We start from the raw sequence: 124674 nt of genomic DNA on the forward strand, positions 1-124674 counted from the left end.
GTGCTCAGTGTATCCTAAAACATCCCCCAGCAGCCTATAAGCTTATAGCAGCATATCAAGGGGCTCGACCAGGGCAAACCTGATTCAGCCCTAACTATAATCACTATTAAACAGGAAAGTCTTAAGTCTATCAGGGGATCAGCTGGTGAACAGAGTGGAGCATTTAGCGGCTAAAGAGCCGGATATTTCCCTCTGGAGTTGGTGGAGACCAAAAAGAGAGCTACAAGTAGAGTGGTGTTGGACATATATTCACCAGGAAACAGAAACACACTTCAGAATGAAAGGTCATTTTGCCCAATCAAAATGTTCGCTATATCGTTGGTGATAATATGTCAATGTTGTGTTTACAACTTGTTTCTGCTGCCCCCATGTGGCCAATCTGTTATTGCAGGTTTAAGTACTGAAAATTGGGTTTAACAATTTCATAATGACAACTGCCCAAACTCTTTCTGCTAAGAAACCTGCTATCACAGGCAGAAATAATCATCAGACGTTTCTAATAAAAAGAACTCCCAACAGCCAAAGAGAGATCTGAATCATGGCATGTTCCCAAATCCTCCCACAGCCATCACTTTTAAGGAGTACGATTGACTTGTTCAACGAGAGGTTGGGCTCTGTGTCAAAACCCTCTTTGTGCGGCGACTCCTCTGAGACCGAGAGCAAAGACAATGAAGGTTTTCATAGATGAGCCACATTGTTACTCTGAGGCCATTCACAGATCAGATTGTGTGTTCCCAGCTCACTCTGCCGCCGTGGAAAAGCTTGGTGCTCTGAAGCGCTGCAAGGCTGCCTCTCTCTCTGCTGACTCAGAACGTTTTCGAGAGACAGTTTATAGAAAAGCACTGAGAGCAGCATTATTGTATGATATGAAATTAAACTGGGATGATAGAGTGGTTTTCTCTGGGGCCTAATAAATAAGGTATAAACATACAGATAGGGTATTGAGGACGGTAAGAAAATATCCATAGGATCATTCCTCCTTTTGGCAGACTGACCCTCTCTGCCGCCCACGACTGTAACAGGCACCTTTAAAGACAAAACCATGCACATGTCGGAGTGCAAGGGGCAGACAGTTATATGGTTTAACATACTAGACCCTGAGTTTTTCTTATGGATCAGCTTAATTGGGCTCATGGCATGCCACAGGCTCTGATCAGAATGGGTGGGCAGCAATCTTACTGGGCTGTGACAGGGAGACCCCCACACCCTGCAGCATTGTTCAGCAGTGCTGGAGCAGATATAATCTTCAGTGAATTGTAATCCCTGCAAAACAATGCAATGTTCCCTGGGAAATGTCCGTAGGGTATATAAAAGGAAACAACAACACACAATTGAATGGAGCAGCTGGACTGGACCTATATGCCATATGTAACTATATGCTGGCAAAATATATGCAGGGCCTGAAGGAAGTTTGCATTTTGTAATGAACAAGACTAAGAGCCTACAGTCACGCCAGCAGCTCTGTGAGGATGTGCTTAGGTACAGCAGTGGTTTCATTTGATTTGAATGTGAGCTCACATTGAGAATGTGAACATGCTGGTGTAATGTTTACCATGTTCACCATCTTATTTTAGCAAGTAAGCATGCTAACCTATGCTAATTAGCGCCGAACACAAAAGTACAGCTGAGGCTGATGGGAACGTCATTAGTTTTGCAGATATTTAGTCTGAAAAGACATCTCCAATTTGACCTGATGGCGCTAGAGAAGAAGTCAGTGGATGAAAATGATTACAATGCATCCTCTGGGAACAATGAACGCCCATATTTAATTCAATGACAATCCATCCAATAGTTGCCCAGACATTTCATTCTGAACCAAACGCGTCAACCTGCTGGTGGCGCTGGAGAAAAAGTCAGGGGACAACAAAAAGCATCCGACTCCACCGTCTGGTATTTTCTGTATAAGATATTTTGCCAATCTGTTCAGTAAAAATGTCAATATTTCATTGTGTAAATTTTGACCTGCTGGTGGCGCTAAAGAATCGGTGAAGTCAGGGAATTACCAACATTGTTGGCGAGGACCTGTAGCAGATTTTCAACCTCATGGTGGCGCTAGAGGAAGAGAGCTGATCACCTTCAGTTTTAAAGATATTTCAGTCTGAGCTAAAGTTGTGGACCAGCCGACTGACGGACGCCATCTCTGGAGCCACGCTGCAAAAAAGACTTCATATTGACATGAGAATTGCACCATCTATCACTTTCAGGGACATTCTGTCTGTCTGTCTGTCTGCCTGCACGTCTGCTGTTCTCTCTTGTTATTTTTAGTGCGAATGCTCCGTTTCCTTCACCTGCTTGTGTCCGTCAGTCTGCGACTACTGCAAGGCCCAAGAAGCATGCGGCATGTAATCCGGCTGACCAGACAGCCACCACTCCCCTCTGCATGCTTCCTGTGAACAGTTGGACAGTGGGTCGTGGAGATGCTGTCTGACAGCCGGACCAGCCGTCCACTCGGGTACCACCAACTGTGTGTGTTTGTGCACGTGACGGCGCTCATCATGGGACTGCTGCCGGCGTCTGTGTCAGAGCTCAGCAGCCAGCAGACCACCACCGGAGGCTGTTGTTTTTTGTTCCAAGTCCTTGGAGCATATGAGTGGCCATAAAACCTCATCTAATGTTAAGCCTCCGCAAATTCAGCTCATAATCAATCAGTCATCTTGGATTTGATAATGTTGTATACAGCTGTTTAGCTCTGATTTGTGTGTGCTACTTTTGTTTTGTAGCCCTCCTCCTCCGTTTTTTTTAATCTAACAAGGAGACCTCTCCTGACTGGGACAGATGAGCCTGTCGCACTCAGCTGTTCGGCCGGATGATGTATCACCAGGGTCCGGGCTTACAGTCAGGACATGTGCTTTTTTGTTACAACAACATCAGCGCGGCCTTAACATATCGGATTTATGGCTCTGATTTCCTGCAGGGGCAGGCGGAGCATTCACATATCTAAAGCAGATAGAGGCCGACATCATTATGGAAACAACCTTGTTAATTTTTACGACTTATACTGTCATTTTAGCCTGTATTATTTGAGATTTTTTAATAATGTCTGTTACTGCTGCTTATTTTTCTTTAGGAACACAGACTCATATTTATACATAGACGTACATATTCTGTGCGCGTTGTTTCTTTCTTGAAGCATGCTATCATTTTGTTGTTGCGGTTGTTTTCATATTCCCCCTAAAACCTTTTAAAGAAATTGCTCTCATTTACTGCTACATGAAAGAAAAATATATATATTTTACATGACAAGAAATACTGTAAGAGTGCATTCAGAAAATACCCACAGTCATATTCCTCAATTAGTATTGTATAATATCAAACTATCAACATGAAGGCAACATACATGTATCTAAAATGTATAAAAAAACTAATCTTGTTTTTTATTTAGACCTTTTGGTGTGCTTTTTAAAGGTAATGTTGTTAAACATCTCCCTTTGGTGAGTTGTTAGAATTATATTTTCGACATGTGCCACAATTTAATGTTTCCTTTCATGATGCTTACAATTGTATTTCTTGTTATTTCATTTAAATATGTTTCATATAATTGATGTATTAGAAGTATTATTGTCTTTGCACTCCTTCTCTTTGATTCTTTGTCCCATACCCATCTGATGTTATTTGTAATGTGCATGATGTCAGTAGTTTATTAACATGCACTTTCCCTGAGATATAAACGGGACAAATAAAACACAAAAGGACCCTTATGAAATCTACAAGCTCAAAAGTCTCAAAATAAAGTAAGACTGTGTAAGTGAGCTCTGCGAGGCATGATCCTAACTAACTCTGGGCTTCATAAAGTTACCTCAAACTAAGCACTAACTAATTCAGGCACGGAGAGTGGGAGAAACGATGGGTTTATACGGTCCCAGAGCTTATTCTTCCACTGCGGGCCCCGCAGAAGCTTAATCCGGCCCAAAGCCTATTGATACAGTAAAAGCTTAGGCATCTTTAAACATGACAATACATTTGTCATTGGGGTCATTGTAATTAAGCAGTCACATAACCAAAACAAACTGAACAAAACAAAGAAGCTATAGATCATTACATGTATATTGGACTCAGTAAAGAAGGAAACTAAGTACAGTATGTATCTACTGTTCCCCCTATTTGTCTTCGACTTGTTTTCTTTTCTCACAATAGTTTCCTGATTGACCACTTGACTTCCTAATTGTCTACGTCCTCATCTAAAACAGAGGCCCTTTTGGCTTCATTAAACACAGCGACGATCATATACAGAAGCAGGGATGACAAAAGCAAATACAGACAAAAGGAAGAGAGGAACTCCATTGTTTGAGGCGAGGATGAGGTGAAGCCCAACTCATGTCAAATCGAATAAATTACTTTCAACAAGGAGAGGCGGGAGGCGGCAGGAGGCCCATTTAGGAGCTTCTGAAGTCGAACAGCGTGAAGTCTTAATTACTGAGACTTAACACTGGCCAGAGCAGCGCTCACGCAGCGATGGTCAGGAGTTGGAGGCTGCTGGCCCCTCGGCTTCAGAGGAAGGGAAAGGTTGAAGACCGAAAACTGAAGACAAATCAGGACATTTCCACTGTCTCGGCCAGCAGGAGGGTGAATAAAAGTTGATTGAATTTTATTTCATTTCTGAATCGTTAGATAAAAGCAGCTTAGGCCTCATGCTGTTGTCCACATGGTGTCGAGATAAGATGGATTTCCAAACGAATTACACTTTTTTTCCACCTTTTACCCTTCCTGTCAGATTCATGCACACTCAGGTTTATTGGCAGTAATGATCCCAGGTTACTCCCCGCTGAATGCTGCTCAGATGAAGGAGGGAGGGGTTGGTTACTTGAAAAAGGACCAGAGGTGGAGAGACACTCTGGTCCCATTAGCTAGATAGTGTGATGCTGTGAATGATAATGGGATACGCATGTTGACCTTTGACCTTTACTTCAGGCATCAGTTGTGTCTTTAAAGCTTCAGCATCATTTGTTCACAGTTTGGTGGAAAATATGGGCAGAATCACATTGAATTATACTAAACACATCAAATTGTGTTGATGTTGATGTTTCAAAAGTCTTTTATTGCAAAAGGTGTTCCACAAGATTCTGTAAAAGCACATGCTCTGTTTTGTATTTTTATAAGCAAATGTAAAATAGATAAATTATCTCAAGAGATGTGAAGCCTAAATAAAAGTTTAATAAAATACACCTAAAAACTCAAGCGTTATTAGTTATTGTGGCAATTTGTGTATTTGTTCTTATTATAAGAAGTGTTTTATTGGAAAATATTTTTAGCAAATGAGCACAATCTCACTTGATTTGAACTTCACATCATTCTGCACAGTCATGTTTTTCCCCTCCTAATTAGCTGAATGTCTGGGTGTCTCCCGTGGTGCAAACGGAGCAAATGTCAAAGCGCATTTCTTATTTTGGCTGAGGTGCGTGTTTGTTCTTGTCTAACAATCACCCCGGGCTGTGTTACCTTTGGAGGTCATGCGATGGGCCTTCAGCAGGCGTGAGGATCAGGGGTCTGGTAGCCCTGACAATTCACTTTATTTTCAGCGAGCTATTAAGCCCACAATGCAATAAAGCTGTCTGTCCCCTGGGTCTGGCTCCAGTCAGACCAACTTTACTCACAAAAATGTCCTACCCCCCCCCCCCATCTCAATATTATTAGGTGGAATATAAATCTCAAATCAGAAGTTTAGAGCTCTTTTCTCCTTTCACTTCCAAGATTAGAGACTTCATCACACAGCTATTGGCCAGGAGAGAGTTAGTAATTATATCGGGTGAAAGAGTATGTGTTACAATGGAGGAGTGCATCTCAACCAAACCAAGACACCAGCAAGGACAAAGGTCACTGCGTCGGGTCAGGATGTGTTTACCTTGGCGACAGAGTTGCAGCTGTGTGCAGAAAGTGTGTCTCCGGTTTTAGACATTATCTCACAGTTGGTTTTGGTCAACTTTTCAAAACAAATATTTTTTTATTTTCTGATGTAATATTACACCCACCAACCCTGCATCTCTATCTCCCACTTAACTGTCTCAATGCTGCCACTTAGAACAGAACACGTGAAACCTATTGACTTCAGTTTCAATAATACTGATCCATTTCATACATTGCGGCCTTAATTGCTGAAACCTGACCTTCATATATTAATCTTACCTCCTATATCACATATTCACGTGAGTTTTGAGCTCCAAATAACCCTCTCATCCTGACATGAACCACATCTAGTTATAAGCAAGAACAGTGGGTCTTGTAAGGTAAACCGAAGGTGGAATGTATCCGAGTGTGACAAATACTCCATGTAAAGTGTTATTGGCTGTATCATACTGATACTTTTTTCTGATGGGATTCCAAAACTTGGTGTTTGGAGATATTTCAATCAGTTATTCAACTCTTCAATTCAAGACAGAATACAGGTGAGTCCATCTAATGTTTCTGGATATCTTTTCAGTCTATTTGATTATCAATGTTGCCTTTTGTTCCATGAAACTGACTTTAAAGAGCAAAATCAGTAAAAAAATATATATATTTAAAATACAATATAGCAAAGTCTGCCAAAATACCCCCGCAAAATAAAAGTGTGTTACTTTTAACATGAAACCCATGTATTGATGTAAGAAAACGCTATTAAAAGAGACTTAATGCTCAAAAATAAAGATGTAGTGCAAAACGTATTGCTCATCATTAACTTATTTCTCTCTCATCAGAAAGTCCAGATAGTTGGGATCTATGGCTTTCTGCTTTTAAAATGTGGTAAAGAGGATGTTGGGCGAATCCTTGATGAAGGCCTCTCGCACCCACCGGGCGTCACCAGCAGCATACTTTAATCACTTAACATTAAGCAGCAAATGCTGAGTCAGTGTAGGTAAGAGGAAGGTCGGGCTGCATGTTACTGGCAGAGGCAGAGAGAGCGGTCACTCAGGGACACTGAAGACACCTTCCGGCTGAAAAGTCTCATTTGAAATAGTGTCTATAGAAAACACCTGGTAGATAGGAAGTATCCAGTTTCCAGGCTGAAAGTGTGGAACTGCCCCTTTAGACTCTGTTGTCATTGTGTTGAAACCTTTGTTAACATGGGCAGACCTACAGTACAATGTGCTGCAGGAATGCACTGGTTGAGCGGCCATTGCGTACATAAGAGGCGCCACAGGGATTTCTGAGGGCCCCCCGTCCTCCGTGTTTGTGTGGGTGTGGGTGTGTGTGTGTGTGTGTGGGTGTGTGTGTGTGTGTGGGTGTGGGTGTGGTGCATGACTGCTCACGCTGGTTAATGCAACTCATCTCAGAATACGATTTTATCATCATAAACAAGTGTTTTCAAATGGATTTACTGCATGCTTTATTGATTTAGGGTTACTTTGTTTTGATGTTACAAGTAAAAGTCCTGCAGATAGAATTTTACTTGAAAAGTACAAATGTGCATGCAAAATGTACCTAAAGTACTAAAAGTACTCATTATACAGAATGATCCATTTCAGAGTAATGCATTTTATGTTACTGTATGTATTTGCAGTATACAGTGTAGGTGTCACTTAAATATACAGCTGTGGTTCATAGTGGTAGCAGATCTATAATAATAATTGTGATTTATTTGTTGATTACATTTTGGAACAATAAAGCTGTCAAATAAACGTAGTGGAGGAAAAGTATAGTAGCACAACATTTTAAATAGACGTTGAGCAAGATACTGAACCCCCAAATTGCTCACAATGTCCAGGAAAAAAAGACAACACTTCTTGATTCATGTTTTACCTCTATTGCCTTTATTAAAATGCATTTATTTTTATCCAGTATTTGTATCCTTTTAAAGCTCACTTTAGTGTTTTTGGCCTCGACACTTTATCAGTTGTGCCCATAGATGGCAGCCACGAGTTTTGTTTATCTGGAACCCAAAACACAGTCCTGTTGCACAAACTTTACATCAAGCACTTTTTACTATTTACATTTGTAACCTGAACCGGCACAGAGCGATGTGAAATGCACTGGAGCGGACTGTAAAACCAGATCCAACGGTCAGAACAGAGACTTCACATCAACTAATGGAAGCATAATCATCTCCATCACAGCAGTCAGGATGTGTGTGAGTGTCGCCTCCCTCCTCCACTGAACAGCCTTCAGACTGAGAGCTAAGAAGGAACATTTAGGCATGATTCAGGTCTATAAAACTGTATTGATTTGCTGCTTGCCTTCCTGCACAGTCCCTGCCTGGCCGGTGCCAGGGTAATTTCTACCCCCTAGGTCTAAGGTTGCATGTGAGTTTTCTGTTGTGTCAGCTGAGTTTAATGCAGTGCATGCTTGAGAGGAGGTGAACTCTCATTATCGCACACTGCTTTAATTAAGAGCTCGCTGTCAACGAAAACAATATCTTTAACTCATGTATTACCTCCTGCAGAAGGCATTTCAAAAACGGCAATATTTCATCTTCATATTTCGACACAGTCAAGGTTTTATTTAGCGTGAGGCTGTGAGATGCATGTGTGTGTATCCCTGAATCCTATAAGTCCATATTGGATGATTCCACACCTCGTGATTAAAGTCCAGTGCCAAAGTTCAGAGCCAGCACAGAAAGGAGTGTGTCCTTTATTTAGCCAGGCAGAAAGTAAGATGTGCATGGGCGTGTGGCACTACTGACTTTCATGCAGGAGGGTCAGAGATTGCGTCCTGCAATTAACATGTGCCTTTTATTAAAGCATAAACACAAACTTCCCCAATGTGTTTTTTTGTTGCCGAACACTTAGCATATCTTAATAACTATTTGTTTTGTCGTCACCGCAATCTTTTCCTAAACTTAACCATGCCATAACGTGGTGATTTGCATAATCATCCAATGATCAGCATTCTGTTTCTGGTATTGAAGTAGCAACATATCTTATTCTCAAAAGCAGCCGATGGGGCTTTGATTTACTTATTTAAAAAAATACAGATACGTGGCTTTTTGTCGTTTTTGATTTAAAGTGATATATCTCACTTCCCTTTAGTGTGGTAGAGGTTCAGGTCCATGCCAGGTGCAGGCTATACAAAGCTGCCTGTAAACACCTGGTTGGTCTGCCCGTCACGTTTGACTCAAGCATCCTGCAGTAAAAGCTGCTAATCGGTCATCTTAACAAACTTTAAGTACCTCATTTTGAATCAAAGTAGAGTGTCTACTAGGGTTCCCTCATAGCCTTGGAGTTAAGTTGCTGACCTTGAATGCAACAACCCCAGTTTGAGTCTGGCTGGGGACCTTTTGTTGCTTGTTGCTTGTTGTCCCCCCCCCACACACACACACACACACACACACATACCTCCCCTCGTTTCCTGTCATCTCTCTACTGTTAAACACTGCACCTCTTAGAACTTGCATCCACCCAACACTTCATGACCTGAGGAAGGTGTCACAGAAGGATCTGTCAGCGGCGTTGCATCATTATTTCCTGACTTGCTGTCTGTGTAAAGCAAAGAGGCATCTATGGATGAATACATTTGCAGACCAATATAGTATTTGTACTTTAATTTAAAGCTGTTGAATTTCACCAAACAAACCTTTGAAAGTCAAAGTTGTCGTCGTCAAAACCAAGCAAAGCAACTGCCGATCGACCCTTTTCACGCGGCCACTACTGGAAGTGGTTACTTAGGTGTGGCCTTTTGGTTCTTCAACAACAACGAAACAGCTTTGTGGTTTGTGCATTAAAACAAAATATTTTACTATCTCAATGCGTTGTGTATGGTGACAGAAAAATGACCACACTGTTCAGGTACCATAGCTCTTGGTGTTGGGCCTACTGAAGACTTTCTTTCAGTATAAATGGGCCCATTTCCTTGGATGGGCTTCAGTAACTCACCTCCTCCCCTGATGGGAGTTGTACAGGTTGCATTAGCACAGACACACAGCCTGCTGGATGAAGAGTCCTGTTGCGGGGGAAGCCAGGACGGGTGCCAGGTCTGGAGGGGTGCACAGGCCCAGCCATGCTCAGCCCGTCCCAAACAACCGGTGCACAAACCAGAGCCATCTGCTGTCCATTTCACTTACATTCCCACTTGATGCTCTGCCAGCGGCTCGCTTTTTCACCCCAGGAACGAGACTAATGCACCCGTCCTCACATGAGCCACCAAAGCGTCGGGTTCAGCTGGCAGGACACACTTCGGACTTTTGCTTGAGAAAACAAAGAGCTCCACTTCCCTGAAACACATTTTAAAAGCAGTATCATTTATCACAAACCCTCTTTCAAGCTCAACTTACTGTAATGACCAGATTTGCCTCTCCACTCTTCATGAGTGTCTTTGAATCATTTGCATCAACTACATAACCATTAGGCACTCAGCAGTCCAACCTCAACAGTTAAAGTACATAAATGGCTGATGACCTGAGCATCTGATGCATCATCATCAAGACTGCACATCAGTGTTTGAGTGATTTCCATGAACTAAATAACCATTAAGCACTCAGTGTCCCAGCCTCCTCAACCATTAACGCACACTGGAGCATCAAAGAAGAAGAAGAGATTGATCAGAGAAGTTATGTCTTATAGAGACAAAAGTACAATGGAGAATTTCATGTAAAGGCTTTCTACACTGAAGAGGAGACGTTTTTTACTCACTCAGTATGCTTGCAGTTGCATACAACTTTCTATTTCCTATCGCAAGAAGTGCAAGCGTGAATGTGTTTAATGACCTTTCAGGAAGTTTCCAGACAGTTGTAAGGAACAAACATTTCAGTATGAGTTACCTTGCACTATAAAAGCATAACGGAGGCTCGCAGTAAGTTGTGATTCATCAAGAATCACCACTTCTCACCATGTGAAATTTCTAAGTTTTCTCTTTGCGTACTGTGTTAAGTGATGCATTTGAAAAGCATTAAAAGTAATGTGACTTTTAGGAGGTTGTCAGACAGCAAGACATAAACATTCATGAGATGATTATGATTCATTATGAATGTTTAGTGTTGTATAGGCCCTGTGAAAACCCATCAGTGATGTGCTCTTCAAAACAAGGTCAGGATGTTTTGTGAATGGATTTAGGTTGTGAGTGTCCTTATATGCATTATCAATTGATCAAACCTTTGTAAACCCCATTTGTGATAGGTTCCTGCCAAACTATTTACAACTAGAGCAGATGGGAGATGGAAACATTCACCCATACACTCATCCATAAATGTTAAAGGGAATAGTTTCACATTGCGGGAATGAAAATGCATGTATTTGACTTTTTGTAGAGGGATTTGATGAGAAGATTGATACCACGATGACGTTAATATGAAGTTACTACCAGCTTAGCTTAGCATAAAGAGCGGAAGCAGTGGGACACGGCCCGGCTCTCCCTAATTGTTGTTTTTAAAATTAGTTTTTTTGTACACATTAAATGAAACAAGATGTGTTTATCAGGTATGCAGTTCAAACTAAGCTAAGTTCGCTACACATTTACAGAAACAGAAGTGGTATCGATCTTTAAGTATATTTCCCAAAATGTCAAGCTATTTCTTCTAAGTAAGCCGCCAGTCTAAAAGGTTGAGTCTTTAAGTTTACATTTTAAGATGTCTCCTTGGGGAGGCCGTTCCAACTTGAAACATAAAAGCCAAAATGATTTAAAGTTAAAACCCCTGTTTTACTTCACATGTGCTCTGAAATAAAAGACCTCTCCAGCCAGTCAGTCCTCTCTCTGTGCTGCAGACCACACATGTCTCTTTAAAATGTGAGAGGTATTAAATTGTGCTCTAAGATTAAGCCCAGGGAGAGGTGCATGCTGATGGTAGTGATATGGGCCTATTTACTTTTATATTTATTCATTTCCCTTTGTACACGGATGCCAGCTGTGTCACAACATGGCCAAACAGTGATGTAGTTCACATTAATAGTGACAAATCAATCTTTGCCTCAGTGCTGGATCCATTCAAGCGCCTTTTTGAGTGTGTGTGTTGGGGGTGGGGGAATAACTCGGCTTTAAATGAATAACAGAAGGTCGAGATGGTGTAGATGATCAGTGAGTTTCCTCCTCTGAAGAAAGTGATGATAAGGTTTCACAGAGTTAAGTAGGTTACCACGCAGCCCTTCACAGGCCGGTGCTTTACTGCTCACACAATATTATTGGATGATCACCAACTATCTTTTTCCAGCAGAATTTCCACATGTGTGTCCAAAGTGAAAGCCAGAGAGGTGAAAAGGATGCCAGTTGTACATCTGTGAAATCTATGAAATGTTAACAAGTCATTGTCAGTAAAACGCATTAGCTCGCAGACAGCAGGGCTCACCCGGAAAAGACTGAAGGTTTCCAGACTCCTTCTCCAAACTCCACTCCGCCTTCAGGGAATAACCACTTCAAGTGATCTGATTAGCTGGAACAATGACCACCAGCTCTGTGTTCATGTGACTACACAGGGTTTTTAGAGATGAAGAAGTGTTTGCATGTAACTTCGGTAATAGACCGAACTGTATTTTACCTTCCGGAGATATGATCATCCACAGTCAGAATTAAGTCAGGGAAGCAAGATTGGAAGTAATAAGAGCCGAAAAAACCTTATCTATCCGTAAGGTTCAGAAGCTGATTTTTGTTTTGTAGATTCAAAAAATGTGCTTCTCATCTTCTTTTCAATCAGTTTTATAATACAAAATAACTCAAGAAAAACTTAACAAGGAAGCAAGACATGATTAACACTTGTGTATACATTTCTTAAAATCCATTGAGGGACTTTCAAATTGAGGATAGAGTGAAATGTGCATGAAATAAGTAACTTTAAGGGATTTGAATTTGATCCTGAACAGACAAAAAGTAGGCCCTGAACTTTGCTTATGCTCCTTCCTCAGCTCTGACCTAAATGATTCAGGTGTCTCACTCCTGAATTTAGGCTGTGTGTCGGAGCCTTGACCTTCCACCATGCAAAGAAAGATACAATCATGCAGCATTTTAAGGGAACTGTGTGGACGACAAAGCATTGTAGGCTTTTTAAGGGACGTTCATGTTGTGTAGTGTGGGCCTTACTGAAGATTCACTCTGCTGTGCTGTAGTGTGTGTGTGTGTGTGTGTGTGTGTGTGTGTGTGTGTGTGGAGGGAGAATAAGAGGATGCAACAACTATTTTCTTTGTTCTAAACCAAACAGGTCCAAACCAGATGATTCAAAAAGCCGTTACAAACCACAACAAATCAAAATGTGTTGGTAGTGTTTTTGTCAGGTCATTTCCTTCACTGTCATAAAGTTGCCCCCGCCCCCTCATAGACCGGCCTGAAATGCTATGCAATGCTGAGATATTTATCTTTCTCACCCTCATTGGTTTCTGTTCCAGCTTTCCTCGCAGGGTGACAAATTGTACTCGGCAAATAAGTCTCGACTGAGGAAGTAAAAAAAAATAAAAAATAAACTAACTGCAACCAAGTGAATTAAAGGAGCATTATGCAATAAAACAATACCCAGAAGTGAGTGATTACCCAAACTGCAGGGCATGAGCAGCCGTAGCGAGCTGTCTCGTAGACGGGTAGTCTCAAAGTGCGGTATGAATGATGTATGGCTTTACCACTTCCCAAGGCGCTCTGCTATATGAGGTGGCTGAGTAACTGAACAAACACAGTGCACGGCGACTTGGAGAAAACAGGCTGGGAAGAAATAAAACTGTGAGAGACATGCAAATCTGATACACATAAGCCCATTTATTGTTTCAGAAAGCAAAAAGGCAGAAGCGGTTTTACCAACGGTTATCATACTGAATGTGTGTGTGTGTGTGTGTGTGAGAGAGAGTATGTACACATATAGGTGTGTGAGTGACAGCAAACGTGCACCCAAGGAGGAACAAACATCAGCCTCAGCTGTAGAGGGTGTGTACATCTAACCATGAACCACAGAACACACACACACTTTAAATACCATTATCAACTGTCAGATGATCCAACTCGGTTTCACTCAATGACACCATCATGGAATCCTCAGCACCGTTTTTTTTTTTTTTTTTTCCTAAATGTTGCTCACTGCTTGGAAATCCTGGGTAAGTCTGCCGAGTTACAATCCGTCTGTGATTGTCAGCTGTTTATGGGCTTATTTTACTGGCCTTCAAGGTCGTGTTTAATCTGTGGCACTAAACATAGCTGCTATGGTTTTCCTAAGTGATTAGTCCAATTATAAATACACACAGGCAATAAAGCTACATGCTGGATGCATCTTGAACACACTCAATAGAAATAGCAGTATATTGCTGATGGCATGTTGGTGTTGTCACTCCAGAAGTCAGTTCATTATTATTGACCAGCGGTGACACCTAAAACCACATTAGTTTCCTTTACAGCCTTTAAAAGTTAATATATGTGGGTCGTTAAGGCTTTTCTTTGTGTGAGGGAGAAACCCTCTGCACTTTAGATTTTCTATTGTATATTTTTTTTAAGATCCTGTGTGAAGTCTTTGTTTCTGTTGTCACTGGGACTTCCAGCTGAAGATGAAAGTTTGAACATGTGAAAAAGCTCCGTCTCTCAAAGTCGAAAGTCTTATTTGTTTACCACATCCCCAGTCTGTGAAGGAACAGTTGCTGTGCGCCACTGGTGAATGCTTGCTGGTTGGAGAGAAAAAGAAGCCTTTGGGGCTCAGGAAATATGGTGCAGTGCATGAATAACTGATTTTTCTTTTCCCCTCTTACTTATTACTTAGTTTGTATCCTTAAGGTGTGTCTTTTCCATGCTTGGCTGACATTTATTTTGGCAATAACCTGCAAGGGCAAATGAATTATAAACCCACAAGACATAATTGAACTGATGCAGCATATTCATTTATCTCTCTTTGTGTCCTTTCCTCTTAAAAGCCTTTGGAGGCTCTCCACATTGTTTCCATTTGCTGTGATGTATAGTAAGACCAACAGCGTTTCGGCTTTCACAGCGTTTGATGCAAACAGTTTAGTTGAGACTGCAGCAGCTGGCTGTCAGTTCTGTAGTTTTCCATGAGCAGCAGCATTATTTTTACTCATCATGCATCTAAAGCTGAATACAGTCTCTTGGCTTCAGCTGGCTTACGGGGCAAACTCTGTCCTCAAGTGCACTTTGATAAAGTCATCAGAGGAAGCCGGATTATTGGAACTTTATATGCTTTGGAGTCTGCACGCTGTCCATTCTGCAAGTGTTAAAACCTGTCATCCTCTAATAAATGTCCTGTCTTCTGAAACCTGCCCTAACGGTGGCTTTCTGAGCAGTGTGAAGGGACACAGTCGTCTGTGTTGGTGGATGGATCAGGGCGTAACTTTTGGACTGTTTTCATTTCATTAACATAATGGAGTCCCCTACTAAATACACGCTGTGGGGATATGGTTGCATTTTACAAGTGGCATTGTGTGCAGAAATGACACTTCATACAGACATTCATGGTCCCCAGAGGACGTATTCTACTGACTTCAAATCTAAATAAATATATTATATCAGCTTTAGCTGCTACTTTGTATTAAGTGCTTATCAGTAAACACGCCAAACTAAGACAGTGAACATGGTTTTAACATCACCTGCTAAACATCAGCGTGTTAGTATTGTCAGTGTGAGCACGTTTGCATGGCTGGAGTATTTATTGATTAGTCATTGACACGTTCTAATAATGATAAAAATGACTGAGAACCACATCACCACTGAGCCAGTTAGTCATTCTCATCCATCACAGTTTCACTCAACTGAAGCGGTGCAGAAAGAGCTTTCATAGGCACAGCAATGGACATCTATCAACCTGCCGTCGGTCAGGAACAATCACATTATGGCCCACAAACGTTTCTCCTTTGCTGGTGTTTGCAGTGCGACGGCTGTGAACGTGTGACATTTCATTGTTCCTGAACATCGTGCTGTTTCGTGTCACAGGGCTGGGTGGAGAGAGGATCCTTGAGATCACTCACAACATCACAGCAGTCCTGGGAGAGGACGTCTACCTGAGCTGTAGTTATCTGGGCGAGAGTGAGATCCAGAGTGCCGAGTGGAAACGCCAGATTAACTCCAAAATTACATCCAAGCGACTGGCTGGATTTTTTAATGGCAAACCATTTAGCCGCGATAACATCTCAAAGCCAGAGTCTCTCACCAACCTCACAGTTAAGATGAAGGTGTCCAATGTGGAAGCGGAGGGAGAATACATCTGTGAGTTTGAATCAGAGGAAAACCAGTATTCTGACCGTGTATATCTCACTGTCGTAGGTAAGCCAATGTATGATTTTCTTTCATTCACCACAATGAGAAGATTTAAAATCAATCTAAAAGGTCATAACCTCTGCACCACCAATCTGATTTGAATTTAACTTGGAGATAACGCATCTTTGACCCAATACTTGTTTCAGAAGATTGACATGCTTACTACATTCCCTCACAGCTCGGCCAGATGTACAGATGCTGGTGAACGCAGAGACCATAAACGGCTCTCAGTACCAGTCGGTGTCATGCTCTGCGGTCGGTGGCCGGCCTCTGCCTCAAGTCAGCTGGTTAGTCGCCGGCCGACCTCCTTCAGATGACACTTTTGCTGTGGGCGTGAGTGAAACCATTCACTCAAACGGCACCTCCACTCTGAGCAGCATCCTCCGCTTCCCCACGCACCTGCAGGACGAGGACAGCGTGACTTGTGTGGTCCAACACCCGACCCTCCCAGACCCCAAAGTCACCATGGTCAGGGTGGAGACCTACAGTAAGCCAACACTCACATCTGAGCGTGCCGGTGTCGTCTTGTTTCCCAATTTGCGTTACCGGATGGCGACATATTGCACTGCAAGTCTGAGTTTTGTGATTGTGCATCATGACTCACAACACAATAACATTCTCCTGCTGATTGTTCACGCTGGCTGTTCATTCCCACTCTGTTCCACATACACAGTGACAAGACCATAAATCACATTGTACAATGCAACGCGGTCATGTGGGAATGCACTTTTTTCACTGACGTCGAGCATATGGAACACCACAATGCAGCAATAAGCCAGTAAATAATTGATAACAGCAGCGTGCAATTTGGTGACTACATCTCTCCCGTTCAATTACGTTGTTTTTTTCACAAACTGCCTACATGTGTTTTTTCAACAAAGTTCTTACACAACTGAAAGTGTGAATGAGGTATGCAAATAATCTTGAGTTTGTCACTCAAGCTTCTAGAAATCCAGTTTACTCTATTTAGTCTTGAGGTTTTGACATTCATGAGGGAAAACGTTGCTACAATCTATATTCACAGACACAGTTGGAGTTGGTAGGGACCAAACACAGAGCTGAAAGGGAGTTAGAGAATACTGGAACCGGCACTCGACTGAATGCTAACGTTGCTCCATTATGCTGATACATCAATGTTGCATTGACAATGTGTTTCTGCTGCCCTCAAGTGGCCAGAAAGATTTGATCATATTTACATAGATTTACTTAAAAAAAAAAAAAATATTACATAACATAATTCATCCCCGAATGGAACTCAAAGTCAAACAGGAGTTGTGCACAACTTAAATACATGGTACCCAAGAAAACCCTGAAATTCGGTTTTGTTTCCAGCAATGTTCACACACGACATGTCGGCCTCTGGTTCCCATGTTACTTCCGCTGCCTCTAGCACAGAACAGACAATATAGGTCGCTCATAACAAACCAAGTAATGTGGTGCAGTCTCATGGCATCAACATTTAAAAGGGAACTATGTGCAGTGCAGAGCATCTATGGTAGTCTGCGCGATGTAAAGATCCCATTGGCACAAGACGCACCAGCCAGCTCATTTGTCTGTGATACATTCACACCCCACTAAAGCACTGCAGCTTAGGTCATTTTCCAGCTGCAGTAGTTAAATTCACACTGAATTATAGGTGTCAACAAACTCACTTTAATCGCACACACCCTTCCCCCAACACCCACGCTACCTTCTCTTACTCGTTAGGGATGGCTGGATATTGTATGACGCCACAACATTTATGTATTTTATAATAGACTCTGTTCCCTGCATTAAAGCCTGTGGTTCGCTCAGCTTCGGTTGGACAGCAGCTGGGCCAGACATCTGCTCTCAGCTGCAGCCCGGCCAACAGATGGGACAGGTGATAAGCCCGAGTCAGCACTCTCCAAAACCGAGAGCAGAAGCCCCTTACGGCTCGTGTTTTGCTCATCCGGCCCCGGCTTCCTATTCAACAAAAAGACCCTGAGCCTCAACTTGATATCTGACTTTTAGATTCGCTGGAAAAAACATCAGACCTCGAGAAAGAATAACTCTTCTGGCGTTTCTTCCTGCTCTTTTAGCGAGGCCAAATGTGAGCATTAAAGCAGAGATGGTACAACAAGGAGGAAGTGAGTTCTGGGTGGTCTCGTGCATTTCATCTGGAGGGAGACCTGACGCTGACATCACCTTGGTTTTGAACATCCATGAAGAGCTGCAGAGAGAGAACGACACAGACTCGGACATGCAGACAAGCTCAGTCGTCCTCCCTGCAACAGTGTATGAGGGCCGTAATGTCACTTGTGTGTTTGACCACCCCAAATTTACACAGCAAGTGTCACGAGTCATGACACTGCCGTCTTTTTGTGAGTATTAGCAATGTTTCACCTTTAAAAATAACTCGGCTGATGCCCATGAGGTAGAAGTCACAGAAAAACAGACACATGTTTTATTATTCTGCAGATTTGTCTGGAGTTCAGTTGATGTACTCAGAGCTGGGAAGCAACAGTGATGACCTTCAAGGCACTCCACCTTTAGAGGTGCAGGAAGGACGGAGAGACACCGTCATCAGCCTGCAGGTCACTGGGAATGTGCCACATTACAACGTTACCTGCATAAAGTAAGAACAATGTGGCATTGTAAAAGAATCGGGCCTTTTAATTGTTTTTATTATTTTAGTTCTCTCTATTTTACTTTTGTAACGAGCGTCCTGAGAATAATATGTGGAAACACATTGGCAGAAACAGTTAACATCAATACTACTGACTGAAATGATACGCACGGTGGAGGATGTGGTAACACACACCAAACCACAGGTGATAGACGGCAGGAATCAGAATTAGACAAGTTTCCTGATTGAAATAACAGTCTGAAACATGGATTCCTCTTTGTATTCTCACTAGGGATGCCGGGCCCTTGCCTGACGGTGTGGAGCTGGTTGGCAGCAGCCTGACAGTTCAGGGTCCTGTGGAGCATCAGCATGCCGGCCTGTATGAATGCTTCTTCTCCTATCACCATCTTAAAACAACGCTGAAGTTTAATGTCACAGTTAAACCTCAAGTTATACGGCCTGGTAGGTGAAACCCTTTGGCATTATACTTCTTAAAGACTTTCACGACTACATTTAGATTGTTCTGCAGTGTGTGCCTATGAAATATTGTCATGGAACGTTCTCTCCTCTCAGTTCCTCCAACAATTCGAGTCGACTTGCAGACTGAAGATGGACACTGGGTGATTGAGTGCTCAGCAGCTGATGCTGTTCCTGCAGCCAACATGTCCTGGCTTCTACCAGAGGGTCTGTCTGGACTCTCTTGGTTCAATTTCACTTCTCATAATGGAAGCCACTCTGTCAGGGGAGTTTTACTCCTCCCTGCCTGCTTGCCTTGGGAGCTCACTGCGGAGTGTGTGATAAATCACCCTGCGTTTGAGGAACCTGAGAACAGAAGTGTCACCCTCCCTCTTTGCGGTATGTTCGACAAATCAAGCGGTGGATCATTTTGTCTGAGTAGCAAAACGTTTCTGGCCGTACAAGCGCCGACGATTTAAAAAAAAAAAAAAAATCTTATTCTCAAAAGAAACACCTATTTTCAACTCCTCTTTCCCACGCAGCTCACCCTGAAATCACCATCAACTCCAGCACTGAGTGGAAAGACGGTGACGAGTTCACGAAGGTGGACTGCTCGGTGGACAGCGTTGCCCCTGCAGCAATCATAAGCTGGCGCGTTGGAAACGTGGACAACAGCATCAGTTATGTGTCTGAGACCGAAGTCCAGGCTGATGGTTCGGTATCGGCCCGGAGCTCCGCCCATGTCTTGTCATCTCTGTATTCTGGTCAGAATTTGACCTGCACAGTGGAGCATCCAAGCCTGGAGGTGCCAGAGAAAAGATCAATACACGTTCTTGTGCACAGTAAGTTGTTTCTTTCTTTGAGATATTTCTCTCTGTGACTCACACAAACTCACACAGCTGCTTATCCCCTTCCTGTCACCCCTTGTTTTCTTTTGCAGAAGCCCCTCTGCTGAGTGTGTCTCTGGTGAGACAGCAGGACTCTCCTCTCTGGCTGGCAGTGTGCGACTTCACAGGCGAGGGTGTCGGGGCTGACCTCGCCTGGGTCCTTCCCGAAAATGCCAAAGGCCAAACATCCCTGCACTCAGAGTATGAGGGCTTCGTCATTAAAGCCAGACTTACATATCAGTTTCCTCTGGCCCGTCATGAGGGGGAGGACCTGACCTGTGTGCATCTTTTTGAACATGGTGCCACAGAGAAAAAGTCCATTCATGTCCCCAGATACCGTGAGTTTAGAGACAATACTCATGCGAGCACTTGCACACTTTTATTGCTCCAAATGTAATAATTCACATAAATGCATTCAGCGATCGAAAGATGTCATGGCTAAAAATGACTTTTCCACAGATATCTCCTCTGTGAGAGTCCTAAACCACACGACTCCTCTGCAAAGCCGCTACGGTGGTGAAATCATCACACACAGACTGGCTCTCCAGGAAAAACTTCACGACCAGAGAGTGCTGCTCCGAGTCGTAGGCAACGTGCCAGAGTACAACCTCATCTGTAAAAGGTGATGAATCCTCTGTTATCTAACACCTAACGAGGATGCAGCTGTACATTTAATTAAATTAAATGCTCGCCCAATTTCAAGGAGCTATTAAACCCAGAGTTAACAATTATCAGACTGGAAATGTAAACTGGATGGTTTCTACAACATGGATATCATTGAGTTTAGAGAGATTCCATAATCCCATGAACTCACCGTGGGTACTGTAGTTTATTTTGGGTCAACTCTACACACACACACACACCCTGCTGTAAATACTCACTAGAAGATCAAATGTGTGTAAATCCGCAGCTAAAAATAGCCCAAAACTAACGTGCATGTACTGCTGTTATGTATTAGAGTAACTTTTGCGAAACACTACAATGCGCAGCTGAGAGAGGAGATTACTGAGCCTTTTAACAAACAAATTAAACTTCATATTTTGGTGCACTCTTGAACATGTATGTCTCAAGTGTCGCAACAGATGGAGTGTAAATTCAGAAACATTTGCGAGATGGGCTAACACATTGTTGGCTTCTGTCCTTTTGAGTGATTTGTTCACGATAGGAAAAATATAAAACACTCCTTCAAAGACAAATTCAGTTAAAAGTCACTCGTGTTTCAGGAGTGACGGCTCATTTGTCCAAATGGACGGGCTTGCAATGGTCTTCCAGTCAGAGCTCAAGGAGCAGGATGAAGGCCTGTACAGCTGCCGGGCGTCCTTCTATCACCACACAGCCACAGTCAACATTCAAGTGGAGGTCACGGACGAGGACAAGCAGCTCGGTGAGTGTGGACCCTGTTGTATTTCCCATCTAATAGAGTGACTTGTTTACTCAGGACTTTCTGATCATATCAACATGCTGAGGTATGTTTTTTTAGAATGAAACTAAACTTTTGTTTAGTATTTGTGGCTTAGACAACTGTGTCCATGTATGTGTTTCAGCACTTGCCGCCATGATCTGCATTTCTTCGGCCTCGGCCATCATCCTCGTCCTCGTCGTCACCCTCTGGGTGTGCTGGTGAGTTAAATGCCTGCACGGGTGACCGTGTTTGCAGCTCGGCAGGAGATGTGTTGACGGGCAACGCTGCCGGTGGCATACAATACGAGACAAACAGGATGCGCGGATCGTTAACCCAACTAACCAAAAAAAACAGTATCGGGCTGTTATTTACAAACAGGAAGCAGTGTGGCAGAAGCAGACATGATGTGCCTCTTCCACCACAACTGTGCATATGTAGACAGGTAGAACATTGGAGATAAACAGGTTGATCTTCCAGTTTCCTGCTCTGGCTTTTAGAAGTGTTACTTCTGGCACGTTTCTGCAGTGCTGTTTGTTGGCCCATTATCATCAATGCCACATTGTAAAAGTGGAGGTAAAAAGGTTCACGACTTCGGAAGTTATTAGTATAATGAATATCGGGCTGCCATTCGCCATGATAAAGAATCCACAAATCCATCTCTTGATCTTACTGCAGTTGGAAGAAATCAGCGAGCCACTCGTCTTTTATGACTGATGTGGGATATCCGTCACAATCCTAGAAATATTTGATGGCTTCTGCCTGCAGAACTTTCCACAATTTTTACATTCACTGCCAAATCTAACTTATCTCAAGAATGTTTGTCTGGATCGGATCAGGCCTCTCTCTAACTAAAGCTGCACTGTGCCGCACAACAACGGTCCAGAAGCTGTTTGAATAGGCTCGGCTCTCTGGTCAGAACATTTGGTCAAGGTGCCATTGGTTGACAGCCTCGGTTCCCTTATCCCTGGCTCCGGTGGGAGGGTCCCGTCAGGCTAATTTGGGAAGGTCAGTCCCACAGCGTACAACAAGCGTATACAAGAAAAACATGACTCCCCGGGAGAAGAGCTATTTTGGCACCAACGTCAACGCACCCTCCCCTCCAATACTGGGGGCCCTTTTTGACGGCTGCAGGTCTTCATTGCGTTGATGTCGCTGAGGTCATAAAGTACAAAGTGAGCTGCTGCTTCTGACATTAGAGATCACCACTCGCCATCTCCATTGATATTCTTGGAGCATAATGCATTCCCACCTGCAACTTCCCTATTTGAACACAACTCTGCGTGTCAGATTAAGTCACAGTGCCATCTAGTGTTGCTGTTCAGCCCTACATGCTCCTTGAAAGAGATTAATATTTCAAAACGGGATCATTCACATGATTCACACAATATTTTTTTGTTTGGTTTTACAGCAAAAGACAAAGCCGGTCACAATATAAGGTAAGACTAAATTCAGTTGACATGCAAGTCCATTTCTAAAATTCAGTTTTTCATTGTAAACTAATACTTGTTCTGGTTTTGCTCAGTTATTATACACATCTGAAATCAGCACAGTCTCTCAAACTGCTCATAATTATAATTCAGAAAAAGGAGTCTCTTGCTGCCTTGACATCCCTGACGCAAGATCCCGGCTCTCCTCAGGTGAAGAAGCCGGCGGGGACAGAACATAACAATAAAGAATACGCTCAGATGGTCAGTTACTCCATCGTCCTTGACATCAAGAGCGCAGTGTGAAGATAAAAAAGAATTTAGACGTACACATTCTGCTTTGCATTGTGCACAAACTAGATATGAAGGCTTACTGGAACTGCAGGATTTATCATTTCAGTGTATGTTCTTATGAGTTCAGCATTATAAGTGAAACAATCCTTTTTATGTACTGAAATGTGAGTTATTCGCAAGGATTTTTTGAATGATAGGCATTACTGATTTTAAAGCATTACCTTTGCACTTCTTCATCGACAAAATTTTGTTTATTTTTTATGTTCATTGCTGTTGTCAATAAAATCATCCAAATATCTTTTTTTTCTATTTTCATCAAGTTGTCCCCACATGACTGAACTAAAACAAACACCTATATCTCCAGATATAGAGATAACTTTAGCTTCCCACCATCTGCCCTTGTGGTATCTTTGGTCGACTAAATCAGTGAGGACCATCTGCTGTGACAACCGGAGTTAACTCTATAAATACATTCCCATACAGTTCATGTACCAGATGCACACTCATCCTCATCTCATCTGCCCACATTGGGATGCAGTGCTGTTACACCCTCTTGTGGCCAATGATCACGCAACTGAGCGGATCAGGTTTTAGTCACGACCTCCAAGTCCGTGGTCGCTATGAAATTTAAGTTTTCACTTTTTTTCTCTTCGCTTCTTTTACATGTATAGCCATACAAACACGGCACATATATATATATATATATATATATATATATATATATATATATATATATATATATATATATATATTTAAAAAAGTATCAGTAAGTCATATTCATGTTTTTTAAATGTATATTTTATTTTTTCCAGAATTGTCGGCATTTTTCAACGGGACAATTAACTTTAACATGTCTTCTTGTAAAAATTTACTAAAATGGTGGCTTGTATATACTATTTGTAGGTTTTCTTTCCAATAAAAGAACACTCAGGTTTTTTTTACTGATTAGCATTTATATTGATGTATTACGCTAAAAACCATGTACAATAAATGCAGCTAACTCAGCTCAAATCTGTGTTCAGAGGCTTCAAAGTGTAGCAATCTAAAACGAGACATTTAGATACAAATGTACAACTGCTGCTTTGGAAAACTGATCCATGCTTCACATTCCCAAACATACTGCTTAAAAAATGAAAATGAAAGTATCACAGTATAACATATACATTGTTTGCATAAAGTCCTCACGCACACGTTCATCTTTTCTTGTAGACGCAGGGCCTCAACTGAAGTCCAAATTTCTTGATATTTTCTGGAGCATCTCCCGTCTTCAGCAATTCAAAGGAGTAGAAATGAGTGTTCTCTGTGCCCTGTAGGAAGAAAAAAAGAATCAAAAACACAAATCCCTCTTTACATCAGTCACTAGATAGATGGTTTACGTAAAGGTTGTTGGTTAAAATCTTCAGACTGAGCTGTTTAAATTATGTACAGCTAACTTTAATATATTTGTTGTTGACAACAATAAACCAATTTACTGAATATATTTTTGATCTGAGGTTTCCTGCCCACAGCACCATAACCTCAAACTAAAAAGTAGTATGAGCTTACCATTTCATCTACATGCGTTTATATTTCAAATATGAGAAAGTAGACAAGTGTTTCCCTGTCCCCAATGCTTTCTTGTGTCTTGTCTCACCTGGTTCACCATCTTAAATCCCAGTCCTGCCAGCGCACTGACAAAGTTCCGCACGTTCTCGAACCTGCTCGCCACTTCCGCTATCTTCAGGACACCCCTACAATAATTGTGCAAATCAGTTATCCAGACATGTCCAATACACACACACACACACAAAACTGCTGTGCTAAATCAGTGGGACATGTTTTACCCCCTCTTTAACACACGGTTGGCCTCGGCTAGAAAATCTGCCAAGTTGGTTCCCATGAGAGAAAGGCAGAACACGGCGATGTCCACAGAGCCGTCGCAAAGCGGGACCTGCACACAGAGAATACGTTGGGTCTTCTAACAATCTCACAGACTGTCAGTGGATTGGCAGAAAACACCGACACACTCACGTTGGCCATGTCACAGACTGTGACATGTTTGCAGGCAGCCGCCAAGTCGAAGCTGTGCACTTTGTTCTTCACGCTGCGCGCTACTTTACAGTCACCACAACCAAAGTCTGCAACCACCAGAGAGGGAGGTCTGGAAGAAGATGGCACAATGGACGCGTTTACAATTACAGCATATTAGTATATAAGTATATATGTCATAACAGTCAAAACAGTTGATCCTCTCCCAAACTGCCGACATTAACAAAGTCGTCTTCTCACAGCAGCCAAATGAAGCATCACTTCAACACCCACAGTGCAGCATCATCTCCTGCATTACTCTTCGCTGACACTGAGTATTCAGCAGAGGGATGGAAGCTATTTACTGTGTACAGCAGATAACTGATGTAGCGAGGCATCTCTGGTAATATTTGTAGAAAAAGCTGAACTAAAGAGATGTGTCTGTAACAAAGCATTTTGTGATGCAGTATTGATCAACGCAAGGATCTTAATTCAGTACACGTGGTGAATAAAATGAAACACCACCCACTGTTCAACACGTGTTAAATGGTGCAGATGTTGAGCTGTAATGATACAGAATCGCTTGTCTTTGTGAACGACTGTGATATTATACATTTATAATCCTTGGAATTTTCGTTTGGTTGTCCAACCAACTTCAATGGAAGTAAGCAACCAAAGTGTTTTTTTCAAAAGGGCTAAATTACGATGTAAAATCACAATCAGAAATACGTGTTGACCCCTCTGCAAAGTGTGCAACTAAATAAACTCAGCTCATTGGCCCACTTGTCTCGGAGATGGGTCATAATTATTGATTAGAATATCTCACTTGTGTTGGATGTAAGAGATGATGGCGTCCACTGGGTTGGCGGGCCATCTCTGAACCTGCGCCGTGTATCCCCTGTGGTAGATCCCGAAGGCCAGCGGGTCCTGTTTGAACATGCGCTTCGCCTCGCCGCTGGACGTGCTGTACAAAACTTCATTAATGTACCGGAAACGGGCCGACTCAAGCCGCTGCTCCATGCGGGACCTCAGGGAGGCGGAGCGGTCCGGTTTCACCTCCTCCTCTGGGGCCGCAGGCTGGTCTTCCGTCTCAGCGGGACTCTCCCGTTGGACTGGTTCCTGTCGGTGGAGCAATTTCCGTAGCTTCTCTCTTTTCAGAATCTGTTCTCTGCTCATCTCGGGTTTCGGTCTTTTCAAGGGTGACTGGTGCTGCTCACCTGTGTTCTCCACTTCAGGTACATCTGCTTTCTGTTTTGTTCCATCAGCAGAAGTTTCAGTTGCGTCTTTTCCAACTTTGCTACCAATTCGCTGCTTTTCCTCTCCGAGCGTCTGTGTGTCTGTTGTCCCGGATATGTCGGTGTCCACTTGGGTCTTTTTCATTTTCTGTGGTTTACTTTGCTTTTCCTTTTTCTTGGCTGGGGTCTGACTGTTGTTGTTGCTGTATGAATCTATGTTGACTTCCTCCTTTGGCTCGTGCTGCTCTGCAGATTCTGCTTTATTGATTTCCCTCTCTGGCTCATTCTGGCTGTATTTATTTTTACATTTCCTCTTGTTCTTCATTTTGTTTTTCCACTGTTGTCTGTTCAGTCCCTCCGTGTTCTCTGGTTTGGATTTTATAATTACGTTATCCACTGTTTTGCTCACGGATGTGTTTTTTAACTTCTGAGTCGCTTAAGGGGGAAACAAAAACATTTGGCTATTATCTCATAGGCAAGTAATGTGAATAGGGTTGCAAAATTCCGGGTATATTCAAAGTTGGAAACTTTCCACGGGACTAAACGGGAATTAACAGGGAATTTTGGGGTAATTTAACTGTATGTACCTTGTCATAAGCAGACATGCATGCAAACATTTATAATACAACTTTTAAAAATTACATTTTTGACATTTTGTGAGTAGAACTTTATTCTTTCATCGAACAACAAAAACATGAACGTTGAATAAAAAAGGTGTATTCCCTATGATCACCACCCCCAACACAATTTTTTTTGTGTGTGTTTTTCCCTGAATCCTTTTAGGTCTAAATGCTTTCTTCCTGGACCTCATCAACATCCTCCTCACTACTGTAGAAAGTTAGTCTACTGTATACAAATAAACTTGGTATTAAAATGAACATGGCTTCAGTTTAACAAGTAATCAATATGCTAGGTAAGGACAAACAGTGTTGGGAAAGTTCACTTTCTACATGAACTAGTTCAGTTCATAGTTCACACATTTTAAAATGAACTAGTTCAGTTCATAGTTCATAATTAAAAATGTTGAACTAAAAAGTAACTATTTTTTTCCAAAAAATGAACTAGTTCAGTTATTTTTTTCAATATGTTGCGAGCTATAATTGAAATCTCTATATGTCTGCAATACCGCTCTTGGCCTCTACTCAACACGGCGCTCTCACACTTGCCAGGCATAGGGCTGAAACGTTCAGACAACACTGATGACAAAGACGTTCAAAAACAACAGAACGTTTTATGTTTATGTTTCTGGCAGACAATGTTCCCAACCAGCTGCATTCAGGGTCCAGCTGAGCTAGGCGTGCATAGTCTTGTTCTCAACTACATTTAAGTTCCCTGTTATATGCTTTTGCAAAAAAACTTTTTTTTCTTCAAAATTCCCAAAAATCCCGAGCCAAAATTCCCATGGAAACTTTTCGCCCCTTTGCAACCCCTAAACATCAACATTATTCTTTATCAATTAACACTCATCTGTTGATGAAATGCAAGCCTTTAACCAGTTATTTACTCACCAGATGTGTTGTCTTTCTTCCTCTTTTTTGATGCAAGTGTCTGCCCATTAACGGTCTGATCCAAGTCTCCATTTTCTTGCTGCTCTCCTGTTGTCTCCACTTTAACGGTCTGATCTAAGTCTCCACTGTCTTGCTGCTCTGCTGTTGTCTCCACTTTCTTTCGCTTCTTCCTCCTTTTCTTCTTTCTCTTGCTGTGTAATGGGACCACATCTGCCTCACTGTCGCTGTCCTGCTGATGGTCGTCATTCTTCCACTCTGGTACTGATCCCAGTGTCTGCAGGGTCCGCAGCAGGCTCTTCTTTCCAACCACCTTGGACTGATCCGGGGATACATTCAATACAATAAGTCCTTTAACTGAAACGTGCAACTAAATGTTGAAGACTGTCCAATATTAAAAGTGTCACATTTTCTTCGTAGATGTGGAAAATCACATATTTAATGGCTTCATGTGCTACAAATTACATTTAGTCTTTTTTTTTAAAAGAAGATTGAGAAGTAATATACAACTTTTAGGATGCCTGACTTAGTTGTTTGTGTGTGTGTGTGTGTTTACACTTGTAAGCTACTCTATCTTGATCAATTATCTATCCATTTCTTCGTGTACAATATAACTTCAGCATATGAAATGTTTCCCTGCTTGACTGTCTCCCAGAACAGAAATCATTAAAAACAAATACAAATCAATCTACAGAAAATCAGCCGTTACATTTCCTGACTATCATCTTTTGCTCTGCATGTTGGACTCAGGACACTTAATTAGGCCGTACATAAGTATAGATCGTATGGAAATACTGGTTACCTTAGACTTAAAACCACTCGCACATTTACCTTGACATTCGTGCTGCTGTTCGCCTTCTGGGTGCTTGTGAGCACAGTGTTGCTCAGCGCCTGAACGTCTTGTTCGTCACTCCAGTCTTCATCCTCATTAAACATGTTTCCAGGAGGTCTGGAAGAAACACACGTAGGAACGTAATTCACCGCTAAAGACGAGAAAAACGACTCTGCTAGCGTCACTTCAACGCGCTAACTCGGCTAATTCAATAAGTCGCCACTTTGTCTCGAGGCAGATGCTCGTTCACTCGTCAAACGGCTCGTTTCGTTGATGGCGCTGTTTGTAAAAAAAGGTTTTATTTAATGAACACTTAGATATGTTCAATGGATGTGAAAAGAAATCTTGTCAAAAGCAAAAGCCACGTTGGTTTGTCTCGTGTGCGGAAAGGAAGCAAAACAGAACTACAGGCGCATGTGGATGACGCAAGGACAACATAGATTTGTGGGACGTGAAGTTCTTAGAAACCACAGCTCATCGATGAATATTCATGTTCTGCTCTTAGTTAGGATTTGTATTCCACTAGGCTATTTGTATCACTAATACTATTATTATCATCATCATCATACTCTGAACTTTAATAAATCAATAAATATGTTTATGAAGTCTTGTTTAATGTATTGTAATGCATAGTACTCTTTACTTTACAATATTACTTTGACTAAAACATAAAACACTTGTCTAATTTACTAACATATTTGTTGACAAGTGGTTTACACATGGACTTTGTATTAGTATTTTAGTGCATAACAGTCATAATAAATATAGTAGGATAAAAGCAAAAAACAATACTGCAAAAGTAAAGTTTCATAAATACGAAATAGTAATTTACCATAATATCTATTTCAAGTGTATGTTTTCAAGCGAAAAAGCTGTACAGTGTTAAATAAAGAGGGTGGGCTGTGCACATTATTGTCCAAAGAGAAATTGCAATTATGCAATAATTCACAGTGTGAAGAATATGTACAACGTGTTTGTGTTTTGCCAGTTTTTAGACCTTGGTATTGAGTAAATAATATTTAATAATATTTTATTTATAATATTTTGAATGAAAATAAATAATAAATAAAACCTAAAAGTGAAACTGATTCTGCAGGAAGACACATTTTGTGTTTGTACATAATCAAATCAAAATGATAAGCATGACATCGTATCATTGCGCATAATTCAACATAGTTTTGTTGTGGGGAGGATTTTCTCTTTGAACATGCACATACCAGTGGTGCAAAGCAAATGAGTACATTCACACAAGATTTGAGTTACTTTACTTGAAGAGGGCACTAGTGTACCTTTTACTCCCGAACATTATTTGATACCTTTCGTTACACCGCAGACTCTTCTTTTAAAATAACTATGACCTGAGGCTGTGAATATTTCGACGTCATGCAGTGCACTCTGCCGCCTGTAGGGGGCGGAACGCCGTCTTCCTCAACTGAACCTTACCGCCTACGTACGGCGGCGGCGAGGGTGTGGACGTCCCACAGCGTTCAATCTCCTGGAGACAACATAACGTCGCTAATAACTTCTAACCGAATTACACAGCAACAACGCGAGCACACCCGGTAAGTTTAGCGCCTTTGAGGCACATTTAATATGGACTTGGGCATTTTGAACCACCAATGTACGCTGTTTATTTGTGCATCTCGGTGGAGCCAGAGAGAAAGGGACTCGGCTTCAGGATAGTTGGTTAGCTTGTTAGCCAGGTCTCATTGCGTCAACCGCAGGATGCTAGCTAATGCGGGGAGCTAATGTAGTCACCTTTAGTTGGCTCGAGTGAACTGACGCGGTGGGACTGACAGGAAGAATCCGCAGATAAAAGAGCTAAAACGAGCTCTTCGTCCACGTTAACCAGGTAGTAGTTCAGCTAGTCGTGCAGCTGTGAAGGCAGCGGGTCGTTAACGGGGAGCTCGTCACTGACACCGGGTTTTGTCTGTGTTTATGTTAACAACACGAAGGAATCCCACTAAATCTCAATGAAAATTCGGTGAATTAAAGGCATGTTAAACGACCCTGCTGTATAACGTAAATCGTGTTGTCATCTCCGTTTGAGTGCTTGGCTCAATCGAACATCCTCCATTCATATAGTGATTGTGAATACGTCTTTCAATTAGGTTTTTTGTTTTTTCATGTGGACAACAAATACTTTCATCATCGTCCAGGCTGTGCCCAAACTCCCAAAGATAGTTTAAGCTAAGCGTGACATAAGAGAGGGTGAGAAAAGCAGTAAATCCTCAAAATTGAGAAGCTAAATCCAGTTAGTGTTTGCCTTTTTTTAAATTAATGTTTTTAAACATCTGATCTGTTATCAAAATAGTTGCGGATACACTTTCTGTCAATGGATCAACTTGGCTAACAGATGAATACAATATTCATGTACGTTTAAATATTAATACAAAACATAATGATCCATAATTTATCATGACACTGGACAAATATATCTGTCTACGGCGGTGTACAGTCACAACCAAGTATTGTGAGTCACCAAGTATTGTGGGCGGATATGATTGCTCAACACTGGGTTTCTTGGCTTTCTTCTTTTTAGGTTTGCACTACAGGGTCATAACAGAGGTGGTTTATCATCTGGGATAGAGATCAAACAGAACAAAAGCATGTGTTAACGGAGCAACCTCCCTGATTGTGTCCCCTTTTTCAGGGTTGCTGGAGTGCTGCGCAGCTTCTTCGTAGCTCATTATTCCAGATGACGGACTGATGCTGGCCAGGACCCTGCTGAACCCCTTGGGTCGCCTCTCTCATCTCTCCCAGTTCAGCTCTGCAACTAATCTGACGGGTGTACCTTAAGAGAAGGAGAATTCACGAGCCAAAATGGATGATATCTTCACGCAGTGCCGGGAAGGCAATGCAGTGGCAGTCCGCTTATGGTTGGACAACACAGAGAACGACCTCAATCAAGGGTGAGCAAAAGTTTCCTATTGTGTTTACTTACCTCGGTAAAGGTGAAAAAATGTCCCTTTGTGATGCCATTACTCAACAATGATGTCACAATAACCATGGCCAAATGTATTTGACTTTTAAACAACATATATATATATATATATATATATATATATATATATATATATATATATATATATAAAGTGGCACTAACAGACACTACCATGTGTTTTGGAATTATTTATCTTCATTTTTCAACCGATGATTACTTTTGCAAGTTTTGCTTAATCTGCATTAGACTTGCCACAAAATGAATTTGTGATGCTAAATATTGTAAATCAGAATCAATTAATTCGAAGATACACTGTAGTTTCATCGCTTACTTCAAATGTTCTTAAACTCCAACTCTATGCAGGCTGAGAGCCCACCTCTCCAGTCTTTATAGAGATCGTGGCCTGTGATTGAACCCATTTCCTTGTGGGCACATGTTTATGTCCAGAATGCCAGTAGAGTAATTCAAAAGAGTAATGTTGGACAGGAAACCTGCTGTGATTGTAGAGTTAGTCACGCTTTCAGTTGCTGCAATCGCATTTAGAAATCATTGGAAATCACCGCAAATAATACTGCAGGCTTCTTTAGGATTGAACATGTTTATTATACAAAATATCAGTTTGATGGTCACAGATCGGTCAGACGTGAGCGGCTTCTGTATCCTCGTCTGACTGAAGAAGAACTTGGCGGAGCTTTCCAGTCAAGTAGTGTTTGCCACCCGGGAAGTTTCCCTTTTCAACTCTTCTGTCCAAGACTACCGGTGTTTGTTTTCAGAGCAAACAAAGAGAGACTGAGTCAATCCATTTAATTATTATGACCGTTTACCTTGGAGCTTCTTTCTTTTTGTGCTTTTTACTGTTTAATTGTATGAAGGTTAAGCACATTAACAACTAGTTAAGTTGTTCTTTCTACTGAATTTCATACAAATTACATAGTCAAGTATCAGAGGCTTCAAGCGGTTTCATTTTATTTAATTACTGATGCAAAGTTTAACATTTTTTTTTGTTGTAGAGAAGTGACTGACACTGCCCAAAAGTGAAGTATTTTGTCTAACATAGTAATAATGTAATTAATAATAAGACAGTATGTGAAAAGATGGGATTGTTGGGTTGCCTCCTGAGTCGCATAGATGCCTTTATGTACATTTGAATTTAGGCTACAAATAGTAAATAGTTTTTGGTCAGTGTTTTCTTGTTTGCGGCATTTTTGCTGTTCAGATAAAAGAGGGATTCATCCCATTGTATTACAATATTCAAAAATAGTTTTAAAAGTATGTGCAAAAAAACAATTAAGAAAACAAGTAAGTCGGCACACGTAAGATGCCAAATAGTCTTTTAATGTTGCAGCTGTGTGGCGTTTTTTTCCCTTATGCTTCACTATTTGACTACAGATTTGTTCTGCACTGAATTTATGTCTACTTTTACTTTTAAGTTGTCCCATTGTTGTAAGGCAGCATGATTGCATCGAGCCAGTGTGGATACATGATGCATTCCCAACATGTGACCTGTCCATTAGCTGATTGCATGTCAAGTTCTCTTTTCCGGTTGATATAGCTCTCCCAGTGGGGGAAAAACAGTTTATTCTTCCCTTTTTCATTTCCCTACAGAACTTGTAGTGCTTCCCCTCCTACATTTCAGTTATCTCACTAAATCTCAGCCTAACGGATCCTCACTGTAATATTCGCCATGTTCCTCGATGGTTGTGTGTTTACACTGATGTAACTCCCAGAGAGTCGTAGTGGAATGCTGCATCTCCTTACAAGGAATAACACCCAGGCCTCGAGGGAACCGTCTACCACCTACCAAAACTGAGAGAGAGGGGGAGGAGATTATTGTAGTGGGGCAGGACTGGAAGAGTTATGTGTGACGAGACAGAGGATCTTTGTGTGTGCATGTATATAGGGGGGGTGGGGGGCGCATTTTTCAAAAGGGAAATGCACAGTAAGCCATAGCAGAGCGCATCACTATCTCCTCCTCCTCTTATGTTTCCTGTATTCGTCTTCCAGTGGTATTAGATGGCTCTAATCATTTCCCCTTCAACATTTCCTCCAAGTTAATTACAAAGTTTAAAGCAAATTTGCCTTCAGTTATTATCTCTTGTCCACTCTGAGTATGTTTTACACTGCTTCTTTGCTAGTTGATGCATAATGTTAGAACAGGTTTTTAGTTCTGTTGAAAATTACCATGTAGGGCTTTTTAATTTATATGTAGCGTTGAAACCAGTACTTAGTTAATCCATTAAGCTGTAAGCGCCTCAGCTAAAGATTATCAATATAGCTGCTGGTGAATTTTCTGACGATTGACCAATCGATTTATCGTTTCACCTCCTAAATTAGTAAATTGGCTGAATATGAATCTGCAACTATTTCAACAATTGATTAATAGTTTAAGATGTTCCAGCATGTTAAATGTGCAGACTTGCTGCTTTTCCTTGTCTTACTTTATATTAAATCGAATACAGTATCTTTGGGTTTTAGACTGTTAGTGCAACAATAGTTAAAATTCTGCAAAACAAAGGTCATCTTGGGCTTGAGGAAATCATGATGCTGTTCTCAATGCTTTGTAAAACCAATTGAGAAAATAGTAAACAATTGTCTGATGCAGCCCTAGTCGTATGAAAACAGCGTCTCTGTCTCGTGGTGATGAGGCCCTGTGCTAAACCTCCATTCCCCAGTGCCCCATTCGTGTTGTGTTTGGCCTCAGATGACTGAGGTCAATGCTCTTGTGATTTATTTGGCCTTTGAGTGTGTAATCGAGACTTTAATGCTTATCTGTGATTAGTACATCCAAAAGAAGTTCTGTACAAGGTTGAATAACAGCGTGAGCAGAGCACTTTCCTTTTCACTCATGGTTGTTATAAACAGTAGGACAACAGTTGTTTGCCATGTTAAGATTGAGGCTCCTTGTTTGGGAGGAAGCTAGATTTACAGTGTGAATACTGACTTTATACATAACCTCTTTGGTGGGAGCAGGAGTGTGAGCCTGCTGGCGCCATTGGTTACTATTGCAAGCAGACTGTGATCTAGAGGCTTGTTGCAGCAGGTAAACATGTTCTCAGAGGAATTAGTGAGAGCAGTTTATGTGAATGAGGCGGCACAGATTATTAGGTCTGCTTTCCGAATTTAATTTAACAATACTCATTTAACCAATTTAGGCTTTACATTATCAGCCTAATTATCAACTGAAATGATCAGAACATTATCGGATTGTTTTCACAATCTGAGTTGAATGTATTGTGCATTGTGTAGGGATGTTCTGATCAAGTTGTTTTTTTTTCATATTGGGTACCTGCCGAAATTGACTCCTGAAACTGACTTGATGTTGATCTGCTAGAGAGCAGACGTATCACTCTGTTGGAGTTACTGGAAAACAGTCAGTCTACTCTAGTTTGGTGAATGGAGGGTTTTCCTTTACAAATGATCTTAGGCTAAGGTAAAGGAGAGCAGAGATGCAACACCAGCAGGCGGAGGTGGACAAAACACAGTCTAGTAAGATAAAAAGAGGATTCAGACTTTGATTGGCTTTGCATCAACTCAGGACTGTGCATTCCTAAGGGCTACAGTAGTTATAGTTACCAGAGATATTGTTGGCAATTTCTAGCCCTCAGTGCCATAAATTCTGCTTTTGTCGTGCACTGTATGTTCAAAACCATAAAATATTCCTTTGACTTCATGAGGTGACACAATAAAGAATATAAACCGACAGAAGTTATTCTCTCTTTAGACATTGTTGTTCTTTTCATTTGTTCAATGTGTCCGTGAATTTGGTCCTGAGGCTTTTTATGCGACCTGGTGGGGATGTCGGGGCGCAGACGAGGCCTCTTCCTCTGGCTTTTCTATCTGCCAAACTGAGCGCTGTTGGCAGGTGGAAGTGCCTGAAATAAATTACCGCAGCTAGTGTGGAGGGGGCGGCCCGGAGAAGAAAACCCTGGCACCCAAGTGCCTTTGGGTTAAGGGATGAAGCTAGCTCAAAGGACAAATCTATCTTGTAAAAAGGGCCCTGAATAGAAATCCACACTCCGAAAGCAGAGGCATGAGTGGATTGGGGCCCCTGTGTTGATAATAAATGTCAGTCTATTACTAATTGGTGATGACATTTTAACATTTGCAAGAAAACATATAATATTAAAAAGGTCACATCATTTCTTAAGATAAGAATGCACAAGAATAAACTGAGAGAAGAGTGATGGTTTTTTTGGTCCATAGTTTATCACTAAAATAGAAAGTATGTCCATCTCTCCTTTTTCATTTTCTCTTCAACCATAGATCCAAATGTCAGATTGGGAATGAATGATTTCCCCAAATTCCAAGATGACATCTTCAAAAGAGTTTTTTTTTTTTTAGTCCAACCTACAGACCAAAACTAGCTACAGTACATAAGGTAGTCAGTTAGAAGCGAAAAACAAAAAGACATCAAGTCGTCACATTTGAGCAGGAAACCAGATAATTATTTTTTGTTTGATAAAAGATTTAAACTATTAATCAACTATCAAAATAGTAGCAGATTTCTTTCATGCAGATTGACTAATCAATGCATCGACTAATCTAGTTATTTGCAAATTGTGAATCTAGATAGATAGATAAGCAAGTGGGTGATTTTACTTATGGTTGCAGTCTTGCTTCTAAAGAATCGAGTCGCTAACTTCACGACCCAACCTCCTTCCCAAAACAGACTCGAGCTTGACACAGAACACTTATGAAATCACTGAAGTGGGTCTCTGTTTTTCTCTCATGAACTTAGTCTAATTAGTTTTTAGAATTTGGCCTTTTAGTCTGAGAGAAAATTGCCCGCAGAGCAGATCTTGTGTGACTGCAGCAGGTCACCCCGATGCACAGACAGATGGGTGTTTTGGGACTGAGGGGCTCTGTGGGGCTCTTGATGCTGTTTTGATCAGAGCTCTGCAGGATGTGTGAATACAAGCCAGCAAATTGATGGCGGGGGGCAGAGGGTTCAGATTCCCGCAGAATCATAATACTCCTTCAGTTCTCGGATCACATTATTATGCTGTCTGCCTACTCATCATTTCTGAGCATCTGCATAACTTTATTATCTGGCGGACTGTGCTGTGTCCTGGCACAAACAATACAACCCTGATGGAAAAGGAGAGTGCATGTAAAGTGGAATATGTCATCAGTGCTGTCCAGCTGTTTCAGTGTAACAGAGAGGGAGAAGATGGATCTGGATGAGCGGATGAGGGAGGTGTGGGACTCAGATGAGGGTGGACATTTAGTATGAGATTAAGAGGGGGAGGTGACCACAGCCAAGCGCAGAGGGGAGAGAAATAAGGAATGACAGCTGAAGGAAGTCTCACTGGGCTTATAAGGACTGCAACACATGCTCGGCCTACTGCCCCCCCCCCCCCCCCCCCCCCCCCCCCCCCCCGCCTTTTCCTGATTGACTCTCTGTCACTCGGCTCTTACTGTGTTTTAATCTCTGTCTTTATCCCCTTTTCTCCGAGGAGGTACGGCATCAGTCACTCTGTCACGTAATCAAGGCCTCTGTCCTAACATGTGTCTCGGCCAGAGTCACTGAGACAAAAAGGAATGAGGAATGCACAAGAGGTCTATTCGCTGTTGTCTGAGTTGCATCAACTTCCCTCTTCTGAGGAAGATGACAAAAGTGAACAAATTCCTCATTATGTGCTCTCAAGGCTGACTGTCGTAATACTGAATAGAATAAAACAACTTTCTATTATTTAGTCTACCCATATAAGTATACATTGGGTAGAAACCTAATGAAGGGAGGATTTATTGCAGGACTGTTATTTGCCAGTTTATTAGATACACATAATGCAATGTACATGTTTTAGTTTTCTCTTTTTACCTGAGGCATTCTTCCAGGCACTCAGTCTGTATGCAATGCAAAACAGCTTAATTAAATGGATATTCTTCATGATGACCACATAGTTTTCTCTCTGGAATGCACATTTTAGTCCTGTTTGAAAAGTGATATTTTCATTGTCAAAGCAAAACACACGCTCCAAAATACAGTTCTGGTTTGTTCCACTTGGCCATGTGTCAGTTATACCACACTGTTGTTTGCAGGGAAAACCCACTGAAGTTGCTGGTGTACTTTTTTTTTTTTCTTTCTTCCTCTCCCTCAAGTGACACAAAGAATAACTGCAAGACAGGCAGGAAAAGTTGCTACATCCTTGCTTTGCTGAAGTTGTTGGCAAAACCTGTGCTGAATATGAATTCTCCTCTCTCACCGTAGAGATGACCACGGCTTCAGCCCTCTCCACTGGGCGTGCAGGGAGGGCCGCTCCAGCGTGGTGGACATGCTCATCATGAGAGGGGCTCGCATTAACGTTATGAATCGGGGGGACGACACGCCTCTGCACCTGGCCTCCAGCCATGGACATCGCGACATCGTGGGAAAGGTAGGGTTCGTGTAAACACCGGGGCATAAACGCTGTGATGCTGGAAACGGTCGCTTCCTGCTTCCGTTGGTCATCTTCCACTGTCAAAAATAATGACGTATGGCTTCAAATTTGCTTCATAAACACAGGCTATTATGAAACCTAAAATGCTCATCTGTACAGCGATTATTGATTGATAGGTTTGGTCTGTTCTTCAGTTCCATCAGAAGCAATTCTAAACTAATGGGGTGCTGAGGGAGGCTGAGCCATTTTAGTGTTGGGGGGAGTTTTAATAGCTGCAAGTATGATTTATAAAACCTTTTATGATGATGAAATATGTTTATTAATCCTTTATTTAGTCCTGTGTCTGCAAAAGCTCATCTGCAGCATAAAAAGAATCACCTGCAGGATTCCTTTTAAGATGCACCACATAGGTACACTGTATGTCCTGTCTAAAGGATCTGTTATCCACCAGTTTGCTATTTGAGATGCATCATGCAGTGTGGAGTTTGGAGCTCCATGTGGCTGCGACATTTTTAAATGAGGGTTTGTAATGGAGCAGATCTGCAGCAGTAAAACATAACTCAAGTGAACTGCCTAAATATTGTATTTGTTTAAATACATTCATTAAAGAAATACGAAGAGGTCTTGTAAGTGCCTCAATGTAAGGCCTCTACTCCTGGGTGTCTGATTTAAAGTGGCTGCCAGGCAGCTATTGAGTTTAATGTTAGGCATGTCTCAATACCTCTGGTATGTGTCTACGGGCAAGACAAACTTTCATGGTGTTTGTTGGCATCATTAACACTCATCCCTGTATACAGCCCAAACAAGAGCTGACCAGCCTGGTTTTTATTTTTGTAATGTAATCCTTTGTTTCTGCTTCTCTTTCAGCTGATCCAGTGCAAAGCAGACACTAATGCAGCTAATGAACATGGGAACACACCACTGCATTATGCCTGCTTCTGGGGCCAAGACCTTGTGGCTGAGGTTAGTGCGCCCCCTGGTGGTGCTAAAGCTGAGACGTATCTGTTTTTATGCGTATAAATTCCATCACAATGAACTATTAAAGTAGCGCTGAAATCAATCTGTCCTTTTACTCAGGACCTTGTGACTAATGGGGCTCAGGTGAGCATCTGTAACAAATATGGAGAAACTCCTATGGACAAAGCCAAACCTCACCTGCGTGAACTCCTCAGAGGTATACTGACTTCCTTTTACCACTTGCCTCATTCCAACAGCTTTAAATCCATTTTTGGATGTCTTTGTTTTTAATTATCTCATTACAAACTGTCCCTTCAAACAGAAAAGGCTGAGAAAATGGGACAGAACTTGGCTAAAATTCCCTTCAAGGACACGTTCTGGAAAGGCACCACGAGAACTCGACCCCGTGAGTCCCACACACACAAATAAAGCGGTTTATGAGCCGTTTCCATTATTTGGTTTGGTCATAATGCTGCAAGAAAAGGGCCAATGTTCCTTGCTGGCCGGGCAATCAATTTTAGTGTTTGAAGTTTCACATGAATAACGGGGCTTTTGTCTGACTCCGTCTTGTGTTTCTAGGCAATGGCACTTTGAACAAACATGCAGGTATTGACTACAAACAGCTCTCTCTCCTGGCTAAAATAAATGAGAACCAATCTGGAGAGGTACTTCTGCCCTTATTCTTTTATCCTTTCCTTTTATTACTAAATGGTCATCATTCATTTCACCTTTTCTATATCTGATTATTGTCTGTAGCTGTGGCAAGGGCGCTGGCAAGGAAATGAGGTTGTTGTTAAGGTGCTAAAAGTTCGCGACTGGACCACAAGGAAAAGCAGAGACTTCAATGAGGAATATCCCAAACTCAGGTTATTATTTAAGCCTGACTTTTCTACAGTCTCTATGTTGTCCGGACACTCATTTGTCTGTTTATTTATTATTTCTTTTTGGGGGTATTACATCTCACATAAGCCGTCTGTTTATGTCAAATCCTCTGTGGGTTTGCCTCTTCTGTCTGTCTTGTCTGTCTGTCTTGTCTGTCTGTCTCTCCCCTCCGTGCCTCCCTCTTGGCCACTATCCCAGGATATTCTCCCACCCGAATGTCCTACCCATGTTGGGAGCATGTCAGTCTCCTCCCGCCCCTCACCCCATCATCATCACACACTGGATGCCTTATGGCTCCCTTTACAACGTGCTGCATGAAGGCACCAGTGAGTACGACGACTCCTGTCACAAAGTCTGTACCTGTCACCGTTTCTTTTGCGTTTGGCAGGGATATGTGATTTATTGCACTTTCGCATTTGTTATTATGTTGTCATCATTTCTTTGTACAGTAGCAAGGTCACTGTCACCTCTTATGTGGTGAAAGTAAGGGTGGCTGAAACCTGTTTATGATTTGTCTGATTTGTTTAGACTTTGTGGTGGACCAGACACAGGCGGTGAAGTTTGCGCTGGACATTGCTTGTGGAATGGCCTTCTTACACACTCTTGAACCCATGATCCCTCGCCACTATCTCAACAGCAAGAGTGTTATGGTAATTAGAAGTTGTGGTTTCAAACATAGCTTTCAGGATCACAAATCTATGAACCGATCAAAGAAAATTGCCTTAAAAAAAACACGGAAAACTGCAGAAGAAGAAAGTGTTTGCTGTTGTACTTAAAAGTGACATCTCAGTCAGTGTTGCTTGTTTCCACAGATAGATGAAGACATGACAGCCAGGATCAGCATGGCAGATGTCAAGTTCTCCTTCCAGTGTCCTGGCAGGATGTACTCGCCTGCATGGGTAGCCCCCGAGGGTAAGCATCACTCATACAGCACAGACTTAAAGTGACAGCTGAAGCCACACAAGCCCGAGCGTGAATGATGGATCCAGGGACCTCTAGACGCTCTCAGAACTAAATGTAATCTTCAGCTGATTTCCCCTGGAGATGCAGTGAAATCCAAGCAAGTTGGAAACATAAACTGATTAACCAAATAACCAGGGAACATCTGCAGCAGTGATACAAACGGTAATAGCGATCCACAGAAAAAGGTTTTAATTTTACAGAGCAGTGTGTGGTGCATGATGGCAGTGACTGCATGTGATACAGGCGACTTGGTACCATAGAAACAACCTCCATAGTCTACATATAGTGGGTAGTGAGCCATGAAATTGAGAGCACAGAGTGTTTTGCTATTGATTAGGCATACATTTACACATTTGTGAAGAATTTCCATAGGACTTATCTTACAGCGTTTAAATGTTACAAAACGACGACGGATGGATAGAGCAATGAGCATTTAATAAGTAAAGTGACACGGATAAACTCATACATTTACTAAAAGTTAATCCTGAATATATTATATATTCTCGAAAAAAAATACTTTCATTGACTGGAACAGATAAAAATTGCTTCAGGAAAAGGGAGCTTGAGATTTAATTTAGAAACACTGAGGTCTACAAGTTACCGACACTGCTTGGGCAATATAATGATATTTATCTTTTTATAGTCAATGGTTTTGTGATTAAAAAAAATAAAATACTTGTGTATGTCAGCTAAAATGTTTTACTACAAAATAGAATAGTTACACATCATTGAATTGATTTTTATTGTGAAGCCCGAGTAAATGTATTTTCTAAAAATATTTCTCCTCTTCAACTGTGATTTGTGCTTTTCAAACTGAATTGACCTGGATTTTTCATTCTGCATACCTGCCGTCTGTAATTATTTATCTCCACCAGGAGATAATGATATGTGTGGTGTGAGTGAGTGTCTGTCTGTGCATGTGCATCTTTGTGTTAGTCCACAGCTAACCTAACATACTGGTGCAATTGAATAATATTGTGGGTGCTTGTTTATGGCTGCAGGCTCAAGCAGCCATAAACAATGCTTGTTTGTTAATGAAATTATTTCCTGCTAACTCCTCACTCACTACACCTAACCGGCCCCCAGCAGTTAGGTGGGGGAAGACTGAGACTTTTATTGTTTTGGATGGTGTGTTTGGCTGACAGCTAACCAGTACACACACAGTTAAGTGAATCATGGCCGCTAAGCCGCTGCTCTGTGTCTAGAGACAGTTATTCCGGGCCTTTTTCTTTTTGGGGCATCAACCTGACATTTACACACATACATAAAAATTAAACAAGGGCAATGAGGGTATCTAGCACTTCCTAGATCACCTCCTCGCTAATCAAGTGTTGCACAGCAAATGCAAAACATAAATGCATTTCTCCATAACCCTTTAAATTGACCCCCCATACATAATAGATGATTACTTGTGCAACGCTAGAGATACAGCACAAATGTGTGTGTGTGTGCTTATGGTCGTCAATAAGTGGATGGATATTTGACCACTCAAATAAAATAACTGCATCATTGAATGCTTTTTATTTTTAGATAATGTTTGCATTGAAACATATGTACAACAACCGTGAGTTCCAGCTGTTCATCCAGTGGTATTGCATGTATTTCGGTAATAAATCGCATTCATGTAGAACTTCAGCATTTTCGACCGAGTAGTCACAAACTCGGCCTTGCTTTTTTGTGGAGGCAGTGCCTGTATTTGTCTGTATAACCATCACTCGTTGCTCTTTGTGATTTCCAGCCCTGCAGAAGAAGCCAGAGGAGATCAACCGTCGGTCAGCAGACATGTGGAGCTTTGCTGTTCTGCTGTGGGAGTTGGTGACCAGAGAAGTGCCGTACGCTGACCTCTCAAACATGGAAATTGGCATGAAGGTCAGCAGAGTAATCTTTCGTTTTACCAGCAGAGTTACAAATAATTGCAGGCGAAATAAACCAGAACTCGTAGCTTTATTGCATTCAAGAATATCTATTGCACAGTACCAAACCTATCTGTGTTGGCCCGCAGGTTGCCTTAGAGGGCTTAAGGCCCACCATCCCCCCCGGCATTTCGCCCCACATCTGCAAGCTCATGAAGATATGCATGAACGAGGACCCAGCAAAGAGGCCCAAATTTGACATGATTGTGCCAATTCTGGAAAAAATGCAGGACAAGTGAAAGACCCCCTCTGCCCTGAACCTGACTTAGGGGAACTCTGACCCCAAATATCCCTTTTGATATGGTGGTGTGGTGCTTACCAATATTGCCTTAAACTCGTACTCTACCGCTGCATTCAATGCCACTGTAGCTTCTGAGATGAATTCAGCAGCAGTCACGTCTTTTACGTTGTTTTTTCAAAGTGTTTCAAGTTTGTATTGGTGTCTCCATCTGTGTCACTGATCTGCTGATGCTGCGCATCATAAAAACTCATCATGTGGACTGAGTACAATCCTCTTCATTCTGCTAGACTGAATAACCTGTGGAGGTCAGCATGACAGTGGATGTAAGGCCTTATAGTTCTTAACTGGAGTTGGCTGGCGGCTGAAAAGTCACCCTGCAAGGAAACTGCTCCTGTATAATGTTGTCTCTTTATAAAATAAATAACATATTTCCTCAAAGCTTGCCTTGTGGGGAAAACACCTGTGTGTAACTGGGCTAGCATGACAAATGTCTGAAAACAAGCATTTAAACAACATTTAAGATTAAGAAAATGAGTGATGCCTGTGAGAGTACGTAGCAGTGTTGTACCTTCCAGCTTAAACTTGACCTGCTGACAACTATATAAAACTTGCCATTGAAACGTTATGTCCGGTGCAGCAAAAAATGTCGGTGTTGATCATTGCAATGTTGGGATTATTTTTCAAACTGCATTGCAAGATTGCTGATTTCCTTTGGTTTATAACTAGATTACTTCAATAAATGACTGTAATCTAGTTTATTTTCATTATTTACCCTTCAAACGTGTAACAGTTTTATTATGATCAAATTATGTACTTCCCTACAAAGAGTACATAGTCGCCTTTTCAAGATGTCTAAAGGTGTTTGTGTTAAAATCACATGTTTTCATGTTAAATACTGGCAACGTATGTAATCCAACACTCAATACATTGTTTCCTAGTAACACTGCAACTGTAATTTATTCATGCTTATAATAGTACAGTTCTAATTTGTTGTTTTGTTGTTGAGCATGAGGGCTCCCTTTCCTCCCACTTTTATGGCTACGTCAGAAGCAGCTGCGAACAGAAGGGGACTGAGACGTTATGGGGCGGTGTTCACATCCTGCAAACTGTCATATTGTTCTCTCACTTGTTTTCATTGTTTTGGTCCTAGATTACTTCAGACTTGGTATCAATCTCATGGGTTGTGTCTTCTACCTGCATCGTCTCTGTGCCTCCACCAGCTTGCTTGTTTGTGCTGAATCACAGCTTGAAGCCAAAATCAAGAATGACTTATACAAATGTATGTATTTATATATATATATATATAAGTATATTAAAAAGGAATCATATGGGCAACTTGAATGTGTGAATTTATAATGGGTAGTAGATGCTTTCGGGTTATTTGGTAGAAAAACAACTTTTCAATTGAATAATTATTTGAAGATTTGAAACATGAGCATTCAAACATGAGCATTCAAAAGCAACATCAATGTCAGGCCAATGTTATTTAACTGCTCACAGTTAATTCAAATAGTGGTTTTGTTCAATAATGAGTTTCTTACTATAACTGTTAAAACAAAAGGCATAAAATGTGTTTTAGGAAAACGAAAGATTGCTAAAATTGGTGGTCCTTCAATTATTAACATAAATAATCCTAAAGGGGACAAAGATTGTAAAATATGTCAGTAATTTAATGAAACTATTGAATATTTTCCATGTTCATTTAAAAAAATGTTAAGTGAAGTGTTACATAACTTGTATTACGTTGTTAAGAAGTAAATATAAAAATATATATACCTAATCCAAGCATTTTAAAAAGGTAAAGAAAAGTAACCCTGTAGTCAATTAGCTTGAATGTAAAACCACAATTAAGTGGTTCAAATATTGAAAGAGCACATTAATAAGATTACCAAAGACTCAAAATTTAAATCATGTTGGTTAAATTGTATTATCTTGGCTTAATATTTCAAACGTGTGTTTTCAATCTCTTATTTTCAATGTATTTATGTTACTGTTCAAATCCAGTGTGAAAAATAATTCCAGACAAACTTTCGTTCTTTCCTTCATCTTTTTCCTTTGATGAATGTCTCTAAAATATATATTTGTGTTGAATATTTTGGTACTACTTATGTCTACAGATTTAAAAAAAATGATGAACATAAATAATTTCATTATGCTTTATAGATCATATATTTGTCATTATTAAGAACATTATTAGGCTGCAAAGTTATGAAGAATCTAACTGGTGAGTTTCTTACTTTATAATAAGCTATTATTCTAGATGCGTAAATCTTTTATACATTTTGATAAAGTAACCAAGCCAGTTTTCCAGAGGGTCAGAGGTCAAATTATCCGTCGTCTAATGACCACCATGGCTGAAACAGAGCAAGTGTCCCCTTAGAAAAGCATAAACACAAACTAAAGAGATGTTTCCACAGCCTGTCAACAGTATTGTGTATTTCAGATATTGCTGCTGGCACGAAATATATTAATTATGCTTTACAGATGATGATACATGAAGCACCGGATCAATATACCCCAAATATGGTCGGGAAAAGTCCACTTTAATTCAGCAGGCCTCCTCCTGCTCTGTGTGAGTGGCAGCAGCGAGCTCTGGCCGTGACGTAGCCCGGTGACGCAGACTCGCCCTCCATCGCCAGAAAACACCATCTACAAACGAAGTCAGTCCTCACGATTTATGGAAATATGTAGTTGGCTCGTACAGTCCAGCACATTTCGACGACAGGAGCTCTAGTGGAGCTGGTAAGTGGACATCCTTAACATAAGCTCGATAAAGCGCGTCGCTGGGATGTTGCTGCTAGTGACCGTTAGCTAGCCGAGGAGCTAACGGTAGCCTAGCCAAGATGACTACGGTGACAGTGGCGGGTGGATCCCGTTATTTCCAGCTGCGGCCATGCTATTAATATTGGTGTGTTTCGGTACGCAGGCTGCTTGTAGAACCGGATTTTAGTTCACATGCAGCAGACTAAATCTAAGAATGATGCGCTGGGCTCTTGACTGGCTCGATATTGAGCTCAATACCAAATAGAAAAAGGTCGCGTTGTCAAATTGAAGGCGAGTCGGCTGAAGTGCGTGTCATATTCGGCGGAGCAATCCAACAGTGAAAGTAAAGGCGGTGAAGGCCAACCCGGAATTGACTAACAAGAAACATACTTCTGCCTCCAGATTGTAATGTGACGAGCTAGCTGCTTTAGCGTACAGACGATGTAACTACGATATTTTATCTATAGATAGGCCTTGTTTAAACTCCGTAATCTATCTGTAGCCAACAGACACTGTACATGTGTCTGAACGCTCATGAGAATATCTGTCTTAACCTCACCATTGTTACCGCTTGCCTGCCGACGGTATTGCTAACACATCTCACCCTCTTGCTCCATCAGCGCTGTTACATGGGAAGTTAACATGGGTGGCCTTGATGATGAAGATATGCCATACGTTGTGAACAAACAAAAACAAGACGAAGAGCTGAAGAACAAGCTGAATGACAGCAGCCTCTGGTGCGACCAGGAGTCCACTGGCAACAATGCCAAGTGGGTCAAAGAAGGCCAGAACCAGCTGCGGAAAGTAGCTGAGAACCAACAGGACCAGGACCACAACTGCAACATCAGTCAGAATGGGAACAAGGATGACTTCCCTCACCAGAACACCACTCAGGAAGAACAACAGGGGAACGAGGAGCAGACCAAGTCTCCCAAGATAGCAATGACCCCTGGTCTCAGTCAGGAGGAGTCCAAGAACATCCTTAACCAGCCGCTGCTCATCGATACTCTGGAGTCTACAGAAGAGAAAGAAAGAGAAGAAGATGCTAAAGAGAAGGATAACACATCAGAGGAAGATGAAGAAACATCAGGTGTTATCAGAGGAGAGACGGCAACAGAAGAACCGATTGATGTGGAGTCTCAGCAAGAAAGTGGTGTCGTTGGGAGAAATGCCTGCCTCCTGTTCTCCAACATGAACGGGACACCAAATGATGAGGAATCCAGCTGGCCTGCACTTTCTCAGGACAACCCAGCTGACAGCTCTCCAAATGGCAACAGAGGTATATAGAAGTACATGGAGATGCTGTTCAGGCCACAATGTATGCCATAATACCATAGTTGACATGCTGGAATGAGCAGTTGGGTCTCGCAGCCCAGACAGACGACAAGATGCACGAAAACAACAGACCATTACAACACACTATAATGTAGTTGTAACTTAGTGTTTATTATTAATGTGCTTAACAACAACTATAACTTTTTTGGTGATGCACCCATAAGTGGAGGCTTGTGTATAAACGGACAACAGTGAATGACAAGGAGTTATAATTCCTAACTACATTATAGTGTGCTAGAAACCAGTTATTAAAGGTTTGTATACTGCTTATAAATGCTGAAAAGGGGAGACTACAAGGGAAGGGTCACCGATAAAAGCGCCCTTTTCTTTCAGATTCAGTACTTTCAATTAGTTTTAGACTTGAAATGCTCACAGAAAGAGCCAACGGCTCTCTGTTTCACTACAAGATTGTTCAAACAAATTACAGATAAATCTGGAATGTCTTCCAATTAATTATTATCGTAATCTGTGTGGTAGAGTGGAGAGAAAAAAATCAAATCTATGCATTAGATACAATTTTCATGCTCTTTTTTTGTGCAATGTGGAGTTGGTGATTCAGGTCAAACATTTTGATTTGTGATGACAGCGCAATCTTGTTTGATCAGTATAAGTATTCATTAATATTATAGTAGTAGTATAGTTATTAATCTCAGCAGAATTATATTTTAGTAATCAAGCAACACAAGGTTGCTGTGGTTATTGGTTAAGTTTGTAAAGAAGATTACATTTCAGTTTGTCCGATTGTCAAACACCATACTTTACTACTTTCACATTTTAAATTAACAGAACCTGTCTTTGTCATGTTTCTTGTCGTTTTCAACCAGACATTAAACAATGTCCGTTTCTCCTTTGCTCCCTGCCCTTTAGAGTCCTTTTGGGATTCTAGTGCCTTTGAGACCGACACGGACCTGCCTTCAGGATGGATGAGGGTTCGAGATACATCAGGCACATACTACTGGCACATCCCCACAGGCACCACCCAGTGGGAGCCTCCTTCACCCCAGGGTAGAGTTGGCGACTCCATGATGTCCTCGACTATGTCCCTGGAGACTACGCCCTGTGAGGAGACTGAGGTGAGGTCTAACGCACATACGCTTGGATGGAGGCAAATACCATTTGAGTCTATAGACACTAATATTTCCTGTTACATTTGCCAGGAATCCTGGGCTCATCTTTCCAGCACAGATGAAGGAGTCGGGGAAGGGGAACTGTGGAATGTAAGTTGTGGCATGAATGTAATTTGGTGTACTCAAAATACATAAAGTATGGGTTTGTGTAAACAAATCCATTGTTTACTGTGTCTACAGGAGGAGGCTGAGGTTGCATCTGATCAAAGTCTGAAGGAGTTTGAAGGGGCAACTCTACGCTATGCATCCATAAACCTGAAGTATGCTGAGAAAGCTTTTGGATTACTTAATAGTTAGTGTATTATCACCTGTTCTTACTCTATTTCTGTTACTTATCCTTATCTTATCTTATCTCATTGTAGTTACAATTTCCCCCAGTCCGAGGAAGAGGAGAAGCTCGCTCCACTCTGCACAGATTTGGAAACTAAGGTAATTTATTGTTGAAAGAGTGGTAATGTCTACAGTGGTAATGTCTACAGACATTATTGGTGGTGTGAGGATCACACCAGTTTCCACCCAGTCCTACCTTCATTGTTCCTCACTTTCCCTGTGCTGTCTTGTTTTGCGCTAATGTGCTGCATATTTGTGTTGTCAGTGTTTTGCAGTGCGTTCCCTCGGCTGGGTGGAGATGTCTGAGGAGGACATGGTACCTGGCAAGAGCAGCGTTGCTGTCAACAACTGCATCAGGCAGCTCTCTTATCACAAACACAACCTTCATGACACTGCCGGCATCTGGGGAGAGGTGAGGGGATTTAACTGAGTTTCACAGACAACGGCAATTCCTGTAATGTCTTCTTTGATGTAGATACATTTGAAAAGATAAAAGTTCACACAGATTATTACATTTGTACGCCGTCTAAACATAAAAAGCTTCAATTTGGTGGTTATTGCGAAACAAAGTGAGTGATTGACGTTCCTTCATCCATTGGAAAAATGGGAATATAATTGCAGGTATTTTTAGGTTGTTAAGAAAAGTTTTCATAGAATAGTTCATATTTGAATAGAAGAAAAATACTTTAAAGGTTGAACGGCATACTAATGCATAGATATGTTTACTTAATAGAAGCCCAGTTAGTTGACGTGTGTGTGTGTGTGTGTGTGTGTGTGTGTGTGTGTGTGTGTGTGTGTGTGTGTGTGTGTGTGTGTGTGTGTGTGTGTGTGTGTGTGTGTGTGTGTGTGTGTGTGTGTGTGTGTGTGTGTGTGTGTGTGTGTGTGTGTGTGTGTGTGTGTGTGTGTGTGTGTGTGTGTGTGTGTGTGTGTGTGTGTGTGTGTGTGTGTGTGTGTGTGTGTGTGTGTGTGTGTGTGTGTGTGTGTGTGTGTGTGTGTGTGTGTGTGTGTGTGTGTGTGTGTGTGTGTGTGTGTGTGTGTGTGTGTGTGTGTGTGTGTGTGTGTGTGTGTGTGTGTGTGTGTGTGTGTGTGTGTGTGTGTGTGTGTGTGTGTACAGGGTAAGGATATGCTGATGGTCCTGGAGAACGACACCATGAACTTGATCGACCCGCTGGGTCAGACTCTGCTCCATGCTCAGCCCATTGGCAGCATCCGTGTTTGGGGTGTTGGCAGAGACAATGGCAGGTCAGAATCCACCAATCAAAATAACAATTAACAACCCATGCTTCAAAAAGGCTTCTTTTGATCATAGGCCACTTCTATTTCATATGTGATTGTCATTTTTTTTTAAATTGTGATATTACGCACTGCTGCCCTCTGCTGGATTGTTAAGAACATTGCAAACAAACAACCCAGACTGCTTCTGCCTGCTTCTTGTCTCACTGCACTCTAACAATGGTGTTTTTCTTTCATGCTGCATTTCCAACCTTACACAGGGAAAGGTACACATTAATGATTACTATCTTTTTTTAAAGTTGTAAAAATGTATATATAAGTGTGTGTGCTTGGATCAAACTGGCTCACAGATGATGTTGTTTTAACGATTCAATATGTAAATGTAACCTTTTCCATTTGATTTCATCTGCAGGGATTTTGCTTATGTGGCTCGAGACAACCTGACTCAAGTTCTGAAGTGTCATGTTTTCCGCTGTGACTCGCCTGCCAAGAACATAGCCACCAGTCTACATGAGATGTGCTCAAAGGTCGGCCACAATTGGATTGAATGTTGTTTCATTATGAATTCATCTTATCTTGCTTCATAATGAACCATGTGTTCCTGACTTGACGTTCACAAATTTACAATTTTCGATCCCTTAATTTGACTTAAGATAATGATGGAGAGAAAGGCGACCAAGCCAGGGGTGAGCAGGCTCAGCTCTGACCTGAGTAACCCTGTGGTCATCCCTATTGAAGGTAAAGCAAAGTACCTTTTAGGGCCTATTGAATGCCCTTATAATTCAAAGTGTGTGTGTGTGTGTATATAGATCACTTAATTCTTCCTCCTTTTTTTAACAGAGTTTCCTGCTCCAAAAAATGAACTCTTCTACCAGTTCCATGTTTATTACCTTGGTTGTGAGGCTGTGGCTAAGCCAGTTGGTAAGAAAACACCTTTAAATATATAGTGGCTTATCTAATCATTTAAGCTGGCTGTGCCAGTATATTTTTACTTTTTGTGTCCTGATCACAACTATGATTTGTGACTTTGTGCTTCTGTGTATTTCTGATGTACACATTTCTCAGGTATGGATATAATCAACGACACGCTTGAGGCAGCCATTAAGGGCAAAGATACAAGTGACTGGACTCCGGTCTCAGTGGATATTGCTCCAGCCACCCTCACAATACTTTCAAAACAGGTAACAGACTGCTAACTGAACATGAATGACATGAACTAGAGAGGAATGATGGGATGTAAGCAATATGTTTCAGTGTATAATATTCACGCATTACTGTGGACTTTATCTGCTGTCGTACAGCTTTGACATAACTTTAAATCTCACAAATCTGAGTGGATCCACTGTGATTGACCTTTTCCAGTTGTTTTTTCTCCTTGGGAACGTTGTATACTTCCGACAGTTGGAGATTGGTTAAACATGTCTTTTATGTTTTTTTTGTGTATCCGTATAAATGTCTCATAAGTAAACCTTTTAAAATATTATTGTTTAACAGCATTAAATTACAGTTAAAAAAAAAAAAAATACTTCTTTAAGGTCTTGGGATGACATGGAACATTGCAAACTGTGAAAATGCTAAACGTCATGTCCATTTCTAATCTCAGAGTGAGGAGGTGCTGTCCGAGTGCAGGGTGCGCTTCCTGTCTTTCATGGGTGTGGGAAAGGACGTCCACGCGTTTGCTTTCATCATGTCAGAGGGGCCCCAAGATTACACCTGTCACATGTTTTGGTGTGAACCCAACGCAGCTAGTCTGAGCGAGGCTGTGCAGGCTGCCTGCATGGTGAGTCCTAAACAAAAACATGAGATGCAAGCCATGCAGTTGGAGAGATGTAAATTACTTTAAAGTTATTTCTGAACAAGCAAAGACGTCACTTCATTGTGTCCCAAAGTGGAAAGCAAAGTTTGTTTGCAGTAATGAGAGTCACCGTTGTTTAAATGCACAACACAGTGTGAGTTTAGTCTAGTGTCTGTAATACACCATTTACTCTGTTTGTGTTTTCTTTTCATAGCTTCGTTACCAGAAATGTTTAGATGCACGTCCGCCCAGCCTGGCCTCCTGCCTGCCTACTGTTCCTGCTGACTCTGTGGCTCGACGGGTCAAGAAGGGGGTGCAGAGTCTGCTGGGCAGCTTTAAGAGCTACAGGTCAGGCCCTCAATCCCCTTGAGTTGGAGTGAAGATGGTCGACAGTCCATTAAACACAAGGTCCATCACCACAGCCGCGTCTCATTGTCACTCCCCCCTCATCTTTCTCCCACAGTTTCGCCTTATGACCGTTTTACTTGTCTAGTCACTAGTCTGGTGTGTGGAATAGTTTGAGGAAAATACATGTGTGAAAAGATTGCATTTATTCCCCTTTTTGGCTTTTACCTAATACCCCCTTTTTAAACTCCCGTCTCTAAACAAATGAAACCCTGGCCTCCAATTCTTTTTGTTTTCTTTGCTGGGATTCTTTCTGTGAGTCTTAACTATTTTTGTGTTTTAACAGAAACAATGCTATGAATGTTGGATATGGATGTAAAATATATTTACATACAGACGCTAGAATTAGCTTGAAAAAGAGCTTGAAAAAGAGCTTGCTAGATTCTCTCTCAGAAATGGTCTCTTTCCTGTTTCCAACGCTCTTCCTTTTTTACATTTTTAAACAAGGTACTGCAACACAGTCGTTGTTAAGAATCCTCATATTGATTCTCTCTCCCTCCACCACCTTAGGTTGTAACATAAGCGGCGTCTCAGTGGTCTCAGTGCCATGTAGTTCTATGGCCCAGACCCTCCCCAACAATTTATTTTCGTCTTCCAAAGAGCTTTACGGTCATCTGTCACGTAGTGTGCAACCACTGATTTGAGTGTCTCATACATTCTGCATGAACATTTGCAAGTTCAGTGCTACTGTGCAATAATCAGATGTTCCTGTATGGTGTGGTGATGCGGTGGCTGCCTTGTGGTTTATTTGTTCACTTTAATGAGAGAGTCTGGCTGGATTGGATGTGAGGCTAATGGAACAACAGAGCCATGTTGAAGATCATTATCTTGTCATAGAAATAATTGTAATAAAAAATACAAACTCTGGGTTTTCACACAGCCATTTCTCACCAACAACTACTGAATAGTAGAAACTCACCACAAGCTGCATGTTTTGATAGCTTAGAGTTCTTGCTGCTCGCAGCAGTGTAGTGCTTAAGACCCATCAATGTATCCTGTAAATTCTTTCTCTGTGTTTCCGTATGGTAAGAGGAGGCTGGAGTCGATGTGTTGTTTCGTGTTGCATAGGCATGTCACTCTAGTTGGTGTCAGTGTTTATCATAAGCTAGCAGTAGAGCGTTAGACTTCCTGTTAGTTCCTTCAGACTGAAAAGATGAGAGCAGGTTAATGTTTGTATTTACAGTTTGTGTATGTGGGACACCTAGATATGATTTCTCCAGTGGTTTACATTTTTGCTTTTTCCTTGGCCACATTTTGACATTTGTGGGCCCTGGCCACTCCAGTTAATGTATTTTTTATTGTTTCCCCTCATTACAATGTACACATTAAGATGACATTCACGTTAGATTTACTTTTTTATAAAGAAAACACTAATTAGCCAAGTTGTATTTTATCTTTGTGTGTCTGTCAGTGATAAATACTGTATGTATGTAGCGCAATAGTAATAGTCATCTCTAAGGTTAAAGATGCAGTTTGTAAGATTCTTTGGTAATGTTGACCTCTGCAGGGCATTTGTTTGGCCACGTTGAGACATTGGTAGCTACTTAATAGATATCCTCAGGCTAACTGATTCCACTCCATAAGAGATACACAATAAGACAAACCCACAGCATTCAATTAAATTACAACAGATATTGTGAAAAGTAATGTATAGACATGCATTACAAATACAACTTTGTATTTAAAAGACAAAAATGCATCTATGAAACTGGTGTCTTAATGGATAACACTGATGTTAAAAAGAAGGACTTTGTGTTGGTGTAACTGGTGCGTAATGAGACATCTATGGTCTAAAATTAAAGCCATTTGAGATCATTTTGATTAATTCTCATTAACCTGCTACCAGGGTTGTATTTTTATATTTAAAAGAAGTTGAAATCAGACGGTTCCTCAAAAGTGTAGAAAAAAGCTATATTCCATGTTTGAAACGTAGAAACGAGAAGTGTGACACTGTTCTCTGAGACAGATTCCCAGCTATAAAGCTGTCATGCAGTCTGCACTGTTGACCTTATTGTTGGACCTTGTCGACCAATTTTGAAAGCAATACAATGCTTTGTGACGACTGGCCTTTCTTCAAAATAATTTCTCTCTATAGATGTTTTTAACATTTTTGAAGTTATCACTAACACTAAAACTCTTACCAACTGCTTCTTTATATGTGTAAGATATAACACTAATGAAAATTAGTCTACATTGACTCATATTACGGCCATGTCATGTGTCACTTGGAATTATTTTTGCTTTTTCAGAGCGAGCTGTGTCCAGTCAGTGGCAACATTAAAGCCAGATGAGTTCAAGAACATTAGCAGATTAATTTATTTCTGTTCATGTAAATTAGGTGTATAAAATGTGTGTATATAAAAGTCACTGCACAATAAATGTGAACATATCATACCTGTTTAACTTGTGGTCTTTTAATATCGTGGCAGATTTCCTTTGGGTTGTGTGAAGCCATGTGGGTCTGAAGAGATGGGTTTCCTTAGAGGAGAGGGGTGGATCCTATAGCCTGAAGATGTCTCCTTTGGGGGTTTTTTTTGTTCTTTTTTCCATTTTGTATTAATGGCTTTATCTGTCATTTCCAGCTTTTCCATTAAAATGTAAAAGAAGCCACACACTACCTTTCTGGCTCTTTTGCATATGCATTAAACCCGCTGACACTGGTTTTACATGTGTATTGACAGACCAGCCTTGCAGAGAATAACAAAAAGAGGGGGGGTGAAATCAATGTTCACTTCATATCGGCACTGCTGCCCCCACCCGGTGAGTTCAAAAGGATGGGTGGGGCTGGTTATTGTTTCCCTAAGAGGTGGCTTTTGGAGATGAAAGGTGCACATCAAGTGGAATCCGCAGCGGCGGCAGACTGGTTATAATTTGCTTCACCATCTCCGCACAAATATCAGGACTGCCCTGCCAGCAGCATCCAGAGCAGATAAAGGCTGATGCTTAATCGCTTCCTTTTGAAGAGCGAGACGAGGCCCTCTGCGCTATTTCACTTATTGGCTGAGATGAAACGTATCCAAGTCCACTGCCATAGTCTGTCCTGTTGCATCATGTGTGTTAAACATATCAGCGCTGCATTTTAAAACCAAAGTGAATGCTTCTTTATTAAGCTTCACTGCAAATAAAGCTCAGGTTTATAACACAAGAGTCGACGTGTGCATTTCTACCATCTCTTGAAAGAGTACAGCTCACATTTACACTCGGTGGTCAGTTTATTAGGTACACATCACTCCAATCAATGCAGTCCAGCAATGACCTTTATGAACGTTATTGTGTTTTGGTCTTATTGAAACAGATTTGTTTCTGTAACATTTAAATCAATTTTCCAGACATTAAATTGTCTGGAAAGACGTGAGAAATAATTTACAACTCTGGCAGTTCTCTCGACTGCGGAATCAATGCCATCATAATGTAACATAATCTCTCTAATCCAATTGTATTCGTCGTATTTTTCTTTTCCACGTTGGTGAGATGCTCTCACAAGCCTTTTTGTGTTTTTAGTAATGCTCGTGACATAGTTTTAGGGATGACAATATTGGTCCAACACTTACATTTCTTCACATTTACTGAATAGATTGGCCCCAGATTATTTGCAGACATTCATGGTCCCCAGATGATGAAGCCCACAGATTGATTCCCTGAATTTTCCTGTGTCAGTAAACAGTATGCCACCCTAACTCCAGATGATAAACATGGTAGACATTATACCTGCTAAACAACATAGTCATTGAGTGCACTGAGTTCAGGACTTCCTCAGATAACTACTAGCATGCCTGTAGACTCTTAATATAAATATATATGATACTGATTCTAAATAATTTCTGTGTATGAAGTGTTTTTACTTCCTAATGTTTGAACCTGTTGTTGATGGACATTATTATCCCACAATGCAAGGCACAAATGAAGAGGCGGAGCTAATAACAGGTGGAAAACCAACTAATTGTTGATGGTGCTGAAAGAAAATACACTGTGGAGGAATCACAGTTGTATGTCCCTTTGTTGCTCTATCCTAGAAAACAGTTGAGTCGGTTTATTTCTTATATGCCAACTGCAAACACATTATACTATGAAATGAAGTATGTGCTGTTCATGTTGTATGCAATTGGGACACAGGTTGACTCTTGTTTGAATTAAATTATCCAATGTATGCATCTTGCTGTTTTGCTTTGTTACCGCTGTTTCAGAAAGGTCTGTATATATTTTATATCAAAAGAACTAGACAAACGGCTGCAACCAAAACTGAAGATGTCATCCGTAATTCTGTGCAATGTAATGCATTCTTTGACAATTTATTGTATTCCTTATACAAAAAAACATACAATAGTGTGCATTGATGACAAGTGTGCAGTGGTGTCATGTTTACAGCCACCTATGCCCTAAATCCCTTTGTCCGCTCTGTATCCAGAATGCATGTTATTGTCGCGCAGTGTGAGTCTCTGTATCTCTGAAGCCTGATTTATGCACTCCGATTTTGCCGGGTGTCAATCACGATTTACATAGGTCGGCCCATGGAGAAACTAATCACAATTATAATTATTCCTATAGCCTAATTATGCTTATGGCATTTGTTTAATGGAGATTTATTTTGAGTAATGAATGTGTAGTCTTGTGGAACATTGCTTTTCCTCTCGGTGAGGAGGAGGGGAGTTGCGCTTCCTCTGCTGAGCTCTTCAATCAAATCACCAATCTCAGGCTAGATAAAAGAGCGAGTGCAAGCTCCGTCTTCAACCTGGTATCAAGGTCTGAGAGAGATGATGGCAATCCCTGTAGGGCGCAGCCTTTTCTGACTGATTCCGATTGCAAGAATACACTTCTTTGAACAATAATCTCATATCCTCTGCAGCCTCTATTTCAACACGGCTTACACGTGACCATTTTTGCTGCTTTCTTTTGTTTTGTTTTGCCCACTTCTGGAGAGATCTGGGCTTCCTGGTAATCGGAGACGACACCACTGAGTGGTCAGGACCACAGCAAATCAAACACAGCCCCAGGACATGTGTGAAGGCATGGAGTTGGAACAGCAACAAAGAAAAACCAAAGGAGAGGATAACACTTTTTACGCTATTACTACAGGGAGTTTCATAAAAAAAACTATTACTGCTTCCACAGTCCTATAAAAAGCCAGAGATATATAAAACAAACTGGAGTGACGTGAGGTGTTGGAGGATAAACGACAAGACGGCCGCAAGACACAAATGTTGGTACAATCTCTGTCAACGCCGTGAGCCATTCATTTAGGGATTAAGTGGTCTAATCTTAAAATTTTCAGCAATTCATTCGCTCCCAAATAACACGGTGATTGCTTTGCCAGTGGGAGCAGACAGCAGCCCACTGGTGTCTGGATAATCATTTCTCCAGTGGTCCTCCAGCGATTCCTGCAGCTCAGGGACAGTTAAGTAGCAGCTCAGTGCACACGGCAAAATGAGAGGAAGTCCTGTCTTTACTGACTGCTGTCCGGTAGCATGCAGCGCGTGGTGGTGTGACCCTAAACCATACACGTCATAATCTTGTATTTTAAGAATTCACTCACAGAGCCGTGCACAGAAAGACCATCAGAGGTATTTATCTCCTTTGCTTGAGCGAGAGTGTAATAATACTCAATAGCAGGTCAAAGTCCTGGATTAAAAAACATACGTACAAGTAGAGAACTGGGCTCTGCTATACAAGAGATTTGGAAAAGAGGTTATTAATATGATCTCAACAATCCTATTTGTTTCACTTTTTCACCCACTGGATTTTACTTTGCAAGCAAAAGAGTATACTATATATGTATAGATATGTCTATAATACTGCTCTGAACTGTAAACGTGATTAGCCAAATATTGTATTGGTGTCTGGGTTAAAATATGACAGGAAAGTGTTGCAGAAATCTGGATTCAATCTTCATACACCAAAAAAGACGTGGTGATCATGATTAAGCATTGAGTCATGTCAATCAAACAATGTGGCCGTTTGATTGTAGACGTTATGGTTTACGTTACAAGATACAACTTAAATTGTTAAAAGTAAAAGCCCCTCTGTGATATATAACAGATTATTGTTGATACAGATTAATATGTCATGTATTGTTTAGCATGTTGTGAAAGAGACACAATATTTACCTATAAAATGTTGCTCAGTTAAAGTACAAAGTATCACAGAATGGAAATATTCAAGCAGTTCAACACTGTACTTGAGTAAATGTTTCCTTTCCTAGCTCCTTTGGCCTAGGAAACACTGAACCTTCCTTTACCAAAGGAAAGAAGAAAATGCCGCCCCACAATTCCTTGGGGCAGCAACATTAAAAGTGACGCACCATTCGGCCGTCCATGAAAACAAGAGTTACAAAGTGCTGCACTGAAGGAAAAAAACAAAGAAAACTAGAACAAAAAGTGTACAAACCACAAAACATGAATATGAAATCTTGTTAGGAAATAAGGAAAACGCCAAATGAAACACGGGGGATGTTAGGATGCTTGATGAATATGTGTGAGGCTCTTTCAACTCTGTGGAGCAACAACAATAACACGCTTACTACTCAACGCACGCTGACTTTGGCTACGATCATTCTTTCTGTAGTTTTATTATATTTGATTAGTTTTATTCTTGAGAGAGAAACGAGCAATGTGGGGAACAATGTGCCTGTTTGACAAATATTCAATTGATCTTCCCACCAGTTACAAATCTCGTTAGAGTTTCTCATAGACCTGTTTGCCAGAAATTCATGAACGGAAATGCCTCCAAGATGTCAATATGACGAGTCCTTTTGTTTCCAAGACTTCTCTTCCCCCTCTCTCCCTCCTCCAAACAGGCAATTATATTAAAAGTTGTCAAATTCAATAATAGAGTAATTATATGAAAAACAGCAACTGCCGTGCTGAAATGAATGGTCTTAATGTTTGGTGCAATACCATGTCAGTGGAATCATTCAACTTGAGATGACGGACAGTCAATTCATGTGTTCATACTGTGTGATGATCGTGTATAATGACATGTCTCATTATACATAAATATAAAACACTCAGTGATGCAGAGGTTGTTTCAGACTCAACAGAGTTAATGTTTCCTCCTTTCAACTTGTAACCCATTGCATATTAATCATATTACTTAAGGAGTAAAAATGTGCTTTTCTCGTTGATTGTACGAAACATCGAGCCCGCCTCCGACTGCAGGGAACACAATCCACCAACAGCACCTCTGAAGCTCCTTAATAAACACATTGTATGATCATACATACAACAACAACACATTTGATTTCTCTGCCCCCGGCTAAGAAATAGCATGGCACATAGGAGAGTAAACCAACAACAAACTTGTTAATTAGTGAACAGGTGCTCGGTGTATTTTGTCACCTTGGGACAGATTTAAGATATGGGAGTGGTATCCATCTTCTCATCTAACTCGTGGTAATGAGGCAACAAAAAAAGAAGTGTGTTTGTATAAAATGCCAAAGAATTCCTTGAGCTGCTGTGTTGCTGCAGTCAAACCGAGCCAACGCAGATATGAAACAGTTTGTTTTACAGGTGTGAAGATTAAGAGTGAGAATAATTTAAGTCTCTCTCAGAAGACAACAACTTCCCAGCATGGTCTCTGGCGAGATCTCTCCACAGACCCCACCAATCTGATGGCCCAAAGCCTCCCAAGGCATACTGCAGCAAATTGCATCGTTACTTTGCAAATTTGTTCAAGCAATCGACTCAATCTCACTTGGGGTACCAATCTGACAACAGGAATGATTAGAATCCAGGGCGGCTTGCCACTTGTCACTTGGGACTGAGATGAGAGCGGAATTACAATGAAGCCTGAAATTGCGAGCTATTGTTACCTCCCTGTGTTCCTGTCCTGTTTTTTCATCCGCCCTTTTCCACATGCCCACGTCTGTCTCCTCTATTCTATCCTTCGGAGATGTGGTAAAAAGGTGTGACTGTTACCGACAAAGCCAAAGGGCAATTGTGTAGGATGGTAGACTAGAAATAGCTCCTATCCCCTGATTTGGGAGATGAAAAATGCAGGAGGAATAAATACTTTGGCATACAATACATTCATATTTTGCAAGGAATGTAGCGAGAGGCGTCTTAGTTGAGTTGCCTTTAGGTGTGGACAAAATACATTTAAATGACCTCAGGAATACTGCCCAAATGCAAAGGGCGGAAGCAGGCGGCTCTCAACTTGCTTTATATTTATCAGTTTCTCCTCACATGTTGCCTTCGAGAGGAGGGTCTGTGTGGCGAAATGACCTGGCGGGAGCTGAGGGGAGGAGGACCAGGCTGTTGATTGTCATTTCACCGTGACCATCTCCCAGCAGGAGTGTCTGTGACATAGATAAATACTGCCAGCTCTGCGATTTATAAGCTGAGCAGCAGACACAATTTCTCCCATTACCTGACTGACTCAAAAGTCCAACACGCTTGAGTCCCCTGCATACAGAGTGCTGTGATTTCATTCTTCTGTCCTCCCTTTGCCTTTCCTCTAGCTCGCTCTTGTCAACACTGGGAACTCTCAAACCTTGAATACTTATTATTTAGACTATAATAGTGATGTGCTTTGTGTTCACATGTTTATCAGTTGTTGTCAGCCTGGCCAAGTCTTCAGTGTGTTGTGCCTGTTTTGTCTCAGGGCTTTAATTACAATAATTGTAGTATTTGTGTGTCTACAAACACATGCATTGTAACATTAACCAACATGTTTTGTCTATGTTGTAGTGCTTTCCATTGTTCCAAAGTGAGTTTGCAAAGGGTCCTGACTTTAAATCAAATTGTGTGAAATCTGGAAGCAATCTGACCACATTTGACAAATCTACAGAGATGGAATGATGAGACGGAAAAGGTCACGCAGGGCCAGATTTAGTTATTTCCAAGAAAAGACAGATAGTGGTGTAAACCAGATCCAAAAAAGCTAATTGAAATGATTTGAATTTGAATTAAATTCAATCTTAACCTTGCACAATATATGTCACCAACACTAACTATATTCATAGTTGAGCATCTTTTTTTTCTTTTTTCTTTTGATAACTCATCTTACTGATTTTTATGGTTTTATCTGCCCAGGTTGTGAGATATCTCTCTATATCTGCTGCCATCCAAATAAAATTGAGGGAAGGAATGTATTTTTTAACTATTATAATTTGAATGATAGATGAAAATATAGAAAAATATAGAAAATAGGATAGCCTCTATAGACCTCTAAATGCTTATTGAATGCTCTATTTTAAAGCCATCATGACCAATGGCCAATCATAGCCTAGCATCGTCCAGCTCTGTCAGAGGTGCTACAACTAAACGACTATGCTAGTCATGGTTAAATGATGTGTGATGATACTTGTTACCCGGGAAAGTTGGAAAAAGATACACGTTGCGAAAGCTTTACTTTAGCACATGATCAACTAGCATTAGGACTTCTATGCTACGCTATTTACTGAAGGTATATACTGAATGTATACGCAGCGTTTGTTTTTTAATGATTGAAACAGTGAATGAAAACCCTGAAAAGTGTTGTTCCTAAATCCCCTTGGCTTCTGTCTCGATTGCCAGGTGATGTGCTGGTTCACCTTTACGCTGTTAAATAACCTTTGACCCTCGTGTGGTGCAGCCAGTGTTCATGGGTCTGGTGGATCCACTGCATTTATGTGTTTTTAAAACATACATTTTAGACCTTTCTGTCTGCTTCTCTCTTCTCTGAAGTCCCTTTTATTATCCCCAAAATTAGATAGTATTTATTCAGTGAGTGCAGTTAGTGATTGTGTGGGCGCCATGATAGCGTGGCCCCGACAGCTTGATGGAGGAGCAGCGGGGGACGGAGCTTGGCGAACGGTCAATTTCCTCCACCACCAAATGTGTTTTCATCTCCAGCTGAAAATAGTCTTCTGTATGCTCTGTTTACTCCTGTTTGATATATGATATTGATTATATCACATTTGCTAAAAACTACAGTGGTCAGCTATTTTAGGAAATTACTTTAAAGTATATATTTGTGACATGTTTCTTCAAACATTTAGGTGTGGAGAAGATGAAAAGTTCTTAAAAAAAGACTAATAGATTTATTGCCTTGAGTTGTTCACAATAAAAATATAATAACACTAGCTTTACCTTTAATGCACTTCTTGCTTCTATTGCCAGTTGTACATTCTGCATATAAGCATGTAAGGCTCCCATTTATTCAGCAACGCAGTAATAGAGACCACTTCATCAGTGCTTCCCAAGTTGTATTAGTTTTAGAGTTTTATTATTGCTCAAATCTAATGGTGCATCAAAAATAAACATTATCAATCGATTAAATCCTATTTGTTTAATGGGCTGCAGAAGAAAAGTTCTTTTAACTGAGGAAAATTCACAACAGAGGGAAATGACCCGTACGTAGCTAAGTGGCAGCCATGATAAGAGCTGTTTGAATTCTCTAAATGCTAGAAAAAGGTGCTTCAATGCTTCCTTTCTTAGCTCCTTTAGCATAGGAAACATTGAACCTTCCTTTACTAAAGGAAAGAAGATAATGCCGCCCCACAATTCCTAGCGGCAGCAACATTTAAAGTGACTCACCATCCGCCCACGAAAACAAACGATATGCTTATCTTGCGAAAGTTTAACTATTATTTATTATTTATTTTCGTCATAAACTTATGGGATTCATGTTGATGAATATGAATATAGTGACAATAACTTTGTTTAATTTTATATATATTTATTTACTTCGAACATGTAACAAATGAGTACAAAATTTAAAGTAAATCCAACAAACTGTCACTGAACAAATTAGCATTCTCAATAACGAGAAGCATCAGTAAAAAAACAATAACAAGGTAGGCCTACGACAAATTAATAAGCTGTCAAAAATCTAAAAATAACCAAACCGTTGAATCTACATGATTGCAAAAAGGAAATATTGATATATCACAGTTTTATTGATATAGCGCGAGTGAATTGTACATCTTTTGACTTTTCGACTGCAGTCTCGGTCTTTGGTTTGGTTTATTTACTGTTTAGTTTGAAGATCTCTGCTTCGTGGGTCCTGTGTTTGGTTTCACATCCTGTCTTTGTCTTTTTTACACCTGTTTTCTTCCTCACCTGTGTTTCAACCTGAGTTGATGAGCCTCTTGTGTATTTAATCTGTGTTTCCATTTGTCAGTGTCAGGTTGTCTGCCTTTGTTGCCGGTGTCGGCGCCGTGTTTCTTGTTTTCCCGAGTGTTTTGCATGTTTGATTATCCTGTTATGTGTCTGTTTTTTGACTTGCTATTGTCAGTAATACTCTTGGTTCTCTACCGGCTGCCATCTCAACTCTTTTTCTGCATTTGGGTCCTAAACTGCTTCTTGTCAATTTGGTGAAGTACTTTAATTTCAACAATGTATTACTGCTCCATCATATTGAGTATATACGTATATAAAAAAGGATTTAGATGCCATGTTTGACATTACATCTCTTGTACCCAAAGCAGCAAACAAGCTCTTTTCTGATCTTGAGGCTATCTTGTTTTCAGTTATATGAAATACCACAGGCTTTCCTCCCCATTCTCATTCAAAGTCAAATGACTCCGTCAATGCCTGCCAGTAATATGGGTTAATTGTTCTGGATGGCTGGATCACTTCCAAGCAGTTCATCCAATTTCCATTTAAATTGAGCTATGGGAGCGTGACATGGGCGACGCTTGGCTTCCCACTGTTGCAGACAGGCGACACCGGCGCACCACTGGCTGGGGTACAGAGGAACCTGTATACAGGTCATAGTGGGGACTCTGAAGTGGCAACAAATGAAATGCAAGCACACACCTTGCTGGTTCTCTCAATAGGGCTTCAAGAGGGAGCAGAGGGGAAAAAAACAACTCCCCGTCAAACTGGTCAAGTGTTTGTGTGTGTGTGTGTGTGCGTGTGTGTGTGTGTGTGCGTGTGTGTCCGTTGCTTCATTGTCAGTCTACTGTTGGTTGTGGCTCCTACCGTGACCCGACAGTCTGAACAATGGAGGACGACATGGTGCTTCTGATTTCTTACTTTGCGGTCTGCTCCCTGGTACTTGTTTGCCTTTTGAATAAGAGCTACACTCATCCTCGTCCTCCTCCTCTGTTTAAGCTCCTAAAAAGTTACATTTTGGTACCTATATGCGTTTCTTTCATTTTTTGTTGCCCCTGCAGGACACCCCACTGTTTTTAATTTCAGTTGTTGATTTAAGGCTTCCGTTTCCTTTTCTCTCATAACATGTGGACTCTAATGAGCCCTGATTATTTCCACCCACTGCTATTGTCATTGTTTTTTACCCTGGGTATAAAATCAAGGCTGTGCCTTTCATTTCAACAATGTGAATACATTTTCTTCATCATGCTGATATTAAACAACTGCCGGTAAGTTTCTTTAGTCTATAAGAGGCAGAATTCATCTAATACACCCCATGACCCCTCTTTTGTTGCATCACTTTTCAACAACCCCTCCTTTTTGATTGTTCATTAACAAGAGGTTTCTCAAAACACAAATGTAACCCTCCATTTTCCCTTCAAACTATTTAATAGTCAAAGAAAACAGATGAACAGTAGAGGGTGGTAATGCAACATTGAATTGAATGCAATCTAAGCCACACCATAATACGTGTCGATCCATGCATTAGAGAAGCTATCGGTGCTCTCTTTTTGGAGAACCACTTTAAAAACAAAAGAGGAAGAAGTGAGACTCAAAGCTTTCCATCCTAATCTGTAACAACTGGATGGTTATCTGTTATCAGAAGAAAGGCCAGCATACCCCTCCGCCAAGAATTGGACGTTTCTGCAAACCATGTGTTGAATGTTGACGTTTCTGAATGAAAGGATAGTATTCATATTAATGCACATTGAAATGCACAATGCCACATCAAACAAATCAGTTATGTTTGGCATCACAACTACTTGGTTGAGGTTAGAAAAAAACAAGGTTTCTGTTGAAAGGGCATAAAGTAATTAGCGCAAACAAATGACCGCCCTTAGCGGCCTTTCTTGTGTAATAAGTCACCTTTAATAACGGTCAAGTGCTCTGCGTCCCTTCCTCTGACTAAATGTCGACATTCAACGTTTACGTGGTGTGCAGAAACATACAATCTCCAAAAACTTTCTTGGCATTCTGTATTCACTTAACAGTGTTCTGGCTGCATTATCAGAATCCTCAAACACTTGTCTGAGCATCTGAATACCAAAAATATTCTGTCTATTGCACATTTAACTGTCATTCAAAAACCTCTGTTCTAATTTTCACCTTTCTTTCCTAATCCAAACAAAGATGGTGGAGGTAAATCTACATCTTCTTGTCTAATTTATACAGTGTGAACCAAAAATAGTACATTGTGTCCTCAGCTATGTTAGTATACATTGATGTTGCTCTCCGATGTTTAATATTTTCATACAAAATAACAAAAATGGATAATAAAAATTGAAAATTCGTCAAGTATTTATTGCTTAGAAAATTGTTTGCTTAGCTCGGTCTTTGATCTCTGATGTTCCAAATAGAAGTGCCCTTCTTTGTCCCAATGCTTAGCTTTGTGACTTCAATGTAATAGTAATACATGAGAGGCACAAACTGGCTCCGTCTCACCCAGCCTCCAGCTTCATTTAGCATCCACACTTCACACAGGCAGCCCCCCCCCCCCTCTGTGCTCAGTGGAGCAGCTTGACTGGCTTGCATCAAACCCCCAAACAGCCAATCCAGCCCAATTTCTCATAAAATCCAAACCATTCTGTATCATCGATTTGTTCCCTTCTAAAAATGGGCCCCATGTCACACGTATTGTTTCTAGATTGAAAAGGAGTTGGCCAACATCTACAGTAAATCATAAACTCCCATCAAACCAGAGGGATCCATTCTGCCATCAGCTCGCTCTATTTGTCCTGGGTCAAACCATTGTCTTGGTTTTATTTTTACAACCGTATAGCAGGCCCGACCCTCCATCACTGTAACCCACCATCAGAGGGAGGACTCTGGTTTGTGAACACAATGATGTTGAGTACGACATCAAAACGTTTAACCAAGTGGAGGGGCCACGCAATCCCACGCGCTCACATAACCAGTCAGGTCAAGATGAGAAAATGGAGGTCACATAAAACACAAACGCATATTATTCTAAGATACTAAATGACACTGGGAGGGAGTGTCAAATATACTCAGGCTGATGATCTGTTTCATCTCTGTATTGTTTTCTATTAATTGAAACCAAACCAATCAAACCAAACCAAATACAAAAAAAAATTGTTTTTCCCACTTTTCGGAAATACATCTTGTGTTTGATTTGCTGCTGTGTGCCTTCTAATATACAGACAATAGTGTCTTTTTTAGTGTCTCCCCCAAAAAGTGTATTTCCCTCTCCATGGTTTGATAATATTATCAATAAGTGAGAACATAATTTCATGTTTGTGTGAGATTTTGGGTAACTGCAGCTTGATGTAGATTCAGAGAAATATAAAAAATGTATGTGTGATTTGTCTGATGCACAAATGCTTTTGTAATTGTGTGAACATGCCTAAAAATCTGACACAATAAACCAATGAATGTTTGTCTACGATTTCATGCAGCACCAGTCCTCCTAATTTCAAACCAGACTCAGGTCTCCCACATTAGCAGTTCCCCTTGAGCTGCCCTTGACTTGAACGCACTGAGCCTGAGGCGCTAGGTTGAGGGCTGTGCTCCCCCCAGGCTCCCCACCCCCAAGGACACTCTGCAGGTTGCCTGCCTGTCTGCCTGCAAAAAAGAAAAAAAAACATGTCCAGATACTTCTATTGTTCTGCGCTCTGATCTTCACACAGGTTGCTAAAACAAAGCCCTCTTATTAATATTTATAGCCTCTCTGATGGGACAGGATCAATGGAGAGAGGAGGAAGAGAAGAGAGAGTGTGACTGAATAATCATCATCCATCTACTTCCAGCTCTCTCTCTCTCTCTCTCTCTCTCTCTTTTCTCCATTCCTCTGAAGTGGAAGTGATGTTTTAAAGAGGAATTCAGTGTGTGAGTGGGAGATGGAAATTTGATGAGAAAGGAGAGAGGAACCCGGTTGTATCCGGGTTTGCAAATGTGTGCTTACAGGCTGCCACCTTGACTTTCTTTACAATAGTATCTAAATAAAGCGACACAGCACACACTCTGTCCCCGTTTGCCTTCACAAACACAAGGATATCGTCACTGACATCTGTTTAAAGCCTACTTTTAGTTTGCATGATTTCTGTTGGCTTTCGCTTGCCTTAATTCCTTCTCTTTTCCCAGCTGAACATGTGTGGGAGAGTGGTAAGAGCGGGTTTGTAACGGACTGGCAGGCCCAGCATGGTGGATCTCCAAGATGAAAGTCTGACAGCCTGAGTCTGTCTACTCTGCGTCTTCAGTAAGTGGGCACGCTGCCCAGTGCTCAGTAAGCAAATTAGGTCGGCAGTACGCCCAACACTGCCCTCCTGACTGACAGTGGCCCTGCCGAGCAGTCTTTAACTGCACAAGGAGAACGTTATTAATCAGATATGTTTGCGTCTTTCAGCTTTTCCTGCAGAGGAGGCTGAGGAGGGGGAGGGGAAGCATGGCTTGGTGATGAATGCCCTCACTTCTACGTTTTTCAAAAGTACAGTTTATCCATGAGGAATAGAGCACCTTGTACATGGGCTGAGGGGAAATTGCCTTTTTCCTTTGACCTGCAGCCAAGGGTGAGGAAGTGAATGGAAAGCGATACGAGAGTGTCTGCCCTCTGCGGTGATGAATACGGTGTAAATTAGAGGAAGAGGCCTTTCAATCTCGAGTGCTTTGGCTTTTTCCATTCTTACCGCTTTAAATTGTTTTCTGTCTTTTGCTCCACAGCCCATTCCTGCTGCCCTCGTCTTTTTCTTAATCTTTCTTTCCTTTTCCATTTTTTCTTTTTAGATCCACCTCCACCCCCTCCCCGCTGCACTGCAGCAGGGGTCTGGGGTTGGGCGGGTTGACAGGTTGAGCTCTGGGAGGTCGAGAGGGCGAGGGCAGAATTTGCAGATTGTGGGACAGAAAGCTGAGACAGCACGGCCTTCAGTGGGAACGCAGTGTGCAGCAGGATTCGCGAGGCCGTGCGGAGTCACAGGGAACCGCGACCTTGAGCTGTGAGCAGAGAGTCAAAACAAACCCATCGATTCTGGACGTGGACTCGCAGACCCCTTTGTCCTGCGTATGTGTGCACTCATTGGCACATGATGTTTTTCTCAAAAAGGATCAGACGGACGACCTAATGAATTGCAGAGCACCACTGAGAGATACACAGATGTGTGCTTTTATCATTGTCTGCCTTTAATTGATATTCATGAATGCAGTACTTCATATAGAACAAACATCTTTGGTCCAACACTAAACATTTTAATTAATTTAAAGTATCAATAACTATTATTCCAATCCAGTGGATAAGTATACTGTTGTGTGATCAATTTAAGCACAGCACATTCTTCTGTTTTATCCTGCAGGTATGTTGTGTGTGTGTGTGTGTGTGTGTGTGTGTGTGTGTGTGTGTGTGTGTCTATGTCTGTGTCTGTTTGTGTGTTTAGCTTACATAAATGCTCAGAATGATTCCACAAACCACAAAACTATACATTCGATATCCACCACAACAGTTGTGGGACATCTTTGAATCCATGAAAGTGGAATAACAACACTTTCTCTGAGGAGACTGATGGACTGCATTAAACATATGCATGATTCCAACTAGACTAATGGATTACAAACCTGCGAAAAAGAGACTGTTGATGTTTTGGAGCTATTGAACTGTGTTATTCAGTGGGTGCATATATTAAACCTTGAAATTCAGCAAAAGCTCATGGCTCATCCACAAACTTGACATTTATAATCCCCCGTAGAGCCTTTGGCAGGTAAAACTTACATGGGCTGACACCCACAGAACTCCATTTAAATTCTAGTCCAAATGCCAGATTTCATACCATATATATCAGGTTGAATTGTGCATTTATATAAAATACATTTATGTTTAATTGTACAGCTTTAAATCTGACTATTTTATGTGACCTGTATCTAGAGAAGTCTCATTTCGCTGAATGACATGAAAAGTGGTTTGTCGTTGATTGAAGTGGGTTATTTTCTCTCTCCTAGAAGGGGAGGGAAGACAGGGCTTTTTACCTGTCTACAACCCTCAGCTAGTTGCTTTTCCTTTCGTCTCAGTCTGTAACCTGGGGGGTTTGCGTCAGTTCCTTGTGTTATTTGCAATAAAGAAAATGTGAGATTTCTTTCATTCAGCACCGGTATTTGTGAACACAGACAACAATGTCTAAAAACCCCAGGAAACAAGAGATAAGGCTCTGTTGTTTTCTACCGCCATCAATTATATAAATAGCAGAAACACATCAGCAGCATTTCAGAAACACAAGACTATACAGGATTATTATGGCTGTTGATTTGAGCTGCAACCTAACAGCTATTATATTAATATAGTGATTTTAGGGGGGGGGGGGGGGGCTCAGTAGCATGTACTAAAAATAAAGACTATAATGCAGTGTCTATTATGCTATATTCAGAATTTCTGCTGGCCTCCACAGGTGTTGTGAAACCCAATTACAAAAAGCAGCAGACTCTCACCAGCCACCATACATTACAGTTAGCTAATAGCTGCCAGTGTGCAGCTGCAATACTGCTCTTATTTAAGTAGTTTCTCACTTATAGTGCCCTGTTGCCTACCGTCTTCATATCAGTGGTTAAGTGGAATATTCATATATATATCAAAATGGTTCTTCTCTGGACTCTTAATGAGGCCTAATTGTTAAATTATATTGTAAAAATCTGCTTCAATTGTATCTCCTTTGTTAAGGTCTTCAAATGGAGTTTGTGTATGCTCTCAAACTCCCCCTGAACAACAGCTGCACGTCTGCAATGCCTCTCACACGCCCACTCGATGTCCTCTCCACACACCTCCAAAAGAAGCGTTTGGAGAGATCCATCATAACAATGAAAAAACACCTGATATCATGTTGCTTAATCTCTCTATTTTCACATTTGCAGCTGTTTAATAAAGTCTCCAGCTTGATTATTAAAGGAAATTGATCACTGAAAGCAGCTGCTGGCATATCTTTGCCCGGGTAGTGCCCCCATAATGCTCCGGCTAAGTGACCACCACCACACTGTGCCTCTTTAAATGTGTGTCTTTTGTGGCAGCTTCAATTGGAGCAAGTCCCCTGCAGTATGTTTGAATACAAGAGAGCAGATCTACGCAGCCTGAGCTGCTCACTTATGGAGAGGCCATGCTGGGATTGTACAATCATCAGTCTGGGTTCTGAAATATAGGGTTCAACCAGCAGTAATGATGGATTCATTGTCTATGGAGCTGCTTCTAGTCATTACAGAACAAGTGTTTTTCATGCTGGGATATTGTGTGAGAACGTGTTTTTTCTTCTTCCTCTTTCTCTTATACTCTACCCTGGTAGCAGTGAGAAATTATGTACAGTCAGGCTCTCTGCTGGGTGATTACTTCCTTGGGAAAAGTGGCTCATTTTCTGAATTGCATATGAATATGTGCAGGGAAAGATTGGAGGCTGATTATGATTTATGGTGGATTGGAAAGCCGCAGCTGTGAGTCCATGAACATACAGAAAGAATAAGATGCAGCAGGTTTTACAACGGGAAGTTATGCACTGTTAATAGTTTTGTGTTGCTCTTAAAGGAACAGTTTTACATATTTTGCGATAAGCTTATTTGCGATTGTTAGATTAGAAGATCCATATCACACTTACATCTGCCTACAGGTTAGCACAACGACACTATTACTGTTAATTAGTGAGCTTGAGAGGTGCCTGTAGGTGCATTTATTAATCTTTGAACTGAGCCAGGTTAGTTGTTTTCGAGTTTCAAGTCTTTATGCTAAGCTATGCTAACCAACCATCGACTGACAAATATGAGAGATATTTATTTTTTTGCAACAAGAAAGCACATAAACATATTTTATAAAATGTTAAACTATTTCTTTAGGTACATCACAGTAATACACACATCAGTTGATTCCTTGATCTCTGCTTATCTGTAAAAGGGAAAAAAGACAAAACAAAGGAAATGGTGGACATTTATTTGTGCTGAAATATGGACAAATAATACTGCTTGGAGAAGCGTACCATACATCACCAAAATGAATATTTTCTCATCATTTGCTGAGATGTCCAACCATTCATCTTTGTGAGTTATGGACCTTCTTTAGTGGTGGATATATGCCACCTCAACCTTTACCTCACTTATATCTTAAACCCACTGTGCAGTGCCTTTGGTTTTGCCCGTCTGAGCGTGTAGTGTAGTGACACATCCAGTGGGAAAGCAGACATGCGGTTAAAGCAATTCACCATGGAAGAAACTGGAGCCTGCTTTGGCACCGGTGACGAATGGGCAGAGACAAGCAGGGATACCAGATGGCAGTGAATCTGTAATTACAATTCTCTGGTGCAAAATGAGACACTGGTGGAATGAAATCTTACGGCGGCTTCACATATCCTGCATGTAGAAGTCTTTGTTTACTTGGCACAGTCATCCTGTTTTTTTTGAGGTGCACGTCTCTTGTTTTCAGTGTTTGCCGAGGAGTTGAAATGTTGAGCAAAGGCCGCTCGGCGCCATCGGACTGCAGCAATGTTGGTGTTGGTGTCCGCCAGTGTCTTTGTGGAATGGTAATTACCAGCCTAATCAAAAACAGAATGAAGATGGACAAAGGCGGTTGAACCGAATTTTAAATAGGATGAGCCTTTAATGGCTCCCAAATGGAGAGCCGGGTCTGTGCTCGCCCCAGAGGGACTCACCTGTGATTTACCCTCCTTACGTCTGTATGTGACACAGTGGCATTAAGGCATCGTCCACCCCCTCCCCTGTGACCCCGGATGCTCCCTATTCAGTAGGAGGCTGCATAATTGTCTAATTAAATGTGGAGACAACAGCCCCAGCATACCTCATTAAAGACATCGCTCCATCAACTCCCGCCTTTCCATTTATTTTAAAGAACCCTCCTCATCCTGGCAGGAAAGGTCAAACATAGAAAAGTGTTGGAGTTGGTTGCTTGTCCCTCTGGCATGCTTGAATTATTCTTATTTTATATAGTCATTGTATGACTATATAAAATAAAGGGCTGCTCTACATTTATTCCTATAATGTTTGAGTGTCCAGTGATGCGTTGTTGGATCAGCTTCATTGATAATGTGACCCATAAACAAGCAAACAAATTATGGCAGAGCGGGACAAAAGGAAGCTTTAAAAAAAGAAAAAAAGGAAAAAGAAAGTTTTGCATGATAAAATTCATTATGGTATCTCCGTGTTAAGTGTGCTGCTACCCTGCAAATAAAGTGAAGGCACTCATCTTTTTTAGTATTAATGAGGCATGCACCATTGAATTAATTTCAACAGATAAATGATCCAGGTTTGAGCTGCTTATAAAGGAGCCTAGTTGAGCAAAAGGTTCCCATGTGAATTCCCAGTGCTCAGAATATAGTGAAATAATTAACTCAGAGATATTATATCTCAGAAGCATTAAAAAATAGTTCAGGCACGTCCGTATTTATACCAGGTGGGTTTGAAAAAATTATGTTAGCATTTTATATATGTATATATGTATTTATTTCATCGGCGTATAATATAATTTTTAATAAAGTGCTTGCTTTATTGCCAAAGACATAACATGTCGCATGGTCTTATGTTGAACCTTTAGCAATTAGCATTTGAAAGCTGCATTTGGCATAATCAGAAATCATAAACTCCTGTCTTGAACCACCTGTGAAACTACGTGTGTAAGAGAGCATAAACATGCATCCGTATAAATGTGGTTGGTGTCTTCATGGTTGTGGTTACAAATGTGCCCCTGCCAATTTCTGAGCCAAATTGATCTTGTCTTTCTCTATCCAGCGGATGCTAAATGTAACCTTTCCAAGTCCAATTATTTATCAAGTCTCCCCACACGTTTGCCTGCTTCCTTTCCCTCTGGTTCCCCCCACATACATATATCATAAATATTTGAGAGGACGGATATTGGAGGTTAACATATGTCCCATCTGAAATGTCAGTGGCTCCTCTAGTAGCCGATATGCTGTTGACAGAGCACCAAACCACTGTGTTTGGGATAAGAGACTCTATCACCAGTGTTGTTTAATCTCCTGGCACCGACATGAACATGACCACCCAGAATATACTGACACTGGATCAGTTTGTTCCTCCAGGTGTCTCGCATGCTTGAGAGAAGGGAAGAAACTATTTTTTAGGTCATTAAATTTGGAAAGTGGCTCTGTAACCTGTCATAAAAGTCAAATAATCAGGCTGACATCCAATCTAATCATAATCTGGACTTTATAGATTTCGTGTCGAGGTCTAAAAGAAGCCACTTTAATTTAGTTTTTGGGTCTCCAGAGAGTGCAAATAATCTTGTCGTTTGGAGTGACAACTTGAGACAGTGGACTGTGTTAACCACACTTCTGTAGTGTCACTTTATAAAGTGTGTTTGCCGTTTGGAGCGATGTGTCTGCGGCCAAAGGCGGTTCTAAAATTGATGAAAATAATCAGGTGTCTCTCACAGGGCGTCACTGAGATGGACATTCAGCACAAGCCAGCTTCATGGCGTCATCAGTTCAACCCTGTCTTCACTTTCCTACTTAGAAAGGTAGACGTAAAAGAAGTAAACTTCATGCAAAGAGTTCTTCCATGACAGACTGTATAAGTGACATCCAATAAAAGCCTCATTCAATACTGCCACTTCTCTACCATTCATGTACTTTACCAGAAAATTAATCGAATTCCTTGAGCCAGAGCTAAATTCATATTAGTTTCCCCACAACCACTTTGGAACGAGTATAATATGCATCCTGTGTAACAGTCTGCACACCAAACGACTACATTTAAGATTTAAGGCTGACTAGTTAATAATTTTGTTTATGTATTTACCCCGGATGTTGATGGATGATTAGGGCTTTGCTGCTTTAGTCTATGAATAATTCATTACAGGGAGAAAATGTTTGAGAAGTTGGCTCCTTGGCAACAATAATTACTTAGGAAATAGTTGTGGATCGTGACATCTAATTAAAACGGGACGCAGCGATCAGTTCAGGTGGAACGACATCAGCACAAAGTCCAGTAGTTTATAAGATTAAAGGGGTTGCACCCTGCATGTCTTTACATTGGTCTTTTTTCACAGTGAAACAATGATATTTTCATAAAGTCTATAATGTGACAGTTTCTTGGCTTGATTTTATAATCAGGAGGATAATAACCTCTCTGCAGCAATGCATTTTCTGGTTCCACCTCCCCAAGCGTGAACATTTGCTCCTTCTCTCTTTCTCATATGATTGTACATTGAATATATTTGGGTTCTAGACTGCTGTTCGGACAATACAAGAGATTTGAAGAAAACACTTTCGGCTCTGATTTTGTATTAGACATTTCACAACAGTAGTAGTAATTACTGAAAATAATTGTCAATATCCTCCCTTATCTTCTGTCATGAACATACACCAATTTAAAATATACTCGCTTTGTTGTTAACATACACATCATATTCTGTGGCTGCTACAAAGGAGATCGTTGGGAGATAGTTGAGTTATCAATGTTTCTTCATAGAAAGTCTGGGACATATCTAAACATTCGCTCACTGGCCCTTTTACCCTCTGAACCTGCTGCTGGACACAATGCAGATAGATGCAGAAAGGCCAACAGAGGGAGCCCAATAGCTATTTGTCCTCAAGCTGAGACAGGGCAAGGGGGAACCACCACAGTTTGCTTACATGCAAAATGGTTTAACAACGCCAAGTTAAGTTCACCCAGTTAGATGCAGGTAGGCGGTCACAGACAGCTGAGTTTCACTTGTCTTGGCATATCTCAGGCATTCTGACGTCCGTTAACGAGAAGCTGTTTGCTGGCCTTTGTGTGCTCGGACTGAAAGCGAGGTGGAGGGCTTTGAAATGCAGGGTTTGTCCCAGGCAGCAGATGGGTGGTGGTGATGGAGGGTGTGTGGAGTCAGAGACAGCTGTGGTCCGTCATTTTTTTCCAGAGGTTTCCAGGCAGCCATCGGGACCTGTCAGCTGGTTTGCTTCAGCTCCAGAAAAAGAGACAAAGGGTCTCAGGGGGACAGCAGGCTTTTCTGTTACTGCTCTTTTTAACCACTGCTGTGGTTCACCCCACTGTCACACTCGGCTGCGTCCCAGACTCCACTGCACAATAGTCATAAGGTGGCTCTTTACACACCCTTTAAAGATTAATGACATTGAATGATCGTTTATTGTAAAAGATGATTTGGAGATGATGGGACTCAAATATTGTATCCATAAGAAGGGGAAACAGGATTTTACAGCAGATAGCTGTAATGTATATTTCACTGATATTGGAAGTATTAGTTTTGCAGTGATTTGATCCACCTGGCTCTGGGATGATCGATGGACTCAATACTTTCATTAAGTCCAGGATTTATTTTGTGATATTGTAATGCATTGCTGTGTTCAGCCTCTGAGGCACAGGTCTGCTAAACACCACACAGAACAGTTGTTTGAGTTTAAAGGGCTTAGGAATATTACTTCAATACATATTTGATGAAAGTGCTATTGATTCATTACACTGTGAGTAATATGTGCACGTGTTCATTAGGCTGCCGCCGAGTATCCATGTTTAATATGCTTTGTTTACAGTGGAGGGTCACATATGGGGAAACACATGAATATGGAGCAGGTAGCCTCCGCTCGTCTCCGAGCTTTGCACAGATGCTCATCCTGTATTCTGCACACACACCTACTGTACATGCAGATCAGGCCTGTGTATGCACACACACACACACACACACACACACACACACACACACACACACACACACACACACACACACACACACACACTCCCTTTGTTTAATTAAAGCAATTAAAATAGGTTCTGAGACATGCATACATGTCCATGATTGACAGAGAGATTTCACTGTTATCTTTTATTATTCTTGGTAAAATAAAAAACCTTATTGTGTCTCTTACAGGATGTAAGCCTGGATACAATCTCAGACATCACAGCCCCGACTCATAGAAAGGCATCTTCTGGGGGGAAAACAGCAAAGAGCAACATAAAGGAGGTGTTGGGTGGTGTGTGTCCTTCCGTGTGTGCTTTTCTGCATCCCGACTGTCTGTATATTTGTTTGTACAGCTGCGGCTTGAAAGTGAAAAAAAGGGGATGGTCTGCTCCAGGAGAGTGTTACTGGCTCTGCCCCGCAGCATTTGGCACAAAGGGCCCACTCCTATTATGCATGCTGCCGGTATCTGTGGGAGATAAGGTTAGGTCCTGCTCACGAAACATGCTAGAGGTTTGCACGGGAACCTCCCCACTCAACTTCTCTCTTTTTTAATTTTTATTTCATTCTCTCCATGATATTGCTTCATTATCATCCACTTCTCCCGTCGGCATTCATATGAACAGACGGACTCAAGACCATTTTTCATCATATCAAATCATTCACCTGCAACCGTAACCTTCAACATTTGCACAAAAGAAAGTTAAAATAATCCAAGGCCATATAGAAGTGATACTGTTAATTAGGATTGATATGCTGAAACAGTGCCAGGAAGGTACCCAGCTAGAGCAGAGCTGGTTCTTTGTTGACATCCCTGTGCTTTGAGTGTGGCTGGGAGGCATGGCAAGTGGAATTCACTCAGGTGATGGGTTTAGTACAAGCGGATGCAGGGGGGGGGGGGGCTCTCTCCTCCCCGCTGACTCCCCTCGCCGGCTCTGGCATTAAGTCAGCCCAGCTCTGTACCGGCCGACAGCACGACAGCTGTTTCCTATGACTAGGGGAAAAACACATTGATTCACTTCCTTGGTTGGCCTCATTTGGGAAGAGATGGAGTGTGGCCAAAATACTTTCCACCGGCGCAGAGACGTGGACAGTAGAAAAAGGTCAGCAGCGAAGAGAAGGATGAAGGAAGCACAGCTTTAAATGACACAAGCAATATTTCATCTATAAATGGATTTTAACTTTTTCCCATTGTGGGACATGAAACTCTGTGCTTTTTTGTAGTTCTTCTGGCCTGCGAGGGTAAAACCCTTTATGTATGTGGTCAAAATTGAGTTTTGGCCTGACTCTTTTTACTGGACTATATACCCTTTTGCCACTTTCTTAGGAACAGCTAAGCAAACCTAATCAGTCAAATACAATCCTCTAATAAATGTAATGTTTTATGAAGCTGGTGATTCAACTTAATGGCCATTTTGGAGGTTGAAGTTTGTGGTGCTGTTGAATTGTATTACGTCATACTGACAGGTGTTACTATTATTTACTCCATCCTCATTTGTATCGATGAGTTGGACATAATAATACTATTACATAACAACAACTTTACAACATAATAGCCATCAAAATAGATTTTAAGTTGTAACTACAAAATTAGCTAAAAACCAAGCCAGTACAAGTGCAGTAATCTGTATTATATCATGATAAGAGGAAGTGGAACCTCAAAGGAGCCTCACAACGACTGTGTTTCGGGAAGAAAATGTTCTTGCATCCAGACATTAGCATGTATCCTGCCGTCCTCGGTATTGATTCGCCAAGTGAACTCTCATCTGACAGCCACCCTCTTTTTGTAAGTGCTGTGAAGGCTTTTGAAAAGCCTTGGCGCTTTACTCAATACCTGTCCAACACCTGAAAACAGTCAAATGCAAACATAGTTAATGCAAGTTATGACAAGTCATTGTAAAGATGCAATAGATATAACACTTTCTTTATTTTCCCCCAAGGGCAAATTTGTTTTCACAGCTTGTACATGTAGGCTGTAAAATCACTGATACAAGAATAACCTGATGGCACACACACATGTTCACACATTGGCACTAGAAATACAGACACATGTATCTTAGAATTATTTGATTTACCTTTTTATTCCTGCTGCTGTGGTCTCTATCGGCTATCTAACTATTATTTTCTGGAGATGATGAAACACATTTATCAAAACAAATACTTGTCATATCATGCAGTTTAAATCACTTGTAAAAGAGACGGTGGTGGTACAATCAATAGTTCTCTCATGCTACTTCAAACATCGATCCTCTCCTTTGAGATTTAATTAGTTCCTGAATATGCTCAGTGTAACATGAATATTGTGGTATGGCTATTGAACGCCGGCATGATCTATACTGCATTTGTTCAGGGATCAATTATGAATGTTCTAATTTGCTATTGATGTAATTGATCGGTTTATCTAATTATAGTGGAGACAGTTGTCAGCCCTTTTTACTGTGCAGTTCAACAAACTGCTCATCAGTGAGGCGTCTTCAGGAGAAACAATAAGCCAATTCCTCTCGTTCAACCACTGGGTGGGCTCGCTTCTCATTAACAGCATACCCGATGTATAAATGTGTATATATATATATTTATTTAAATGATTCGCATGCATGGAAATTCATAGGGATCATACTCTTTGGACTGCACTCTATTCACCACCCACCTACATACACAGCAAGTTAATGTGTTGTCTATTCTTTTTTTACCTCAGAACATGGTATCACTGAACTGTTAGCTGTTTTACGTTCATACTTTGATAATATTATGTGGAAGAGTATATGCTATTATAATCAAGTGACACTACATATTTAAAATTACTTCATGTAGTTGTCAATAAGATTTATTATAATGGATACATAATTATTTAAAGGTTGTTATCCACCTATGGAAGAGCGTTCCAATGAAGTATGCATTTAAGGGTTACTGGCAATAGCTGCAGAAATGGCCATTTCTAATATACTTTGCCAGAGATTAAATTGCATATGAAATCTGCTTTTCCCTCTTGATATTGTCCCTACAATTTCCTGAAATAGGTTTTTGAGTCTGTTGTACTATTGTTTTTTTACAACATACTCAAACAACTATAGTTCAATCAGGGAGAGACCAGTTAGATAAAGAAAGGATGCATGTTTATTGTTAACAGATGATATGAAATGATGAAGTCTCAGAGTCTTTGGCGCTTGGAGATTTGCAATTGAGGGCCGACTGCCCCGATCAGCAAGGAGATAGACCCCCATGGAGTCCAGACCTGGTGGTGATGAGGCTGATGGAATGATGAGATGATGAAGCTGATGGATCCGTGGAGACTGGGCGGAGATGGGGAGGTGGAGGGGTGCGTAACTGCAGCATGAAAGAACTGAAGGTAGAGAGACAGTCATATTTAAATGAGACAGCAGCAAGATGATTGGCTAGCCGTGTCCTTGTTTCCGTGTGCTTATTGGATAGAGGGGACCAGCTGATCTAAGCAGCTGGTGTCATGATTGACGGCGCAGAACAATGACAGCAAGTAAACAATGAGTGAGCATGCGTGAGGGATGATTGGCAGACATGTGAGGAATAAATGCAGGCTGAGGGGTATGGTCTTCCTGTCTGAACTTGCACTATAGCTCCATTTCAAACCGAGTGGTGCCTGGCCAATAGAAGGCCACGGGGCCTGGCCCCACCCACCTTGAGCCACAAAAAACAAAACAAAAGTATACCAAAATTATAATAATAATATTAATTATATTTATAAATTATACAAATTGTCAATATTTGTGTTTTGGAGATATGGAATATACCCAGTAATATTTGTAAAATAGGTTATCTGCTTTTCCTGCACCTCCTCTCAGCCTGTCTGCATGTCTCAGCTGTGCTGGAGCCGAATCGTTTAGGCCCAGAAGAGACGGGTCTAAGAAGCAGTTTAGCCTATTACTGATTAAAGATATAAATGAGTGATTTACAATTTAGCCAATCAGCGTCCTAAAATAGATTCAGCTTTGGGCCAAAGTCATCTGGTGTGTTCTCGTCATGACATGAGGCCAGCGTGAGCGCGAGCGCTTCTCTTTCAAGAAGACCCGACCCGGTAAAATCAACGGGGACAGAACCAGCATGAACAGTTAGGGAGTAAGGGACATGAAGCACTTGTTGGAAGAATTAAGAAAACATGAGAACACCAGCAGACACATGATAACATGAGAACACCAGCACACACATGATAACATGAGAACACCAGCACACACATGATAACATGAGAACACCACCACACACATGATAACATGACAACACCAGCACACACATGATAACATGAGAACACCACCACACACATGATAACATGACAACACCAGCACACACATGATAACATGAGAACACCACACACATGATAACACCAGCACACACATGATAACATGAGAACACCAGCACACACATGATAACATGAGAACACCAGCACACATGATAACATGAGAACACCACCACACAAATGATAATATGAGAACACCACCACACACATGATAACATGAGAACACCACCACACACATGATAACATGAGAACACCAGCACACACATGGATAACATGAGAACACCAGCACACACATGATAACATGAGAACACCAGCAAACACATGATAACATGAGAACACCAGCACACACATGATAACATGAGAACACCACCACACACATGATAACATGAGAACACCAGCACACACATGGATAACATGAGAACACCAGCACACACATGATAACATGAGAACACCAGCAGACACATGATAACATGAGAACACCACCACACACATGATAACATGAGAACACCAGCACACATGATAACATGAGAACACCACCACACACACATGATAACATGAGAACACCAGGACACACATGATAACATGAGACCACCAGCACACACACATGGATAACATGAGACCACCAGCACACACATGGATAACATGAGAACACCAGCACACACATGATAACATGATAACACCAGCACACATGATAACATGAGAACACCAGCACACACATGATAACATGAGAACACCAGCACACACATGATAACATGAGAACACCAGCAGACATATGGATAACATGAGAACACCAGCAGACACATGATAACATGAGAACACCACCACACACATGGATAACATGAGACCAGCACACACATGATAACATGAGAACACCAGCACACATGATAACATGAGAACACCAGCACACACATGATAACATGAGAACACCAGCACACACATGATAACATGAGAACACCAGCACACATGATAACATGAGAACACCACCACACACACATGATAACATGAGAACACCAGGACACACATGATAACATGAGCACACCAGCAGACACATGATAACATGAGAACACCACCACACACATGGATAACATGAGACCAGCACACACATGATACCATGAGAACACCAGCACACATGATAACATGAGAACACCACCACACACATGATAACATGAGAACACCAGCACACATGATAACATGAGAACACCACCACATACACATGATAACATGAGAACACCAGCACACACATTATAACATGAGAACACCAGCACACACACATGGATAACATGAGACCACCAGCACACACACATGGATAACATGAGACCACCAGCACACACACATGGATAACATGAGAACACCACCACACACATGAGAACACCAGCACACATGATAACATGAGAACACCAGCACACACATGATAACATGAGACCACCAGCACACATGATAACATGAGAACACCAGCAGACACATGATAACATGAGAACACCACCACACACATGGATAACATGAGACCAGCACACACATGATAACATGAGAACACCAGCACACATGATAACATGAGAACACCACCACACATGAGAACACCAGCACACACATGATAACATGAGACCACCAGCACACATGATAACATGAGAACACCAGCACACACATGATAACATGAGAACACCAGCAGACACATGATAACATGAGAACACCAGCACACACATGATAACATGAGAACACCAGCACACATGAGAACACCAGCACACACATGATAACATGAGACCACCAGCACACATGATAACATGAGAACACCAGCACACATGATAACATGAGAACACCAGCACACACATGATAACATGAGAACACCAGCACACATGATAACATGAGAACACCAGCACACACATGATAACATGAGAACACCAGCAGACACATGGATAACATGAGACCACCACACACATGATAACATGAGAACACCAGCACACACATGATAACATGAGAACACCAGCACACACATGATAACATGAGACCAGCACACACATGATAACATGAGAACACCAGCACACTCCTATAACTCCTCAAGCAGCCATATTGAGCAAAGTGAACGTCACTACCAGCTGGACGACGGACACAGGATTGAGGTGAAGAAACACAATCAGGAGGAGGATAAAAACAGGCACAATTTAACCCTAACAAGGTTCATAGGGGCATCTTAATATATAAACATGTTGTATTAGATTATATATATATATATGTGATTTATATTATACGATATATCTATTTCATTATAATATATTTATAATATTTATATTTACATTAGATGGTATTTATATATTATATTATACTGAATGTTATTATTATTATTATATATATATATATATATATATATATATATATATATTAATATACTGAATTGTATGAATAAGATGCCCTTATTATGTCAGTGTTGGAATAAATTTCAAATATTTAACTACAAAGTAGAAATGCGTGTTTGATACTTTCTTTGCATTGAATCATACTGGGATGTTTGCTGAAATTGATTGGATGGCCATACCAAAAAAAAATCCCACCAGCCACCTCTGTTCAACCCCTTTTCACAAGCATAGATTCATTACATTTGAGCAACTACCTACCTGTCTCCAAACTTTCTTTTACCCTGACTTTTCAAAAAGATGGTTTAAATCATCTTATATCTTTCATTGTGAGATTAGTCTGGTGACCTTTTTGCAGCGTTTTGACTGACCAGGTTATAAATGATGTGTTTATCGCAAATAACACTGTATTGATTCTACTCATACCTATCATCTAAAACATCCTTGATTGGGTTAAGGCTCTCTCTGTGTTCATCAACATCCATCACCCAATACCCATTGAGTCGCTCAAGCATTAGTTTCCCGTGTATGCTCTAATGTATAAAATGAATTGTGAAGAAAGTCGTATTGGCAGAAACTGCATGTGGTAGTGGTTATCAATGCATCCAGTGCCAACAAAGATGAAAAAATATGAACATAATTTAAATTTGAATTTAGTTGAACCGCCACCAGAGGACTGTAAAATGGAATGCAAATTTACTAGTTTAATTACATCTCATGAAACTACTCCCCCAACACTTACAGCCGCTGACTGAGTGAACCAACTTCCTGTTCTCCCACAGCTAATTAAATCACACTGGTGTGAAAACAATGGAAAATTATAAATAAATTGAACAGAACCAACCAAATAGATTGAATAGGACATGGCAGATACATTTCAGATAAAACCCACACCTTCGTTATCGGCTCAGTGATCATGCTAATCACATGTAATGACTGCTGAGACACATATTATTTACATTTTTTATAAAAACAAACTGTATTCTCAAGAATTAATGCAAATGTTATTTTAGGATATATGGGCTTTCGCTGGGTGATGCCTTCAGCAATTACAATTTGAGTCCTTCAAAACGCAATTTAATTAACTTTCTGTTAGTCATTATCGTTGTTGTAAAAATCTGCAGGACTTCTTACATCTCTTGTAAAACATCTACTTGACAATCTGCATGATCTAATTATTTCATTATCTTTCGAACATTATGGTTTATATATCTTGCGATAAACCGCATCTGTCGTGCTCATATGGACAGCTGCACTACACAATAAAAAGCTCATTCTGCTCCAGGTACATTTGCAACTTACAAGTTGTTAGATGAACTGTAATTTATACTTGTTCTACCCTCCTACGCAGTTTCTACCTTCCCTCTAACAAACGGTGTTTCTTTGTGATTAGTGTAATCTTATTTACCTTTTTCAAGGGCAGTTTTGGAGGTGAAGTTCCTAGAAGTCTCCCTCTGAAGATGGCAATTACTGGGATAAAAACTTCTTCACTTAATTATAGTCAGTAAAACTTGTTGGAAAGAAATACCTATTATGCACCAGCCACCAACTGGAATAGTTTTTCTGGAGCCCTTGTGTACGTGTGTGCGTGTGCGTGTCTGTGTGTATGTGCGTGTGTGTGTGTGTGTGTGTGTGTCATTATAACAAAATGTGGTCCTGGGAATACTCTATTGTATCAGGAGTGGTTTTGCTGTTTATATGTCTGTATATACATATTTTGTCAACCAGAAAGCATCACAACCATCCAAGATGCAGTCACAAAAGTTTAGGGGTGTAATTGAGATCAAAATGAAAGGTAAAATGGCTCTGGGCCGGGCAATGAATGGAGGTAGTAAGTGAAAGAGGCATAAAAGAATGCAGGCTTGTCCGACAAAATGTTTTAATGCAACACAACGTGATGTGCGCAAGTGCACATTCTTGTTGGATTACTTTGTAATGTTTACCGTGTGCTTGTTTTGACGAAAGGTTATTTTCTCACGATTAACAGGAAACTTTTTTAGTTAAAAATACGGGAAGATTCTATTTCAATATCAATCTGATTATACAACTGGACAATTAATCTAAATGCATTAACTCTGAGACATTTGCAATCTGTAACACAAGGTAACCAAAAAGGTTGGATACCGGCGAGCTAGACATAATGCCGTCTGAAAATATGGAGGATGATCAGGTGTTTGTGACCAACCAGGAATACTTATATATTTGTCCATTTTGTGTAGGTCTCCAGCAAACTGTAAATATCGCACTCACTTGATGGGCATTTTATATTCCCACAAGCACTCACACATCACTCCTATTATCACTGGATTGATCACGTCTGAGCTACTTCGCTTTAGAGAGACTGCACAATTGTTGTAATTTTGCAGGATTGGTGCTTACAGCGGCGAGTGCTTCGCGGGCCGCCGTCCACACAAAGCCCCCAACAGAGTCTTTGATGTTTGCCTCGACGGATCAAAGATGTTGGAGCGTGGACTTGCCAGGTGCACCGCTCTTTCATCTCACTTACTTATGTGTCTGCTGGTTCCCATTCTCTGAACAGGGGACAAAACAATGTGTGCCATTCAGGCTCACTCCACAATTCACACCAATAGGACTTACTCGATTTCAGATACTCCATTCAGGTGGCAGTGAATGTGGCGTGGTGAAAAAAAGGCTGATCGTGTTTTTATAGTTTTATTGTGCTCCCTTTCTTATCATTTTGGATGCAATTTGTATGAGTTACAAAGGCAAAAGCAACCGTCCAGAGATATGAACAACATCTTAAGGCTCCATCTTAATCCTTTGACCTCAAAGCAGAAAAGAAAAGGATGGGGTTTCTCGAAACTCATGAATATTTGAATATCGGTCACTGTTTGCTTGGTGTTTTCTGTCACAGCAAGTGTATGTGTTAGTGTTTTGTACCTTTGACACGCAACCGTATTCCCCTCTGACTGGTGCAGAAACTGGGAGGGACCTTGGAAATGCCACAATTCTTGTCAAAACTCATCACTACAACCAAACTTTTTGATCCTCCCATTTATACCTTATACCTTTAGGCCTAACCACTCCCTCTTTCCCCTGTTTGCTTTTCAAACACGGAAATATCCCAAAGAACACTTCTAAGTGCCTCCACAGAAGCGTTCCAAATTATTGATTACAAATGAGATAATAAAAACCAACATGATTTCATAGGCTCTGGGGTATAGATAACTTGTCTTCATTTCCATATCATGTTGCAACGTATCACTTTGAATATGCGTCGGCGTGTTTCTCCTCTACACATGACTTATGGATCGTGAATAAATGGATCATAGATCGCTACAGTGTGGGTCATTGATGCTTTGATCTCAATGTAAGCGGTGACGTCCTCATGCATAATCAGGGTATCGATTCCCCCTCCTCTTCCTGGCAAATTGATTAGGAAACTAATTGTGCCCTTTTCTCTCAGCAGCATCTCACCGTGGAATCATTTCTCCTTTTCTAAACTACCAATCTCGTTAAAGAGAATACAAACAGTCTTACAATTTAGCAGGCAAAAGAGTCCATTTAAACGGCAATTAACGTCACACTTTTCAGTTTAAGTGTGCCTGCCTGGAGTTGTGGCTATTGTAATTGGGTAAATAAACATTAGTGGATTTTGCATTTTCCCCAACAAAAATGAACAAGACAATGAGCGGCTAAGTGCACTATCAGTATAAGTCTCTGTGCATCGTTGCAGTATCGAGCCAGAGTGGCTATGTAATCCTGTTGAAGTGAGAGAGGGTTTCATCTCTCAGACAACATCTGGATAATCTATTCTCTGGACAACAGCAGGAGCTGATTTATTCCCAGTTGGTTGCTCAACCATGCACGCAATACGCAACAAACAGAACAACAGAAAAATGTAAGCTCTTCAGGAAAAATCTTTACTGAGTTAGAGTATAGATGTTTGAGAGCTCCTAGCAGTACAGCGACTGAGAGTGAAGCCATTTGGCGTATATATTTTGGAAGCATCAATATCTTTTCTTCAGCTTCAGGTTACTAAACTGGAAGCCTGTGTAAGACAGATAGATAGATAAAGTAAATAAAAAAGTATATACTTATATTGCATTTTCTTTATTATTTAATTCTCTTAAATGTATTATGTTCTGCTCTGCTATTTTATTGTATTGTATAAATTGAGCATTTATTCATACTTAATATTGTATGTCTACTCTGTAACTTTGCTTGCTGATGCTACAAAAAAATGCCCCTCTGGGGATGAATGAAGTATCTATCTATCTATCTATCTATCTATCTATCTATCTATCTATCTATCTATCTATCTATCTATCTATCTATCTATCTATCTATCTATCTATCTATCTATCTTACACAGGCTTCACATTTAGTAACCTGAAGCTGAAGAAAAGACACGTGATGGCTTTAACCTATGATAACTATTGCACCATTATTTTTTGTGATCTAATCTATTTGGACAGTAAATGATGTGAAAATTACCAGAATTCTTTTTTTAAATAAAAAAAAAAAAATACCTTCAAGAGTCTTCTGATATGATGCCCGTATCGGCATGATGCTTTACTTTGCGAATGCCTTCCTAGACTAATATAAGTTTTCTGAAATATGGTTAAGGTTTGGTTGGCAGACCGTTGCTTATTTAGGCCCCAGTCAGACGCTTTTTAGCATTTTAGGGCAGCGAATGAGAATGAAGAATGAAGCATTTTGCTGACTGCTTTTGAGTTACTGAGCCCATCACATTTTTACACTCTGTGCTCCTCGCAAAAACTCAATCTAAACGTGTTTTGTCTGACACATCCGGCTACAGAGCAACATTATCATTCCTTGGAAATCGTTAGTTTACACCTGATGAATGTAAATCCAAAATTCACTCTCCTTTTACCTCTGTTTTTGGTCTCCACCAGCTCCGGAGGGCAATACGGCAATCTTATACTGATAAAAAGTCCACTAATCCCAAATATTACATCTGCCGTTTTGTTTTTTAAAGCCTCTTTTAATGCTATGAACGTTGAAAACATGCTGCAGTTTAGCAGTGAATGTGAATCAAAATTGCCTTTCACATATAAGTTATTATGTCAATCCATTGTAAATAAATTGATTATAACATATATTGTGGTTATAGTTGAAAAAAACATCACTCATCAACAATCAAAACAACAAACATTGTAGGAATCATATCACTGGACTGCCAACTAGTTTGGACTGTGATGTCTTAATAAAATGTATGCAGCGCTGACAATGATTGATGGCTGTCTTATGAGTAAGAAATCTCAATAATACTAAAAAAGACAAGAAAATGAGGTGTGTTGCGAGCCATTTGTTTCTGGGGACAGGCTGGCTGTTGTGACCATCACTGCCCATGAAGCCCCTTCGCCTTGAACAAGCAGACCCGAGAGCTCATTTCAACACAGCAGAGGGTGATGGAGAGGGCCCTGTCTCCATTTTGTCAGGCCTTTGATGGAGTCATTGAGAGGTACCAGAGATGAGGAGCCTGGATTCAGATGAAGAGTCAGAGTTCATCCTGTCCCGAGCGTCACGATGCCTCGCCACTGTGACCACTTGGATCACAGCTACAGGGGGATGCAGATGGGTTAAGAACCATAGAGATTGTCTCATTTGAAGCAGCATAATGATGCGTAGGTAAACAGAACAATGGATGATTATACAACAGTCGGAACAATGGCTTCTAGCTGCAGAGTCGACACACATCTTTCACTACATGGTGCATAACAATGAATATGCTGTATATACACAAGGAAGTGGATCTATTGTGTGTGCTCAGGTATCCAAGGGAACAAATCCCAGTCCAGGGACCTTTCTGAGCTGGGGTCATGCAGAGGGATTGCTAGTCACATCCTTGAAAAGGGCAAACCAGACTGCTCCTTACACCAAACACTACAAGTGCAGGAGGTGTAACACTTAAAGGTACAGGTACTTTGCTACATTTCATCACATCACCAAGTTTGTATTTGGCATTTGTTGGCATTTTATCAGACTGACTGAATGTGAAGGGTTAAGAGTAGGAGTAATACGTCTGGCTTTACTTTTTTATTCAAACATAAGAACATAGTTTGAAGTGTGACCTTTTCCTATTTTAAGTAATTGATCAGCTTTCTAGAAAATGTTACTTTTATGCTGGATATATTTTTAACAAGCCACTTTTTAGTTTGACTTAAAGGTTCTTTTCAAAGAGTGGTTTGTTGTTTTGATCCATTTTTTTAACAAGAAAACTGAACCTTTCTAAGGAGATCTGTATAGTATTTCTAAATATTTTAACATACAATTAAACAACATTACAGGAGAGTAACCATTTTTCTTATTGAGTCAGATGTTTTGCTATGTTTTCTAAGCCAAAATGCAAAATGCAGTCCCAATCCAAGTCACAAATTTAAATGGAGCTTAAATGCCTCATTATGCTTTTGACATTGTGCTTTTCGTATTGTCTAACAGCTTCTGAAAACGGTCAGCAATGGAGCTCAATGTTTTCATTAATCTAAATAATAAAAGTTGGTAAAACTAAATAAAATTACTTTAAAAATAAAGCAGGGATTCATGGAGAGTAATCATTGCCATAAGAATAAATATGTAGTTTTTTCCACCAGAGCTCAACTTTATCTCGACAGGTGCTGTCGGGATTAATAGCCTCTTGTCCTCAATACATCAGAAATATGCAGGGTCGCTGGATTTTAAGCTGTTAAATGATAAGAACTTAAATGGAAATGCTCATTTAGCTTAAATAAACAGCATATTTTCATGCTTTATAAAACAACCATTTGACCAAAGATTAAAAACTTCTGCAGAGAGAAGTCCTGACAAATATATGTAACTAAAGCATGAACAAGTCTTTTTAAGTGGATTTATTCTCACTTAACACATTTTAGAACATTTTCTGGGTGTTTTGTTTTATACTCATTTTGTATTTACAAAATGTTACCATAGTGTACCTTGAAGCAGAAAAAGAGTAAACAATATGTAGCTGTTCGGCATCTGCAAATTATTATTTAAAATTGCAAGATTATGCGAAGAATGAATCAAAAGCATAAAGTCAAAAAACTTGACAATTTAACAAACCAAACACAACAGACCAATACAATCATATTCATGCGATATTTGTATATGGAGAATCTGGCCAACAGAGAAACAGAAACAGACCTGATTTAAGATTAACATATTTGTGTATGTGCAGTGCATGTGTCATGTCCAAGAAACGTTGTTAAGTTAATTTAATCAGTTTTGCCTTGTGTCCATGTTGTCTCGTGATTTCCTGTTTTATTTTGAAAGTTAACATTCCTCTCGCTTCAGGCAACTTGCTCCTCCCCCTGTGTGTTTCCCCTCTGGTCTGATTGGCTGCCTTGCCCCTGATTGTTTCCTGTGTATATACTGATTGTTAGCCTGTGTATATATTGTCTGCGTCTCCCTTTGTCCTGGGCCAGTTCGTCTTGTCCTTTGTGCCAGAGAACCAGCGTAATCCATGCCATTGGCCAGGGCCCTATTACTCGTACGTGGCTAACGTGTTTAGCGGGATAATTTCGCGGATGAGATTACACAAGTGAGGCTTTTCGGTTCCTCGAAGCAAGTTTGGAAAAATCACCATAGCAACACATCAAAAATTGAATGAGCCTGCTCCAGCGCAGGCTCATTCAGTCTATAGCTGGATAATCTGGCCACGCCCCCTGAAGAAAGTGGCAGCTCACTTCCTCATTGATGAAGGAGCGATATTAGTTAGATTAACGTTTTATAGGGAGAGAGTTCTTATGACGTGAAGACGACTTCCTATACGAGCGCTATCCATTCTGCCCACAAGGAATCATTTATTAAAGACCTTCTCGAGCCGTACATTGAACACGAAACGCCGCAGCATTGACTGTCTCACAGACTGTATGCAGAGCCTTACATTATGGTACATTGTGGTACATTGTTCTACAGTGTCGGCTATGCAGAACATCTGGAAAGCCGCTGTATGCCGTGGATTTGGTGGAACTCATGGATGTGTTCATTACGTTCGCTAGTCATGTGAGTAAATGCAATAAAAGTTCTATATGGTCATCTCCACATACATGAATATACACTTTATATTATATACTTGTTCTGAAAGAGTTGAGATAGTTATTTTAGATCTCATTGGATGATGCATGCCATTACGCCGACTGCCACCAGGCACATTTAAAGAATGAGGCACTTAAAATGAGTCGATACATTTTCCCAACACTGATGCTGCGTTGCGAGTAGATTCATGAAAGTCAATGCACAGACAAATGGATGCAAATAAAGAGGATTTTCATCCACTTATCTAGACGTATAGTCGGTGAAAGTCACCGAGCTGTGTGAGCCTACGGGTGATGTTATGTATAAATATACATATGATATTAATGTTATGAACCCAAACACGAGGGCATTAGATGTTCAGACGTTTGTGGGATGTCCACAACAAGTATAAAGCAGAAATAGTGGTTATTTATTCCATGGTGAATGGCGGAAGTTATAAATGTTTCCATGGAGATAAGCCACGCCCCCTCTCAAGCACGAGTGAAGTGAATGAATTGATTAGATTTTGCCATGATTATGGTCTGGAATTCCTCATATACGTTCATGATCATCTCCTGCTCCTCAGTGGAGAAAAAGAGGCTCTTCCTTTAAGTTTATTTGCCTTTGTGCTGTTAGAGAATCATGGTTTCTGTGATCGACGCTTCCCCCTTTTGAAGTCAGACGGGCACTCGCAACTATCCTGTGAACTGACGTCTGGCTCAAATTAACGAGATGGTTTGAGGGCGGATCAGCCATTGAGAAATCGGGATAGCCTGATGTCAATCATCTTGTTAATTTTAGCTGGCTAATAGGACATTTGATCGACTTAGTTGAGCCACGTACGAGAAATAGGGCCCTGGTCTTGTTATTTTGCTACTTTGTTCATATTTGTTTTCTGTTTGTTTTTCCAGTTTAATAATTATTATTATATTTATTTTTTTTGCCTCTTGAGTGGCATTTGGGTTCAAGTCCCTAGTTCGCTCGTGACAGCATGTTTGGTAAAAGAGTCGGTTTAAAGCTGGAAAGCATCTGTCGCTGTATTTCATCAACATCGTCAGACGTCTCGAGCATTGATTTTAATTTAAAATGTTATGAATACTGTCAAAAAGCCGGCATAATTGTGTGCGGCTGAGTCTGATGCGCAATCACCAGGTTGCATGAATGAAAAGTGTATATATAGTATATATATTTCTGTGGTGTGGGTACATCATGGTAGTTTCTCTGGCCTTTTCTCAGTGTGACTTTGTGAATACAAACTCAATATTCAACGAACACACACAAAGGACTTAACTTTTGATATGGCTGACAAATAAAGCTGGTTACATGGCAACAGCAATATAGCTATATCATAGCAACAGAAGATTATTATTAATTACATTTGACAGCTGTTCCCAGTTTGGTGTTTTCTGACTATAGGTGTATATGTGGCATCTGGATTTTAATGTTATGGAACAGCTGGCCAATAATGGCTTAGTTCAGTTTTTTTTGTTTTTACGTTTGCAGTTGCAATACACAAAGTAAAAGCAACAGAAGACAACAGCCTTAGTAAGCATCTGCTTACATGCTTACATCTTATTTAAATACATTTGAACTGGTTGCCTTATTGGGTGGGACTGGAATAACTGGAATCAGTTTTTCCTCAGGTGTCAAGTTCAGTGATTCTTTAATCAACAAACAAAATATCGGAGCTTCCTGCAGTGTCGTCGTTTTACTGTTATTCCTCTGTTGCTCTCCTGAAGGTTTCTTTTTTTGGGGAGTTTTTCCTGATCCGATGTGAGGTCCTGGGAGAGAGGATGTCGTATGTGTACATATTGTAAAGCCCTCTGAGGCTAATTTGTCATTTCTGATTTTGGACTATACAACATATATTGAATTGAATTAAATACTGTGTGCCTCTTTTTGAAGTTGATTATAATGCCTGTGCAAGCAGCATCATGATGGGAAAGTAAAAACAGATAATGCACATGTATACGGTAGCTCAGTTCCAGTTCAACAATATAAATGCTCATAGTTTAGCTTAACTGATATATGACCCATTTCACTTTGGCCTTTTCTCACATTTCGCTTTCTGTGAATTATTTTGGCATTAAATAAATGGGTCAATTAAGATTGTTCTGGTCAAATGGAAGATCCCAGCTTAACACTGGGATGCAGCTGAGGGTTGTAGTCTTGGCACTGAATTACTTGTCAATCGTGCTATTACAGGAATAGATTGTGGTGCTGTAATCTGTCTAGATCAGCACACTGGTATTAACCCCGGTTTCCAAGGGCTGAGGAGTTTAGTTTGGAGCTCAGGGAAATATTCAAAAACTGAACTGCAGCCAGTTTGCATCTTTCACTGCCAATTAGAGAAGTATTCCTGGTTCTATGGGAGCCAATGAGTGAGATAGAGAGCTTGTAATCATCTGTATCCATTATTGGGCATGTGACATGGGAATTTACTTTGCCATGGTGGCTCCACTGCTTTGACTAATGGAGGCACCATCTGGACCAGCTCCCTGACTTCAGGAAAACAGGATGCAGGACCACAGTCCCTTCCCATTGGAGGAGGCAGGTGGAGATGAGAGACAGAGGGTTTAGTGGGACGTGATACTGCTGCTTGTGAAATATGTTGATATTCATTTAATCAAGTCATCACGAATCATTAATCTGAGGAAAACATGTAATAATTCAGTCTTTAATAATCAAAATGGATCTGCAGACGTATATGGTAAGTTAACGTCCATGTTTGAGAGATGCAGAAATAGAAGTGCGATACGAGTGTAACACTGAATATGTTTCTCACTCCTCGTTTTCTGGCTTGAGGTTTCTCCTCGCTTCTTCTTAACCTTTCACACTCCATAAGGCACTATAACACTTGGCTCTCATTTGGATTTGTCCAGTCTGTCTGTCAGCATGGCCGATTTTGTGCTTAGTCCACGTTCGGCAAACTATTCCCAGAGTAGAAAAAGACCACATGAATTCAGTGTTCAAGGATTGTTAAGAAATATCACTTCACTTAGTTTCTCTTCTGTTCATTTCTTCTTGCCAAGAATACGGCGTTCTTCTGTTCAGACCTTTGTTGGCTCAGTGAAACTGCAGCCACAGAAGTTTTGAATTCATAATAAACCAGCTGGTTTTTTTCCTTTGGTTCCTGCTTTATAAATCATAAAATATTAACTATAACCCACTCACTTTCAGATGAAGCTGCTGAATTTTCATTGATTGTTCCAGCTGTTTCTCTGTGCTGCACTAGGGGTAACCTGCTGCTGGTTCCAGCCACATATTCACCATTTAGATGTGAAAAAGTGGTATCAAACTTCTCATCTTTCACTCTCAGGTAAAAATCTAATATGTGTACTTTCCAAAATGTATTCTTTTAACCTTATATTTTCAGCTAAGGTTATTTTTGTGTTCAGGCTATCTAGAAATGAGAGCAGGATTAATGTGGGCTGTCAAACTAACTGTCAAACAAAATCTTCCATTTGCTTGAGAAATATTATTGCTTTAATGTTGTCTAATGTTTTCACTGCTTGTCTCAAACTAAAGCCAGGCAGTTCATTATATGTTATCTGAACAAGTGAGTGGATCCGGGCTTTTAAATGATCAGGTTGCTCTGAAGAATACAAATGGGTGCCATGAGGCCAAGTGAGAAACTGAGCTTGAGAAGTAACTCTAGTTACCAAGGAGTAGCATATTACAGAAGAGTTGAAGCCTCACAGTTCTCAGAGGGCAAGGTTTTGTTGCCTAAAACTGAACTAAATGGAGCAATATTCAAATGACTAAAATATGTTAGGAAACTAGGGCTAAAACTATGTCAATTCCAAAAGGAATACATACTAAAAGTGACGACATTTCAACTTTCATATTTTAGGTGATGCATATAGTTAGAGGAGCAGCTTTGGTGAGGAACAAGGCTGTGCTGCCTGTATGTAACAGCAGATTAAGGCACTTTACTGCTCCTGCTTGCTTTTAGCATCCCATACTACATCGGTGTGATCAATAGGCCCCTTGGCTTTGCTCTCAACCCTCTCCCTTCCTCAGTAATCAGCAGGGTTACGTGATCAGAGACACCCACCTGTCCTGTCCTTGTGTCGCGTAGCGCAGGACCAAAGTATTACTTCTGTCATCTCTGACAGTGCTGTGACGGCAGGGCAGAGACGAGGGCCTTGTCCCACCGTGATATTCATCTTTGAAATTGAGGAGTTAGACCGACACGCGACCACTTCATGCACTTCATACCCTCTGGCTTTCCTTAGGAATGTCTTTCAAATGAGGATGAAAGATTAAGTGCCTCAACTCTGTTGGCCTAAGGATTTTACTGCCGGATCTCATTTTAATATCAGGGTTATTTCAACATTCACAAATGCTTTCACTTGAAGACGCCATCACATGCACAAAGGCAACAAAATAGATAGCAAACAAACACTGCCACTGAGCAACAATCATCATGATGATATGACAGAGCCTTCACACTGACTCCCAATCACTTTTATTGCTTTGGTAAAAGCCTCTGCAGACTGGATTACAGAACACAGACATCTATAAAATGAGCAACGTTTGGCTTGTCTGCAGAGGAAGAGTGGGATCCATCCTTCAAAAGCAGCTCTTAAAATGCTGTCAATCACAGCAGCACAGTGTTTGCTGGACTTGACGGAGCTTCCTCTGACACACCCACCAGGGAGCGTTTGTCTGCCGTTCGCAGACAGTTCAAGGTTAATTGATGTACATCATAAAGTATTTATAACAAAATGATACTCTTACTGCTCAGAGTGAACAGAATCACTTGTTATGCATGTGAATGCGTATGGCATTTGAAAAGGCCTTGAGATAAGGAAATAACCACGCAGAACCCTTAAGTTAGTCACTTGCACTTTTTGGAAGTGGGTTAATGAGTGCCGGTTAATGGGACAACTCTTCTCTTCCCTTCAGAACCACAGTGTAATTATTTGATTCATGAGTGGCTGGAGGAAGAAAGCAGCAGCCGATCACTCTCACCACCTCAGAGGGCTTCAGCTACCTCTGTGTGTCGAGTCCTCTATCACAGCGGTCCCCAACCTGTTTTGAGCCACGGACCGGTTTCGTGTCAGACAATATTTTCACAGACCAGCCTTCACAGTGTGGGCGATAAATATGACGTAATAAATATGACGTAATAAATATGACGTAATAAATATGACGTAATAAATATGACGTAATAAATATGATGTAATACAATGATACGACCGGCATAAAGTGCATACAAATACAACGCTGAATTAGTGGGAGCCCTGAGCTTGTTTATCTACAACGAGCCGGTGCCATCTCGGGGTGATGGGAGACCACGACACCCGCAGTGTGTTTGTTATGTCCGGTCTGCTCCGTAACTTAGCTTTCGGCGCTGTCATTGCAGGAGAGCTTCACAAAGAAGCTCTCCAAAGACGTTTGGTGTTTTTACAGATTTTCTCTCGCTTGTGGGTTTGCTATAGCTATAGGCTATTATAGGCTATAGCTAGCTTTTCTCAAGAGGTTACTTATACGTAATAAGTGACTTTGAGATGTGTGACGTATTTCGTGACCTCGTGAGAGCGTCAGATGCACAGATGGATGTATCCGGTCCTTTTTCAAAATAAATTTTTTTTTCATTCACTCTTTCTGTGCAACCCGGTACCAACCGGCCCGGGGTTTGGGGACCGCTGCTCTATCACATCATTAACAGCACAAACTCTGAAGAAACACACAACACTTGTGTTATGTAAAAGGTCTGTGTTTGTTTAATACCCGATCCTCATTCCAAGCACATAGTGAAATAATAAATAATTGTCCAGAGGTTTCAGTGAAACAAATCAAAACTGTATTCTAAACATTACACTTAATTTGCACCACAGGGGTTCTTTGTTATTTGGGCGTGTGATCCACAAGACTGTATTAATACCAGACGATGAGAGAATACTATTAATCACCACACATTGAGAGGCATAGTGATAGCTTTATTCTCACGCTTGTCGGAGTTGTTGGAAGGGTAATCTTCTTGTTACTGTAATCCAGCTTTTGGAAGAGACAGAAATGCCTCTTGGTTCATTCTTGTGTTGACAGTGTCTTGAACATCGAGGGGGATTAGCTGACGCCACAAGTCTGGAAAGATGCAACAGCAGACCCAACGGAAAACAGCCACTTTTACCCTTCAACATACTTGAGAGTATTTTGTACAAGAAAATGTATAATTTTCTACTTCTAGCTGACAAGACAATTGGAGTACGATGGCACGATTTGTCTTTGGCCTTCTTTAATTTGGCTAAGTGAATGTGTTGCATGTCCAGAGGTATAATTACACGCAGAGGTAAAAGGTTGTGGTGTAGTTTGTCAGAGAGAGTGGCTCTGCCTCGTGTCAGTGAATGACTGCATACTGTGATCACTTACGGGAATGAAAAATCTGCTGCGTGCAGAAAGAAAGAAGGAAAGATCCTTCCAGTGCAGATGAAATGGTTTGTCCTAAGTGCTGTTTAACGAGAAGCTGCCAATCAAATAAATGGGAATAATAGCTTGAGCCTAATTAAAATAATGAATTGCTAATTTCAAAGAGGATACTTGTTTCTGTCCCCCCCCCCCCCCCCCGGAGAAATTGATTTCCAATAACGTTCAGATGGTCACATAAATCAAAGTTTTGAATCAAAAGTATACTACATGTATGCTAATGTTGAATAACAACAATATGTATGATGTTGTTTGCTATTATCACCAAGCAAAAATTAGGATTTATTTGTCAAAAGAATAGAAACTGAATAATGCAATTTTAGTGCTATAGTTTCATCCTGTATGCAAGCAAAAAGTCAGTGATGTTTAGCATCTGCCTTTCTCTCTGCATGTGTAAAGCTTAACTTCTTCTTGAGGTCAAATGGGGAAAGGTGCGCCTGAACAACAGTCCCAGGATGCGAGTTCTAGAACTGTCTCAAGGCTGACTGCCAGCTCCGTCCCAGAAGTGTCTAAACTTGGAAGAAGATTGAAATGTATTGGTTGTTTAACCTTGTTATAACAAAAACTCGACCTTCCTTTGAAAAAGTCTTATCATTGATCATATTTAGTTGGAATCACTTAAAGTTTGACACACATATCTTTATATAAAGGGGCGGATGTGCCATGTAACAGTACAGCTTTAATCGTATTTTCAATTTAATAGCTTTACACTTTATCTTTCCTTTTTTAAATAGAGTAAGCATCATACAGCTGCGTTTAAAATGATTCAACCCTTGTTGCAATTTAGGTTTATTGGCAACATTTACAGACTCTCAGCTGCTTCCAATAAACAAACAAAAACAATTTAAATAGCGCAACACAACTAATGTTTTGATTTCTCCAAATTCAACACAAAATGCCACTTTTAATGATTACTGTAGTCTCAAAATTATTCAACCCCTTCATGTAAGCATCTTTAGTACATGATGCATAGCCAGACACTAGGTTCTGGCAGTGTTCCAGAGGAATCTTGGCCCATTCCTCGTGGGCAATGGCCTCCAGCTCTCTAATATTCTTGGGTTTGCGGGCTGGAACCGCCTTCTTCGAATCCCACCAGAGATGTTTTATGGGGTTCAAGTCAGGTGACTGTGACTCTTGAATCTTCCAGGACTTTTTCTGAAATCAAGCCTTAGTGGACTTTGAGGAATGCTTGAGATCATTGTCTTCAGCTTCCTCACAGACGGCGTGACATGCTCTGCTGGGATTTTTTGATACCTGATTGAATCCATCGTTCCCTCCAAATGCTGCAGGTTTCCAGTGCCAGAAGAAGCAAAGCAGCCCCAGAGCATCACCGAGCCACCGCCATGCTTCACTGTAGGCAGGGTGTTCTCAGCGTATGCTTCACTCTTCTTCCTCCAGACATACCGCTGATCCATAGGATTTACTACCTAAAAATTATGACTATCTCATAATTTCGACTTACTATCTTATAATTATGACTTAGCATCTCATAATGACTTTCTATCTCATAATTATGACTAACAGGATCCTAATTTTGTTCTCACAGTGGAGGAAATGGGCTTCCATAAACTCACTCCAAAAAATAAACCAACTCTATTATTTTTTTCTGCAGATTTGTATCCTAACTTTCCTTTCCAACTTCAAACAGAGACCCCGTGGTTTTGTTTTTCTTCTACCAGACACAACCCAAGGTTGCCCTGAGTTTCTGCTTGCCCTCTGCTTTAGAAGTTGTCACACCGCTGACCCTCATGCAGCATGTTGTCGCAGCATGAGTGAGAAAAATATTTGAGAGTCTCGCAAACATTCCTCTATCTTTTCTCCTATCACAGTTTGTTCTTGCACCTTTATAATACCATCCCTGTTTTTCTTGAGCTCAGACAACCTGATATTCTGTTTGCCTTAAGCAACAGCTCTTCCTGTACCAGAGAGAGATGTTGCCTTCCCACACTCTGGTTCTAGGTCTAATTCAGAAACTGAATCAATTACATTGTTAGATATGGTAGCAGTTTACATAGAAAACATCATGGCATTTCAAATGAGCCAACTTAAAGGTAATTTTTAAAGTAAATTATACTTCATTTTATTAAGTTAAAAGAACTGTAATTAACCACTTTATCCCTGAAACCACAGACACATTACTGTAATTGGGTATGCACTATTAGGTCAAGCAACAACATCAGCTTGTTGATTACAAAGAATTTGGTCGGGCAACATTTTCTCTTGCCGTTAACTTTAGTTTCTGAGACAATTAGAGGGAATTGACGAGTTTGTAAAAGTGGTGCATCTAAGAATACCCCAAACCTACAGGCACCTCTGTACATAAGAAAATGTATTTTGTTCATATGTATTTTGTCATTATTTATAAACTCTATATTGCCCAAGGTAAGTGGAAACCCCAAAAACTTCATTCAAACTCATTACCCAAACATTAGGCTTACGCATATATGTAACTCCTGTGGGGAGACTTTCCACAAGATGGTGGAACCGAGCTGCAGGTATTAGCTCCCATTCAGCCGCAGCAGCATTAGCGAGGTCCGCCATGCCCAATGTTCAGGCGTCAACTTCCTGGTCTGAAAAGTGAAGCCAATGCGGACTTGCCTTAAACTTGCATTCTTTCCAATGGCCATCAGGGAGCGACTCCTTTGGTTGCAAACATAATAATGATTGTTTAGAAGTCTATGAGGAAAATGATCCTACTTCTCACTTGATGTATTACCTTACTAAACATTGTTTTTCATCTGCTGTCCCCAGTCAATTTGTTTTAAGGCAGCCTGAAATAACAACATTTCCAATAACATAATGCAACTAAGCATCATGTTATTGTAAACATGAGTTTATGGTCTCAACAGCACGTTTCCAGTCTTCTTCAATACAGCATGATTATGTCAATCTTTAATGTTGCTTCTAGAGTAAAAGAGACAACAATGCTTTTGGGCGTGCTATGTTGTGATTGACAGGTTGCTAGCACGTTGTCCAGTCTGTTTCTTTTCCACAAACCAATTGGTGACATCACAGCGACTATGTCCACTTAGTTCATCCCAAAGTCTGTAGGGTGGGGATGAGGTCAGACCTTTGTGCAGGCCAGTCCATATCTTCTACACCAAAATTGGCCTTGTGCATGAGGGCACACTAGTGTCTGAAACATTGTTGTACGCAGTAGCATTAGGATTTCTCTTCATTGACAGTAAGGGACCCACACCATGAAAAGCAGACTAAATGGTGTGGGTTGTCCATATACACCAAATATCTCAATTCATCAAAATTATTGCAGGTTTTATGTTAAGATCAACCCAAAATCTCAAACTATCGTATTTCTTTTCTACACTAGGAGGCACTGCAAATTTAGGGTGGACAAAGACTAAACATGTTTGGTCAGTCCCAATTACTCTACAGGGGGATGCATAGACCATAAAAAATGTCTGTCTGCCTTTCTGTCTTCATCTCTTTGCCTCTCCGTCTCCTCCTCCCTTTCTCTCTGTCTCTCACCCTCACGCTGGCCTGACTCTAGAAGATTTAGTGCTCCAGGCACTCAGTCTCAGGTTGTTTGAGTTTCACAAAAAATAGGGAGTTATTGGAGAGGGGTGGGCGGCCCAAAAAAAGATGAAGAAAAACACAAGCTGAAAGACGAATGTGTGAGAGATCTCAAATATTTTTCTTCGATCGCACTGTGACAAAGAACTGCATGAAGGTCTTTGGTGTACGATCATCTAAGACGCAGGGCAAACAGTAACCGTAGGCAGCATCTGACAGTAGAAAAGACAAACCCCACAGGGGGTCCATTTGAAGGTGGTGGACTGTGCGGGTGAATACAATTGAGGGATTCTCAGACAAAGTTTTCTGGTGGAGTCTATACCGGTTGTATCTCGAATATGCACTGTGGTTCAGTGTATTAGTATGTGGCCTGTGAATCAAGAGACTGAAGTCAGACCCAGTATTGACATTTGAAAGGCTCAACCTTTAGCAGCTCTGAGGGTGACATCATGGTCTGCTGTGAACTCATGTCTCATCCGCTGAGATGTTCATACCTGTTTCACACACACTATTCAGGATGACAAGCTGTGTTTTGTAGCTTCTATGTGTTACTGAGAGTATTTTTGGTGAATAATATTAAAATACAGATTTAGATTTTTCCTTTAAAAACGTTTCCTTTTAATTTGGTAGTTTATGCACACACAACCTAAAGGGATTCAGGTTCTACAGCACAATATGTCCAGATGAACATTGGGCCTTATAACATGTATGATTAATTGGAAAGGACGCATTAGGCTAATCTATAGTTCTCCTAATTAAAAGCACTTGTTACGCTGTCTACTCTACAATCAAATCTTGTCAAGCTTGAAGTGAAGCGCTTAAGTGTGAACAAATGCATTTCATTTCCTGCAGCAGCTTCACAGTTTACCAAGGTCCCCTCAATGTTTCATTACTTCTATTTGTTTGGCTTCTGACAGCAATTTGGTCACATTTGATTTTGATCTCCAGCTCTAAGATGTTTAACTGTGAAGCAGTTGCAGGAAGTGCTCATGAAATGCAAACAAGTAACAAATATGGAGTGTGTGCTAGATACTAGTCAATATTTGGGCAGAATTTGAAACCATTGAATCCATTTTCACAACTGTCATCTACCAATCGCTTCAGAAGACAGAGGAAGACTTTGCCTGTTTCAGGAAGCGACATAAGAGTTCGGCTTTGACAATTCAGCAAATGGAAAAGCGCTATCAGCTAAACTTAAAACCATGCAGCAAGTTGTTTAGAGGGATTTAGTGGAACGTTCTTTAGGGTGTAAGGCCCATCTGATAATAAGTAAGCTCATTATTCATTATCTACGTATTAAGTATAGCTTTGAAAGTGAGCACATGATACAGTTCTCTGGCTTCAAACTTGATGTCCATCTGAATCATTTGAGCTTGGTTAAGTATTTTGGAAAAGCTTTGAAACTCAGCTCATTAGACTTGCTCATTAAAGAAATGCATTCAGCAACACCTCATACCTTGAATACACCTGAGAGGATCACGTGCCATGAGGCGTGGACATGCCTGTGCCATGGAGGAAAAGAAGCTTGTTTTCTCATTGGTTAAAAAAATACACAGACACGTGAGAGACAAGAGACAGGGATTACATGCCTGCGCACCAACTTTAAGCCAAATGATTCCGACTATGCGCAAACGATTCACCAATGTGTTGCCTGTATTCTTAACCAATGGGGTGAAATCAACCCTGCTTCTTCCCCGTATATTTACCTGTCTGCGAGCTCAGCTAGAGGCTTGCGGGTGAAAGTGAGAGACAGCTAACTACATGCAGAGAACTGCACATGGAGCTGAGACCATACTCTGTATCACAACTTCTTATTACTTAATTAAATACGTTTTATTATAACCATCGATCCAAGATGTCCTTTCCGCTTCTCTTGAAGATTGTTGAACAGGACAGATCCTTAAATGGTAGCAAACAGTCCAATGCGATTGTTGATATTGATGGGCTGCAGCACACTTTCACTTATTCACATGTGTTGATCATTTGCAGAGACCAACATAGATTAAAAAACACATTTGATAGCCTTGTTGCGCTATAGTAGAGGATCAGGGATTACATGTATCTCTTGTCATCTTTGGAGTACTTTTGCTCAACAACTTTCATAATCACCCTTGTAAAACCCTTGATCTGAGCTCTGGTGGGTGATTAAAGACTTGGGCGATAAAAAAACGAGCTATTTGTGGAGCAGACAGACAGGGGAGAGAGGGCTTGTGTCTTGTCTCCAGTGCTGTGTGGACATGCCTAATCAGGATTAGGCTGGCCCAAAAAACAATACAAAAAAAGACACTAACTTCCCCCAAGAGTCTGTAACAAATGTGAGTATCCAACCCGTGGAGAATATAACTACTGCAGAAGTTTTGGGGGAAGTATCACTGAAAGCCCATTCGCTCCGTCGGCCTGTTATGGAGACACGCAACTCAGAGCTGGATTTGTTATTGCCCCAGGAGCTGGATGCATATTTATTAAACAAATAATGAACATGAGTCTGTGTGTGTGTGTGTGAGTGTCTGCTACTGTGATTTTGTATTACACCGCTGCATCTTTGCTCCCTGGCAGCGATCCAAGGTGTTCCAGGCACAGATCAGGCGTGGACAGCGGACCGAAGAGGAAGGGGACAGAAAGGTGGATTTATTAGCAACAATTAACATCAAGCTATTGTATCAGGCTCCCATGGACAATATCAAAGGGCTTGCTGAGCAGAACAAATAGTCCGCTTTCACTAAAAAGGGCCTTGGCGATGTCGAAGGAGAACAAAGGTGACACCCATCAGAAGGCCGGGATACCTTAAATGAGTCTCCTCTTTCTCTTGAGTCCGGGTGGTGGCTGCTGGGTGTGAGACCTCTCTCTCTTCCTCATAGAGGAACTCCGTTTTTTTTGTGCAGCACAGAGACTGCAGAGCTACACCCAGTCATGAATCTGCCTCATGATGGGATATGAATATGTATGCAGGTTAACTGATGTGCTACACTCTAATTGCAATGGGAGGGAAGGAGCCCGAAGTGCAATACTGAATGGGAGCGGCTCCTTGTCTTGGCATATAGCATATTATTATTTCACAAAATATAAGGGTGGAACACTTCTCTATTTGTCCGGTTGTTTATCTAACTTTTTGTCATGCTTTTTCTTCACCCTCTCCATCCTATTTAATTGTGTTTCTGAAAGCCCAAACTAATTTTGCCGGCATTGATCTAATTATATTTGGTTGTAGCTTTTGTTGTCCCTCAATTTCTTCCTCCTTGCCTCTGCCAATTAGGTTTTAACTAAATGTGATTATGAAGAATAAATGCTAGCGTTCAGCTCCACCAGAGGGTGGCACATCAGCCCTAAGGCAGGGCTTTCAAACTTGGGGGGGAAAAACAAACGCAGCTAATTTTAAGGGATATGGTTTTGATTTTGAGTGTTTGCATAAGCACAGTGGAGCATTTCAGATTAAAATCCCTCAATGTGTGGCAACCGTGAAATCGCTTTAATTAGGCCAGCTGACAATCCATTGGCGTCTCCAAACACTGTGGACCCTAATGGTGATGAAAACAAACCAATCACCTTTACTTTGGATGGTTTCATGTTTTTATATTATTGTTAGTAAAAAATAATTGAAAGTTTGAAGACATCTTCAGAATAAAAGACCTTTTGTAGCTGATAGATGGTGGTTAAACAACAGCCATCTTGTGAAGGTCAAGTTGTTACTGATGGTTGGACAGAGTGACAGCTGCCACTTTTTGAACAAAGGTCAACGCGTCAGATCACACCATCAGATCTGAACTCTTAGGTATCACCAGTAACAATTGTACACACACTGTTTGTCTCAGAAATGTTCATTAAGCAAATATATGTGTGAGCAAACATTTCTTTCATATTTAACACAACTCCAAATAATAAACTATTAAAGTCCAAAGGTAATATTGTTCCATTAAAGTTGTTCATCAAATAGAAATGCCATCCCCAAAATGTGTGCCCATATGACAACATTTTAATTACAGCAATCCAATTTTGACTTCCTTCTCCAAATGTTTGCAAACCACATTATTACTTCCGGCATGAAACAAAGAAATGATGTTATGTCATTAAAGATTTCTCCCTCATAGCATAGGGTGACAACAAATATCAGTATTAATCACAGAAATGAACAAAGTCAACAAAGTAAGAAGACTGCTGGGAACCTTCCTGAATTACCGAGGAGCTCTTTGACATGTCAGTACACTCAAAGATCAATCAATCAGATTTCAGATTGAAGCCTTCAATCTTTAGCATGATTTTGACTGATTTGATCTTTTCACTCTGCACATCAAGCCTGAACCACTATGTTTGGTCAGTAGAGTACAGAACATAAAAAATGTCTAAAGCAGACAATATTTAACTGTAGTTATAATGGAAACACAAAATATACAATTTCAATGTAATAATGCAACACTTCTTTTCAGTTTTAAAATCCATAGCTAGTGTCAGAAAAAAAGATAGATAGAAACATTGTTTTTATGTACTCAATAATTGCAAAACATTTTGAATTCAAAACTATTATTAGTTTGGATGCTTTTCTTTTATTTAATGACACATCCAATTCACCTTTATTTTGTGTTCATTTGGGGGGCCCAATAAAAACAACATTCTCTGCTTCATTTTAACTCAGAACTTTGCCTTTTGAAAATCTAAACATAGACTCTTCCGATCTGCGTGCCATAAGGGATTAAGAAGAACGATATAGAAATAGCCAATATTCTCGCTGATGGTTTTGTTTGCTAATGTTTTTCTTATAGATCTATCAGTATTAAATTGAGATTTCATAGTTAAAAGTTACATGTAGTACATTTTAGGTTGGACTATTAATGCAAAAATAAATGAAATCTAATTCATCACAATTTTCTCAAACCATTTTTGTTAATTTGTTATATGATTTAATTTTCCTCCTGATAGATTGCACATTATTATTGTACCAGTAATGTCAAAGACATAAACACAATTACCGTTATCCACCCCTGATAGCATGCTTTTTAACAGAATATTACCAACTTGTCTTTTAAGATATTTTCAATGTTAATTTGCAGATATCATCATTTGATTAAAACAATATCTCATGTATTCATTTGAGTTTGCACCGAGTGCCTCAGCTCTAAGTGTTGGAACATCAGAAGTTTTGGTCACATAATGTGAAAGCAATGACGCAAGAACAGTTTGTGCTTCAGTCCCTCCTGGGATCTTGCCCACAAATGCACCACACAATATAATGGAAACCATCCACCCATTGTTGAAGATGACAGTTTTAATTTACAGAGCTAAGAAAGCTTGGTCTTGACCTTGCTCTGCCCTGACATGGACCGTTGCCCCTGCACCTTCAAAAGGTCTCTTCAATCAACTCTTGGTTTTTCATTGAAATATACCTCTCACTTCTTGGTAAGACGGAAGTGACACTAATTTGCCTCTTGGCCTGGTTTTTCCTTTGACATCTGCACCGTGAGAAAATAAAATCTATGTAAACAGTACTTCAGTCAACAGATCAACACCTCTCTCTGTTCCGACTGACCAGCGGTATTGATTACATAATGCTTTGTTCCCTCGGCTGCTTCCCTCCCTTTGTTGCCATTATCAGACGGTGTGCACAAAGCCAGTCGCTCTCGCCATTCACTGTGAGAGAGAAAAGTACGCCAGTGCAATTATGAGGAGGGCAATAGCAGTGGCAACCGTGTGATGGCTTTTTGTACTGCGATTCGTGGCTTCGAGAATCTTAAATCCTGCTTTTAAGTGTTTTTAGTGGAGTGTGAAATACAGTGCATTGGAACGATTATATATATATATATATCTTCATATATATATCTTCATATATATATATATATATATATATATATATATATATATATATATATACATATAGATTGATATGATCAGGGCTGTGTGGTTCTCCAACGTATGGATGTGGAAACTACTCTTGCCTGGTGAAGTCACATTCACACACTTTCCTCCGGTAATTTATATTAATTACTTGTCAGCTCCCTTGCATTTAATTCTCCATGCTTGACAGCTCTTTGGACTAACTGGAAACTGCCAGACTGCACTGAGAGTGAGTCACTTACTGTTCGCTGATTAATTTTAAAACATAGCGATCAATTACACTCCTATTGATGAATTTTAAACTATTCTGCTCTTTAGACAGAAACCATAATAATGATACATATATTACTACTCTTAAAAACATTCTAATAATTGTTTTTATTTAATTTCTACATTTGTCCAATTGAATGGCAACAAATCCTTTAACACTTCATAATGACAGCTGGGCATTAAAAAAAAGGGTCTGAGTATATTACTGTATGTGTGCGTGTTCATATGAGCGACAGTGAGAGGGCAAAGGGGGGAGAGAGAGAGAGATAGATTTCCAGCATTAACAGCCAAATGAAATGAAATGGAGAAGAAACGCATTTTGCAGGCAAAGAGGAGGGGCTCACTGTTGGGATGAGGGTCCCTTGGCCTCGCCTCGGGCAAAGATGCTGCATTAAAGCGTGGCCCACTCTCAGGGCCGGTATTAAACACGCCATCGGTAAACATGCCCTTGTCAATGTGTTTTCACTCAAGTGTTGAAGTCTTGAAATTATGTTTTACCCCTCCACACTGACTCGCAGGTGAGAGAGCGAAAGAGAAAGGCAAATACGGATCAACAGCATTGGCATTATTGAAGTGAGCAGCTTTGGCGAAGAGGGACTTCTTTGAAGACTTAGAGCCTAATCCTATCTGCTGAACCGCCATGTATGCCTCAGCTTTTGTTTCTCAGACTCTAAGACCTACTCCTGCAGGAGCCACAGAGGGTCAATGGATTCTTCTTGCGGAGAGAAATGTGAGGCTTTCTGTTGAGAGCATTAAACAGAACAGTTACATGGATCTATGCTTTGTTTGCACGTTGACCCTTGGTAATGACAGTCATTCTGAGCATATTTTGCTGTCATGTACTGGAAATATGTGCGCGGGTCCAGACAGTGTGCATTTTCACTGTATAATCTCTACATTAAAAAAATATATTTTGATGAATTACTCGTAATGGTATCCAGTATGAAAATGAGTCCTATTAGAACACTTTATATTATACTCTTAAGAGACAAAATTGGTATAGAAAGTACAATAAAAAGTAGAAATTGTGGAACGTAAAGAGAATATAAAATGTATGATCCTTGATGATTGAACAGAATTAACATAAAAGCCAAAAATGCTCATTTGCGCCCTGATCTCACATTGGATCATCAGATCATTTTAGGGATTTGTGCAGATAGAGACTGGGAGGTTAAGATAAATGTACTGTTGGACTTTGAGAATGTGGTCCAGAGGAGCTTAAAAAAGAAGCAATTAACAGTTTGAGGAAATGGGAAGGAAAGACATGACAGGCCTCTCTCTCTCTGAACATCAGGTGCTCTGACACACTAACGAAGGAATGAAGGTCCATATGGAATAGAGGCAGAGTGAACATGGTAGGTCTTTGTGGATGTATTAATTCTATTTTAGCCACAGTAATAATGAGAACCCCGTCCTGTGGACTAGCAACACAGTGCTGTAGACTTAAGACACTGGCTCCATTTAATAATAATAATAATAATAATAATAATAATAATAATAATAATAATAATAATAATGCATTTGATTTGTAAAGCAAATCATTCAAAAAGAATCTCAGAGTGCTACAGACCCAGTATATGTAAACTGTAAACTGTAATAGAAAAGAAAATAGCTGGCAGTGATTTAACACAGTCAAAAATGCCTTCCTGAATAAAAAGGTTTTTAGGCCATTCTTAAAATGTATACCTCTCCCGTATGATTATGATCCCATCTGGTTACTGCTGTTTCTGCTGCCACAGCAGTGAAGAGAGAATTCACTTTTGAGGACTTCAAAGCTGGTTTGGTTTAGGACAGCGGGTAGACTGACTGACAATTAGGAGTTCCAACTAGACCCATTAGATCCCAAAGAAAAATAAGATAATTCAGAGGGACACAGAAGAAAGTGTTGTTTTATGAAGGGTCGTTTATGCCACTGGAAGAGAATGAAATATATCTCTGCTTTTGGCGTTATTTTTTGAAGGACAAACTACTATTTTAAAGGGGAGTTCTCACCTGTGAGTTTTCAGATGTTGGAGCTGACTGCCAATTGATGATACTTTCTAATAAACTTATCGAATGTGCCCTTCAACAACGGCCATCACAACCACAGCGGCAGAAGGTGAGACTGAGAGAAGTGAAGGGAAACAGCAGAAGCTGGATGTGCCCCTATCACACACATAAAAGATTAAACATCGCAAAAATATACCCCTTTCTGGAGTTGATTATACAAATATAACTTTTGTATTTTGGTGGAATAGAATCAAGCCATCTGCAACACATCCTTTTTCATGCTCTGACGAAGCTTTTGGGCTTTATCAACTAAAGTTTGTTGGCTCATTTAAAAAAAAAAGTTCAAAACAAAAATGTAACGCCGCAACAACATGTTTGTTAATGCATCTCTGGTCTCTCCAATATAATAAAATAAAATCATTTTTTGTCTGAAAGGATTAAAAAAAATGCTGTTTTTTGTAAAATTTTTGGAAAATGGTCAGCAAGAATCGTAATTATATATGGTGGTTTAATTGTCTAAAAAAAGAATTTCAACATGGTCTTCTTTTTTTCCTTTACCTAAACACAGTTTGTACAGTATGTCTCTTGGCCTGACTGTGACTTGGCATAGTGACTAATGTATTTGGTCATCTAACAAGTGACATCCTGACAATGCTGGAGAGCTTTCTATCAAACAAATAAATTGACATGTTTTGTCGTTCTGTTTGCTCTGAACCGTTCCACACTCTGGCTTTTCAATCTGGACGTGTCCTGCTGGGGCACTTTCTTTTCTGAAACAGAGTTCCTTCTTTTGCAAGAAAACACATTCCTGGTCAATCAACCTTTAAAAAATTTAAAATAAAGATTTTCGAGAATTTGTTTCAAAGATATATGCTGGAACGTTTAGTTAATTTATGGATTTGTGGATCGTCACATTTAACGACTCGGATAATTCCTTTAAATCTTGTCAAACAGAAAAGCTCAAACTCTCAGTTCCACCTTCCCAAATGTGAAGATTAGCATTCTTTTTATATACTTGTAGATTAAATATATTTGGGTTTTGGACTGTTTATCTAATCTCCATAAACAGAGATCTACATGTGAATGCATAATCTGGAGGCAACAGGACAAGCATTTGTTTCCATTTGTAGTCTGATTTTGGTCTGAGCTTTTTATTGGATTTTTTATTTGTTATTTATCTGCATTCATTTACAGATATCTGTTGAGAGAGATTAGCCGAGGACGCCAAATTGTCTTCAGACTTAAATGTTATATTTAATATAATAATAATAATTGGTTCCAAGATTTGTTGATAAAACAAGTAATTTGTATTCATTTCAATGGGACCAGGGCCCTATTTCTCATACCTCGCTAACGTTGTTAGCGGGATAATTTTGTGGATGAGATTACACAAGTCAGGGTTTTCGGAAAGTTTGGAAAAATCACCATAGCAACACATCAAAAAATTTGAACCTGCTCCAGCGCAGGCTCATTCAGTCTAGCTGGATAAACTGGCCACGCCCCCTGAAGAAAGTTGCAGCTCACTTCCTAATTGATGAAGGAGCGATATTAGTTAGATTAACGTTTTATAGGGAGAGTTCTTCGAGATCGCCAAGATCCGTTATCACGTGATGATGACTTCCCTATACGAGCGCTATCCATTCTGCCCACAAGGAATCATTTATTAAAGACCTTCTGGAGCCGTACATTGAACACAAAATGCCGCAGCCGGGCAATGACTGTCTCACAGACTGCAGAGCCTTGTGGTACATTGTGGTACATTGTTGTACAGTGTGGTACATTGTTCTATAGTGTCAGCGATGCAGAACATCGGGAAAGCCACTGTATGCCGTGGTGGTCGTAATGTTTATTTAGCACTTAAGAGACTCATGGATGTGTTCATTACGTTCCCTGGCCATGTCCGAGTAAATGCAATAAAAGTTCTGTATGGTCATCTCCACATACATGTTTATACACATATATATATATATATATATATATATATATATATATATAATATATATATATATATATTATATGACTGGAACATTTTATTCATGTTGGAGAGCAGTGGACCTTTTATAATCAAGTCAGAACACTTAGTGGTGACAGAAATATAATTGCAGAGAATAACACCAATATAAGCATCTAGGTATTCCTCATCAATGTCTTTCCACAAGTCGCCATAAACTTTTTTCCCTCAAGGTTTGTCATAGCTATGATGACTCTTTTTAGTGACAATGGCATAAATAGCTCAAAACATGTCTTGATGTCACTGACTCGCGTCACAGCAAACCTTGTGATTCCAGGGGTCATTTTGATGACATTTGCAGCAGCTGCCCTGCCATGTACATCATGAGGTACTGAGCTCCAACAGATCTTACCATTTTTGGACTTGAATCTTTCAGCAGGAGCAGCTTCACCACCGGTGACCTCCTCATCAGACTCATCAGATGTGTGATACTCCACATTGTCTTCGTCCTCAGAAACCTGCTCATCCGTATCGATGTGCTGCTCTATGTCCTCTCCCTCATTTTCACCAAAAATATGATCCAGAACTTGTCTCACTGAAAATCTTCTTTTCATTTTTGCATGCTGCAAATTGGAAATGTGCACTCTGCAAGTCACCAACTCTATACTGAATTGACCTCACATGTCTGGACATGTCTGGACATGCCCGTCTTTGTTTTGTTTTTGTGCAGGTATACTGGATAACAATGCAAAATGAGAATCCCCTAAAGCTCACATGGTTGGGAGAGGAGCTGGCTGTCACTGTGTTGGCTGACAGTGCACTTATGATTTCAGTTTTGGCTCTAATTATTGCTTTATAATCTTATTTTTATAACCGGGTCGAAACCGACCCTAACAACACAAAGGTCATAATTTCACCCAGAGCATTTTATAATTTAGTGAAACAAAATGTTTTTGTTTAATTTTGTTGAAATAGAGGTTCCTGACAAAGTCATAAAGCCTTGATTTTCAATTTATGTGGTTCTTTTATGCATTTAAAACCTAAAACGGGTCGGTGTCGACCCTAACACAAGAGGAAGGTTAAACTCACTGTTGGTACCTGTTCAACCTATATTTATCTTTAATTTGACTGAGATTCTCTAAAAAGAAATCCACAGGCTGTACAGACTAAAGGTCTCCTGCACAGTCAATTCCAGCTGTGTACTTTCTTTAGTGCTAGACCACTTAACGTCACTCTACAGGGACCCTAACCACTGAACAGAAACTGTAATAATGTTCTCTGATAAAAGACAAATGTTTTTTCTGGTACCAAAAAAACAGATTTAAATACTGTATGTAAACTTGCAGTTGCTCCATGAGTGCCTGTTATATTATTCTGATAACATTACTTTAATGATGTTAATCAGAGAAAAATCATGTGATTAATCGATTAAATTTGTTCATCTTTTATATATATATATATACACTTGATTAAGCAATATAAGTAAGGTAGCCTTATGCTGGTATGCTAACCAACTAATAATCCTGTGATTCTTTTACATGCTTGAGCATTATAGTTACAGACCACAACACTCACATCACATTTTGTATTGATTTGATTCATTCATTTTTAATGATAAGTCCTCGTCTGCTGCACATATGTCAGTGCTTATAGATTTTCATGACACTGAAAACTGCAAAAGAAGAAAAGTGAAGTCTAAAATATTCTTATCTGAGATCACATCTTTACTGGAAAAGGTGATACAGTACATGTTACTGCTGTTGGTCCATGATCACTGGGGAATGTCCTCCCCCTGCTGCTGGTTTTAAGATGTCTATACTTTTTATTCAGCAATAGACTTGACCATCTTTCATCACTGAAATAATCAACAAATGAAAACCTTTGTCTGTCCTGTCAATAATCTAATGGCAATTAGTTTCTTCATCACACACGTGAGGATTGTAATCCTTTTTTCTTGGAACTGACTTCTTGTTTGACCCCTGAACCAGTGCGGTCATCGCATCCTTGACTCAACCTTTATTGGATTCTGTCAGGTTTTTGACAGAAGTTTGGAAGCATCATCACAATGCGTTGCCATTGAATTCCCATCCTTTCTGCACAGGTCAATTCATTGACAGGTGGTTGGTGTGTGCGTGACCTGATGATAGTGTCTGTGGAGGACGTTGGGGTTGGAGGCAGGTATGAGGGCGACGCCATCGGGGTCAGAAGGTCATTCATGTGGTAGAGACTGCTCGACACATTTATTGATTATATCCTGGAAAGCAAGTCTAGCCGCTCGTTGCTACCCAAAATGTCTGAAAGTGTGATTTCCCTTTTCTATGCAGGATTTGTTGTTGTTGATGTTCACCTTCTTCTGCAACCCCTTCCTTGTGGAAATGTTGGAGGAACTGTGATATAGGATTACAATGTGGAAGGTTTAGCAGTTTATACAAAAGGATCCTAGGATAATATGAATATTAGAACCAAATCCATCTATGATAAGGTAATCATGAAAAATAATTAGTATACAGTGTTAATTAGAAATATATTTAAATCTTCATCTTGGGTTGGCTTGATCTGTGACAATCATGCTTATATTGATTTTCCAAAGTAGCTTATTAGAAAAGTGTGTTGCAGAGGAATGTGTCTTATCGGTCCAGAAAGAGGACATCCCATGTTGATCAACAGAGCTGTTGGGCTAAATTCTATGTTATTAATGAGAGGCAGCACATTGCAAAAAGAGAATACAGATGGACTGGCTAAAGGCGGCTGGCTTCACACTCAGATTATGGACAAATACTTTTTTTACGTTTTTCCATAGACTTATGGAAAAACCCAACTGTTTTTAAAATGTATTTTATGATAATGTGAGGTGAAAGAAAATATTTAATCTTCTAATGCTTCTGTTATGGACCTCCGCGGGCCTCAAATTCACATTGTGAAACAACACATTTCTATACTAAAGCCACAGGCTGTAACAACCAATCAAAATCTCAGATACCTGAGGCAATAACTATAATCAAAAAATTGATGAAAATAGAGAAAAGAAATTAAATAATACAAAACAAATTAGATTGACAATTTAAAATCAGAGATTTAACTTGCGGATAGGGAAGGTTAATCGTACACTCCAAATCTCGTTCAGTTGTTTCAGGGAATATCAAGTCAATATATTTTAATAAATAAGAATCTATCAAAATAAAAATAATCAGAGAAAAAACAATATTCCAAATTTCCAACCAGTAACAATTGTCACAAATATTTTCGTTTAGCTGTGTTCCTGATGTACATTAGACAACGGTATGAACTAATCCAGATCTAACGCAACAACAGATCTTTTCTCAGAACAACAGGAGCAATCTTTACCATTGAACATCTAACTTTTATAGCTGCACTCTAAAGAAAAAAATATATAGCAACACCTCTGTTGTAAATCATTAGGTCAACTCAAGTTCTCCTCAAAGACATACTCTGTGATTGATGGGAGTAATGTGTTGTTATGGTCATATTCCTCATCCAATTAGTACTGATCTATTGTTGCTGTGTGGTGTTTTAATGACCAAAGTGGGCGGGAGATGATTGGCCGTAATATCATTTGTCTCCCTAATCATGTGTTTATCACAGCGAGGTCTGCAGAAGGTCTCTAGTGAGCCATACATAAACCCTTGCACCACTTTTTGAACTCACAGCACCCAGTCGAAAGGCAAGTCCTCATTAACATGCAGAGAGGTTAGGTGTATCCAACTGCAGGGGCAGTAAGCCTGGCATGAATCATCATTAAAAGATGACGTGGCACAGGGTCACATTTAGCGGTTAGCAGAGGTGGTGACAGCGGAGGCTGAGTAGATTGCCTGCTATAAGACTGGCACCATGCGGCTCAATAGAGATAAACTATTCTGCAAATAACTTCTGGGAGCCAGGATTTTGTGATATTGAACCACTCCATTTACTGTTAATTGCCTCAATGTAAGGTTAATTGGCTTGTATTGGAGCCAGGAAATCCAATTAGCGTGGTTGTAATACCATCTCCATCTACTCATTGATCCCCTTGTTGTGATCACAAAATAATAGTTTTTACAAATAAGATCAAGAAAGACACAGTGGCTATGACATCTGTATTACTTGGTGCAGACAAACCTTGACATTGTGGAGGCTAAACATGTTTATTGTTTATTTAAATTTACTCTTAATGTTTTTAAACCTCATAGGAAGAGCAAATCCAACCTATTGAAAGTTCAAACTCAAGAAAAAAGTTGTGGGAGAAAGAAGCACGGGCTGCAGGGATGGGTGTGGTCTCTGACTCCTCAGTCCTCACTTATGACTGCGACTCACTGTGCCAAAGTATACTGCAAATAAAATGAAAGGAATGACATGAATTGCAAGCTTTTCGCAATGTTTGTGTTATACTAATGGACAGAATTATGGTATCCCAAGAAGAAATCCGTCAAAAGCTTTTCTGTACCCTGACATTTCTTTTAACAAAGCATCTGCAGTGAAATTGTGTATTTCAAGCAATTTGGAAAAAGGTGGACGTTTGGATTGAGATGTCTATATATGAAAGCACAGGCATCACAGAGGCCATGACAGATGGATCCACATGTGGAACAAAGGCGATATGAACTGATGGATGGAGAGATGAATGGACGGATAGATGAATGGAGGGCTGGAGAGAAGTAGACAGAAATGATAGATGGTCAAAAGATGAATGCTGTAGTCTTTCACATACAAAGAATACCTGACGGTCAAAGCCTTTGAGATGACAACAAAATCTTTTCAGAGACGTCGGGTCAACGTTGCGGCATACGGACGGCTGTAATTCCCGTATGGTAATGTCTCAGGGTGGATTATTGCGCCGTTTGAGGGATTTCATTGTTGCTAATGTTCAGTGGTTTTCTGGTCCACTGCAGAGGGTTCAGGACGGGTGCGCAGGAAATGTCAATGACGATTAGCATAAGAAGAGGGAAGGGCAGGTCACTCGATGCATATTCCACAGCCTATTGGCCCAAGAGTATTAATAATAAAACAACACAATGTGGGGCTCGCTGACTAGTTCACTGCAGATCCAATACAAATCAATTGTATTTTCTAGTGTGTGGGTGAAATATTTATTCTGCACACCTTGCTGTGCTCTAATTAAAGATCTCCTGTGTGTCTACTTATGCCTCTCCGCATCTCCCTGTATGAAGGAGTCCAAGCCGCTGACCTCAAGGAGATGCTGAGAGTATTCAGAAACAGATCTCCCTTCCTATTCCCCTTACCCCCACCCTTAATCCACCCCCCACTCCCTTTACACCATCTCCCCCATCTCTCACTGCAGTGTTGTCGCAGTGAGTCTGTGTGGAGGAGAGGCATGTATGTGCATACTAACACGGGCCGCGCTGTGATTCCCCCTATGCCAACACAAGAGCGCCTGCTGCCCGCGCTCCGGATTCTTATAAATAAGGGAATAAGCATTGAGCTGTTATTAAAGTTGATGGAGACAGATGGCTGCTGTTGTTTACAAGTTTAACTAAATCACCAGCCGATCATCTGTGACACCCCGTGGAAAGTTGAAAGGCTGGAAAAGGAGGAGAGTCAGAGAATAAGTGAGAGGTGGCAAAATGATAGCTGCAAACCATCTTTAGCGGGTGATTGGTGACATAATTCATCACTGCTTTTGCCGCATCGAGAGTCTACTGTTATTAGCATCACCGTATCTCAGAGACTAATGCACCTTTCATTTTGAGGTTTACCCACAAGTATATCTCAGATCACATACAGTAAGTGAGGTCAGATATTTGGTCTCTTTTAATTCACAAGGATCCTTGTGACTTAAAAGAGACCAAACGCATACATCCTCAGTGTGACAAGTGACACGCATGGATTCAAAGTAATTTAGATGTCCACTTTGAATGCTAATGCGTACAACACACATCGTACTGATGTAGCGATTCATTATTTACCATTCAAAGTCCTCAGGGGTGACATCTTGTTCAGCGTGGTCATCTTTAAGTGTTTGTCAGTGGGCAAATTGTATATTGATTGCAGTGTTTGGTAAAGATCACGACGACGGTTCCACAGAGAATATGCAGACGAGTCATGCTTATAGGGGGAAAACACATCAGGTAGGTTTAAAGTGGAATAGTTTGTCCCCATCCAAAACTCATAATGAATTGATATTTCCCAGTTTGTCATTCCACTCTGTCAGAGGTGACATTGATATTCATACATCGCAGCAGGCTCTATGTCAATTTCCAAGTCTTATTCAAATGTGTTCTGAATGGAGCACAAACCCCTCAGCAGGGCTGGCTGCGAGGATGATAGCCCGTCCTGTTTGAAGAGAAAATTACAAGAGCAATACACCCGGGGATCCATTCTCATTCTGCGTGATGTCAATGCACAAGACGTCTTGAAGATATTTCATCCAAAGTATTTTCCTCCATCTACATTTTTTTTTGTTTGGCAGCATTTATAGATTGAGTAGATTAATGCATCCTAAAACATGGCAATGTCTGCACGGTAAACATAGACACATTTCCAATATACTTTAGAGAAGATCCTATTACAATCCTTGACCCCTGTGACCTTAACCTTCACCCTTATCGTTACATCTAAACTTAACCTTTACCCTTCATGAACTAATTTCTAATTCAAAGCCGTTAAATCCCTGCATCTGAAAAACACAACTGCTTTCCTTGTAATCATAATCCTTTGGCATAATGGATGCTTTTCACTGAACCGTTTTGAGTCATACAAGCTGGGGAAACATATGCTTACACCACCAGACACACACACATGAAATGCAACATGAACCCTGTGATTATTTTACACACTCTTTTGATGACTCTTTAAAAAATAGCCCAGGAATTTTCTTAATGTTTGCAAGTGGTTTGACACCCCTTGCTCGATCCATGAGCCCCTCTGACCCCCAGTGCCCCCCCTCCCCACCCCGCCCCCCTCAATGACCTTTAGAGGCCAGCTGTTCCCCTTTACAGGATGTGACTGAAGAGGCGGGTCTCCCAGACACCAATTTATTAGAGAAGCATTAATCAAGCTGAGGGATTATCCTTAGCATGGAAAAGGCTTCTTTCTATAGTAAACCAATTATACTTTTTATGGGATGAGAAGGTTAACTGGCTGCATGAGCAATCCGTTTAAACCATTGACACTGTGGTTCTGGAGAGGGGAAAACAGAGCAGGAGAATGGAGGCGGAGGAGTTGGCTGTGCGGGACGGTAGGCCGAGGGCAGGGAGGAGCGCAATATGGATTCATGGAGGAGTTTGAATTGAGAGTGAATAGAGGGAAAATGCATAAAGTGATATTATTGGCCATTAAAGTTAAATGGGGAAGTTGCCGCAAAAGGTCCATGGAAGGCAAGGATGCATGATGCCGCCCTTGCTGCTCACAAGGAGCAGTGTTCTCCCTTCATGCTGCATTGAGCAAGCAGCAGAAGGAGGAGACCCTGATAAAGGTTCTCTCTCCACTTTAACAGCTCCCATGACTTTAATGGCCGCTGCCCTGATCTCACACTTAATGACCCTTCTAGTTTGAGGGGGGCTAAATTAAACCTGTAAAGAGAAACATCCATTCATTACCACTCCCCCATAGCTTACAGCCACATCAGTAACCTGATAACAATTAGCTCATGAAGCCCTCCATTACAATGACATATTTTAGTTTATGGGTCTTGTTCTATTGAAGCTTCATGTGGCACGAGTCGCAAATTGTCATTCAGAATTAATTAGACCCATTCTCACTATATTATATTATGAAAGTAACTTTAATAGAGCAATATTAATTGTACATTTGAAACTACATAGTTATTTTACTTTGTTTTAAATTGTTTTACTGTTCATAGTTTACGGTAAAGCTACTTTATCGCAGCAATGCTGTGTTAAAAACCATTACCACTGGATTAAAAAAAAACCCCAGCTGATCAGCAAAAAACACACTTCATTCAAACTCGACAGAAACCAAATAAAAAAATCAACGGTCTTGGTCTTTCCACTTCCTGGTCAAACACACCGTTAATTCAATGAGTTAGATTAGGAAAGGGTCAAAAGAAACAGACGTTCTATGCGGTCCTCGAAGATACCACACTCCACTGACCGTTGTAAAATACACTTAATTTAAATAAAACTCATCACGAACACCTTTGTTTTCTCTTTCACCTGTTTCAAGATTCACCTTCTGAGTTAAATAATATTAGAAGTATGACGTTTTGGATTTTTAAGGTGAAATGTGGTTTTTTAATGTGTTTCAGTTTGTGGTCTCAGAGTCCTGCTCGCTCTCCTTTTTCGCTCGTTGTTGTAAGATTTGGAAGAGCTCACTGTACATGGTGAGGCTTCAAAAATAGCCTTGAAAATATGATCGTGGCACTGATGTTTTAGTTCCGTTCATGCTCAATACCCCTGACATCGAATATTGTAACATATAATGTGAAAATAATATTACTTTATGGCTTTGCGCTGGATGTTTTCTCATGGTTTTATAGGAATGTAAATACACGCATTGCAGACTGCAACTGATTCTATCTAAATTGTGTCACATCACACACAGTATTGTTATTAATTATGCTGTAATGTTTGAGTCTATTGTTACAATGTTGAGATGCCATTTTGAAGCCGAAACAGCTGTGTCTGGTTCAGGAGGAAAACGTCTGTTGCGCAACTTTCTTAGGTTTTCTGCAGTCTTTTGAGGTTTTGTCTGCTCCTGTTATGTGGAAAAGTAGGACTGCGTATGTTTTGGTAGATGACTTTCAGTAGACTTGAGCTACATTCTGCTGCTTTGCGTGTCACGACAGATATCTTATTTAATACAATATGTACAAAACAGATATCACAGATTTATTTACACTTTTATCAATTTGCTTGTGTTCAAACAAGTGCTTCTCTGCAGTTATTCTCTCTGTGCGGAGACAGACTATAAACTTCAAGGACGTAGACAGAATTATGCACTTCTAAAATGGAACCGTCTGTAGAGTGGTAGCCTATATCTGTCTCTTCATTCTACCTTAAAGTGCAGTTTGCAGATAACAACAATCTGGGACCTTATCAGCTTACACTGACTCTACTGAGTCTATCAGATCAGCATGCTCCTAGATAACAGTGTGTGTGATTTAACTATGATATTTAAGCACTTGTTTTCAATTGGATGTCTAATGCTTAGTTGTCAGAATGATTCTCCTCCTTTTCAAGTCAATACACGATCACGATCATCTCTGGTACCTGACGTCACTTCATTCATCATACAGATCATGCATTAAGAGATCGCATGTATTTACGCATGACCTTACATTTCCCCATTTCTATTTGTAACTTCAAACCCAGTAGTATGCTCCGGACGGAAAGATTTCATATCATAAAAAAAGGAATAAGTTGGTTCTTTTGATTATATTACATTTTGGGTTACATTCACGTTAAAGGTGCTAAATAAAAAATTCAGAGCAGTAATATAGCAGAAAACGTCTATTTGTAAAGATGTAGTGGAGGAATGGCGTCCTGAGCTGAGAATGAAGTCACTCTCTGTGTTATAATCTAAGCGTGTGTGCATGTGAGTGCATGTGATACCCAGTGTATGTGCCCCATTGGCTACTGTAGCTAATCACCACATCTCTGCACTGCACTCATACTTCAGTTACCCGATGATAACGCCACTCAGACGTCACCCACCAATAATAAAATGTCTGTAAAATATAATACAATGCCTGTCTCAGTAAACATTTTGCTAAAAGTGGTTCTTGTGACTAAAACATTAAAACAAAGTTGCTCCCTCAAGGTTATTACCTCAGATGATGTGGTTACATTCATTCCTTCAATCGCACCCTCCATCTGGTCCAAAATGCTAAGATTGTGCTTCATAAACCCCAAATATCATAATCATTAAATCATAATTTTGCATTATTACTTAATGATAAGCATTTGTTTCATAGAAACTAACTGCTTCTCTCTCTGCACCAAATGCAAATGAACATTCTTCAGAGATAAAGTTGACCGCCTCGGATCAGGCGGCTCTTTCCAGTGCAAATATACTTGTTGAGTAAAGATCAATCTGATCCTGATCAGGGACTCTGTCCACTTTTAGACTCCCATTCTAATAGATTTCCTTTTGATCTTCACTGATCCTTTGCAGAAGAGCGGGTATTAAAAAGTCACCCTGCAGGTTACAGTAATGGTGCAGCAAATACAAACGTTTGATTTCCCTGGTTGGCGCCTCACATTTTCTTCACATAGGATGTGTATGTAAAGTATGCCATTCAGGTACAAACACACAGATTTTACTAAATCTGTTATAACACGAATCAGACAATTAAACTCAGGGATGTTAAATATGAATGCGATGGTGCCTCTTTTCTAATTCATGCAGAAAAAGATTGCTTATTAAGTGGCAGAGTATGCCAGTATGAGTTTATATTTGGCATCAAGGCTGTGACAATAATAAACTCTCCCACATGGGGAGCAGAGCCTACAGGTGGACGCACAGCAGAGAGCAAAGTGTGCCATGTGTGAATGTAGACGCCGTTTGCAGGTTTCTCTGTATTTAATAAAACCTCTAACCAGTTTAAAGAGGCTGGTGGAAAAAGATCCAGCAGGTTATTTTTGCAGTAAGACTGAAACATTTCTGCAGTATAAAACTGAACGATTTTTGATGACCCACTTACATTCAGAACAGTTATTGTGATTTAATGTTGGTCACCCAAATACACTGTCTTTTTAATATATATAATAATATATAATTGAAGAGTGGTCTGCTATAGGGAGAAGAGAGTGAAACTGTAATTGTTTGTTCCAGAACAAAAAAAAACTCATTCACAATAGTGAATAATGGGAATTATTATAGATCCAGCCCTGGAAAAAAAACTCAGTAATGCTGTGTAGTTTGTTCAGTTCACCACTTCAAGACTTAAAGAAAGGAACAAAACTGGTGATATTTAACAATCTATGCAGGAAATAAGCAGTTGTAGTCTATAAAGGGTGACAGCACCAAGCAACTTGTGCTAAACAGATTAAACCAACACAAAAGTGCCAACGGTGAAGGTCACTTTATTGTAACCCTAGTTATATAAACACAGTCTGAGCCCTCTACAGGACTATATGGGTAATACTCACTAATCATTAACAAGGGTGCGCTCAATGAAAATCTGCATAAGCCTAGCCGACCAATGAGAACCGGGCCCCTTGGTGTGCTTATAGAACTAGAGTTATAATGTCATAATGCATAATGTTCTCTTTGAGAAATGTAGTTATTGATCAAAATATGTTTGCAACCCACTCTCAACATCAATAGGAAGGGAGGAGGGTGGGGTAAGCCTCGCAATCACGTCACGGGGGGCCCGGGAAACCCCGTCCGTCAAGACGCATCATCGCTCATGCAGTAGTTTTTGTTCCTTCTCACCGTTGCATTGCTATGCTTCCTCTCAGCTTTCCCTTGAGGGTGAGTGGGCAGATGAAGGCTAAGCTGAGATTTTACCACCTCCAGGCGTTTAAAGCGCCGAGTGACGGATGAAATCGATCCGTGAGAAACCAAAGCCACAATGAAGCAAGTGCTTGTGCTGCCACGTTGGTAGATGAAGTCTTTTGTATACTGTCGAATTAATCTTTGTTTCACTTGAAGATCACACATGTACTGTAGATGCTCATTTATCTTTCTTGAATAATAGACCATTATCCTTGTTGTCTCTTGCTCAAACCTTGTTAAAATATGAATTACAACAAGCTATGTTGTTACCTCTATGACATTATATACAACTCAATACAAACATGCACATATATCACAGCACAGCAGCATGCTCAATCAATTGTACTGCATTTAGTTAATTCCTCTCCTCTCCTACCATTCCTATTCCATTACTAATGATCGACACTAAAACCTCTTTTATACATAGTTCCAAATAAATTACTGCGATAACCTTTCAGGCACCAATGGAGATTTTCACTTTTCTTGGAAACGCAAAAGCACCTTTCGTCAGACAAACATCACTTTTTAGGTTCTTGTCCCTGCAATGTTACTGCTTTCACTCACAACCCAGCCATACTGGCAATTTTCCTGAAATATTAGTAGTAATAAGTTTTGATATGGGAAATTGGCAGTATATGAGCCATACATGTAATTTTACTGAACTTCTCAGGGATTGACTGCATGTGTGAAAGGGTCTATCGTCTTCACTGCCCACCCCGGCAGCAAGCACTTTCATGTTAGCAGTGCCATGAAAATGCTTCAGCGAGAGAGCAACCCACCCCCAACACACCTTGCTTTAGTCTGGCTATATGGTCATCAGCATACATTTAGGGTGAAACTCCAAATGTCCCAAAGGACCTTCATTATTGCAGTTTAAAGCCCATTTTGAACCAGAAAAAAGGTAATGGCATGGAGAAAATGTTTTGTACTAAAAGAGCTGAAACTGTTTCAATCATTGACTTAATCTGTTCGGGCAATGACCATGCCCACATCTAAGGTCACCGAGGTCAGGACTGCAGAGTTTTCTGACTAAATATTACTAGTCGACTGCCTGTAATTCAATACCATTCATCCTCAGACATCATCTGAACAATAGCTCATGTAGCCATCGATGCAGGCAAGTCATTTTCACTTTTCACCTTTTACAGCCTCCATGTGTTTACTTTCTTTAATGAGACAGACAAAATAAGGGAAAACAATGTAAATCTAAGCTCAGCTTTGGGACGGGAAAGATATGGGACACAATGAGGAGAATGAAAGAAAAATAAATCGAGATAGTGATGGAGATGGAGATGGACAAAAGAGAGGAAGAGCCGGTACTGCCCACTGTAGCCAGTAAAAGATGAACATTATGTCCCTGTGATTTATGACAGAAAAATGAAAAACTCACCTGATTCAATTCAAGCTATGTCATTACAACAGAACAGAATCATTTTTGTAAATCATTTTTAATGGACTTTGAAAGGGGAAAAATTACAGGCAGGGAATACAAAGGGGTGAGAGAAAACAGTAGTGTGAATTTATTTATACTTTAATTAAACATTGTCAACATTCATCAACACATGTTTTGGACCTTCAACAATTCTAAAAGGCTGCATATGGCCGTACCTCACCATTTACCAGCTTTGAATTGAAGTGAAACAGCAGCACTTTTCTACGTAGCTCCCACAGGGGGTTTGGGTTCAGATAGGGTGATGTGTGTGGGGCTGATGACACATACATGAACAGAACACTATAATACATGAGCAGTAAAATGCTTGACAAACAATGCCACAGCCGGACTCAGGTGGACAGCACTTCTCCCAGAAAGATAAGGCCACTGACCTTGAGGTTGTTGTTTACTTGTGTATGTGTGTTTACCTTCATTGCTGTGTTCACATGGAGCTTCAGGTTACTGTCAGGCTTTTAAGTGCCCATTGTCCTCCAGTCTGCCTCCGGCCCTATAAGTACAGAAAGCAGGTGGAGGAGGGCTGAGAGGTGGCTGGCTGTGTGACTGGGGGCTTTGCTTGCCACCTGTCTAGACATCAGGGAGATAACATCCTCACTTTTAATCCATACTAGAGAGCCTGGAGGAGACAAAATTAAGCACCCATGCCTGACTGTTTATCTGTACACATGTCTTCCTCCCCTTACGACAAAATGTGCACTTTCAATTGTGCAAGATGCAACACATTGAAGACAAACGGTGCACAACGTCCTTCTTCTTTGCTCGGCAGTGGCTTGTAGGCTTTGGTGAAGAAAACCCCATCTGTCCACAGTGATGTATCCTGAAGTCGCTGCATTATTTTCAATAACAACTAGCAATTTAATGCAGAATCACTTCCCTGTTGTGTCAGAGCCGTGCTCATACATAGATATCCTATTCTTTCTGTGAATCCAATTTGCTTGAGGATGTTGAATTGTAAGTATGACAAGAAGCCAAAAAAGAGGTGTTGCCACTGCTTAGTTCCACACACCGTCAGCCTTTAGACTTTTACAGGTCGACTCATATAGTAGCTATATTTATTCATCTCATTTCAAGAGCTGTCTTGGCAATTACTGCTGGCACTTCAAAATGCTACTGAATTTATGTAGGAATAATGATTGGCATGCGAAATGCTTTAGCCTGGTGCTGTACCTGACGGGTTTGTTATTAAAGAGGACAGGAGATTATTGTATGAGACTCAAGAAGAAGACATCAGGATACAACTCTCTCATGTAACACTGCACCGAGACTGTGAGAGTATATTAACACATTAGTTAATCTTAATATTACCCCGCACAGTTCCTGCGTTTTCTCTTCATGTCTTTAAAGCCTGGTGTGTAGATTTTCTTTATGATTTTAGTGAATTTATTCTGATGGTATAATCAAAAGATTGGTGCCGTTTTTCTATCGCTTTCAGTCTGTTCATCTCAGTGTCCCCTGAATGGATCCATGGATGGCGTACATCCTGACTACACAATCAATCTGTCCAATTTTGATTGAAATGTCAATGAAACTGTGGAGACAAATTGGTCCAACTG

The 124674-nt window shown here is 40.5% G+C and overlaps 4 protein-coding genes across 6 annotated transcripts; 3 read left to right on the top strand and 1 right to left on the bottom strand.

Annotated features, from left to right (window-relative positions):
* The first annotated feature begins 13698 nt into the window (after positions 1-13698).
* si:ch211-149e23.4 lies at positions 13699-23413 on the top strand. Of its 2 annotated transcripts, none has more exons than XM_034549119.1 (14): positions 13699-13907; positions 15742-16071; positions 16244-16552; positions 18126-18407; positions 18505-18661; positions 18945-19114; positions 19226-19507; positions 19651-19950; positions 20049-20333; positions 20455-20617; positions 21219-21379; positions 21540-21615; positions 22806-22833; positions 22978-23413. In XM_034549119.1, the coding sequence occupies exons 1-14, from the start codon at positions 13757-13759 to the stop codon at positions 23125-23127; spliced, it is 2844 nt and encodes a 947-aa protein (XP_034405010.1). In that variant the 5' UTR covers positions 13699-13756; the 3' UTR covers positions 23128-23413. The 2 variants fall into 2 exon arrangements, with proteins under 2 accessions (XP_034405010.1, XP_034405011.1); XM_034549120.1 differs by having other exon boundaries at positions 23035-23413.
* A 496-nt stretch (positions 23414-23909) lies between these two features.
* Positions 23910-29118, bottom strand: rrp8 (ribosomal RNA processing 8). The gene is made up of 7 exons (XM_034549160.1): positions 28694-29118; positions 27866-28181; positions 25949-26792; positions 25126-25255; positions 24939-25045; positions 24749-24845; positions 23910-24422 (listed from the first exon to the last, which is right to left on the bottom strand). The coding sequence occupies exons 1-7, from the start codon at positions 28796-28798 to the stop codon at positions 24309-24311; spliced, it is 1713 nt and encodes a 570-aa protein (XP_034405051.1). The 5' UTR covers positions 28799-29118; the 3' UTR covers positions 23910-24308.
* A 1013-nt stretch (positions 29119-30131) lies between these two features.
* On the top strand, positions 30132-43915 carry LOC117741397 (integrin-linked protein kinase). 2 transcript variants are annotated; one of them, XM_034548422.1, is made up of 13 exons: positions 30132-30256; positions 31348-31606; positions 37850-38015; positions 38886-38981; positions 39096-39192; positions 39298-39381; positions 39555-39640; positions 39732-39841; positions 40056-40183; positions 40386-40507; positions 40670-40769; positions 42559-42689; positions 42823-43915. In XM_034548422.1, the coding sequence occupies exons 2-13, from the start codon at positions 31518-31520 to the stop codon at positions 42970-42972; spliced, it is 1359 nt and encodes a 452-aa protein (XP_034404313.1). In that variant the 5' UTR covers positions 30132-30256; positions 31348-31517; the 3' UTR covers positions 42973-43915. The 2 variants fall into 2 exon arrangements, with proteins under 2 accessions (XP_034404313.1, XP_034404314.1); XM_034548423.1 differs by lacking the exon at positions 30132-30256 and adding an exon at positions 30439-30546.
* Positions 43916-45549: 1634 nt separating this feature from the next.
* On the top strand, positions 45550-54356 carry apbb1 (amyloid beta (A4) precursor protein-binding, family B, member 1 (Fe65)). Its single transcript, XM_034548282.1, has 14 exons — positions 45550-45716; positions 46358-47016; positions 47940-48145; positions 48230-48289; positions 48380-48459; positions 48562-48628; positions 48795-48941; positions 49644-49771; positions 50175-50289; positions 50416-50500; positions 50603-50683; positions 50828-50943; positions 51366-51542; positions 51772-54356. The coding sequence occupies exons 2-14, from the start codon at positions 46380-46382 to the stop codon at positions 51925-51927; spliced, it is 2055 nt and encodes a 684-aa protein (XP_034404173.1). The 5' UTR covers positions 45550-45716; positions 46358-46379; the 3' UTR covers positions 51928-54356.
* Positions 54357-124674: the final 70318 nt, after the last annotated feature.

The sequence above is a fragment of the Cyclopterus lumpus genome, chromosome 13 (assembly GCF_009769545.1).
Source record: "Cyclopterus lumpus isolate fCycLum1 chromosome 13, fCycLum1.pri, whole genome shotgun sequence".
In the NCBI taxonomy this organism is placed as follows: domain Eukaryota; kingdom Metazoa; phylum Chordata; class Actinopteri; order Perciformes; family Cyclopteridae; genus Cyclopterus; species Cyclopterus lumpus.

Bases quoted from the DNA above. Each gene is read 5' to 3' on its own strand.
- si:ch211-149e23.4 (XM_034549119.1), top strand. From the start codon at position 13,757: ATGAACCACAGAACACACACACACTTTAAATACCATTATCAACTGTCA. The intron at 18,408-18,504 runs GTGAGTATTAGC...ATTATTCTGCAG, and splicing joins CATGACACTGCCGTCTTTTT to ATTTGTCTGGAGTTCAGTTG. The intron at 19,951-20,048 runs GTAAGTTGTTTC...TTTCTTTTGCAG, and splicing joins AATACACGTTCTTGTGCACA to AAGCCCCTCTGCTGAGTGTG.
- rrp8 (XM_034549160.1), bottom strand. From the start codon at position 28,798: ATGTTTAATGAGGATGAAGACTGGAGTGACGAACAAGACGTTCAGGCG. The intron at 28,182-28,693 runs GTAAATGTGCGA...TCCCCGGATCAG, and splicing joins ACAGCAGCACGAATGTCAAG to TCCAAGGTGGTTGGAAAGAA. The intron at 24,846-24,938 runs GTAAAACATGTC...CAATTATTGTAG, and splicing joins AACCGTGTGTTAAAGAGGGG to GGGTGTCCTGAAGATAGCGG.
- LOC117741397 (XM_034548422.1), top strand. From the start codon at position 31,518: ATGGATGATATCTTCACGCAGTGCCGGGAAGGCAATGCAGTGGCAGTC. The intron at 31,607-37,849 runs GTGAGCAAAAGT...CTCTCACCGTAG, and splicing joins GAGAACGACCTCAATCAAGG to AGATGACCACGGCTTCAGCC. The intron at 40,184-40,385 runs GTGAGTACGACG...TGATTTGTTTAG, and splicing joins CGTGCTGCATGAAGGCACCA to ACTTTGTGGTGGACCAGACA.
- apbb1 (XM_034548282.1), top strand. From the start codon at position 46,380: ATGGGTGGCCTTGATGATGAAGATATGCCATACGTTGTGAACAAACAA. The intron at 48,460-48,561 runs GTATGCTGAGAA...ATCTCATTGTAG, and splicing joins TATGCATCCATAAACCTGAA to TTACAATTTCCCCCAGTCCG. The intron at 50,501-50,602 runs GTAAAGCAAAGT...TTTTTTTAACAG, and splicing joins TGTGGTCATCCCTATTGAAG to AGTTTCCTGCTCCAAAAAAT.